The sequence below is a fragment of the Tachyglossus aculeatus genome, chromosome 9 (genome assembly GCF_015852505.1).
Source record: "Tachyglossus aculeatus isolate mTacAcu1 chromosome 9, mTacAcu1.pri, whole genome shotgun sequence".
NCBI lineage: Eukaryota > Metazoa > Chordata > Mammalia > Monotremata > Tachyglossidae > Tachyglossus > Tachyglossus aculeatus.
In genome coordinates, this window is record NC_052074.1 from 28,457,040 (window position 1) to 28,570,956 (window position 113,917).

Here is a 113,917-nt window from a genome sequence, read left to right on the forward strand (position 1 = left end):
TAGATACAGTATATGCAGATTGAAATGGTCCTGGCCCATATTGGGCTCACAGTTTAAGTGGGAGGGAGAGCAGGTATTTAGTCTCCATTGACAGGTGAGGAAATTTTGGCACAGAGTAGTTAAATGACCTTCCCAATATCACACAGCAGGCAAGGGGCAGAACTGGGTTTAGATCCCAAGACTTCTCACTCGCAACCCTGTGCTCTTTCCACCAGGCCGTGCTGCTTCTGTTGAAAAAACACCAGTCTCTGAGAAACTATACTGTGAAAGGAAGGTGGCACCTCTGACTGAGGGAAAACATAAAAACATCAACACCAATGTGGCCTATTGAATAGATCATGGGCCTAGGACTCGAGAAGGACCTGGGTTCTAATCCCAGTTCCATCCCTTGTCTGCAGTGTGACTTTGGGCAAGCCACTTAACTTATTTGTGCTACAGTTACATCATCTGTAAAATGGCACACAACAGTGTTGCCTAGTGGATAGAGCATAGGCCTGGGAGTCAGAAGGTCATGGGTTCTAATCCCTGCTCTGCCACTTGTCTGCTGTGTGACTTTGGGCAACTTACTCCATGTCTCTGTGCCTGTTACCTCATCTGTAAAATGGGGATGAAGACTGTGAGCCCCATGTGGCACAGGGGATGTGTCCAACCCAGTTACCTTGTATCTGCACCAGCGCTTAGTACAGTGCCTGGAAAACAGTAATTGCTTAACAAATACCACAATTATTATTATTATTATACCATATGGCCTAGTGGCAAGAGGACAGGCTTGGGAATCAGAGGTCGTGGGTTCTAATTCCGACTCCACCACCTGCATGCTGTGTGACCTTGACTAAGTCACTTCACTTCTCTGTGCCTGTTACCTCATCTGTAAAAGGGGGAATAAGACTGGGAGCCCCATGTGGGACAGGGACAGTGTCCAACCTAATTACTTTGTATCTACCCCAGTGCTTAGAACAGTGCTTGGCACATAGTGAGCGCTTAATACAATAATAAGAGCCCGGGCTTGGGAGTCAGAGGGTGTGGGTTCTAATCCCGGCTCCACCACTTATCAGCTGTGTGACCTTGGGCAAGTCACTTCACTTCTCTGTGCCTCAGTTACCTCATCGCTAAAATGGGGATTAAGACTGTGAGCCCCATGTGGGACAACCTGGTTACCTGGTATCTCCCCCAGCTCTTAGAACAGCTCTTGGCACATAGTAAGCGCTTAACAAATACCATTATTATTACTACTACTAACAATAATAATAATAATAATAATAAAATTGGAGGCTGAAGAAGTCTTGGTGTGAATGACCACGAGGTGGTGCTCCCTAGCTTCAGAAGTAGGTTGGCAAAATGATTGTCTCCAGATTGTCAGTTCAGTGCTGCTTCCTCGTTAACGGCCTTCCTTCAGCCAGCAGCTGTCTGACAACATTTGGCTCTTCCTGCCCCTCCTAGGTGGAGAAAGAAAAGCGGTACTTACAAGGTCCAGGCTTACACATTCCTTAGGTCATCCATCAATTTCCGGACAATATCTGAAGAGCTGGGCGCTTGTCAGGAATTTCCATAAAGCAAACAGGCAACGTCACTGTTTGCAGTTTAATTCCTGAAACCACCTTCTCTAGCCATCTCCCCGTGGTTGGATTGGGTCCTTGGACACTTATCATGCTGGAGCTGGAGATTTGAGAAGCAGCGGGGCCTAGTGGAAAGAGTGTGGACGTGGGTTCTAATTCCACACTACCACTTCCTGCTGGGTATGACTTTGGGCAAGTCACTTAACTCCTCTGTGACTCAGTCCCCGCATCTGTAAATGGGGATTCAGTTCCTTTCCTCCCTCCTACTTATACCGTGAGCCCTATGTGAGACCTGATAATAATAATAATAATAATAATAATAATAATGATGGCATTTATCTATTTCACGGCTTAGTACAGTGCCAAGCAAATTCTACAATTATTTGGCCAATGTCCCTGGAGAGATTAATTTCAGGGGCAATTGTCCCAAAAGAAGAATATTGGGGGTCAGTGATTATACTGGAAGGAATAAATGAGGCATGGGAATAATAGAGAAGCAGGGTGCCCTAGTTGGTAGACTACAGGCCTTGGAGTCAGAAGGACCTGGGTTCTAATCCCTGTTCCAGGAATTGCCTGCTGTGTGACCTTGGGTAAGTCAGTTAACTTAGTGCTTTAGTTACCTCATTTGTAAAATGGAATTAGGACTGTGAGCCCCATATGGGACAGGGACTGGGTACAGCCTGATTAGCTTGTATCTATCCCAGTGCTCAGTACAGTGCCTGGCACATAGTAAGTGCTTAACAAACCTCATATTAAATAAAAGAAGCATGACCAAGTTTGGGGGAGGGGAGGGGCTCAGCATGTTAGAGTTCTCACCCCCAAAGCACTTGGCTAGTTCCCCCCACAGCACATATATTCACATGTAATAATGATAATAATTCTGGTATTTGTTAAGCAATTGCTGTTTGCCAGGCACTGTACTAAACACTGGGGTGGATGCAAGCAAATTGGGTTGGACACAGTCCCCGTCCCATGTGGGGCTCACAGTTTCAATTCCCATTTTACAGATGAGGAAACTGAGCCAATGAGCCATGTAGTGACTTGCCCAGTGGACAAGTAGCAGAGTCGGGATTAGAACCAACAACTCTCCTGCTCCCAGCCCTATGCTCTATCCAATTCACTGAGCTGCTTCCGTGTAGAGAAAGTTAGCAGGCATAATCCTCGCCTTCAGGGATTTTACAACCTAGTGGGGGAGACTAAAATAAATTAAAAGTATGGAGAAGCAACAACATTAAATTTGTATATAAACTATATTAATATGTAATTAAATGCATTTTATGTATATATTTAATTACAAATATATTTAATGTAATATATATCTAACTCTTTTGCTTCCTCCTATAATTTATTTTAGTCTCTACCACTAGATTGTAAGACACTTTGAAGGCAGGAATTTTCCCCCTTAACTCTGTTATAGTCTCCCAAATGCTCAAGCCCAGAGTAAGCACTCAATAAGTATTGATGACTGATTGATTAGGGGAGAGATAGGAGCAGGTAGGAGGAAGAGGTTTCTTTATATAATGAGGATTTCTGGGTTCCACAGTAACAGGTCTCAGATTACAGAGAGGAACATCCCCCATGAACTCCAATCAATCAATCACATTTATTGAGTGCTTACTGTGTGAAGAGCACTGTATTAAGTGCTTGTGAGAGTTCAACACAACAAGCCTTCTCTCCATGGGAAGAAGTTGAGCAGGTTGGAGCTCAAATATCTTTTTTAGATAGAGCACGGGCGTGGGAGTCAGAAGGAAGTGGGTTGTAATTCCCACCCCTCCACTTTTCTGCTGTATGACACCTTGGGCAAATCACTTATCTTCTCTGGGCCTCTGTTATGTCATCTGTGAAGTGGGAATTGAAACTGTGAGCCCCACGTGGGACAGTCCAACCTGATGACCTTGTATCTACCCCAGTGCATTGGAAGCGTTTAACAGATACCATTTAAAAAAAATTCCTCATTCACATAGCTCAAGCCAAGTTTGCTTGAAACCCGAAAAATGCAACTCATGGTTTTCCTAATAGCATCAATAATCATAGCCTCATTTCCACCCCATAAAAGGAGATTATTTTGGTTAAAATTACAGGAATACATACAAACCATCAAATCAGGTTAGCAGAGATGGACTTTTTGTGTGTCAGACTGCTTTTGAAGCATGGTTACTAATTGACTTGGGAAGCTGAATCATCTTCTCTAATGCCCAAAAGACATGCGAGGATTTAGAGTGTAGATTTGTTCTCTGGCTTCCAAATTCAAGTGGGATAAGAAACATGTATTGTTGACCTCTGGGGAAACAGTAGTTTTTCTTTCCTTGGCCTGGGAACAACTTCTTTGCTTGTATTAGTTATCTCCCTCCTGCTGCATCAGACAGCAGGAGGCAGACACTCTTTATAATAAGGTAGTACTAAAACAACTCTTCTTGAATCCTGTTTTTCCCCTATGTAGAACAATATTAACTTGATGGGACAATTATTTCCTCATAGCTTTACAAGCAAAGGAAAGGGCCAGAAGATAGATGAAGCAGCTCAAGGTACCATCTAGGCATATGAGTCCCAAGTCTTCATCTCCAGCCTTTAACTCTCTCTTTCTCTCCAGTCTGATGTTTCCTCCTGCCTTCAGGACATCTCTACTTGGATATCCTGCCAACGTCTCAAGTTTAGCATGTCCTAAACAAAACTCCTTATCTTCCTACCCAAGCCCTGCCCTCCCCATGATATTTAGTTCACTGGAGACAGGACCACCATCATTCCTGTCTCACAAGCCTGTAACCTTAGTGTTATCCTAGACTCACAAGCACCCTGCACACAGTAAGTGCTCAATAAATACGATTGAATGAATGACTTCAACCCACATATTCAATCTGTCTCTAAATCTTGTTGGTTCAACCTTCACAGCATTGCTAAAATCTGCCTATTTTCTTCATCCAAACTATTACCACATTGATCCAAGCATTTATCCTACCCTGCCTCAATTACTGTATCAGCCTCCTCTTTGCCCTCTTTTCTCTACCCACTCCAGGCCTTACATCATTCCGTTGCCCAGATTGTCTTTCTAAAAAACTTTCAGACCATATTGCCCCACACCTCAAGAACCTTCAGTGGTTAACCATCCATCTTTTCTTCAAACAGAAACTTCTTACTGTTAGCTTTAAAGCACTCAATCAGCTCACCTCTTCCTACCTACTTCACTGATTTTCTACTACAACCCCATCTGCACACATTGGTTCAGTAACATCAACCTACTCACCGTACCTTGATCTCCTGCTTCTGGCTAAACCCTTATTTATTTTTATGGATATTTAAGCACTTACTCTGTGCCAGTGCCTTGCCCATCATAAGCCCTCAATAAATATTATACCTATTTTATCTTCCTATTAGGTTGTAAGCCTGATGCAGGGCAGTGACTGTACCCAATCTGATTATCTTGTATCTACCTCAGTGCTTGGCACATAGTAAATGCTTAACAAACACCACCATTACTATTGCTATTGATTGATTGATTGATTGGCAAACTACCTCTGCTGCCTACATCCAGTCAATTAGATCTTTGATTTCAACACTCAGGCTCCCCTGTAGACAGGCAGAGGAGGAATGAGGTTCCTGCTAGTTTTGGGGGGTATTCGTGGCCCATTATAGTATTTCTCTAGCCAGGTAGACCTAAGACCAGGGGGGTCTTTCCCCTCCCACAAAGTCTAGACCAATGTAAGTTGTTCCCCTGGGAGTCTGAAAAACGGCTTGCAATCCCTTTCAACCAAACAGAACGAACTAGCCTGAATAGTGAGTCTAGATTTGACGAGATCAATAACTTCATTCTCACAAAAGCAGGCTGCTTTTTTATTGAAGGAGAATTTGGTCATACACTCTACATAGGAATCAAAAACAAATACTTTTCCTTCAGTTTATACATTTAGGAGAAAACTATGTTAGGCAGAAAATAATCCTTCAAAAATACAAAAATAAATGTTTTCATTTGGAACAAAAGTATACAAAAATCTTACAGAAAAGGACTCAGAATGTTTATTAAAAATCAAGGCTGGCAAATTAGCATGCATGTATAACAATGCAAAAAGAGGGAGAACCAATAGGAAGTTAATGGATCAGTTTGAATGTGGATGTTCATTTGAAAAGATCCATTTAAAGCCCAATGCAGGATGCAAGAATGTCATTTTTTCAAGGGCAAGATACATGAGCTAGTAGAAAGAGCATGGGCTTGGGAGTCAGAAGGACATGGATTAGAACCCACTTATCTGCTGGATAACCTTGGGCAAGTCACTTCACATCTCTGTGCCTCAGTTACCTCATCTGTAAAATGGTGATTACGTCTGAGAGCCCCATGTTTGTCCACAGAATGTGTTAACCTGACTACCTTATACCTGCCCCAGTGCTTAGAACAGTGCCTGGTACATAGTAAGCACTTAACAGCTACCATTAAAAAATCTGAGGGGCAGGGAAAATTGCCAGGCCTACACCTGCAAGTTTTCTAGATAATTTGGTCAAACACATTTTTAATTGCAATTATTCAAGGAATACAAAACTATCATCCACATGGAGTATTGGGTTAAGTGAGGTCAATGTACATGTACTGTCTTGATAATTTATAATAATGATAATACTAGTACTTGTTAAGTGATTACTATGTGCCAAGCACTGTTCTAAGCACTGGGGGAGATACAAGGTTATCAAGTTGTCCCAGGTGGGGCTCACAGTCTTAATCCTCATTTTACAGATGAGGTAACTGAAGCACAGAGAAGTTAAGTGACTTGTCCAAAGCCACACAGCTGACAAGTGGCAGAGCCGGGATTAGAACTCATGACCTCTGACTCCCAAGTCCATGTTCTTCCCACTAAGGCACTGTGCTTCTCAGGTTATGAGGTTTAGACATCGTCAACATATACAGAACAGGAAGGTTCAGGTGTCAGTGAGGCAACGAACGAATCCTGTTCTAGTAGTCAGTTCAGAAGAAGGTGTCATGCAGAAAGATCATTTATGGTAGGCATTACTAGGAGAGAGTTGATTTACTGGGCTATGGTTACCCTCTGATTTTGATACTCCCTTTCTATTTTTCCTGCAAATAAACTTTTCCCAAAGAGCAACAGTTTTCCTTCACCTTCAGAGAGATGACACCACAGACTTTGGTTTATAGGGATCTTTGATCGAGATATCACTCAGAAGCAGTTTCACAGTTTATAAAATGGACACAGTGTGTTTATATTATGTAAGCTCCATTCACAATTTTTTTTGCCATCAATCATGTTTCATATTCACTTGGGGAGGCGATAACATTGCAGTTATGGAAAAAAAGTAGTCAGTTACAGTTCTGTGACAGACACTTTATGGACTCTAGAAAGGAATCTTTCCAACCTGATCTGAAACAAGCCATTTCTGAGGTGACAACACTTCGTTTTGGAGAGATGGGAATCAAAGAAGTTTGAAGTAAGTCACGTGCTTCTCACTGAAACATGATGAAGAATGAAAATGGAAATCCTTAAGTGAGCAGATTGACTCCAGCAGCTCCTCCAAGTTACTACTGGACATTCAACACTAACAAGGATGTTGAATGCTATGTATGAATCAAGATGAATTATGAGCTACCTCATGGGACTTTTCCTTTAGGATGGAGAATGTCAAACTTTTCTTGAGACCACTTCTTTTTCCAAGTGACCAAATTTCACGGCTTATCTCATAGGCATCATTCCCTTCCATTCCCCAAATTTCCCAGACCTCAACCCTCTCCATCTTCTCTCTCTCCAAATAACTACCAGCCCATCCCACTTTCCTTGAGCAATTTCACTCCCTGAATACACGGTCAGATTTTTTACCTTCTCCTTATTCCCTGATCCTGTTAGCAACTCTAGATCTAAGTATCTCCATTTGACTTGCACAAGATTGGGGGTCTCCAGGCTTCCTTTTAGGAAATGCAACCTGAATATATTCTGAAAATGTTGTTTTTTTCCCATATATTTCCTGGATGCCAAAGAGAAATAGGGGAAAAGATCTCATTTTGTTCAGGGAGTGGTTGACAAGCATCTAACAGTGCACTTAATGTTTTTCTGTAGCTATTTCTATATGCAATTTTCTTTGCTAACTACCATTTGGAGACCTCAATCCTTGGCCTTTCCATGGTCTATAGCCCTGGGAGTGTTAGAGGGAATGTCCTTTGCAAACACACTAACTCCGAAGAAGGGAAAAAAAAATAAATCTTCTGTTTGTTGAATCATTTTCACTGGGAATTTCACAGGTAATCTCATGGGGAGGTAAGTGTCCTTTGGACATGGGCAGACTCTATCCGTATAATCAATCAGTGGTATTTATTCATTTATTAATGGTTTTATCCCTAAAAGTAAGGAGGACTAGACCGCCCACCAGATTGTTCCATGACATTTTACATCAAAATTCACCCTTCCTTCATTAAAACTGTGGAATTAGTTGCCTTCTGATAGGTTCTGATTTAAAAATTCTGCTCCTTGGGCAAGAAGTCCATTTAGGTCAACGAAAAAGTCCTATCCCACCTCCCACCCTTTATTTTCTCATTGGGTTGGGCTATTGCTTCTTTGAAAACGTTTTTGCAATTTCTGATTGTAAAAATCTTGACAATCCAGGCTTAGCATGTTAAGTCACACAACAAAACCCTGGGTGAGGTTTCAAGATTTTTTAGTTCCTTAACTCTCACACATTAATGCAACTACAACCATGATTTCCTGCTGTTCTGGGCCATTGAGCCTTCTGGGTAGCGAGTGGGTGTAGTGCACTGTGGGAATGTGGCTGTTAGCAAGATAATCTAATTCAACTCAGAAACCCGGGCAAAGGGCCAGCCTCCTACCCTGTAGAACTGTAGCACTTAAAGAGACATAAATCCAGCTCCATGGGCCAACCTCAGAGGTTCCCTTAGACTGCTTTTTCTGTTTTTGAAGGCAATGGAAGTTCAGTGGAAATCCTCGGGGGCAAAATGCGGCCCTAACTTATTTTTTAGCAGTTCTGGCAACAAGTGGAACATATGGGTCTCGGACTGTTTGCTTCACTTGATTTAAGTATGAGGAGAAAAGATATGTCCCATTCAGTATTTGACAAGTTAGCTTTCTGCGGTCCATTTCTCTCCCTTCAAACTCCATCGCTCTTCTCAGGCACATCCCTCCCTCTGCTTGGCACAACCTCTCATCCTACATTTATCGAGGTGACGCCCTCTACTCCTTCCAAATCCACTTCCAAACCTTTCCCATCCCACCCCATTCCCAAAGCCTTCCCCACACCCATGTTAACATGGAGTGGCAGGCTGATAACTTGGACATCCAAGCTGCATAGGCAGGGTAACTAGGTCAATTATTTGGGGGAATTTTTCAGCCCATGCTGCTGCCACCACTGTTACTAATCCTCCATGTCACTTTCTGAAGAAGGACATGGGTTTTTCAACGCCCCCGCGAACTCAACTACCACAGGCCCCCCTGAACCTCCTTCTCATCACCCGAGAGAATGTAATGTTGTGGAGTGAGTGAGCCCTAGAATTAAATAAATAAAAAGGGAAAGAAAAGAAGGGCAGCCATAAAAAAGATGAAATTTTCAACAGGAAGGATTTATCTTCATCTACCTCATTTAAAGACGCAAAGGTGGGGTTTTGCCTCCTATATATCCTGTGCAGGTATTAGCATGGTACATAGCACATGGCACATGCACAATAAATATTTATAATGCTGATAATTATTTAAATATGATACACACATGGAAAAAAGAACCCTGTGAAAGGTTCCATCATCTGTACATTAAGTTAAAGTATCGCAGGGCAACGAGTCACTTCTAGAGGTGAAAGGGCCCCTGTAGACACCATGTAAAAAAGACGTGACACAAATTCATCCATGATAGCATAAGACTCTGAAGAGATAATATTCAGCTGTGCAAAACATGACGAGCAAACAAGAATAATAAGACAGAGTAATAAGCAGTATGCAAATCTACCATCTGCTGCGTGGAGAAGTACCTGTTTAAAGCTATTAGATACTTGCTGAATAAATGACTGTTGGGATTGCATTTTCAGCCCAAAAATGTTTCCTGGAAATTGAGGAATTTCTCATAATTCAGCTATTTTGAATAGAAGATTGCCAAGAGGTGCATCCCCCAGGGGAATAAATATTAATCCTCAAATATGCAAAGTTATATATTTGAACCTGATTGATCTATCACCTTCCTACCACAGTGCTTAGCACAGCGCTTGGCAAAGTGAAAGCTTAATAAATATCATCATTCTTGAAAATAATATGCTGTCTTTTCACCTCTTCCACTTTCTATTTCCTTTTTAATCCTTCAGTCATGCTGGACCAGGTTTTCTCTCATTTCTTTTCAGTTTTTCCTCTCCGGGCTTTCTCTCATCAATTTTGTTTTTGCAGCAACGTGTTGTCTCTTCAGAGAACTTCCATCCACATGGAAAACTGTCTTTGCCAACTTCTCTTTTTCAAAGGTCACCCAAATACTATTCTTTGAAATGTGATTTTAGATGATTAATTTTTCAATGCAAGCTCACCTTTGGACTCATCTCTGGTCAGAGATCAATTCTCTTGTCAGACTGATCTTGTTCAAGGCTCAAGCCAGAAAAGAGAGACCAAAGGGTCCTAAAAGACAGTCCACATCTGAGGTGACTTCACATGTCTTCACATGATTATATGTAGCCATTTCCCTAGTGCCAAAGTCTTTGCAAGCTTGGTCAGTGGAGGCCAAGAGAGAGAGAAAAAAATGCTTTATCAATAGTACTGCCCATCTCTCTCTTTTGGAGTGGTTCAGTATGCAAAAATCCCCTGTTTCCACGAGTTGCAGAGTTTGATTGTTCTCTCTTCAGTAGGTCAGTTAAGCAAAGAGTAAGCGCTGGATGAGTTTTCCACGGAGGAGCTGGTTGTTTCTGGAGTAGACACGTTGTATGTGCCTGTAAAACAAAGTGGAGGCAACAGTCGAATGAGATGGATTTGGATTAGATAAGCGTCTTAGGGGACATAGAGGATTCAACCCAGTAGGGATGGTTCTGACCCCTTTGGGGGAAGGTGGGCAGCAAAATGCTTAGAAATAAATCAGTGCCCCTGCACATCCATAGGCTCCCAAGCATGAGAGATGCCAGGCGAGGGCCTGAGACAAAGCCCGTGGGCTATGCATGCAAGAGAGTTGGGAGGTAGCAGTTGGCTTGCAAAAAGCTGTGGCAGCCATGTTCAGAGCTGCTCATTCCCTTTTTGGCTCCCAGGCCCTGGGAGAGGGTGGAAGCAGTGGATACTGGGAGAGGGAGCTTGAGAGAAAGAGAGAGAGAGAGAGAGAGAGAGAGAAAGAGAGAAAGCACATGAGAAAGAGGGAGGGAAAGTGAGAGAGGGAGCTAGGTAAAGAGAAAGATATATAGAGAGACAGAATAGAAAGGAAGTAGGCATGTAGGGGCCGAGTTGGGAAAGTGTAGGAGAAGTGAAAGGGGGTGGGAGGGATGGTAAGGGAGGAGTACTGGGAGTTAGGTGGAGGATGCACAAACTTGTGGGACAGAAGGGTGGCAGAGTGCCAAGAGTAAAGCTGAGGAAGAGTCCTGCAGAAATGCCAATGTCAGTGTGGGAGCGGGACTTTGGGGTGGGTTATGGAGGTAGGAGAGGAGGAAGAGAAGGGGCAGAGCCCACCCTACCATCAAATTCATGAGCTGCTAACAAGGCTTCCATCTGTGCTTGGACATGTTGCTGACAATATAAATCAGAGGAATGGTAATTACTAAACACCGAGAATTTTCCAGTCCCAAACTCTTTGTGTTTTGTATAGTCGGCTCAGCAGTGGAGGGTTATTAATTATAGGGTCCATTTCAGGATTGTTGAGCATTGAGGAAAAATAACACTTGCTTTTGTTTCAGGAATTATGGTAAGAACAGGCCTGAGTTACCTAGACATCGTAGGGCATAACCTTGTCTTAAATATGCTCTTCTTTTCGTTTTGAATATCATTCAATCAATTATGGGTATTTGTAGAGTGCTTACAGTGTGCAGAGCACTGTACTAAGTGCTCAGGAGAATACAACAGAGTTAGTTAACATGTTCCCCTCCCATAATGAGCTAATATTCTAGAGGGAATATCACATAGAAAGACAGCATTCCCTCCTGTGGATCTTGTCCCTGACTGTTTTGTATCCAAGTTGATGTTTATAAAAGGGAACAGGCTAATTGACAATTACCTGGTTAAGGGCTCCATGTAGACAGTCAAACTCAATAATCTTGGTGACCACATTCATTGTGGAGCCTGAATCATGTTGTTCAGCTCTGTTCACCTGAGTTTTAATCCTGCCTCTGCCCCTTGCCTGTGTGAACTTGCACAAGTCACTTAACTTCTTTGTACCTCATTTTCCTCACCCTAAAGTTTGATTTCATAAGTTGGAATTTGGAGACTCTTTTTGTTAGTTTCCTTTAGCTAATGATGGAATTAAAAGGTATGAATACTACCTCTCATAACCCCATGACACAGGGGAACTCACAAAAGGAGGGAGACCGATTTTCACCTCTCCAACTAGGTAAACTAGTTTCTCACTCCACAAATCCCCACCTTGGAATTTTGGCCTGGGACTGAGGGTGGGGAACTCATTAATGTAATAACTACCACTCCCCTTCCCCCCACCATTCTAATGTAATAGTCAATCGATCAATCAGTCGTGTTGATTGAATGCTTGAATTTTTGAATCTTCTATTTCTGAATTTTTGAATCCCCCCAAATCTCCAGTGGCTACCAGGCAAAAACTCCTCACTCTCGGCTTCAAGCCTCTGCATCACCTCGCCCCCTCCTACCTCACCTCCCTTCTTTCCTTCTACAGCCCAGCCCGCACCCTCCGCTCCTCTGCTGCTAACTTCCTCACTGTGCCTCATTCTCATCTGTTCCACAATCGACCCCCAGCCCACGTCCTCCCCCTGGCCTGGAATGCCCTCCCTCTGCACACCCACCAAGCTAGCTCTCTTCCTCCCTTCAAAGCCCTACTGAGAGCTCACCTCCTCCAGGAGGCCTTCCCAGACTGAGCCCCCTCTTTCCTCTCCCCCTCCCCATCCCCCCACCCTACCTCCTTCCCCTCCCCACAGCACCTGTATATATGTTTGTACAGATTTATTACTCTATTTTACTTGTACATATTTACTATTCTATTTATTTTGTTAATGATGTGCATCTAACTTTACTTCTATTTATTCTGATGACTTGACACCTGTCCACATGTTTTGTTTTGTTGTCTGTCTCCCCCTTCTAGACTGTGAGCCCGTTGTTGGGTAGGGACCATCTCTATATGTTGCCAACTTGTACTTCCCAAGCACTTAGTACAGTGCTCTGCACACAGTAAGTGCTCAATAAATACGGTTGAATGAATGAATGAATTAATGCTTACTGTGTACAGAACACTGTACTAAGCGCTGGAGAGTACTATATAACAGAGCTGGTAAACACATGGCTCAGTGGAAAGAGCATGGGCTTTGGAGTCAGAGGTCATGGGTTCAAATTCCAGCTCTGCCAACTGTCAGCTGTGTGACTTTGGGCAAGTCACTTAACTTCTCTGTGCCTCAGTTCCCTCATCTGTAAAATGGGGTTTAAAAACTGTGAGCCCCCCGTGGAACAACCTGATCACCTTGCAACCTCCCCAGCACTTAGAACAGTGCTTTGCACATAGTAAGCACTTAACAAATCCTATCATTATTATTATTATTATCATTATTCCCTGCCTAGAAAGAGCCTACAGGTCTACAGTCTAGTCGTGGCCTATATCTAATAATAATAATTATAATTGTAGTATTTGTTAAGCACTTACTATGTTCCAAGAACTGCTCTAAGCACTGGGATAGATGCAAGGTAATCAGGTTGGACACAGTCCCTGACCCACATGGGCTCACAATCTTAATACCCATGTTACAGATGAGGTAACGGAGGCACAGAGAAGTGAATGACTTGCCCAAGGAAACACAGCTGACAAGTGGCAGAGCCAGGATTAGAACCCACATCCTCTGACTCCCAGGCCCGTTTTTTATGCACAAGGCCGCTCTGCTTCTAAATCTCTTCCGGCCATTCTAATGGGATCCTCCTGCTTTGAGCTTACTCTGAGGCCTTGATTGTAAAAACGTCCCCCATTGGTGGGACCTTCCTTATGGGCTGTAGTTATCTAGTCATTTGATGTTCTGTGTCCTGAAATTATCCTTTGGTGTCTTCATTTCTTTACCTTCCTTTCTTCCAACCCCACTCTGCTGAGAGGGAGAAGTCAGGGTTTTCGGTCAGAACTTTGCAATGAAGGTACCTGATTGGATTGCTTCTCTAAAAGCAGTGGACTAGCTGGAGAAAAATCAATTGGATAATTTTCAAATTTCAGTTTTGTACTGGATCGATCCAGTCTTCTGCTGGTTAGGTGAAGTGGGTTGTAAGTGCAAAACTTTTTAGCATTTCCTGCTTTCTCCAGAAAATACTTGCCAAATTGGAAAGAGTATTTTCTTTCAAATCCTCTGGAAATTTTGCAAATGCTAGATTTCTCATTGCCAGAACAACCTAAGTTTCCGGTTGCTTTCAAACATTAATTTTGGCACACAATTCACACTTGGATAAGATGAAAGATAAAAATTTGCATTTTTAAATCAAAGCAGCTAACTCAGGCAATCACTCAGAGCAATATAGCAGGGCTCCATAAATTTCAATTTAAGAAAAATACCTCGAGGGGACTACATACAGTACTCTAGAAACATACAAGATGGCACAGAGTACGCATGGATATGGTTTACAGAAATGTTTTTAATAGTAGAAGAAAAATGTAGGTTGATGTGAAAAGTCATATGGGAAAGAACACAAGTTAAGTTTACTCTATGGTGGTAACATTATGCATGTGAAATACAATTTAAAACCAAGAGTTCAAACCCCTTAAATCACATTTTACATCAGGCAGGATCACCATACCCCTCTCAGGGTCGTACCTGGAGAGTTTCCAGTTCATTTACCAGTCTCAGCTATGGGAGGGAGAGTCAAGCAGAGGCCTACCCATTCCATTCCTAGCTTGGGCAGTGGCTAGCAAGTGGAAGGAGAATCTGCTACAAATCAAAACTCACCCATGCTGGGTGAGTCAAAGGCGGAGACTCGAGTTTACTGCATGGAAGGCGGCACTGGTAACCACTTCCCAATTTTTTTTTTACCAAAGAAACTCTACGGATACACTACCAGAATGATCGCAGCTGGACAGCGGGGCGTTCTGGGAGAGATGTGTCCATGGTGTGCGCTATGGGTCGGAAACGACTCGACAGCACAAGACAAGACAAGGATCACCATATTCCAAAAGTTTCCAAGGAAATCCTCTATTACCTCATGCTCTCAACGTCCAGGTAATTTTGAAATACAGTAGAAGTATAAACTTAAAACAAAGGTCCCAAACAAAAACTAAACCATTTCAGGGGATGGTATTCACTGACTGCATATAGGGGTTATGAAACTCGGGCAGCTTCTGGAACACAAGTAATTTCTTTACATGCTCTGAGGGTTTGTGGTTATTGCATACCTGTTTTCCCAAACAAATTGTTGAACCTTCTTGAGATTGGTGAACTCATGGAAAATACCGGAGTGGAGGAGCCCAGAGATGTTGACTACAGAAGCAGAAAAAAGGAATTAATTGCCATAATAATTTGAAAATGTGTCAGTTGAAATAATTCAACCGATTCAAATGAATTGCAATAGTAATTAGGAAACTTGTTAAGTTCTTACTATGTGTCAACTACTGTACTAAATGCTGGGTAGATACAAATGAACTAGATTGGACACAGCCCCTGTCCCACATGGGGATCATAGGAGGGAGAACAGATATCCAATCCCTATTTTTCAGAGGAGAAATCTGAGGCACAGATAAATTAAGTGACTTGCCCAAGGTCACACAACAGGCAATTGGTGGAGCCGGGATTAGAACCCAGGTTCTCTGATTCCCAGGCCTGTGCTCTTTCCACTAGGATACACTTGCCTCTCAAACATGTTGCAATCTTCCAAACATGCCTTTAGGATGATTCAAGTAATCTGGATCAGGAGAGTTGTGAAATGTACCTCTCACAATTTTCCTCTCCAAACTAAGAGCCAACGGGGGAAGATGGGGAAATTCTGGTTCAAATCTCTGATAATCTGGCTCATCAGCACTTCCCAGTCCTGAGAAGCAGTGTGGTCTAATGGAAAGAGCAGTGTTCTCGGGAATCAGAGGATCAGGTTCTAGTCCCAGCTCCACTTCTTGTCTGCTGTGTGACAAGAATCCTTTCATTTCTCTGTGCCTCAGTTACATCATCTGTAAAATGGGGATTAAGAATGTGAGCCCTATATGGGACGGGGACTGTGTTCAACCTGATCAGCATGATTTAGTTGATAGACCACAGACCTGGGAGTCAAAAGGTCATGGGTTCTAATCCCGTCTCCACCACATGTCTGCTATATGGCCTTGGGCAAGTCCCTTCACTCATGGCCTCAGTTGCCTCATCTGTAAATTGGGGATTAAGGGTGTGAGCCCCATGTGGGACAGGAATTGAATCTGCCTCAGAGCTTCAAACAGTGCATGACACACAGTAAGTGCTTAACAAATACTATAAATAAAAATAATCAGTTTGTATCTACTCCAGCACTTAGTACAGTTCTTGGTACATAGTAAGTGCTTAACAAATAACATTAAATAATGAAAAATGTCCATAACTTCTGTAGGAGCCAGGGCTAACTGGTGTGTAGACCAGATCTGATGATAATGGATCTAATCCAATAAAGGAATATAAACTGCCTCAATTCCAGGAAAGTCTCCCATTCCTTCCACTTTTTGTGCATGTGGTTTTGTGTATGGGAGCCTGACTGCAAGTTTACCACAGACACAGCCCATTAGCTATTATGGACCCAGAATGCAACTTCTGCATTCCCTGGAGTTTCCCCAAAATTTGCTTTTAAGTTATGGTTCACTAGACAGTTCATTCAAATTAGGTGCTTTCTTGTGATGTTTTGATTGTAACTCAGTGATTCTATCTTGGTAAGGCTGAAGAAAACCATCCACATAATTTAAAAATCCCTAGAATTGACTGGAGATGTTAATCAGATTATCAGGATATTTGTTTTGGCCCCTTCAGTTAATATTAAAGCTTTCCCTAGATTATTTACCTTTGTATGCTGTGAAGACCATCTGGATAGTGAGAACTTGTTCAGTAAGGATTCTTGCACCTGTATTGTTTGAAAGAAGCCATAAATAAATCCACTGGGATAGCTAAGATAACTGACCTAGATTTTTAAGGTACAGGAAACTTTCATTTCTTACCTTCTTGTCCCAGAGGCATCCAAACAGCAAAATGAATAAACCCTGAAAAATAACAATTGGAACAGCATTTGTTTCCATTCCATGTTAAACCTCCTTAATTCTCCAAACTGTCTTGAACTTTATGGGTGACACATCTTCAGAGAGCTCAATCCTCTATCCCCAAGGGTGAAAGGAACGGTTATGGAAAATAGAATAAAGACCCCATATTCACCCCAAAATGCCAAATTCCAAATTCCAAACGTACATAGAAAAACCACAAATTACAAGCATGGATCCCCAGAAGGATCATTTATCCCCTTTGGAAGCATGGGTTAGCACAAAGAACAAGGGCCTGGAGCCAGGATTCCAGTCCCAGCTTTGCTGTGCAATTGTCCTACTGTTTGACCTGTGTAAATCCCATAACCTCACTGAGCCTCAGTTTCCTCATCTGTCTAATGGGTATAAAATACCTACTCTTCCTACCCATTAGATGGTGTGCTAAGACTTAGGGTAGATAATGAAATAATCAGATTTGATCCAGTCCCTGTCCAAAATGGGGCTCCTCAAAGGACTTCACTAATGGGGGCTGAAAAACATTATGAAAACCTTGGTGCAATTAATGATGAAAATAAATGAGAAGTAGCATGGGAGTCAGAAGGCCCTGAGTTCTAATCTGACCTCCACTGCATGTCTGCTGTGTGACCTTGGGCAAGTCCCTTAACTTCTCTGTGCCTCAGTTACCTCATCTGAAAAACAGGGATTAAGGCTGTGAGCCCTATATCGGACAGGGCCTAAGCCCAACCTGGTAGCTCATACCTACCCAGCACTTAGTACAGTGCCTGGCACAAAGTAAGAATTTAGCAAATACTAGGAAAAAAAAATTTGGCATGGAGTTTGGGATTTTAGATTTCTAGGTCACCACATTTCAATGTTATTTTCAAAATTTGGGGGCTACTGTACCTCTATTCTTTGTTACTAAAAACCTTGTGGTGAAAGGTAGAAGGAAAAAAATCAATCAATAGATTCACAATACAAAACTAAAACAGCTGAAGGACTGAGCAAATAGTAAACAGCTCATTTACATTATTAAGAAACCCAATAGTTATCTAAAGTAAATGTTAGCAGACTTCATCCCAATCCTTCCTTAGAAAAGCAAAGACTATGAGGTTTACCACTTAGGACTTGGTAACCCTAGTTTAAACCTTATGTGCTTAAAATTTGTAACCATAAAACCATAAAAAATGTATTGTTCTGTGTTTTACTTAATATTTACCAGCTGCCTCAATATATCAAAATGCCAGCCTCACTGAATACCCTTAGCTAATGTAACCATTTCATTGTCACTATGTATTCACATGATCTTGTTTCTCTGTCTCTGACATAGAATCAGGCTAATGCAAATAAGGAGATGGGCATTCACTGTGGAATTTATTGGAAAAAGCAAGGCTGGACTGAGATACTTGTGCTGCTAGGAAATGTAAATGTAGATTTTAAGGGTCTATAGCACACAGATGCTAGGTTGATTAGAGATGTATAAATAGACAATCAATCAAGTGCCGGGGCTTCTCCTGACAGTTTGCTCAGAAACACAATTATTTTTTAATCTGGTTCTTCTTTTGGTTCTTATTTCTCAGTTCCCATCAGCTGTCTCCAACATTTCCCCCTTCCTTTCATTCTCGTTATGTGAGATGGATATTTTGATACTTCCAGTTGCCCTCTCTCCCTCCTCCCCTAGTTGTTCTTTAGGTGCAAGATGAGTGCTCTGCACATAGTAAGCTCTCAATAAATACGATAAATACGATTGATGAATAAAATGTAATTAACCGTTGTTTATATTTGTTTTAATGATCTTTGTTAAGTGCTATGTGCCAGGCACTGTACTAAGTGCTGGAGTAGATGCAAGACAGGTTGAATACAGTCCCTGTCCCACATGGGGCTCGCAGTCTTAATCTCCATTTTACAGATGAGGTAACTAAGGCACAGAGAAGTTAAGTGACTTGATCAATGTCACAAAAACAGACAACTGTTAGAGCTGGGATTAGAACCCAGAACTGTTGAACAAATCTATTATTGCAACGGTATCTGGAAGGCATGATTCATGTGAACTAGGGGACTAGAGTACTTAGAAAATGTCCTGGACATTAAGGATATACCATACCCCGGACTACCACCAATATGACTATACATTGAGCTTCAAAAACTAGAGTTTGGGTAGTGTGTTGGGGATAGAGAAAAGCAGCATGGCCTAGTGGATTGAGCACAAGTCTGGGAGTCAGAAGACCCTGGGTTCTAATCTCGGCTCTGCCACTGGTCTGCTGTGTAATCCTGGGAAAGTCACTTAGCTTCTCTGTGCCTCAGTTACTTCATTGTAAAATGGGGATTAAGAATGTGAGCTTCAAGTGGGACCCTCTAGACTGTAAGCCCATTGGGGGCAGGGAGTGTCTCTCTTTATTGCTGTATTGTACTTATCAAGCACTTAGTACAGTGCTTTGCACACAGTAAGCACTCAAATACAATTTAATGAATGAATGAATGAACAAGGGTTGCATCCAATCTGATTACCGTGAATCTACCCCGGTGCTTAGTACAACACCCGGCACATAGTAAGCACTTAACAAATACCATTTAAAAAAAGTGGTCTGGAGTGAGTTTTTCTAGCATGGATTCCCTGATCCCTCAAATGGGTCATTCCAACCCTGAATAATAGAGATTTTAAAATTTTTAAACCAAAATCTGTGTCAGTGCTTGCTACAAGGCAGCCCTGGGACTTCTGAATTTGGAAAGTCCAATGCTGTAAATTTTGGCTTTACCCTCTCAGCTAAGGAAATCAAGCTAAAACCTACATTCTAGATTTCTCAACACCATCAGTAATAACAACAGTAATACTGCTACATCAACATCATTTCAGATTTAAAATTTAAAAATTTCTTAAGCTCTCACACCTCTTTCATTTACCAATTAAGCACTGACAACATCCTTCATTTGTTTTTCTACAGGCAACCTGAGGGTAGTTGTTTCTGCTTAGGTAGCAAAAGAGTGAAGGTGACTGTAGTTACTCTAAGTATGCAGTGCAATCTAGTGGAAAGAGCATGGGCCTGAAGTCAGGGGATTGGGGTTCTAATTCTGGCTCTGCCACTTACTTGCTGTATGAGTTGGGGAAAGTCACTTTAACTTCTCTGTGGCTCAGTTTCCTCATCAGTAAAATGGGGCTTGAATATTGGCTCTTCTTCCCCCTTAGACTCTGAATCTTATTTGGGACAGGGACTTTGTCTAACCTGATAATCTAGCATCTTGTTGATTTATACTCTCCCAGGCATTTAGTGAGCACTTGTTGTTATTGCCAACTTGTGCTTCCCAAGCACTTAGTACAGTGCTCTGCACACAGTAAGCGCTCAATACGATTGATTGATTTAGTACAGTGTTCTGCACACAGGAAGCGCTCAATAAATGCCACTGATAGTGATGATAATTTACCCTAGCATTTGATACTGTGGGTGACAGTAATCACTTAAAAATGCCACAATTATTATTTAAGATATCATGCACATCAAGACTCAAGGTGAAGTAGAAAAATATTTTTGCTCCTTCACACTATTAACTGTAGCCCTAAGCCTGGAGCATGGGACAGACTCTGTTATGGATGTCTTGTGGTATTTGTTAAGCACTTAAACTGTGTTCCAGGAACTGTACTAACTGCTGGGGCAGATACAAGATAATCAGCTCAAACACAGTCCCTGTCCCTCCTGGGGCGCACAGTCTATGGAGGAGGGAAGGTAGTTATTGAATCCCCATTTTACAGATGAGCCAACCGAGGCACAGAGAAGTTGAGTGTCTGGCCCAAAGTCACAGAGCAAGCAAGCTCAGATTAGAATCCAGGTCCTCTGACCCCCAGGTCCATGATCTTTCCACTAAGCCACACTGGCGGGGTGGAAGGGGAGATTCCCAAGGTGTTTTCTCACTCCCACCTGGGTCTTTGTCACTTGCAACTTACTTGGAAGGCATTCAGGAGGGTAAATATGATGTGGAAAGCTGGAGAGCTCCCCTCAAACACCGTGGCAAGCCCGAACCCCCAGGTAAGACCCAGTAGGGGCGTAAGGACTCCGATGCTCTTGCTGATTTGAAATAGACTGTTCTTCTCCTGCTTGGTGGGTTTGTCCCCAATGGAAGGCCTGAGGATTTTAGAGATGACAACCATGGTGATAGTCAAGTTGATCACCACGATGATCAGCGCGGGGATGACAAAAGCCAAGAGGGCCTTGGTGTCGTCCCAATTGAGCCAACAGGCATTCTTCCGGGTGTAGACGTCCCGGGGCTGAGTGATCCCCACCGTGATGGCTGAGATAACGAGCGGGCAGCCATAGCCCAAGGAGAAAGCGATCACTTTCTGGATAGACTTGCTGGTGTCATGGAGGATGAAAACCAGGCGGTAGAAGAGCATCAGGCCCAGGGTCAGCATCCAGAAGAAGACGCTGAGGTAAAAGAAGTGGATAAAGAATGTGGCGGCCACGCAGGCCGTTTCGTTGAGCGGGCAACGCTGGTCATGAATGGCAGCGGCCACAATGAACCAGGAGTCGGCCACCAGGAGGGAGGCCGCGATGTTCACGATGCAGATGTGACGCATATAGGAAGTCCGGTTTTTGGTCACTGATTTCCAGACCAGGGCTTCAATGATGAGGCAGGCTGCCAGGCTCAAGATGGAGAAGCCCAGTCCGATGTAAGAGATCACGTCCAGCAGTATTTTCAGAAGGGAACTGGGGTCGGGTGACTCCGGGGACATGAGGATGGAGAAGGAGGTCAGGTGGTTACAGGTACAGAAGACATGATCCCGGTCCATGTGGTCCACGGAACATCCGCTCTGTTCCCAACCCCCGGTGTGGTTGGAGAGATTAAAGTTCCAGAAGACGCACTGTGGCACCCACCATGAAGGTTTGTTCTTCTTGAATGTCATCGAGATCTTGAATGACTTGGTGACACTCTGGCTCACCGTTGTGGTCATCACCAAGCCGTTGACCAAATTAACAGCCCAGCCCTCCTGGGGGAGGATGGATTTGAGGGTGGAATAAGCCACTGTCACGATGGATGAATTTGGTTTCAGGCTTTCAATCTGCTGCTTCTTGATGAACACGTCACCCCAGAGGTCAGAGTCCTGGAACACAAATCTCTCCTTGTAGTCGGCCGCTTGATCGGCTGAGGTCATGATACCCTTCAGCTGCACGTTGGCATGTTTGATGGGTGGGATGGTAGTACCTGCTGAATGCAAGACTCGAGAGAATCTCTCCACCGAATCCAGTAACCGGGAACTTTCGTTGACCTGTTGTTGATTCAGGACTTTCCAGGTACTCAGCGAGGGCTTGCTAATGAGCACGTTAACCGTAGAGAGAAAGAGCTGTAAACAAGATGGCACATGGTCATGCTAACAAGGCAATGTGTTGTATTCTCCCAAGCACTTAGTGCAGTGCCCTTCCCTGACTAAGCCCTCTTTTCCTTTTCTTCAACTCCCTTCTACATCACCCTGACTTGCTCCCTTTATTCATCCCCCCTCCAGGCTCCACAGCACTTATGGACATATTTGTAATTTATCTATTAAGATTAATGCCTGTTGCTCCCTGTAGACTGAAAGCTCATTGTGGGCAGGAAATGTGTCTGTTATATTGTACTCTTCCAAGTGCTTAGTACAGTGCTCTGTGCACGGTAAGTGCTCAATAAATATGATTGACTATCTGTGTGCAGTAAGCACTCATTAAATACGATTGATTGATTGATTCCTGAAAGAATTCAGTGTTTCACCACATTCCTGGGAAGCAGAGTTATCCTTTCCAAAATGGTCGATGGCTGAACTAAGGCAGGGGACCAGTAAGTAACTTCTTCAGTGGCCTTAAAATGGCCAGTGGCCAATCACCTAAGCACTTGGGAACTCATTCCCTGCCCTTGTGAAACTTATGTACATATCTCTGTAGTGTATTGCTTCTTCCACTCTAACTTTCAGTGACATTAATCGCATGCTTACTTTGTGCTGAGCACTGGACGAATCACTTGGGCAACTCACCGTCATCGTGTTTTGATTCACTTGAGTGGGAACAGTTGAGACCAAGTCCAAGATGTTTACCATGGCCGCCAGGTTGGAAGGGGAGGAGCTGATTTCATTTTGCCCATAGGCCATATTATTTGATAAATTCTGAAGGAACGTCGGCAGCTTCTCTTCTTGCTCAGGGCTTTTAAGCAAGGACTGTAGTGGGAAAGATCAACAAGTCAACAACAAGATTTTCCTAAGTGTCACATTGGGCAAAGCACATCATATCTACCAGGAACAACCAGAGACCTTATTACAATTTAATAAGGAGCTTAAAAACCACTAATGACTACTCATTTCTGCATGAAGTCTTTTGTCTTTAGTGGACAAAGAACAGGGCTGGGATTCAGGGGATGTGGGGTCTAATTCCAGCTCCACCACCACCTGCTGTGTGACCTCAATTTTCTCATCTGTAAAATGGGGATTAAATACATGATCTCCCTCCCCTTTAGACAGTAAACTCCATGGGGGGAAAGTGACTGATTCTGATATGATTGTATTGTATCTACTCCAGTGCTTAGGACGGTGCTTGGCACATAGTACATGCTTAATAAATACCACAGTTTTTACACTTCAAAGCTGTCCACCAGTTCTTATATAGCTGCTCTACACCCCATTCCTCTTAAATCCATCTTCTTACTGTACCCTGAGTCTCCTAAATCTCGACTTTTCAGGTTGCTCAAGTGAAGATTTCCTGCTTGCTTCGAGTCTACAAGCCAGAAAGCAGGGAGCTTAAATGGGCCAGGAGGCAGACCTCTCAAATTGCATTAGTTCCATTTTTACTCCCCTTGGGTAATGAGAGTGTGTACCAGTTTGGTGTGGGAAGGGATGAAAAAGAAGGGACAGATCCAGAGAAGCAGCGTGGCTTGGTGGAAAGAGCACGGGCTTGGAAGTCAGAGGTTGTGGGTTCTGATCCTGGCTCCTCCACTTAGCTGTGTGAATTTGGGCAAGTCACTTAGCTTCTCTGTGCCTCAGTTACCTCATCTGTAAAATGGGGATTAAGACTGTGAGCCCCATGTGGGACAACCTAAGTGTCTTGTATCTACCCCAGTGCTTAGAACAGTGCTTGGCACATAGTAATCGCTTAGCAAATACCAACATTATTGTTATTATGAAATACCCATGCATGCACCCCTTCACCCACCCTGGGAGGGACTGGGATTTTGTCTCCTTGGGACCCCGCCCAGGCTGGACCCTTGCGCCTGGACAAGGGTCTCCTCCACCCCTCCCTGGAGGTCGGGGGTGGGGGTGACGCCTGGTGAGCCCACCTTGCTGGCCCTCTTATTTGGGGGTCCTGCTGCCAACTTGACTGCAGCCCCCCGCAGCCATCCAGTACTCACCCAATCACTTAGTTCAGTACTCTGCGCACAGTAAGCACTCAGTAAGTACCCTGGATTCGTTGTGGGCAGGGAGTGTGTCTACCAATTCTGGTTATAGTGCACTCTCCCAACGCTTAGCACAGTGCTCTGCACGCAGTAAGCGCTCAGTATGTAGCATTGCCTACCAGTTCTTTATAGTGCACTCTCCCAAGTGCTTAACACAGTGCTGTGTGTGCAGTAACCTCTCAGTAAGTACCCTGGATTCATTGCGGGCAGGGAGTGTGTCTACCAATTCTGGTTATAGTGCACTCTCCCAAACGCTTAGCACAGTGTTCTGCATGCAGTAAGTGCTCAATAGGTAGTAATGACTACCAGTTCTTTATAGTTCACTGTCCCAAGCGCTTAGCACAGTGCTTTGCATGCAGTGAGCACTCAATAAGTACCCTGGATTCGTTGTGGGCAGGGAGCATGTCTATCAATTCTGGTTATAGTTCACTCTCCCAAGCGCTTAGCACAGTGCTCTGCATGCAGTAAGCATTCAGTATGTAGCACTGCCTACCAGTTCTTTATAGTGCACTATCCCAAGCACTTAGCACAGTGCTTTGCATGCAGTGAGCACTCAATAAGTACCCTGGATTTATTGTGGGCAGGGAGCATGTCTACCAATTCTGGTTATAGTTCACTCTCCCAAGCGCTTAGCACAGTGTTCTGCATGCAGTAAGCATTCAGTATGTAGCACTGTCTACCAGTTCTTTATAGTGCACTATCCCAAGTGCTTAGCACAGTGCTCTGCGTGCAGTAAGTGCTCAGTAAGTACCCTGGATTCACTGTGGGCAGGGAGCATGTCTACCAATTCTGGTTATAGTGCACTCTCCCAAGCGCTTAGCACAGTGTTCTGTGCGCTGTAAGTGCTCAACAAGTAGCATTGACTACCAGTTCTTTGTAGTGCACTCTCCCAAGCACCTAGCAGAGTGCTTTGCACGCAGTAAGTGCTCAGTAAGTACCCTGGATTCATTGTGGGCAGGGAGAGTGTCTACCAATTCTGGTTATAGTGAACTCTCCCAAGCGCTTAGCACAGTGCTCTGCATGCAGTAAGGGCTCAGTAAGTAGCATTGACTACCAGTTCTTTATAGTGCACTCTCCCAAGCACTTAGCACAGTGCTCTGCACACAGTAAGCCCCCAGTAAGCAGCATTGATTCATTGCGGACATACAGCGTACCTACCAATCCTTTGTAGTGCACTCTCCCAAGCACCTAGCACAGTGCTTTGCATGCAGTAAGTGCTCAGTAAGTACCATTGATTCGTTGTGGGCAGGGAATGTGCCTACCAACTCTTGTTATAGTGAACTCTCCCAAGCACTTAGTACAGTGCTCTGTGCGCGGTAAGTACTCAGCAAGTAGCATTATTCAGAGAAACAGCGTGGCTCAGTGGAAAGAGCATGGGCTTTGGAGTCACAGTTCATGGGTTCAAATCCTGGCTCCACCAATTGTCAGCTGTGTGACTTTGGGCAAGTCACTTCACTTCTCTGTGCCTCAGTTACCTCATCTGTAAAATGGGGATTAAGATTGTGAGCCCCCCGTGGGACAACCTGATCACTTTGTAACCTCCCCAGTGCTTAGAACAGTGCTTTGCACATAGTAAGCGCTTAATAAATGCCATTATTATTGTTCGTTTTAGGCAGGGAACGTGTCTACCAACACTTTATATTACACTTTCCAGCAAAGTGTGAGGGCTGGGTTGTAGAAGGAGAATAGCAAAGTGAGACTGGAGAGGTCAAGATGGTGGCGTGCTTTAATAAAGTGCACTGGGGGTGGGTGTCAGGTGAGTATCAAAGTCCTTAGGAGATAGAGATTCAAGTACATAGGCAAGTTCTCTTTTTTAAAGCCTTCTATCAGAGGACCCCGGATAAAACCCCTTCAGAGAAAGGCTTGAAATTACCTTTGCCTTGAAGAGCAAGCTATTGATCGGTGCAGAAATGCAGTTGTTTCTCTCGACCTTCCACTCTTTGCCTTCACATTTGTATGTGATGGTTCCTCCCACCTCCAGGCTACTTGAACTATTTGCAAACGAACACATCTTCTGAATAACTTTGCCTGGCTCTCCAGCACCTATGTTGGGATCTTGGCATGAAACGGTCTCTCCTGAATTGGAATAAAAAAAGAGGTACAGATGAGAGCGAAAGGGGACCTAATCCATCTTGCTGAACTTTCCTCCTTAAGGTCAACAATACCAGTATTGGTAAGCACTCTGGCTGTGGGCACAAAGATTGTGTTAGGTGGGAGACTGAGTCGTGATGTAGAAGTGTTTTAATAATAAAGGTGTAGAAAATGACTCCCCGAGGAATGATTTCATATTTGAAAGCTATTAGAAAGGGCATTCCTTAACTAAGGACACCACAGGGAAAGATCATGGAGGAAGTCAATGATTATCACCCCTACAGCCCTGCTCCAAGAATGCAACGCAAGGAAAATCCACTATTCCCATAAGACCTTCCACCAAATGCTCAATTCAGCCCAGAAGGGATTTTGAGAGCAACAACCTATCGGCCCAAGTTGTTATGGCTCCCGGAAGCAAACAGAAGAAATGATGTATTTTTTTACCGGGAATCAAGTTCAGTGTCATAGGTGCACTTTGGATGGAAGCATTGACTCTGTTGATAATGGTACACGACACTTGAGTAGTCATGGGACATTCCGTAGTGATGTGGGCGAAGTAATTGTAGACATAGCATTCTCGGAATCCTTTAGCTGCTCTTACTGTAGCAAAAGAATAAGACTTTCAGAGACACAGCACTAAGATCAGAGATCCTTATTTCAATACTATGTCCTACCATCAGCAGAGCCCACCAATGAACCAATTAAACAATTGCATTTATTGTGCACTCTACGTGCAGAGCAATATACTTAGCACTTGGGAAAGTACAAGAAGCTTGCTATAGGCCGGGAATGTGCCTGCTAATTCTGTTGTATAGTATTCTTCCGAGTGTTTATTACAGAGCTCTGCACATAGTAAGCGCTCAATATTGTTGATTGATTGGTATAGTACATATTAGTCTATGTAAGAGCACAGTGCCTGTTTTGACTTTGGGGCTATTGTCCTGGGTTTTTTCTTGACCCAGGGTTTGCGGGTGAGAAATGATTGAGGTGGAGGGCTAGGGTCAACCAGTTGGCAATCAATCACTCCTATTTATTGAGTGCTTACTGTGTGCAATGTACTTAGTACTTGGAAGAATACAATAGGATAAGTAGACACATCTCTGCCTTCAAGGATCATACAGTGGAGAAGCAATGTGCCCTAATGGATAGATCACAGGCCTGAGAGTTAGAAGGTCCGGGGTTCTAGTCCCTGCTCTGCCACTTGTCTTCTGTGTGACCTTGGGCAAGTCATTTCACTTCTCTGAGCCTCAGTTACCTCATCTTTAAAAATGGGATTAAGACCATTAGCCCCATATGGGACACGGCCCATGTCCAAACTGACTAGCTTGCATCTGTCCCAGTTCTTGGGGCACATAGCCTGGCACACAGTAAGAGCTTAACAAATGCAATAATAATTATAATAACAGTAATACAGACTAGTGAGGAAGAAAAACAATAAAATAAATTATGTATAGGGAAAGCAGCAGAAGTGCTGTAGAGGTAGGGGGAAAACCAGAGTACTGAATTGCAAATGTATTTTGTTTCAAGCAATTGGGATAATAGAGAACTCAAAAATTTATTTTAAAAGAATGCTTCTTGTAATACCATGATATCATAGTCAAACAATTGGTTTAATCTGAAAACAAAGCACACCTGCAGTTGGCCAAAAAGGAGTAGAGTTAGCCAACTTGCTACTTTGGCTTTATGTCAGGAAGGAAAGGCAGCAAAAATTTCTACTGTTTGCTTTCTTGTCAGCGGACCCTTTTGGGAACATGGATTTCCTCTCTTACCAGCTGGAAATGACAGGGAACCAATCTGGAAAGTCACTTTGTAGTCTCCTCCTTCAACTAGGCAGCACTTGAAGATATGCGAGCTATTACATGGAACCACAGCTTCCAGGGGATCAAGCATGATGTCTTGTTTCAGAGGCAGAGGGTAAACAGTAACTGCTTTGGTTGCCACACTCTGAGAACTTTTATATTTAAATATACACTGATAGGTACCTGAGTGGAAGGAAAGAAAACTATATTATGACCTAGTAATCAGCCTGTCTAGCCTTCAATACCCATCTCAGGATGGCACTTAGAGAGTTTCCAGTACTCTACCAGTCTCAGCTATTGGAGAGAGAGTCAAACAGAGGCCTACCCATTCCATTTCTAGCTGGGGCAGTGGTGAGTGGAAGGCAATCTACTACAAGTCAAAACTCACCTGTGCTGGGCAGTAGTGGTATGGGAGAAAGTTGAGGGTGGAGGCTCAGCTGAGCAGAAAAAAACAGTGGTAAATCACTTCCATATGAAAACTCTATGGATACCCTACCAGAATGGTTGCAGATGGAGGTGGGGCATTCTGGGAGAGATGTGTCTGTGGAGTTGCTATGGGTCGGAGATGACTCAAGACAGGACAAGCCTTTAATAGATGCCTTTTTAATCCCTGGATATTTTATAATGACTCTCAGCTCTGGTGAGCTGTGCCCAGGAGGAGTATGGTCTAGTGGATAATAATAATAATAATAATGGTATTTGTTAAGTGCTTACCCTGTGCCAAACACTATTCTAAGCATTGGGGTAGATATATGGTAATCAGGTTGTCCCACGTGGGGCTCACAGTCTTAATCCCCATTTTACAGGTGAGGTAACTGAGGCAGAGAGAAGTTAAGTGACTTGCCCAGTCACCCAGCTGACAAGTGGAGGAGCCAGGATTAGAACCCATGACCTCTGACTCCCAAGCCCGTGCTCTTTCCATTAAGCCAGGCTGCTTCTCTAAAGTCTGAATCCAAAGGACCTGGGTACTAATTCCGGCTCCACCATTTTTCTGCGGGGTCACCTTGGGCGTCACTTTATTTCTCTGCACCTCAATCACCTCATTTGTAAAGTGGGGATTAAGACTTTGAACCCCTTGTGGGATATGAACTGACTCTGAACTGATTAGTTTGTATCTGCCCCAGCACTTAGTACAGTGCCCATCATATAATAAGTGCTTAACAAATACCATCAAAAAAAAAGATTAGAAGGTAATTCATTCTTTCAATCGTATTTATTGAGCACTTACTGTTTGCAGAGCACTGTACTAAGTGCTTGGGAAGTACAAGTTGGCAACATATAGAGACAGTCCCTACCCAACACGGGCTCACAGTCTAGAAGGGGCAGACAGACAACAAAACAAAACATGTGGACAGGTGTCAAGTCATCAGAATAAATAGAAGTAAATCTAGATGCACATCATTAACAAAATAAACAGTAATGTTATTACCTACCATGAATGGTTCACTGAGGAGTATACATCTTTCAGCAAATATAATTGGAGAAACTTTTTTTCCAGGGAAGGTAATAGGAGTAAGTAATTTGAGCTTGATTTTTGCTCCTGAATTGTTTTATTGTACTCTCCCAAGTGCTTAATATAGGTCTTTGCACACAGTAAATGCTCAGTAAACACAATTGAATGAATAAATGAATGGATGAATTGGTGAGAGGTATGCCTCCACAAATGCACTAGCCCTAACCAACTTGGGTAGTTGAAGAGAAGGTTTTTATTGTGTTCTAACCCAACAGTTTAATGCAAGCTAGGCAATAGAGATGTTTCATTAGTTCCCTATCCTAATTGCCAGTGTAAGTCTACCCAGTTATGAAGCAGAACTCCAATATCTTTGTTCTGTTTATTATATGGACCTGATGCCCCAATAGCACTCATTCAATAAAAAATTACAGTTGCATTTCACCCACCGTTCCACTCCATGGATGCAGTGTCTACAGTAAGCACAGACTCAACTCTATTGTGGTATCTGGTTGTAGTGTAAAACTTGCGGTCTATTTTCACTCCAGCAGAAGTGTTCCAGAACACCATGTCGTAGTGACTCACGTCGCTGGTGCACTTGATAGAAAAACTTTGTCCCTCAGAAACAGAAATCGGGCCGGGGGTTATTATTAAATTGGCTGAAAGAACAAAATAATTGATGGCTATGCTTAGTACTCTGATCCCATCCAGGTGGGAGAAACAATAAGGATAACAGACACACAATAGAGCATCCTGAAAAGCAGTGTGGCCTAGTGGATATAGCATGGGCCTGGGAGCCACGGGACCTGGGTTCTAATCCCAAATCTGTCACTTGTCTGTTGTGTGACCATGGGCAAGTCTCATCACTTCTCTGGGCTTCAGTTACCTCGTCTGTAAAATGGAGATTAAGACTGTGAGCCTTACGTGGGACAGGAAATAAGTCCAATCCTATTATCTTGTACCTTGTATCTACCTATTATCTTATGTTATATTATCTTATTATCTTGTATAAACCCCAGTGTTTAGTATAGTGCCTGGCACATAGTAAGCGCTTAACAAATATCACTTTAAACAAAAGTGCATTGATTTCCTAAAGTTCCTTAGTATTACTTTTTCCCAGTTTGGTGCTTTAAAACAACAAATTTATATTGCATCACTGGGGAATTTGCTAACTTCCCCCTAGCTGTGATAGGTACCCCAACCAAGGAGAAAAGATAAACTGACTTCGTCATCTAAAATAGTAGCCTGTGGGCTCAGAGATGGCAAGCAAATTCTCATCCATGCTCTCAATCAATCAATAGTACTTAGTGAGCACTTACTCTGTGCAGAGCATTATACTAAGCACTAGCTGAGTACAATAGAGTAGACAGGCCCAATCCCTACTCTCAAGGAAATTACCATCTAGTCAGGGGACATACATTGAAATAAATTACCGATAGTCGATCGTATTTATTGAACTTTTACTGCATGCAGTGCACTGTACTAAGCACCTGAGAGAGTACAATTTAACAATAAAACATCACATTCCCTGCCCACAAGGATAGGGGAAGCAACATAGTATAAGTAGATGCAATAAGTGCTTTAAGGTTGGGATTTGGTGAGTTCCTCAGTGGTTAGAGGGTACAGACTTAAGGCCATAGTTGATAGAGAGGGGAGGAAAAATAGAATGGGGAAATGAGAGATTAGGGAAGCTTCTTGGTGGAGATGTGATATTTGTAAAGCTTCGAAGGTGGGGTGAGTGGTGGTCTGTCTAATACGAAGTGGGAGGGAACTTCAGGAGGGAACTTTAGGAAGGAGAAAGGGTTTAAGCCAGGGGGTGATAATGAGGGAAATGACATTGAGACACAATGAGGAGGTTGCTTTTAGTTAGAGGATCCAAGTGTGTGGGGTGGGTTGTAGTTGGAGAAGCCCAAGACTGATAGAAGTGAGGGAGTTTATTGAATGCCGACAAAGTTGACTTAAAACAGTCAAAACAGCTTGGTGTGAATTGAAGTGAGGAAGCAAAGATTTGAAAGGAGGCTTGTGGTTGGAAATGGCTCACGTGAGACAAAGCCTTTATGGAAGAAGCAGGGGTCTGGAAGTCAGGAGGATCTGGATTCTAATTCCAGCTCCATCACCTGTCTGTCATGTGACCCTGGGCAAGTCACTTCACTTCTCTGTGCCTGTAACCTCATCTGTAAAATGGGGATTAAGACTATGAGTCTCATCTGGGACAAAGACTGTTTCTAATCTGATTAGGTCGTATCTACCCCAACACTTGCTACAGTGCCTGGCCCACAGTAAATGCTTAACAAATACCATTAAAAAAGGCAAGCCCATCAACAGTGATCATTTTCTGTACATTACAATAGTGTATACAAAGAGGAACACACACACCCACACACACACTTCTCTATAAGCATTACAGATGAATGATCGTGACTGTTTAAACAAGTTCTTACCCACAGATGTAAAAGTTACCGCAATGTTCCTACTGCTTCGGGCTCCATGGTCCGTGCTGAATTCACACATGTACGTGCCTAGGGTTCCGGATGAACCCCTTGGACACTGACTACTATTGGCCTTGATGGTATAATTACTGCAGCCTGAACCTGAACTGGTGAGTCCTGAAATGAAATGGACAATCCGAATGCCATTATTAATCGCTGACCTATCCAATTTGGTGGAACAATTTTTTAAAAAAGGCAGTAAGGCAAGTAACTTAGAGGCTAGATGAGGCAAAATATGGGCGAGGGAGGTTTGATTTGCATAGACCTGCATTTTCATTTGGTGCAGGAGTAGAATCTGTGGGATTTGAAGCGTGCGTGTGCCTGTGTTATTTGCTAAGTGCTTACATGGTGCCAAGTACTGTACTAAGTGCTGGGGTAAATACAAGAAGTAGCATGGCCTAGTGGAGAGAGAATGGGTCTGGGAATCAGAAGGACCTGCGTTCTAATCCTGGCTATGACACTTGTCTACTGTGCAGCAGAGGACAAGTCACTTTACTTCTCTGAGCTTCAGTTACCTCTTCTGTAAAATGGGGATTAAGACTGTGGGAGATGGACTGTGTCCAACCGGATTAGCTTGTAGCTACCCCGGTGCTCAGTATAGTGCCTGACACATAGTAAGCGATTAACAAATGTCATTAAAAAAAAAAAGAAAAAAATGAGATCAGACACAGTCCCTTAAATGACTCACAGCCTAAGTGCGAGAGAGAACAGGTATTCAATCTCCATTTTACAGATGAGGAGACAGGCATAGAGAAGTTAAGTGACTTGTCCAAAGTCACAGAGCCAGAACTACATCTTAGGATGCCCTGATCCCCAGTCTTGTGCTGTGTCCTGTAGGCCACACAGCTTCCCAATATCACATCTGCCTCTTTCTGCTTCTCCATCTTATGCTTCATGTCAATTTCAGTTTTCCAACTGGCACAATGAAGATAAGTTAACACAGTCAGCTACAAGGGCCTCTGACGGTAAGAGTGCAATTCTAGGAAATTTTATGCTCCTATTGAAGAGGGAATGAAAGAGATTTCTCCTCTTTGCACCAGAGGGGATATTCCCTGTCAGGTGGTACTGGGCAAAGCAGGGACAACCTTCCTTTTTACCTGGAATGTTTAGATTTCCATCCTGCTTCCATACAAAACGACTCAAATTAAAATTGCTTCCGCAGCAGCAACTCAAGGACACAGGTTTATTGTCACACATCACCTCCAAATCTTCTGACTCCACAATTTCCATGGCGGTGACATTTATCTTTCTCCTGGACTCATATTCAAATATGTCATAGGTCAGAGTACAGATGTATTCACCTGCAGGAATACAGAGTAGGGTGTTAGGATGCATGCATTTTGTTCTCCAAAGTAATTAAAACCAATCACGGTTTACCTATGTTTGAATCACACTCTAGACAGTAACTTCATTATGTTCAGGGAACATGTCTACCAACTCCGTTGTATTGTACTCTCTCAAGCATTTAATACTGTGTTCTGTAAACAGTGAGCACTCAATAAATACCACTGATTGATTAATAGAACAGTTTCTTTAGGGTAGGATTGCAGAATCAAAGCAAAACCATAGGTTGAGTAATTACCAATTGAATTTATACTGCCAGTTAATCTAGGTAATCAAATTCCCTGGAGATGTGCAACTGAAAATAGAACTGGGGAGGTAAGGAAACATTTGGGGAATTGAGGGGTATTAGAATGATTTTTAAGAGGACCTGCATGGTGAAGATGTTCTCACAGCCCATTTAGTTCTGGAATAAAATGTTTAATCTTGGAACCAAACTTGTGCTTTCTCAGATCGAGTAAGGTTAAAACTGTTTTCTTTTGGAGCACTTCCCCATAATCTGATCGAATTCTAATGCTGGTTTTATTTATAACCCTCTCTTACTTTGAGATAAAGCTGAAAAGTTTACCTTGGCTTAGAAAAAGTTCCCTTCTCTTTGAAATATCCTTATAATTTTGCATGACTTTGGAGGACTTGATGGAGTGATTTTTGCCCATTTCAACAGAGCAAAAATAATGGAAGCTCTATTTAGCATAGATAAGGGCAGCCCTCTAGGATGGGAGCATAAAGTGCCTTTGTGGGGACTAGACTGTGAAAGATAAATACTTTGAAAATTAAGTTCTGCATTTACTTATGATCACAAAAAAAAAGCATGATGAAAAAGCTTGTCCTTTTGGGCATATAGTAGCTTTGCTGTTTGATCATTAACTAGTTTCATTGTGTTTTAACACTGCTTTTTAATATTTTTTTGTTATTTTGACCAATTTTTTTGAACTTAGGAGAGCATCAATACACTTTGCATTATAGGAAATTATACCTCATTTGGTGTGCTTTCATTTAGCACACTGTTCATGGAACCAATTAGCAACATTAACTGGTGTAGAGCAGTTTGGGGGGGATTTGGTTGTCAAATAATACACATATCTTCTCAGTAGCAATTTTAGTTCCCCAACATTATCCAGATAATTTCCTTGACCCCCTACTTCATTTTAACCTGTATTCAAAATCAGTGCTAGGAACTATGTTAATTTTTCCAGTGGCAAAGATGCCTTGCTCTGATATTTTTGTTTGTTTTTGCCAGGATTCATGGCATTCTTGTGTTCAGTGAAATGTAGGCAAGAGTAAATAAACGTACTGGCATCACTCAAAGAAATGTTGGTAATAGTAAAGACAGATATTGAAGTCTGGTTGCTCAAATAAGTAAAAATTGAATGTTTGCTGTCGTTCTGAAAACCAACGTAGAGTCTATCCAAGCGGTGCCAGGTCACATTTGTAGACTGAACTTCTGTTTCGCACACCATGGTCACTGTGTCTCCTTCAAAAATGATATCTGGGGTGATGGAAAACTCTGTTTCATCTGTAAACACAAAAAGAGAGGGTGGTAATCAAGGAGGAAATGAAACATGGTGTCTCAAAATGCCCTTACACCATCACCACGGCCAAATAGAAGATTCAAATAAACCATTAATAGACCATAGACCTCGGATGACTAGACATTGTCTTCACAAGATCATGATGCCTAAACGTTTATTAAGTTTATTGACAAAATAATGGCATTGTTCCTATGACTCTTTAATCCAATTCATCCCCACAAGAAGGGAGAGTGTGAACTGGAGTAAACCAGGTGAGAAACACTTCTATACAGTGACGTGGGGGGAAGGAGAAGAGCTTCCTCACACTTCTTGTACCTGATATCAGGTCTCCAGACCCTTCTGACTTACACAGGGGGATACCTGAGGGAATGGCAAGGCCTAGTGGCATTTTGATCCTCAGGGAGGCAGCCCCAGTGGTGCCCTCAAACCATGCAATTCAAACACACCCACAGAGAGGGAGTGGGCTGAAAGTGGGCTTAACTTCTCTGGGACTCAGTTACCCCATCTGCAAAATGAGGATTAAGCTGGTGAGCCCTATGTGAGACATGGATTTTGTCTGTCCTGATTACTTTGTATCTACTCCAGCGTTTAGAATGGTGGCTGGCACATAGTAAGTGCTGAACAAATACCATTTCTGAGAGCAGGTAGGAAACCAAGGGGATAACTATCGGTTTTATTTAAATTGATGCAGTCTACTGGGAATTTGCTCTATATGTCCAACTGTATGGCCCAGTTTTAATAGAGGATTGATTTGCCCAGATAAAAAGTTCATGAAAAAAAGTTAAAAAATGTTTAAATCACGATCGTTAATGGAATTTGAGGACCCGCTAATGCAGAGCATTGTAGTCAAACTTGACGGTATTCCAGAAGCAAGAGACATAGTCCCTGTCCCTTTTTTGCAATCTTAATCTTATAATTACACCTTTTTCTTCTCCCTGGTAACCTTTCAAGGTTTTCCTCTTGTATGCCTGTTTTCTACTCACTCTCTTCGTTATTCCCTATGTAAACACCTCCAGCCTGAACTTGGTCTTTTGACCCTTCAGAATCCAGTTTTTGCTCTCTTCACTTGAGACTGTGCACACCCAGATCCTCAGAAGCCTCCGAGATCTCTTCTCCATATAATCCTTCTTGATCTCCAAGGCTTTTCCCATTCTTGGACCATTTCAACTGTTTAGGCCTTGGTTTCAAGGACAGTTCTATCCTGCACCTTCTACGTATTCTGACTGCCCTTTTGCCAGCTTGTCGTCTCGGCCTTGGAAACTGAATTCAGGGTCTCTTAGCTTTGCATGACTCTCTTTGGGAAACTTATCTTCCTGAGCAGTCTTAACTCCCACCACTGTGGAAGACCCCTAAATCTACACGTTTACTACTGATCCCTGCTTCCCAGGCTTCAATTTCTCCTGCCTCTGGCAGCCCAAACTGAAGTCCTTCTTCCTTCCAAATTCTTCTCTCACTTTCATCTTACCATGCTAACAGTATCACCATGTTTCCCAGCTCCACTCATGTGATTATTTTTTCTCCTCTCTTGAGTTCCTCCCAGCCAACCTCTTACTAAATCTTGACAGGTTTTGCCTCTAAAACTGTACCGGTCTGTCTGTTTCTTTCCTATTAAGGCTCCACGCTCCATCCTATCTTCCCTGCAGGATTCCCTCAACAGCTTCCCTGCGCTTTTAGAAGCTCTGTCGTCCTTGGTCTGGGAAAAGAGCACTACTGAGGAAACCTAGGTCCTAGTCCCAGTTTTACACATGGCTGGCAGTGTGGATGAAGATGACAGATGTACTTCATGATGTGCTGCACCCCTGCCAGCCTACTCACTCTGGGCTCCAGAGGGAATACAGCCAGGAGAGGGGCAGTAGTACTGTATGAACACTGCTTAGCACTAGCATCAGTTCCTCTGCATGGTCCGGAGACCTTAGGACTCAGGAGTCAAACATCTTTCCTTCCAGGAGATTCCCACCACCCCTCATCCAGGGAGAATCACCCTTATGAAATGTTGATCATATCGTATTAAGAGAAGCAGCGTGACTCAGTGGAAAGAGCACGGGCTTGGGAGTCAGTGGTCATGGGCTCAAATCCCGGCTCCACCAACTGTCAGCTGTGTGACTTTGGGCAAGTCACTTAACTTCTCTGTGCCCCAGTTACTTCATCTGTAAAATGGGGATTAAAACTGTGAGCCCCCCGTGGGACAATCTGATCACCTTGTAACCCCCCCGTCACTTAGAACAGTGCTTTGCACATAGTAAGCGCTTAACAAATACTATTATTATTTTTTTTAAAGAGAGGCCTACATAGTTCCAGCTGGTGATTTGCCTCTGCAAAGAGACATCCAAGGAGAAAGCAGGAGACAGTGTTGCCTAATGGAAAGGGCTTGGGACTAGGCATCACTTTACATGGGTTCTAGTCCTGGCTCCACCAATCGCCTACTGTGAAAACTTAGGCAAGCAGCATGGCCTAGTGGAAAGATCATTGACTTGGGAGTCAGAGGACCTGAGTTCTAATCCCAGCTCTACCACTTGTCTGCTGTATTACCTCAGCCAAGACACAACTCCTCTGTTGTTACCCCAGTTACTTCATTTGTAAAATGTTGATTAAAGGTGTAAGCCCCATGTGGAACATGGACTGTGTCCAACCTGATTAGCTTGTATCTACCCCCGCACTCAGTACTGTCCCTGGCACATAGTAAGCGCTTAATAAATACTGGCAAAAAAGTCACAACCTCTCTGGGCCTCAGTTTCCCAATCTGAAAATAGGGATTCAACAATAGTTCTCCCTTCCGCTTGGACTGTGTAGGGCAGGGACTGTGTCTAATCTGATTATCTTTTCATCTAGCCCTGTGCTTAGAAGAACCCACAGGAAACACTGCATAAACACAACTATGACCAGTGATAATAGTGGCAATAATGGTGCTATTTATTAAGTGCTTACTATGTGGCAAGCACTATACTAAGTATTGGGGTAGATACAAGATAATCAGGTTGGTCACAGTCCCTGTCACACCTGGACTCATAGTCTAAGTAAAAGGGAAAACAGGTATTGAATCCCCATTTTACAGAAGAGGAAACTGAAGCTCTAAGAAGCCAAGTGACTTTTAGACTGTGAGCCCACTGTTGGGTAGGGACTGTCTCTATATGTTGCCAATTTGTACTTCCCAAGTGCTTAGTACAGTGCTCTGCACACAGTAAGCGCTCAATAAATATGATTGATGATGATGATGAAGTGACTTGCCTGAGATCACACATCAGACAAGTGGCAGAGCTGAGATTAGAATCCAGGTCGTCTAACTTCCAGGTCCATGCTCTTTCTGGTTGGCCACATTGCTTCCGTATAGTATATCAATTAAACGGAAGAGTGCATACTAACTTCCATGTACCCATTGCTGGGTTCTTAGAAGGACTGCTTTCTTTGGGATTAGTATACACAGAAACTATTTTGCGAGTGATAATCCCACGAGCTCTCAGCTCTGTAATGAAGATTCCCCATCAAAATTACACTTGACCAAAATCACTTTCAAAAGAGGTAACATCACCCTATACATAGAATCATAAAGGCATAGAGGAAAATGGAGTAGACTCTTACTATTGACAGCAGTTTGAAAGGATAAGGGTTCCATTCTGTATGTTGCGTTGATTATTCTTGATACGTGGTCATTTGCTTTTTTGAGCTGCTCAGGAGTTGGTGTCGTTGCCTGGATTTCATAAACAACAACAACGCTTCCAGGCCTAAACAGATACCAAAGTTTTAACAATTGAACGAGGAACACTAATTGCCGGATGAAACCAGGGATGTTGTGGATTAGACATTCAGAATCGAAGTAGTCAAATGTAATCTACATTGGGTACAGATAGATACAGATAGAAAGGAATGTTTTCAAAATGAGAAACAATTTTATTAACCCAATCCAACTGGGTTTTCTTTGGTAGGCAAATTCATAAGGGCTTAGTACAGTGCTCTGCACATAGTAAGCTCTCAATAAATACCATTGATTGATTGATTGATTGATAGGATTTAAGGGTAACTTTTTTCTGTTTAGTTACTGTCTTCTGTTTGAAAAGAGAATAAAGATATTCTTACCTGAAACCCGTTACAATGGCTGATTTGAAGCCAGGTAAATATCTGTAACCTCTCGTGAACTGAAAAGCAAAATACATTTTAAGACATTTCGAAGGTCAGACCAACTAGAAAACTCAAACCATTTTCAGGGTAGAATTTCAAGTATGATACTGAGTTGCCATGAGTCTTACAGCAATTTTTGTCAGAAAAATCCCACAGTTTTAAAAACGGGGAAAAATTCATTTTGTTTGTTTCTATGCTTCCCAACGTGACTCCTAAAATGAACCCATCCTTGGATCTTTTAAGGGCCCCACTCTTTAAGCTGAAATCGAACGTCTCACAAGCTGACAAATTTTCAAAAGCCTCATTTTCTCTAAACAAAGCAAGAAGACAGAGTGTAAACCCCTTGTAGGCAGGGATTATGTTTACCAACTCTGTTATACTTTTCTCCCCCAAGATTTCAGTCCAGTGCTCTGCTCACAATAAGTGTTCAGTAAATCTCATTGATTGATTTCAGTGCTGGTTACAGTTGAATATTGGTTGTAAACTGCTCGCTTCTCTGAAAAATGAGAGCATCAAATGAATTTTGTTTCATTGAGGTCCCCGGGACAAGAACGCACCGCTCCTTCCAAATCTGTTTTATATGACCGATACAATGCTGATGAGGAATTCAACAGATCTTCCTGAAACCCCAAATTGAGCTTGATGGACATCTTCAGGGTAACATCTACCAAAACACAAGGAGACACAAAAGAAGAAATTCATCACTAAAAAGAGCATTCTTAGGTAGGAAATATTCCATGGATTTTATTTTGTTGAGTCCTTCTGTATTGTTTCTTGAAACTGTAAATATCTTGATAAACAGCATGACCAAGTGGAAAAGGCATGGATCTGGGACTCAGAGGACTGAGTTCTAATCCTGGCTCCACCTTCTGTCTTCTGTGTGACCTTGGGCAAGTCACTTGACTTCTCCGGGCCTCATTTGCCTCATCAGTAAAATGGGGAGTGAGACCGTGAGCCCCATCTGGTACATGGACTGTGTCCAGTCTGATTAACTTGTATCTACCCCAGTGCTGAGTACAGTTTCTGGCACATGATAAATGCTCAAGAGATACTTTTAAAAGGAAAAAAAATCCATGCAAAGGAAGATTCACGATGGACTATTCACTGTGCCTGATGTTTATTGTGGGCAGGGAATGTGTCTACCAACTCTGCTATATTGTACTCTCCCAAGTGCTTAGTACAGTGCTCTGCACACAGTAAGTGCTCAATAAACACAACTGATTGCTTTTTTGGTTAGTATTTAAGTGCTTACTATGTGACAGGCACAGTACTAAGTGCTGAAGTAGATACATTTTAATCGGGTTGGACACAGTCCATGTCCCAAATGGGACACAATTAACTGATTAATAGATAGATGATACTTTCATGTCCACAGACATATAATCGGACTGTTCAATCTTGTAGCCTTGTGTCCATGCCAACTTTCAGCACCAAGAAAACACTTAATGAATTCCAGTTATAAAACAATTTCTTCCAGCCCTGCAGTGTCCTGAATCCATAGGACATCAGATCAGCATTCCCTAATAGCACTCTAACAAAGCAGATAATGAAGTCATGTGTTGTGGCCAAAATGAGCAGATGCTAACGCCTACATACAAATATCTTTCTCAGAAGTAGCATAGCCTGGTGGATAGAGCATGGGTTTGGGAGTCAGGGGTCCTGAGTTCTAATCCCAACTCCACCACTTACCTTTTGAATGACACTGGGCACGTCTCTTGAATTGTCTGCACCTCAGCTTCCTCATCTGTATGATGGAGATGAAATAACTATTCTAAATAAAATAACTAAATAACTAATAACTATGCCCCACGTGGGACAGAGGCTGTGCCCAACCTGATTTGTATCTAGCCCAGTCCTTGGTATGTAGTAAATGCTTAATAAATATCCCAATTATGATAATTTTTACAATAATAATAATGATTATTTATTATACTATAATTATATTTCAATTATCACAATTATAGTACTTGTTAGGCACTTACTATGTACCAAGCACTGTTCTAAGAACTGGGGTAGGTACAAGGTAATCATTCATTCATTCACTCAATCGTATTTATTGAGCACTTACTGTGTGCAGAGCACTGTACTAAGCGCTTGGGAAATAAAAGTTGGCAACATAGATGGTCCCTACCCAACAATGGGTTCACAGTATAGAAGGGGGAGATGGACAACAAAACAAAACACGTGGACAGGTGTCAAGTCATCAGAACAAACAAGCCTTAAAGCTAAATGCAAATCATTAACAAAATAAATAGAATAGTAAGTATGTACAAGTAAAATAAATAGAGTAATAAATCTGCACAAACATATATACAGGTGCTGTGGGGAGAGGAAGGAGGTAGGGTGGGGGGGATGGGGAGGAGGAGAGGAAAAAGGGGTCTTAGTCTGGGAAGGCCTCTTGGAGGAGGTGAGCTCTCAGGTTGGGTACAGTTTCTGTCCCATCTAGGACACACAGTCTTAATCCCCATTTTACAGTTGAGATAACTGAGACACAGATAAGTTAAGCAACTTGCCCAAGGTCACATAGCAGGCAAGAAGCCGAGCCAGGATTATTATTATTTGTTCATTCAGTCATTCAGTTGTATTTATTGAGCTCTTACTGTATGCAGAGCACTGGACTAAGTGCTTGGAAATTACAATAGAGCAATAAAAAGAGACAATCCCCGCACATAACTGGCTTGCAGTCTGGGCGGGAGAGACAGACATCAATACAAGTAAACAGGCATCAATATAAATAAATAGAATTATAGATATACACATATATGCATAAGTGCTGTGGGGTGGGGGGAAGCAGAAGGGAGAGCGAGCTGAGGAAAAGGGGGCTTGGTCTGGGAAGGCTTCTTGGGGGAGGTGCACCTTCAGTAGGGCTTTGAAGGGGGGAAGAGTGATTGTTTGGAGGATTTGAGGAGGGAGGGTATTCCAGGCCAGAGGGAGGATGTGGGCCAGGGGTCAGAGGCGAGACCGGTGAGATTGAGGCACAGTGAGAAGGTTAGCAACAGAGGAGCGAAGTAGGTGGGCTGGGTTGTAGAAGGAGAGAAGGGAGGTGAGGTAGGAGGGGGCAAGGTGATGGAGGGCTTTAAAGTCATTAGTGAGGAGTTTTTGTTTGATATATAGGTTGGTAAGCAGCCACTGGAGACTTTTGAGGAGGGAAGTGACATGTCCTGAACATTTTTGTAGAAAGATAATCCGTGCAGCAGAGTGAAGTAAGAACTGAAGTAGGAAGAGGTAGGGAGGTCAGAAAGGAGGCTGATGCAGTAATTCAGGTGGGATAGGATGAGTGATTGTACTAACGTGGTTGACACTCTCTGAAATGGAGCAAGATTAAGGAGTTGCATGGAGACTCTGAGCCCTTGAATATGTTGCTGACCTTGAAGATTTTCTACTTTGGTTTGTCCCAGTACCTTTGGGGACAACAGGGGAGAACAGGCTCTTTGATTCTCCGACCACCCAGCAGCTCAAACCATTGTCACCCTCCAGGAAAGGAGAGGGCATCCAAAGGACTGATCCCTTTGGGGCCCAAAACAGGGCAAAGAGACTCGACATAACTCAGAGGGCTGAAAAAACACTGGAAAAGAGTCATAGGCCAAAGACAATAGCCATTCCCTGAACCTAGAAGTGGGGCATGCACAGATGTGATATATGGCAGAACCACCAAGAAGGTCATAAAACAGGAAAGTGTAAGACATTTTCGTTTGCCAAGGGAACAAACTCAGAGTCCCTGGAATGGAGGGGGGAAAAGTAGAGATAGTGTATGAAAACAAAGTGTTATTGTGAAGGACCAAGGGTCTCTCTCCAGGAGTGTAGCGATAAATGCAGGAGCAATCTCACATTGCAGAGTTTGCTTGGATGAACTACTGAAGAACACTGTTAAGCACGTATTTCCAGAATCGCATTTTGGCTTCAGACCCCAGTCAGGGATGTGATTTTTGCTGGTTGTCAGATTCAGGGAAAATGTAGGCATTCCAAAGCCGTCTAGATTCTAGATGGTAAACTCCTCCTACTCTGTTGTATTGTACTCTGAGGACTCTGAGGGAAAAGGTAGAACTAGACTATCTTCGCCCAGGCCCTACAAACCTCTGATCACCATGGCAGAGAGAGGAGAAGGAAGCCAGCATGGAGGCGGCAGCTCCTCTCCATAATTTTTCTCAGTCCAGGGAGAAAGCTCCCACAATCACTGTCAGATTCTTTGCAAAGCCAAGGGGCGATAAGGTCAAGGTGGGCAAGTGGGTGGTGCATAGTTCCAAAACCCAAATCTCCAGGTTCCTCCTCCCTCTTCATTCAGTCATATTTACTGAGCGCTTACTGTGTGCACAGCACTGTACTTAGTGCTTGGGTGAGTACGATAAAACAATAATTGGACACATTCCCTGCCCACAACTGGCAAATGACTCCAAGTCTCAACTACAGCAGAACAGCAACTAATTAAATGTGGTATTTGTTAAGAGCTTACTATGTGCCACACACTAAGTGCTGGGGTGGAGACAAGCAAATCGGGCTGGACACTGTCCCTGTCCCACCTGGGGATCACTGTCTTAGTCCCCATTTTCTAGATGAGGTAACTGGGGCACAGGGAGTGAAGTGACTTGCCCAAGGTCACACAGCAGAGAAGTGGCAGAGCTGGGATTAGAACTTGAGTCCATTCATTCAATTGTATTTATTGAGCACTTACTATGTGCAAAGCACTGTATTAAGTGCTTGGGAGAGTATATGTTATTCTTAATAACATCCCTCCTCCCCCTCTCCATACCCCCCGCCTTACATTCTTCCCTTCCCCACAACACCTGTATATATGTATATATGTTTGTATGTATTTATTACTCTATTTATTTATTTATTCATTTATTTTACTTGAACATTTTTATTCTACTTATTTTATTTTGTTAATACGTTTTGTTTTGTTCTCTGTCTCCCCCTTCTAGACTGTGAGCCCACTGTTGGGTAGGGACAGTCTCTATATGTTGCCAACTTGTACTTCCCAAGCACTTATTACAGTGCTCTGCACACAGTAAGTGCTCAATACGAATGAATGAATGAATATATATACATATTTATTATTCTATTTATTTTATTAATGATGTGTATATAGCTCTAATTCTATTTACTTATATTGATGCAATTGATGCTTGTTTACTTGTTTTAATGTCTGACTCCCCCCTTCTAGACTGTGAGCCCATTGTGAGCAGGGATTGTCTCTCTTTGATGCTGAATTGTACTTTCCAAGCGCTTAGTACAGTGCTCTGCACATAGTAAGTGCTCAATAAATACAATTAAATGAAAATAAAATACAATATAACAATAAACAGGCACATTCCCTTTTTACAGCAAACTTACAGTCTGACCCCCAGGCCTGTGCTCTATCCACTAGGCCATGCTGCTAGCTGAAAACTAGCGTGCTTTCCCAAGCATATAGTAAAGTGCTCTGCACACGGTAAGTGCTTAATAAATATGATCGACTGATTGAATGTTTGAAGCCAGTGTATGCTCACTGAGATGGCGACCGTGCCAGGAATTGAATGGGTTTAGAGTCGATTCCTTACCTTTCAGAAAGACTCGTTGGCAGAAGGGAGCATCAGGAGGCGGTCTGGTGAGGCAGCTGCATGCCCGTCCCAGGGCTGCCCTGTGGTATCCTGGGCAGATGAGATTCGTGTGGCATGCCTCAGGGGGCCATCCATAGCCACTCTCACAGGAACAGCGGCTTTCATTCCCACTGGTGCTGCACACTAGGATAAACCGCAACCCAGAGAAAACAGGACCATGATTATGCCGGGCACGGTGGTCGACACTTTATTTCCTTTGGCAGGAAGGCAGTCTAATCTTTCAGACATTCCAACAGGACTCTAGACAGTTGTTGTTTACGCCACCTGTTAAACACTTACTATATGTCAGCTTATTGTATGTCACTTATGTGAACTCATGACACTTATGACACTTATGTCAGCTGAGTGAAATTGGGCAAGTCACTTCACTTCTCCGGGCCTCAGTTATCTTATCTGTAAAATGGGGATTAGGACTGTGAGCACCATGTGGGACAAACTGATCACCTTGTATCTCCCCCAGCACTTAGAACAGTGCTTGGCACATAGTAAACGCTTAACAAATACCAAAAATGATTAATTATTAAATTATTATTATATGCCAGGCACTGTACTAAGCGCTAAGGTAGATACAAGCTAACCAGGTTGGAAAAAGGCCCTGTCCCACATGGAGCTCACAGTCTTAATCCCCATTTTACAGATGAAGTAACTGAGGCACAGAGAAGTTAAGTTACTTGCCTCAAGATCACAAAGAGGATAAGAGGCAGAGCTGGGATTAGAATCCAGGTCCTTCTGAACCCCGGCCCCATAAATTCATTTCTTTTGTTGTTGTTGCTTTTAAATGGTATTTGTTAAGTGCTCTTCCACTCATCTGCTGTGTGACCTTGGGCAAGTCATTTCACTTCTCTGTGCCTCAGTTATCTCATCTATAAAATGGGGATTAAGACTGTGAATCTGACATGGGACATGGGCTCTGTCCAACCAGATTAGCCTGTGTTTACCCCAACACTTAGTACAGAGCCTGACACATAGTAAGCGCTTAACAACTATCAATAAAAAAAGTAAAATGTTTCTCCATCCTCAGCCTTTTTCCTGGTCATTTTTGGGATAATGATAATGATGATGGGGTCTCCTATCAGGGATGATGGATGAGCCTCAGTTTGGAGATTTCAGAACCAAGGAGCAGCACAGTGGAATTGATTATAGCGCTCGTGGTTTATGCAATATCTCACACACTCTCACACCCGTGATACTCATGTTCCTGCAGAGGCAAGAATGACAATGAGTGAGTAGGCGGGCTGGAGTGATGCACAGTGTGAAGTGCATGTCTAGTATGGGCCTACATTAGCCCACTACAAGCAGTGTGGCCTAGTGGAAAGAGCAAGGGCCTGTCACTTGCCCGAAGGGTGACCTTGGGCAAGTCACTTAATTGTGAATCAACTGCCTCATCTGTAAAATAGGGATTCAATCAATCAATCAATCAATCAATCGTATTTATTGAGCGCTTACTATGTGCAGAGCACTGTACTAAGCGCTTGGGAAGTCAATATCTGTTCTCCTTCCCCAATAGTCTGTGAACCCCGTGGGGAATGAAGACTCTGTCTGACCTGATTATCCTGTATTTCCCAAGGGTTTAGCATAGTACTTGGAGCATAAGACACACTGTTGCCAAAGAAGAAGTGGTCTTGAAGATCAGCTTCCAACTTCCTGAGCCATTTTACTCACCTGTGGTTACCTCGATGCTTAAAATGTCTGTTGCTCTGCCTGTGGTTTGCCCAAGAATCGGAAAGCTGAGGTTCTTCAAATATTCTTTGATGGGCTCCAGGAAGGAAGCATTTTCAAAACTCAACTCAACGTCAATTGCGTATTCTCCAGGCGCAAAGGTACTCGAAGCGACTGAAATGAAAATGAGGACACTGTTAGCCCCCAGATAAGCACAGGAAGAGGTGCTATTATACTTACTATTATTTATATCTAGTGGAATTGAGTGAGTGAGAGGAATCTAATCTGGCACATTCAAATTATTTTCATTCCAAATATCTGTTCTCCTGGGATTTTGCCTTTTTGCTCTCTTTTACTTCTTTCAAACCCAAAGGGATGAAAGGAGTCAAGACCGGTGACAAGGTTACATGCTTTTGAGTTCTGACTTCAGCTCTGATAAAATGGAGACACAGATTCATGGCAGTTAAGATACGTTTTAATAAGAAATGGATTGATGCATATGATTGGAAACCATTGGGTCTACACTTAAGTCTTTAACTCAAAGCTTACTTTCAAATATTCAAAAGTACTTGGCAGGTTTTACTGGCAAAAGTCTCCTGAACAGATCTGGTTTAAACCTGCTTTATCTTCAATACCAAGCAGGCAGTTTACTTGGCTACAGTGCATTAGTTCCTCCCAACAGTTACATAGCTGGGAGAAGGGGAGAAATATTTTCAAGTCAACCACAAAATAATTGGGAAATGCTGCCCTTTTGCTTGCCCAGCCAAAGTACTCATTACAGACTTCTTGCTTTTTTAATGCTCAAATGGTAATAATAATACAAATTTTTGTTAAGCACTTAGTTTTCACCAAACAATTCCTCAAATGAGGATTAAGACTGTGAGTTCCATGTGAAACATGGATTGTGTCCATCCTGATTATCTTGTATCTACCCCAACACTTAGAACTGTGCCTGGCACATGGTAAGCATTTAACAAATGCCGTTATTATTTGTTACTATTCTAAGCGTGGGCATAGATACAAGATAATCAAGTCCCATATGGGACTCACAGTCTAAGTACGAGGGAGAATTGATATTGAATCCCCATTTTTCATATAAGGGAACTGAGGCCCAGAGAAATGAAGCTACTTGCCCAAGGTCACATGGCAGAGAAGTGGTGGAGTTGGGATTAGAACCCAGGTCCTCTGACTCTCAGGACCATGCTATTTCCACAAAGCCACTCTGCTAGTGATAGTGATACTGGTCTGTCAGTTTTCTCTCATCAGCCCAACTGACTCACAATTCATTTATTACTTTACTAGTTAAGTCAGCGAACAGGAAAGAAGCTGAAAGGACAAGTACATGAATAAAAAAAGGATCATATTCTACAGAATGTATTTTTAGAGCAAAAACATTTTCCCCGGAGTCTAACAGGAATCACCAAATTCCGGTCACAATTAACTTGAAGCTATCTCCTCCCTTTGGGTGTTCCATGACTCCAAAGTACATCAACTGGAATTCCTTGACTGCAGTTGCTTTCCAGAGAGAGTTAAGTGGCTCCCAGACCCTCAGTAACTCCTTCTTCATCTGCTTCTCTTCAACTAAAGATTTGTTTCTGCTTCAAACTTCCTCTTTACTTTGGCTGTTTAGAGACCTGACCTCACTGGCCATTGAGAGGAAAAACTATTAACTGTTTACTGAATTCTAACCGTGATTAATTCAACATTCTATAATTCACAAATGCCACAAGATTCTGTCCACAAAAATACTGTAAACATCCTTAATAATGCTTTTCAAAAACCCCAAAGTCCCATATGAAGCTTCCTGGGACACCTAAGCTTGCTGTGGGCAGGGAATGTCTCTGTTTATTATTGTACTGGACTCTCCCAAGAGTTTAGTACAGTGCTCTGCACACAGTAACCATTTAATAAACATGATTGAACTGATGAATATGTAGTGGTAGTAGCAGTAATAGCAGTAGGTAGGGAAGCAGCATGGCCTAGTGGATAGACCACTGGCCTGGCAGTCAGGATGACTTGGGTTCTAATCCTGGCTCTGCCAGGTGTTTGCTGTGTGACCTTGGGCAAGTCACTTCACTTCTCTGGACCACAGTTACCTCATCTGTATAATGAAGATTAAGACGAGGAGCCCATATGGCCAACCTGATTAGCTCATATCTACCCCAGCGTTGAGTACAGTATCTGGCACATAGTAAGTGATTAAAAACTTCCATTAAAAAAGTAAAAGTACAATAGAATAGGTAGACATTATCCCTGCCCTCAAGAAGTTTATAATCTAGTGGGGAAAAAAATCTGCTTCCTTGCATTCCTAATCCTAGATAATCAGTGTGGCTTAGTGGAAAGAGCATGGGCTTGGGGAGTCAGAGGTCATGTGTTCTAATTCCAGCTCCGCTAATTGTCAGCTGTGTGATTTGGGTCAAGTCACTTAGCATCTCTGTGCCTCAGTTACCTCATCTGCAAAATGGGGATTAAGACTTTGAGCCCCATGTGGGATACCTGAATACCTTGTATCTACTCCAGTGCTTAGAACAGTGCTTGGCACATGGTAAGCGCTTAACAAATACTCTGCGCTTAGTACAGTGCTCTGCACATAGTAAGCACTCAATAAATACGATTGATGATGATGATGATTAATCCATCTTTGGTCTTTCCAGGGGCTTCATTCTTGGTGATGCCCTACCCATATCCTCTCTCATGCTTCCCCTTTCCCAGAGACCCCTGGCGCTTGAGTAGGATGCCATGCATCCAAGATTTCTACAGCGACACTGACTGGTAAAGTTTCCTCAGTAAACGGTGGCCAGAAGTAGGGCTTACCAACAGGGACTTGTAAGGTCCTTATAGGCAGGGATTTGGCTTACCAATTCTATGGTATTGTGCTCTCCCATGTACTTTGTATGGTGTTCTGCACACGGTAAGTGCTCAATAAATACCACTGAATGACTGCTGGGAAAGCACTCTTGAGCTTACACTATTCTGCTCCTCTGAACCTACACTTGATTCTCCTCTTCACAATTTAGAGAGCCAAACAGGGAAGAAGTGTGACCTAGTGGCCCAGGTTCAGAGGAACTGGGTTCTAAGTCCACCTCTGCCACTGGCCTGTGGGGAGACCTTAGGAAATCGCTTAACTTTTCTGTGCCTTGGTTTCTTTATTTGTAAAATGGGGATAAGAAACCTAGTCTCCCTCTCCCTTAGATGGTGGGACCGTCACTGAGTCTGATCTGGTTGGATTTTATTTGCCCCAGTGTTTAGCCCCGTGCTTGGCACATAGTAAGCACTGAACAAATGCCACAGTTTTATATTTTCAAATTCTCAAAACGTTCATGCTCTTCCACACGTGGTTTTGAAGAGTGGGCAGGTTCTATAGTGGAATCAACCACCCAGAAAGAATAAACATCAGTGCTGGCATTTTTTTAATGGTATTTGTCATCCACATACTATGTTCCAGGCACTATACTGAGTGCTAGGGTGGATATAAGCTAATTGGGTGGACACAGTCCATGTCCCACATGGGACTCACAGTCTTAATCCCCATTTACAGATGAGGCAACTGAGGCACAGAGAAGTTATGTGATTTGTCCAAGGTCATACAGCAAACATGGGGTGGAGCCAGGATGAGGACACAGATCATTCTGACTCCAGGCCTGTGCTCTGTCCTCTAGGCTGCATTGCATTATGGACAGAGAACGTGTCTTTTAATTCTGTTGTACTCTCCTCTCCCAAGTGCTTATGCACTGCACATAGTACCACATTAAATACCACCGAATGATTGACTGATATGGAAGCCGTGAGGAGAGGGGGGTGTTTGAGTCTGTCTCTCTTCCTCCTTCCCATGGTTGTGGGATGGGGGAAGTGAGGTAACGCTTCTGCCCAGACAGCTCTTCGTGTCTTGAATTTGCCTTGGAACAAAAATGGTTGAGAAACACTCTCACAGGGGAAGGGACTCTTACTTGGTTCATGAAGTATAAGCAAACAACAATTTCCCTTTTTTCCATGAATCATGGATTCGGAGTACTTATCTTCAAGAGACACTTCTGGAAAGTTGGCCCTCGATTAGTAGCGACCCAGCAAACAGTGGTCTTAATCATAATCTTTAGAGCAAACAAAATTTTTTTGCCAGGCAACCCTAATGGAAACCAGGGTTCACAACTAGGGAGATCCAGCAGGGACTAGCTTTTCTCTCCCATGCTCCAAACCCTTCCTAAAATTGATGGTAGCTTGTTGAGGTTGTCTTCCAGAAATTAGGAGGTGGGTGATCTGATGCTCACTAGTCCAAGGTGCGCCATTCAATCAATCAATGGTATTTATTGAATGCTTAATATGTGCAGAGCACTGTACTAACCATTTCCTTGGGCGAGCACAAGGCAATACAGTTGGTAGACACCACCCCTGCACTCAAGAAGCTTATAGTCTAAACTGTAAACTGGTTATGGGCAGGGAATGTGCCTGTTTATTGTTATATTGTACTCTCCCAAGCACTTAGTACAGCACTCGCACACAGTAAGTGCTCAATAAATAGGATTCAATGAGTTGAATGAAAGTAGGAGAATTCCATCCAAGGAAACAGTATTTCTACTTTACCTATTTCTTTTCCTCCTTTTCCTTTTGCCCTAGAAGAGATGAAGTCCACATTGGCTTTTGGCAGGGGGCAATAAGGGAAGTTTTGACTTTAGGCCAGGTCTGATGGCCTTCCTCCCACCATGGCAGAGCATTCTGTTGCAACCATTTTGAGATCTGATGGGAAGAAGGGTTGGCCTAGTGGATAGATCATGAGCCTAATGGATGAAGCAGGGCAAGTCATTTCACTTTCTGGACCTCAGTTACCTCTGCTGCAAAACGGAGATTGAAACTGTGAGCACCATGTGTACCCACCCTAGCACTTAGTACAGAGCCTGGCACATAGTTAGCCCTTAACAAATACTATTATTATTATTATTAAGCAAGGGCCTGGGAGTCAGAAGGACCTGGGTCTTCGTCTTGGCTCTGCCACTTGTCTGCTGTGTGACCTTAGACAAGTCACATAACTTCTCTGTGCCTCAGTACCCTCATCTGTAAAAAATGAGGATGAAGACTGTGAACCCTATGTGGGACATGGACTGTGTCCAACCTGATTACCTTGTTTTACCCCAGAGCCTACAACAGTGCCTAGCACATAGTAAGCACTTAACAGATACCATTAAAAAAAATTGTCAGAAGTCAAGTTTGTCAGAGGGATGACATGGGCAGATGTCTGCCACTAAGGAAGCAAAGCCATAATCCATCCATCGGTCTTGAGTCTTACTTTGGGAAAGTAGAGGAGCCACTTGTCTACAGAAGAGCACCCCAAACACAGATCTAGGCCAAGAATGGGTAATAAAAATAGCAGATATTGGAATACCACCCATCTAATTACAAAAATAAGAGTCCACATTATTATTAACATCGGTATTACCACTTTTCATATTTTTTACCATATTTGTTAAGTGATTACTATGTGTCACACACTGTTCTAAGTGCTGAGGTAGACACGAGTTTATCTATCCCACATGGGGTTCACAGTTTACTTTACCTCCTACTAAATATATTAAATACTTACAAAGGACAAATGCCCTGAACTAAATGCTGGACTAAATATGAGAAAATCAATTGACATACAGGGCGTAGACCATAAGAGGTTCACAGTCTAAGTGGGGAAGTACAGACCCCACAAACAATAGTAATAGACTATAAATAACCATGAAAAGAAAGTAAAATATATGTTTCAAAAAAATAGTAACATACAAAAGTTAAACGGTACTTGAAGAGGGAAAAATTGCCACTCCTCATTCCACACAGACAATCCTGAGTTACACACCAGAGCGGTTTCCCTAATATTTTAAAAATAGGGAAAGTAGGCAGGAAGGGTGGGAATCAACCAGCACCTCGTGGAACCACAGTGATAGGGAGATTCCAGGCTGTGGTTTTCTTCTGTTTCCTGACTTTCGCCATAAACAAAGATTTTTAACCTCAAAAACAATGTAATCCCATTTCTTGCCCCACAAATAAAGGGAAAAAAATACTCCAATAACTCAGGGATGCCAGATTTCTAAAAAGAAACTGGTTTTGAATTGGCCAAAGGGTCTTGTGACTGGAAATGAACTTGCCATGGTTTGAATTTGGGGAATATTCTAACCTGGCATAGAGGGATTCAGATCAGGTTAGAAGATTCCAGTCTTTTTTTTTCCTTTGGGCAGATCTTATTTGTAGGTGGCACTTTCTTTGAAGTGGAGGAGAAAAATTGATTGTTCAAAGGCTCACGACTCAAAGCCACATTGGACTAATAACTGTGGAAATGATGCTGCACTATAGGCATTTGTATTAAAAGCAATGGCCTCAGTTCTCCCACATTTTTTCAGGGCAGGTAAAGTTCAAGTACTTGGGAATGTATGGAGCTCAGATGTTAAACAAGAACAGTGTTGCTTAGTGGGTTCTCTTGTGTTTGGTTTTTGTGAGTAGATTTTATAATGCTTTTTCACCCCTGAAGTTATATGCCATTCAGAAGATATCACTTATATCTTTATGAACCTTTTGTTTAATTCATGTAATTTATATTATAATAATAATGGCATTTATTAAGCATTTACTATGTGCAAAGCACTGTTCTAAGCGCTGGGGAAGTTACAAGATGATCAGGTTGTCCCAAGGGGGCGGGGGCTCACAGTCTTAATCCCCATTTTACAGATGAGGTAACTGAGGCACAGAGAAGTTAAGTGACTTGCCCAAAGTCACACAGCTGACAATTGGCAGAGCCTGGATTTGAACCCACGACCTCTGACTCCAAAGCCTTTGCTCTTTCCACTGAGCCACGCAGCTTTTTGAATTTCGACACCATTCACTGTCCTCTCCTGGTTCTCCTCCTATCTCTCTGGTGGCTCCTTCTCAGTCTCTTTCGCAGGCTCCTCCTCTGCCTCCCACCTCCTAACTCAGTTCTGGGTCTTCTTCAATTCCCCATCTACACCCTATCCATTGAAGAACTCATTTACTTCCATGCTTTCAACTACCAACTTTAAGCAGATGGTTGTCAAATATACATCTACATCTTTCTCCTCCTCTGCAGTCTTACATTTCCTCCTGCCTCAGGACATAGCTACCTAGATGCCCTACTGACACCTCAAACTTCATGTCCAAAAGAGAACTCCTTCTCTTCTCACCCAAACCCTGACTGTCCCATCACTGTAGACAACACCACCTTCCTTGCTGTTTCTCAAGCCCATAACTTTGGCATTATCCTAGACTCATCTCTGGCAGAGAAGCAGCATGGCTCAGTGGAAAGAGCACGGGCTTGGGAGCCAGAGGTCATGGGTTCAAATCCTGGCTCTGCCAATTGTCAGCTGTGTGACTTTGGGGACGTCACTTAACTTATCTGTGCCTTAGTTACCTCATCTGTAAAATAGAGATTAAGACTGTGAGCCCCCATGGAACAACCTGATCACCTTGTATCCTCCCCAGTGCATAGAACAGTGCCTTGCACATACTAAGCACTTAACAAATGCCATTATTATTATTATTATTATTATTATTCAACCCACATATTTAATTGGTCACCAAATTGTTGGTTCAGTTATCACAGCATCACTAACATCTGCCCTTTCCTCTTCATCCAAACTGCTACCACATTTATCCAAGCACTTATTCTATCCAGCCTTGATCATCAACCTCCTTGCTGTCCTCTCTGCCTCAATCCACCAAATTTATTAAACATTTACTTTGTTCAGAGTGCTGTACTAAGCACTTGGGAGAGTACAATATAACAGAGTTGGTAGATGTGTTCCCTGCCCACAACAAGCTTATAGTCTAGAGGGAAAGCAGCTGCTTCTGAAATAGCTATCACACCTGTCTGATCTGCTCACCTTTCCTATTTCTCTCCCAAAGATTTCTGCATACCGCAAAACATTATATATTAACCATTCACCCATAAATCAATCGGCAGTATTTATTGAGTGCTTACTTTGTGCAGAGCACTGTACAAGCCATTTGGGAGAGTACAATATAGTCCTTCTAGACCGTAAACTCATTATGGACACGTAACATGTCTAATTCTGTTGTATTGTACTCTCCCAAGCACTTAGAACAGTGCTCTGCATGCAGTAAGCATTCAATAAATACCAATGATTGGTTAATTGAATACAGTTGGTATACACGGTCCTTACCCTCAAGGAGCTTACAGTCTAATGGAGCCTACTCTTGTGATCTTACCATTCCCAAAAGGTTTGGGCTGGGTAAGAAGAGACTGGGTAGCGGTTACCATTTCCCAAACCTCTACTCTTTCCTGGGACAATATCCTGGGGTCATTTGCCCACTTGCTGCCTCAATTTCCCCCTACGGGACAAGGCTCTAAGTTTCTCTGCCTCTCAGAACATTGTAAAACCCCCTAAAAATACCAAACACTTCCTCAGGCAGCAGGTGGAAAAGTTAGAGGTTATACATTATATTAACAGCTTCCCTCCCCTAGATCCATACATGGCCTGAAAAATTCTTGAATCTTACATCTGGAGTCAAAGAAACTGATTCCTCTCTTAGGGCTAACACCTCAAATTGTCATCGATCATCAACCCCAGGGGCAGGAAGTTGAGGTCAACATTACTTCCCCAGCTGGAAGGTCATCTAGAGATGCAGAGGAAGCAAGGATGCTGAACTCAAGGAAAACTTGGCAGAAACTGGAAGCAGGAACTTATTTTCAAATATTGTCATTCCAAAGGCAAAGATGTTTTCAACTACCAAAGCCGGTACATCTCCTATCCTGTTCCTGTCATGGGATGGCAAATGTCCAAAAAAAATAATCCGGGGGAAGGCATGACCAACACTTGTCAGAAGGATCTGGGTTCTAATCCCAGCTCCGCTACATCTCTCCTGTGTGACCGTGGACAATTCACTTAACTTCTCTGGACCTGTTACCTCACCTGGAAAATGAGGATTAAGATTGGGACTGGGTCCAACCTGATTAGCTTGTATCAACCCCAAGGTTTAGTACAGTGCCTGGTACATAGTAAGTGCTTAATAAATGCTACAATTATTACTATTATTAGTCTCAGGTCACTGAGCAACATGGAGTAAGAACATTAGTCAGAACTTGACTTGTCACCACAGGACATGATAACTGTGTGTGACTTTGTCTCTCTGCCAAAGCTACTTCTCCCAGATTGTACACTAAACATAGTCCACAACTGCAACTCAATTAGCTAGAATCTCAGTGGCCTGATAACTCTAAGGAGGATACTTAAAGAGCCAAATTTACAAGCAGAAAAGAGTGAACACAATGAGAAGCAGTGTGGTCTAGTGGATAGAGCATGGGGCTGGCAGTCAGAAGGACCTGGTTTCTAACCCCAGCTCTGCCACTTATCTGCCTTGTGACCTTGGGTAAGTCACTTTTCTCTGGTCCTCAGTTACCTCATCTGTAAAATGGGGATTACGACTGTGAGCCCCACCTAGGACATGGATACAAACTGACTGGCTTGTATCTACCCCAGCGCTTATTACAGTTCCAGGCACATAGTAAGCACTTAAATACCATTAAAAACAAAACAAAAACAAAACAAAACAAAAACACGCCGGGCTCAGGGCAACACCAGCTCTTGATTTCCCTAGGGAAGGGAAATTTTTCTCAGTGGGGAAGTTAACATACCATCTCGTTTCTGCCTTAATGCTTCTTTCCAGTAGGTCTCCGCTGTTTGTCCATGTTCCTGGGGAAGCTGGAAGAGGAAGAATAAACTAAGAAACCACTAAGGGGACCAGCTTTGTGAAATTTCTTTATGCTATGCCCTTCCTACTTTCTCACTCATATGGTGAATATGATGAGGATGAAAGAGATGATGATCTTCCCTAGTAGACTGTAAGCTTCTTGAGGTTGGGGATTTTGTCCACTGTATTGTATTCTCCCCCGGCTTAGAACAGTGCTCTGCACACAGTAAGCACTCAAATTCCGTTGATTGACTGATTGATGAGGGGTTCTTTAAAAGAGCAGGATCAGATGAGACACAGTCCCTTTCCCACACAGGACTCACAATCGATCTTAGTCCCATTTCACATATGAGGAAACTGAGGCTCAGAGCATCAAGCACAAGATCACCCAGCAGACCAGTGGCTGAACTGGGACAAGGTAACTTAGTGGAAAGAGCCCTCAGCATCAGAAGGCCCAGTTTCTAATTCCAGTTCTTCCATTTGCCCTCTGTGTGATCTTGGGCAAGTCACTGAATCCCTCTATACCTCAGTTTCCTCATCTACAAAATGGGGGTTCAGTATGTGTTCTCCCTCCCCTTAAACTGTGAGACCATGGTGGGGCAAAGACTGTGTCTGTTGTGATTATCTTGTATCTACCCCAGGACTTAATTCAGTACTTGGCACATAGTAAGCATCTAAAATATACCACAGTGACTATTTTTATTAGGTCTCCTGAAGCCATTCTCATGCACTTTCCATTAGACCACACTGCCTCTCTTTGCTTTCAATATCATGATGCTCATCCTTATCATCAATGGTATTTATTCAGCCCCTACTGTGTGCAGAGTACTGTACTAAGCATTTGGGATAGTGCAGTACAACAGAGTTAATCGACATGTTTCCTGCCCACGATCAGTTTACAGTCTAAATTCTCCCTTCAAATCTGGGAAGGAACCACAAGGATATCTCCCGCAGGATCAGTCAATCAACCAGTGGTATTTATTGAGTGCTTACTATGTGCAGAGCAGGGGACTAATCACTTGGGAGAGTACAAACAAGAATTGGTAGACACATTCCCTGCCCACAACGAGTTTGCAGCCTAGAGGATGGAGTCGGGAGGGGAGGAAGGCTCCCTCTAGACCCTTCCCCTTATGGCATTCTCTTAGTTGTCCAGATGTTTATCTGGCATCACTTAGCCAAAACTGCAAGCATGCTCTCAGATCTGTGGTTGAACCATTGAATTCAACCAATTTATCTAACTCACTAAACGTGTGAGTGTGTGTGTGTGTGTATGTGTGTGTGTGTGTGTGCGTTTGTGTGTACGTTATGGTATTTGTTAAGTACTATGTGCCCAGCACTGGGGTAAACACAAGTTAATCAGACTGGACACAGTCTATTTCCCACACAGGGCTCACAGTCTTAATCCCCACACAGGGCTCACAGTCTTAATCCCCATTTTACAGATGAGGTAACCAAAGCACAGAGAAGTGAAGTGACTTGCCCGAGGTCACACAGCAAACAAATGGTGGAGTCAGGATTAGAACCCAGGTCTTTCTGCCTCCCAGACCCATGCTCTATCCACAAGGCCCTACTGCATTTCAAATCTACTTGAGGAGGAGTCCACTAAGGGTAGTAGTGTAGGCAGCACCTCAGCAGAATAATAATAATAATAATGGCATTTACTAAGTGCTTACTATGTGCAAAGCACTGTTCTAAGTGCTGGGGAGGTTACAAGGTGATCAGGTTGTCCCATGGGAGGCTCACAGTCTTAATCCCCATTTTACAGATCAGGGAACTGAGGCCCAGAGGAGTTAAGGGAGTTGCCCAACGTCACACAGCTGACAGTTGGCAGAGCTGGGATTTGAACCCATGACCTCTGACTCCAAAGCCCATGCTCCTTCCACTGAACCATGCTCCCTCTCTCCCTGACTCTGCCTGCTCCCCTGAACCTTCTCCACCTCAGGTCTCACATTGAGAGAGGACCCCTCAAAACAGGGCTGCTCTGTCCAGGCACAAGCAGTTGGACCGTGGAGGGATGAGGGGAGGAGAGAAGAAATGAAAGAAAGGAGAGGGAAGTTCATTTCACCTGTGACACAAGAGGGACAGGTAGGGTCCTTCTAGCCTAAGCTTGGTCCCTAGAACACAGCTCTTGAGCCTCTGTTGCTTCCTGGTTGGACGATGACCCATCAACCTGGACTATGATGGGCAGCGTCAATCCATCAGTGGTTTTATTAAGCACTTACTACGGGCAGAGCACTGTACTAAGCACCTGGGAGAGTACAACAGAATAAGCAGACACGCTCCCTGCCAAGATGATAATCTAAAAGACTTTAAGTGTTGCCTTGGCATGACCTAGAAAAGATGGGGATGCTTCAAAAGGGATGATAACTAATAATAATAATGGTATTTGTTAAGCTCTTACTATACATCAAGCACTGTTCTAAGTGCTGGGGTAGATAGAGGATAATCAAGTTGAGCACAGTCCCTGTCCCACATGGGGCTCACAGGCTTAATCCCCACTTTACAGGTGTGGTAAATGAGGCACAGAGAAGTCAAGTGACTTGCCCAAGGTCACACAGGAGACAAGTGGCAAAGCCAGGATTAGAATCTAGATCCTTAGTCTTAGGCCCATGTTCTATCCACTAACATGGGCAGTTTCACCTTGCAGAAAGGCACACATGTGCCTACATTAGCTTCAGAGACCCAAACTATGACTCTTGCCTCTTATACCCAAAGGAGATTTCCAGTAGTATGCTAGGGGCCAAGCAGAATGTACAAGGAGTCACAATCCCAGCTTACAAGCTTACAATGTTCTGTATATTTATTTCCGATGACAAAGTACAGCCTCAACTTTGGGTTTCCCATCACATGTTGCATCTATATTTAAGGAGATGGTTATCTACACCACAATGGTTAGTGCGGGAAGGGGATTTCCTGATAATGGCTAATTAGTTGGGTCTTCAATTCCAGGAAGTGTCCCACCTAGGGGACATTAGGACTGCCACAAATTGTTTTAGGGGGGAAAACGGGGAAAAAATGTGTGGAAAATGCCTCATGTCTTAGGTGATTTAACTTTGGTACAGAGCAAATGAGAATGGAGAGATATTTTTCTGAAGATGCAGTCTGACTTCCAGGGGAATCAGCTCATTCATTCAATCGTATTTATTGAGCGCTTACTGTGTGCAGAGCACTGTGGTGCTCATAATAATAATAATATTTGTTAAGTACTTACTATGTGCCAGGCACTGTACTAAGGGCTGGGGCAGATACAAGATAATTGGGTTGGACACAGTCTTGCTGTAGACTGTAAGCCCGGTGTGGGCAGGGATTGTATCTCTTCATTGCTGAATTGTACTTTCCAAGCGCTTAGTACAGTTCTCTGCACACAGTACGTGCTAAATAAATACGATTGAATGAATGAATGATGAATGATTCAGGTGGTAACTGGACAGGTGTGCATTCGCTCAGTCAGTCTGCATCCTTGAGTCCTTGGATTCCCCCGAGAAATTTGTTATTTTGTCACTTCCTTTCTCAAAACTAAGAAGGGTACTTACTCAGAAGTCTCTTTAAACTGTAAATTCATTATGGGCAGGGTACATGTCTGCTAATTCTTATGTATTCTACTCTCCCAAGCACTTAGTACAGTGCTCTGCACATAAGTGCTCAGTTAATACCATTGATTGATAATTGACTTGTGATGGGCCAAGCTCTACATTAACATCAACATTAGACTAAAAGACTTACTTGATTGTACTCTTTCAAATGCTTAGTACAGTGCCCTGCACAGTGTAAACACTCAATAAATACTACTGATTGGTTGATTGATTAGATGAAAGAGAACAGGATTGGACAAAGTCTCACAGTGAAAGAGGAAGGGAGAGGAAATATCTTCTCCTGGAGAAGGGGAGTTAGCAGTTCTCAAATCTACTTGAGCTCACCACTACTACTCAAATCCACTGCTCAAACCACTTGAACTCAAACTCCCCACTTGACCTTGGGAAGGAGGTGAGCTTTTTTTTTTTAGTGGTATTTATTAAGCAGCCACTATGTGTCAGGCACCATTGTTACAGTGTACTCTTCCAAGCATTTAGTACAGTGCTTTGCACACAGTAAGCACTCAATGAAGAACATTGATGATATGATGATGATGATGATGAAGAAATGAATGTTCTCTTAGTGGAATAAAAGAGGAGCATGTTAAGCACTCCCAGAGAGTTTAAGGCACAAGGGAGCTCCAAAGATAATTCATTCAATTATTTTCTCAGGAGCAGCATTGCCTAGTGGATAGAGCTCAGGCCTGGATGTCAAAAGGACCTGGGTTCCTATGCCTGTTCTGCCATTTGTCTGCTGCGTGAGCTTGGGCAAGTCACTTTACTTCTCTGTGTCTCAGTTCCCTCATCTACATAGTCAGCACTCAACAAATACCATTAACAAACAACTGAATTATGTTAGTGATTTTGAAAGCACTATTCAAGATGTTTTAAATACGTTATGTCCCTGGAAACCCAAGGAAATAAGCTGCAACAGAAGAAAATAATGGAAGAATTCTTACTCACCAGAGAATGGACAATGGGCTTTAAATTCAAGTTCAGGGCAGTTTGGGAAGATTTAGTCACCATGAGGAACAGAAAGAATAAAACTGTTCTCTCCAGAGACTTCATTTCTTCTGGCTGGTGATGTGGGATCTGAAATGGAAATTCAGCGATTTAGAGATATGACAATATTTGGGGTAAACTTTGTGGTGGACAAACTTCAACAATGAAAAAGAACCTTATCGAGGTAGAAAAGAAGAGATTTATCCACAAGTCAACTCACTCCCACACTTTGTGTCACTCTCAGGAGTAGTGACAGTAAACTGTTTCTCAAGCATCTAGTTTGAACAGCAGGGCAGAGATTTTCAACTTGAGGCACAGCCCCTTAAGAATATTTCAAAAATTCCATGACAGGGTGGTGAATTTTGCCCTATGGCATGTTATTAACTGACCCCTTCAGCTGAGTGAAGGAAGGTCAAATAGGGGTGTCCAGGATGGCTATATTTGTTATTGTTAAGGTACTTGTGAAACACATACTCTGTGCCAAGCACAGTTCTAAGCCCTGGGGTAGACACAACTTAATCAAGTTGGACGCAGCCCCTATTCCACATGGGGCACCCAATCTAAGTAGGACGGAGTAGGATTTAATCCCCATTATTCAGTTGAGGAAATTGAGGCACAGAGAAGTTAAATGACTTGCCCAAGGTCACACAGAAAGCAATTCACAGAGCCAGGATTAGAACCAAGGTCCTCTGATTCCCAGGCCCAGACGTTTTCCATTTGGCCATGCTACTTCCATGCTGCTTGAATTTCCTGGGAAGCCAATAAATATCCAGGAAAGTGACTAATCCAGGACATATGATTATGTCTCATGGTGCATTGCCAACTATAACAAAGAAATTCCCATCTATCATCAGAGAGGACTTTATACACACCCCATCCCCATAAAGCACAGACTTGTTCACTGCTTGCTCCATGTTTCACCGGGTGTTTGCTCTCAAATGACCTTCACATGGATCATTTCTTTGGGTTGCTATGCTTCCTCCATTCTGGTCCAGATTTCCTTGAGTTCGACATTTTCACTTTCTTCAAATTAGAAATTTGTGCTATATCTTTCCAGGAATCAGAGCTCCTTCTAAATCTCACCTAAACCCTACTTCTGATGCAAAGTAATGACCTTAGGACTTAGTAACCACAGATAATTAGGGCCAAGAAAGGAAACTATTTAGAGATCCACTATTAAGTGTATCCTCCATTATAGGTTGCATTTGATATCAATCAATGAATGGTATTTTTTGAGTGCTTACTGTGTGCAGAGCACTGTACTAAGCCTGGAATCAAGTGGCCAATGACAACATTCCCATACACCATATAAGGCAATGTGTAATGTGATGATCTCACAGGGGCCGTTTTCCAGAAGCATGAAAATTTTGCACGATCCTAGAATGTTCCTTCAGGAAGATCCCTGATTCTCTCACTCATTCCAGGGTTTTTACGTTTCCTTCTAAGGTCAGTGTGAAGTTTGGCACATTGTCTGAGAGTCCTGCTGAGAGTTAAAAAGACAGACATGGAAGTGTCTGCTTCAATATCGCAACCGGAGGCGGGGCCAGCCTATTGAAACCTGGGATGTCCACTATCAATCCCTCAACAGCAATAACTGGCCACCTAACACAGGGAATAAGGCATCCAAGCAAGGTGATCTTTGAGACTGGCTGCCCAGGTTCATATGACATAAACATGCCTTATGCCAGGCAGGTGGAGTAACACCACAACATCATACACATACACACCATTTTGCAAAAGTCTGTCAGGACTCTGACCATTTCTCCCAAGGCCCTGACTCACTCCAGAGCCTGTATATCTTCTCACTGACTCCCCTGGGAACATGGACACTATTTCTGGCCCACAGAATTCCATAGCAGGAGTCAAGGCAGAGGAAGAGGAAGGGCATAAAGATATCTGGGACCATATCCACAAGATAGGATATAGATTATGAATCAATGATATTTATTCAATCATTTTATTCTTACATTGTACTCTCCCAAGCACTTATTACAGTGCTCTGCACACAGTAAGCACTCAATAAATGAGATTGAATGAATGAATATTTGAGAGTCTACTGTGTGCCAAGCACTGTACTAAGCACTTGGAGAGTACAAAATAACAATAAATGGACACATTCCCTTCCCTCAGTGGGCTTGGTATTTATCGAATGTTTACCTTGCTCAGGGCACTGTACAGTAATAATACATAATTATGTCAACTGTTAAATATCTACCATGTGCCAAGCACTGTAGAAGGATCAGGATGGATTACAGATCAACTGAAAGTGAGACTGTGTGGTACAAAATCAGATAAATGGCTACTCTATCCTGAAAACAGGCCCTTAGGTCTGCCCCAGAAGGAGCCCAGATTTTTGCCCAAGGTCTCCAAAGCTGAGACACAAATTAAGCCCTGAAAGCAGGTTGACCTGCATTTCTCCTACAGGTGGGAGGCATTCTTCTATTTCCCGTTATAATAATTGTGGTATTTACTAAAGTGCTTACTATGTGCCAAGCACCGTGCTCAGCTCTGGGGGAGATACAAGCAGGTTAGATACAGTCCCTGACCCACGGGAGGCTGACAGTCTGACCTAAGAGGCTCTTCTCATAGGAGTAAACATCTGTTAACTTCAGCATCACTAGAAATCTTCTGCTGCCCTCAAGCAAGTTACTGCCTTCTGCCTTAGTTTCTCCTCTTGGAAGTTAGGAGAGAATGGGAAAAAAAATCAATCAATAAATCAATCTTACATATTGAGCACTTACTGTGTGCAGAGCCCTGTACGAAGAGCTTCCAGGCCTCTAGACGCTAATCTCATTATGGGCAGGGAATGTGTCTGCTATATTGTTACATTGTACTCTCCCAAGTTCGTAGTACATTGCTCTGCACACAGTAAGAGCTCAATAAATACAATTGACTAAGCATTTGGGAGGGTACAATGTAACAGTATAACAGACACATTCCCCGCCCACAACGATAAATGGCATACTGCTGTCGGAGGTTGAATTAGCCAGAATAAGTATTATATGCACTCGCCTCATTTTGACAGTGAAGAGCATAACTAGTGTTTGAAACACCTAACAATGAAAGGCATATTTACCCTGCAAACTGTGTGATATTTGTTTGCTGGGAGACTGCCACCATGAAACCATCCTGGAAAACCTCCTCCACCTTAGAAACAACAACCCAAACCCAGGTCAAGCTAGGAGAAAACTCTCACCCTGTGACATTTGAGTTACGATGCCATAGACCCATCTAGAAAACAGCCAGATTCCTCATTTGCAGACTATTCGCATGATTTTAAAGCTCAAAAAAAATGTATAATTTTATCCCATGTAAGAGGCCTGATTGACATGAATTGTCAGCTGGGGTCAGATAAAATTTCCAATGGCCAAGGAAAATCCCAAGGCATTGTCAGACAATTTCATAGTGTGGTTGTGGATGGCATAGTGTAGTATGTCTTCAAATTTCCAGAAGTATCCTTTGTCTTCAAATCCTGCATTCCCTTAGCCCTTCCCCCCTTCCACCCTCTACTTCCAGCCTGTATCCCCAGCCTTGTTTCCCTGGGAACAGATGAAGGCTTATGAAGATCAAGGCGGAAGGAGAGAGAAATTAAGATGAATCGTCATCAATACCATCAACAGTGTTTATTGAGCACTGTGCTGAGCAGGGTACTGAGCAGTGCCTAGCATTTGCAAAACACTCTACTGAATGCTCTCTTTGAGAGGTAATTCCGAGGAGAGCGCTGCTTTGCCTGTAAACTGCTAGTCTGATTAGTTGGGTATGTGCAAGAGAGATGACCCACCAAAATAATCATCATCCTAAAGACCTACATTATAATCAGATCAATCAATTAATAGTATTTATTTGACTTACCACATGCAGAGTGCCGTACTAAGGGCTTGGGAGTGTACACTACAATGAAGTTGGTACACATAATCCCACAGTCTTGAGCAAAACCTGCTATCAAAGTGCAACTTTACTGGTGCTGAAATGGGATGGTGGGTAAGAGTATGTTAACGTAACTGCTTAACTGGTCTTCCGTGCACAAGTAGACTTCTTTAACTTTTAATTTTACTTATTTAACCTGTGTCACTCAAGAAACATTTATTAAGCTCAAGATATCCAGTTTGTTCATTCATTCAATTGTATTTATTGAGCACTTACTGTGTGCAGAGCACTGTACTAAGCGCTTATTGTGGGCACAGAACATATCTACCAACTCTGTTACATTGTACTCTCCCAAGCCCTTAGTACAGAGCCCCGCGCACAGCAAGTGCTCAATAAATAGGATTTATTGATTGATTGATTGATCAATAATAATAATTATTATTAAGGTATTTGTTAAGCACTTACTATGTGCCGGGCCCTGTACCTTAGTACGGGTGAGGTGAATACCAGCAAATTGAGTAGGACACAGTCCCTGTCCCACGTGAGGATCACAGTCTCCATCCCCATTGTACAGATGAGGTAACTGAGGCACAGAGAAGTGAAGTGACCTGCCTCAGGTGACAAAGCAGACAAGTGGCAGAGCCGGGATTAGAACCCATGACCTCCTGACTCCCAGGCCTGTGCTCTATCCACTATGCCCTCTGCTTCTCCTAGCAAGCTGTTGCACATCTATAAAGTTGTGAAGTCCATCAATGCAGAATAAGAGGTCAAGAAGTGGACTGGCACTAATAATATACTCCAGTGTTTAGAACAGTGCCAGCGCTTAGAACAGTGCTTTGCATATAGTGAGCGCTTAATAAATGCCATCATTATTATTATTATACTCTAATTCAAGATGTGCTTTGTTCCTTTGAGACAGAGTTCCTTGGGGACAGGGAATGTGTCTACTAGTTCTACTGTATTGTACTCTCCCAATCACTTAGTACAGTGCTCTGCGCATCCACATTCAATAAACATCACTGATTAAGAGGATCTTCATTCTATGGAACTATTTCATTTGCCCCCAAACAAAAGGATTGAATTTATTCTAGTTCTGTCAGCAGGAATCTTCTGTGGATCAGCTGCAAGAACTAGGTGAAGCAGTGTGGCTTAGTGGATAGAGCACGGGTTTGGGAGTCAGAAGGACCCGGGTTTTAATACCAGATCTGCCACGTGTCTGCTGTGTTACCTCAGGTAAGCCATTTAACTTCTCTGGGCCTCAGTTACCTCATCTGTAAAATGGGGATTAAGAGTGTGAGTCCCACATGGGACAGGGACTGTGTCCAACCTGTTCAACTTGTCTCTACCCCAATACTTAGAACAGTGATTGGCACATAATAAACTCTTAACAAATAACATTATTATCATTTGCCTAGTGGAAAGAGCATGGGCTTGGGTGTCAAAGAACCTGGGTTCTCATCCCTTCCACTGCTTGCCTATTGGGTGACTTCCAGAGTCTAGAGGGTGACCTTTGTAGACTACACACCTGTAATGGGCAGTGAACATGTCTGAATCTGTGGTATTGTACTCTCCCAAGCACTGAGTACAGTTCTCTGCACACAGAAAGTGATCAATAAATACCATTGATTGATTGATCAATTAATTGAAGAGGGGGAACGTGAAGTTCTATTGCCAATACCATCCTCTTAATTCAGGCCAGTTGGATCCAAATGGCAGGAAAGGTGGTGGGAGTAACTGTACCTCTAGACTATGGAGTCTAGACTGTAAACTCCTCCCTAATAATAATAATAATAATAATAATAATAATAATAATAATAATAACATTGGTTAAGTGCTTACTATGAGCCAGGCACTGTACTGAGAAGTGGGGTGGAAAAAAGCAAATCGGGCTGGACAAATCCCTGTCCCACCTGGAGCTCACAGTCTCAATAACCATTTCACAGATGAGACAACTGAGGCCCAGAGAAGTTAAGTGACTTGCCCAAGGTCACACAGTGGACAAAAGGAGGAACTGGGTTTAGAACCCACGACCTCGTGATTCCCAGGCCCATGATCTATCTACTATGCCATGCTGCTTCCCTTCCCTGCTTCTATGCTATAAGTCTCCTGTGGGCAGGGAATGTGTCAACCAACTCTGTTGCACTGTACCCTCCCAAATGCTTAGATCAGTACTCTGCTGACAGCAAGTGCTCAATAAATACCATTGATGGACTGATTGATTAGGTAGGGCCAGGGAAATGGTAGCACTGCCATTTCCACGGATTTTATTTCTAGTCCTTCCAGGTCAAAGCCAGAGAGCTTGAGAACCTGAGAACACAGAACTCCTGAATCTTGTGCAATTCCTGTCAAGAATATGATAGTGCAAACATGGAATTAACGATAGAAAGAGCGGGACATCTGAAACTCACTTTACCGGCTGGAGTAATTCATATCCCCACCACCGATTCTCCATTCTAAACAAGAGGATTGATGAAGGCCATTGTTCTCTGGGGTCCCCGGGGATCACCCAACTGGAAGGAAAAGTTCCTTCACATCCTGAAATCTTTCTTGACTGACACCAAAGAAGTCCGGGTTAAAAAAGAGTCACTAGCTCGCACGCACGTCCCATTCCTTGGCTTAGAAAAAGGAAACGAAATGAAACTATGTCTCAGTCAGGTCTTATATCCTCATTCTAAGACATTGTTTTGAAAGTAAAAAAGCACCCTGGGTAAATTTGGAGAGTTGGATTGGTCATGGAGTGCTATGTAGAGCAGCCAGAGAATATACTGAATGATTAAATGGCCACAGAATGGAATTACATAAGACCAAAAGAAAAAGTTTTCGGACTACATATTTTCAAATATTTGCTTTGCACTTGCTCTGTGCCAGGCTAGGGATCTCACAGTCTTAACCCTCGTTTTACAGGTGAGGTAATTGAGGCACAGAGAAGTGAAGTGACTTACCCAAGGTCACACAGCTGGGATTAAATCCCAGGTCCTCTGACTCCCAGGCCCATGCTCTTTCTACTAGGCCACACTGCTGCTTATTTGGAAAGAAAACCCGGATAGCTCATGCATGGAGGTGGGGGAATTGCTTTCGTGGATGATAATCGAGACTAGGGATGAGGACCATTTTTATGAGCTATTTTAGCTCTGGGGGTTGGGATTTCTTCACATTTTGACCACATATTGACGAGATTACTTCCACAAATCCCCCTCTGGCCCCATCCTGTAATTCTGCAATGAAAATTAGGGTAGTTTAGTTCTTAGTAAGTCAATGTTCATTCAGAGAGTGGGTGACTACTACATTTTCATGGAAAAAGTGTTTAAGCACACAAAGGACAGTCTCTTTAAAGACTCCCCCAGCCGTGGGTGTGACCTAGCCATTGGCAGGGTCATCTTCAAATCCAAGGACAACCCTATTATTACTGCAACATTGCTGCCATGGTCTCTGCACCTTGGAGAATACTTGATGATATACAGGGTGGGCAGAAGAAGCGTGGTAAGGACATATCTACGGATTCTCTCTAGACTTCTTGTAAGCATGGAACATGCCTACCAACTCTGCTGTCTTATACTCTCCCAAGTGTTTCCTACAGGCTCTGCCACTCATCAGCTGTGTGACTTTGGGCAAGTCATTTAACTCCTCTGTGCCTAGTTACCTCATCTGTAAAATGGGATTAAGTCTTTGAGCCCCGTGTGGGACAACCTGATTACCTTGTATCTACCCCAGTGCATAAAACAGTGCTTAGCACATAGTAAGTGCTTAACAAATACCATCATTATCTTCTAAACTGGGAGCCTGTTGTTGGGTAGGGACCATCTCTTTATGTTGCCGATTTGTACTTCCCAAGTGCTTAGTACAGTGCTCTGCATGCACTAAGTGCTCAATAAATATGATTAAATGAATGAATGAATTATACAGTGCTCTGCACACAGTGTGTTAATAAATCCCACTGATTGATCAGTTCCTTCAAGTGATGCCTCATAATGGGAATGCTTTGAAAGAATAGGTTACAGACTGATTTGGTATGAAGCCACCCTAGAAGGAAAGGTTATTTTTCCAGGGTCAAACTGGGAGAAGAATCAGAAGGGCTCTGAGTTGAGCACCCATCAAGCACTGATACTTGCCTCAGCCTCATAGCCCTATATTCATATCCTTATACTCTACAATTTACCCAGGCTCTCCTTTATTTTAATGTCTGTCTCTCCCTGTATACTCTAAACTTCCTTTGAGTAGGGATCACATCCACCAGCTCTATTGTATCTTCCCAAGCTCTTAGTACAGTGTGCTGTACACAGTAAGTGCTCAATGAATACCAATGATTGATAGTAGTAATGGGATTGATTAGGGATCCAGACACTGTATTAAGCAATTGGTGAACAGCAAGTAACACCTAGAATCGGAGAGAGAGAGAGGGAGAGAAAAGAGAGAGAGAGAGAGAGAGAGAGAGAGCGAGAGAGAGAGAGAGAGAGTGTGTGCGCGCAAAATCAGGCTTTTTGATCACACCCCCAAGCACTAAACCCACCACTGTAAGGTAGTTATAGATTTACAGATTCAAATCACTACCTGATGCGCTTTCTCACTGGAGTTCCATAGAAATCTAGGAATTACTCATAATGTGGATGCAGGACTTGAATACTTAATCCCAGGGAAGTGAGCTAAGAGAAGCAGCTTGGCCTAGTGAAAAGAACACAGGCCTGGGAATCAGAGGACCTGGGTTCTAATCCCTGTTCTGTCATTTACGTTATTATGTGACGATGAGAAAGTCATTTAACTTCTCTGAGCCTCAGTTTCTTTGACTGTAAAATGGGACAGGGACTGTGTCTGGACTGATAACGTAGAATCTACCCCAGTGCTCGGCACATCATAAACACTTAACAAATACCACAATTAAATGAAATTGATTATTCCGTTGCTCTTTCACCTTGGCCCTCATCCCGGTAGAATGCAGTAGTTTTTAGCAGGAGTGGCCTTGGTCACTATCCCCTTTGACTCTTTCATGGCATTAAATATTTTGCAGATCTCCAGAAGGTTTAATTTGACTCCACAACTTCACAGCTTCTGCTCATTGGTATGGAGGATGGGTCCAATTAGACATGACAAGGGTGACATTTTGTCAGTCTTTGCACATTTTAATGTGAGGTTAGTAAGTAGCAGGTGGCTGTTGTGTATGCTGCATTTGTGGCTGCAGATCTCACTTTGGCTCTTTTGGGACACACACAACCCCAGCCTTCTCCATCAGCTGCGGCTTTAAGGAAGAAGTACAACAATTTGTTCTAGTTGAAAATATTTACCCTCATTAATTGCATTAATGAAATAACACTCATATTTCAGCCACAGGGCCCACAGAGGCCAACGTACATCCATGACCAAAGCAAACATCAGACCCAACACTAATTTAAATTTGCCTTTGGTTCCACTTTATTTTCCCTTTAAACTCAGTTCATTCCGACACTGTGTCGCCTGACATCAGATTATGGGGAATGCTTGTTTGTACACAATGGGATCAACTTTTCCAAAACAGATTGACCATGTGTTTGGTTTGATAACCTTTTTTTTTTTTTCTTTCCTTGCCACAATTCACTGGGGAACTTTAACCTTTAAGGGAGAGATTCCCATCGGTACAAAAACAGGCTTTCATGTTTCTCACACTACTCTTATCTCTCCAATCTCCAGATATTAATATAGTCTTTGGTGCAACTCCCTTCTCCACACTCCTCCCAAAACAATGTCTGCAATATATCTCTCTCATTGTAGTGTCACCTAGATTTAGTGGTCTCAACTTTCAGGGCTTCCCCCCACACTTTAAAACTCTATTTTTGATTCCTGATGATGTCTCTGGAGAACGGAAAAGGAGGAGGAGGAAGATAAGGGTCTGCTGTGTGACCTTGGGCAAGTCACTTCATTTCTCTGGCCCTCAGTTACCTCATCTATAAAATGGGGATTAAGGGTGTGAGCCATACGTGGGATAATGACTGTGTCCAGCCTGATTAACTTGTGTCTACCCCAGCACTTAGAAGAATGCCTGGCATTGTAAGCACTTAATAAGTACCACAATTATTGTTATTATATGACGAGGAAGAAGAGGAGGAGGAAGGAGTACCCCACAACATTTACATACATATCAATCTATAATTCATTTATTTTGCATCTCCCCTTCTAGCCTGTCAGATCTTGTGGGCAGGCATCATTTGTTCCTTCTCTGTCATAGTGGACTCTCCCAAGACCTTAGTACAGTGCTCAGCACACTAGGGATTGACTGATGGAGGCGAAGGAGGTGGGGCGGGTAGGGGGGGTGGGTGGCCGGGAGGAGAGGAAGGAGGAAGGGAAGAAAGAGGAGAAGGAACAGCAGGATAGCCTAATGGAAAGAGCACAGGCCAGGAAGTCAGAGGACCTTGAATTATTTTACATCAGGGCTTGGGGAACAAAGATGTCAAAGGCAAGCCTGACAGCTTAAATTTATGACCTAGAAATCATGTGGCATCCCCTTATCATATCCTGTTTACCTAGAACATTTTATCTACAACTTTGTTCAAATCTGTATAGAATATCGAGCCAAAGGGCTTCCCTGAAATGCACTTGAAAAATAGCACTGCTCTTCTTACTGAGTGAGCTATAATTCAGTGACGATGAGAAAATGTCTCCATGCATTCTATGTGTCCTTGTTTCACTCCACCTTGATATGTTATTACTATTCATTTTCATTTTGGATATAATACAGCAGAAGTTTGGGGGAACTTCCATCTCACAGCACAAATCTGTTCTGGAAGAACACAGTCCACAAATTGACAAAAGTAGATTGAACATAGGAAGAGATAGCTGTGTGTCTGTGAATGACATCGTTCAGGGTAGATGTATGCAAGCTCCATGATAAACACAGACTGTGTTTAATTCCCACCTGGGTATTTTCTCCCAGCCCGTAGTACAGTGTTCTGCACACAGTAATGACATAATAAATACTACTACTATAATAAGATTACAATAATATTATATGGTCATGCATATGCATGTGTGGTTGACACCTGAACACGTGAGTACTACAGTATATGTTCCCTAACAAGAACATAGCATGACCTAGTGGAAAAAGCATGAATCTGGGAGTCAGAGGACTTGGTTCTAATTCCTGCTTCACCACTTCTCTTCTGTGTGACCTTGGGCAAGTCACTTAGCACTCTCTGTGCCTCAGTTTCCACATCTGTAAAATGGGGATTAAATACCTGTCCTCCCTCCCCCTTAGACTGTGAGTTCCATGAGGGATAAGGATTGTGACTGACTTGCTTATCTCATCACCATAGCCCTTAGCACAGTGCTTGGCCCCTAATAAGAACTGAACAAATACTACAATTAATAATATCATTAATGCAACTTTTGCATCATAGGATAAATGGATGTGTACTAAAAGATGTTCTCCACTATGTTACTGTGGTTGCTGTTTACCATTGTGATCAGAGACACTTTTCTACCTCTTTACATCACTGGATATGTGAGGCTGTTATTTAATAGTAATAATTATGGTATTTTTTAAAATGGTATTTGTTAAGTGCTTACTATGTGCCAGGCACTGTACTAAGTGCTGGGGTGGACACAAGCAAATCGGGTTCGGCACAGTCACTGTCCTATATGGGGCTCATGATCTCTATCCCCATTCTACAGATAAGGTAACTGAGGCCCAGAGATGTTAAGTGATTTGCCCAAGGTCACACAGCAGACAAGTGGCAGAGCCGGGATTAGAACCCATTTCCTTCTGACTCCCAAACCCGTGCTCTATCCATTGCACATGCTGCTAAACTCTGTTTAAAGAGAGTTACGTATCTGACTCTGAGTGTGGGATGATGCCATAGTCTGTTTCCCAGAAGTGAGGGCCAAATGTGCTTTAAGCACTGAACCCTGCAAGAGACATCAGGAAAGAAAAGTGAAACAGTAACACCCATCTTAGCCCTCCAAAGGCTTGAGGTGACCGATTAGCACAGAAACACAGAGACTTAACTCACTCAATTCATTCAGTCCTATTTATTGAGCTCTTACAGTGTGCATTGCACTTAGCACTATACTAGAACTGTGTCTTGCAATTCCGAAACTCCGGTCAGGCACAGCTGGATATCGTTAACACTGGGGTCAGGGTGGGATGCACCCTCACCAGGAGAGTTTGCATTGAGCTGTGTCAAACCTTTTCCCCCAAGCTTTCTCCCATCTCTCCCTAATCTGCCAAGGCCTGAACGGTTAGAGATCAACAACCTATATTCAGGAATTAGCAAAGGTAGATTTCTTCATCTCTTGTGCTATAGACTCGAGGGTACCTTCGCAAGACAGTCCAAATGCTCTACTTTCACAGAGAATTTCTGAAATATGATGAAAAATGAAAGTCTTTTTTCATGGAGAACCACATATATGGATTATCATGAGTATCACATATATGGACTATCACCAAACTGGCTTTCAGCAGTATCCAACCATGCAGTTAAAAATGTGCTTGGCATATTCACCTGTCACATTTGTCAGGCAATTACTCTCCCCACTTTCAAAGCCTTAGTGAAAGGCATGTGTCCTCCAATAGGCCTTCCCTAAGCCCCCCTTTCCTCTTCTCCCACTCTTTTATCACCTTGATTTGCTCCCTTTATTCACTCCTCCCCCCCTCACAGCCTCAGCCCCCCAACACTTATGTACACATCCTTAATTGATTTACCTATATCAATATCTGTCTCCCCCTCTAGACTGTAAGCTCATGGATGGCAGGGAATGTATCTGTCATATTGTACGCTCCCACATACTTAGTACAGGGATCTGCCCAGAGTATCCACTCAATGAATAAGATTGATCAATCACACTGCATCATTTACGTAAGGTTGCTCTGCAACAAAATTGATCGAAAAGGAGTGTGGGTTAAAGAGGTTTTGAAATGGTACATGATCAGTCCTATGCTAATTCAAGGTTGCAAATGGCCAGACATGTAAAACAAATGGCTCCGCGTGCACAGGGCAAGTTCTAGCATGTTGTTGGCTTAATAATAATGCTTTTGCTAAAGTGCAAGGATAGGAGATTTTTGCATGAACAGTGGAATTCCTGGTTGGGAGAACATTAGTGTAAATGCATCAACCTAATGCTTCAGCATCAGTAATCTAGAGAAGCCAAAGGGAGAGAGGCTGTTACCTCTGCCTTATATCTCTAGCCGAAGCTCCACCGCCATTTTGCATCTGAAAAAGGAGAGTAAGCCCCTGAAGGCCTGCTCTGAACCTACCTAGCTTCTCTCCTATCCCCACCCTACAGTCAGGGCTATCAGAAGGACACATTCAACAGTTTGGTTAAACTAGGTCTCACTTTTGGGAGGAACCCTTGAAGTTGGCAAGTGTGATAATGATAATAATAAAAAATAACAATTATGTATTTGTTAAGCACTTACTATGCGCCAAGCACTCACTGTTCTAAGCGCTGGGATAGATGGAAGCAAATTGGGTTGGACATAGTCCCTGTCCTATTATTACATAATAATAATTATGGTATATGTTAAGTGCTTACTGTTGTGCCAGCACTGTATTAAGTGCTTGGGTGGATACAAGCAAATCGGGTTGGAAAAGGTCCCCATCGCACATGGGGCTCACACTCTTAATCCCTGTTTTATAGGTGAGGTAACTGAGGCCCAGAGATATTAACTGACTTGCCCAAGATCACACAACAGATGCGTAGCGGAGCCGGGATTAGAACCCAGGTCCTTCTGACTCCCACATTCTTGCTCTATTCATTAAACCACACTACTTTTCTGTGATGTGACTAAAGTTTCTTCAAACCTTAGAAATACTCTTTTCTCAACATAAAGGCTGATAGAGTGAAGAATGCCAAGGAAGCACTTCTTTCCTAGCTAAGTATAAGAGTTCTGAGCCAATATCCAACAGGGAAAGGAAGTGGGGAAGGAAAAAGAGGCAACTGGGAGGTACCCTTGAGAAACCAAGAGAAACTACACTCTGCAAAACATTAAGACAACCTGGGACCCCCTCAGTTTTGGATTTTGACTCTTGGACCCCCAGGTGAACAAGAAAAGAGCCATGGTTGCAGTGATTTTTCCTCCACCCTACTCATTAGTGAAATGGCTTCAAAGACATGTGTGTGAGTTGTAAATTACAACGTTTTATAAAAAAACTTTTTCCAACCAAATGAATGAAGAAAGTTCTACCCATTTCCACTACAAAAAATTAATTACACTAGAAGGGAAGGAAGACTCAAGGCAGCTAGTAAATTAAAGTGATTCAGCAAAGACTTCTTAATCCACAGCCACTTCACTACTCTTTCTCTTTCTCACTCCCAGCTGCTGCCATCTCCTTTAGGGTCTTTCTTCAGGCAAATCACCCTTCCATGAAGGAACTGATGCACTTTTAATGCCAAACCTCATGCTTTGAACTATATGATCGCAACCTGGACTGCAAAATATTCTCCATGGTCTTTCAACTTCTGCAAACATACCCACAGTCTTCTACCACTTCCTATCCCCTAGAACATAGGGTGAAGGACAAATTCATGTAGAAATCTGAGCTGTCGACTGTCACATATCCAAAATGGTTTTCATCACCACTTGAAAGCCAAAGTGGGCACAAACAATAGTCATTTTTCATTCACTAGCTCTGGAAAAGAAAACTCCTTAGAGGAATAATCCCATCCCCCAACACATATGCTATTTGCATTTGCCCTGTAGTGATCTCTCCTCTCAACCTAAGAAGTACAGCTGGCAAAATGGAGTCCAGTCTAATGAAGATGAAAGACTTTTCTAGGTCTCTCAGACATGTTAAGTTCCTTCAAGGATGCTATACGCAGTAGGAAAGAAGTCAGAGAGACAATAATTGAGGGAAAAAAAAAGAAAAGAAAACTCACTTTACCCATCTGGAGCTGCCCCAGCAACAGTCGATGTTAAACGTCCTGTTTTCCACTCGGTGCCATTTCAAAGAAAATCCCTCCTGGGGGAGTTGGCCCAGAGCAGGACAAATGTCACTGCTGTGGCTAGATTGTTCTATCTGGGTCGTCAGGTTGGCCCGAGCCCGAGGAAACTGAGGAGATCTGGGGCCGGCCGCCGACCGAGACCAGTGAGATCTTCTGGAGACTGAAAAGCAGTTCCCAGATATCTCCTTCACCAAACGGGCTGGGCTATTCTTCTCCTGCCTATAGGAAATCCTTCAGCTTCCCCTTGTCAGCAAACCACCCCGTAGAGAGGCGAGACTCATTCTGCTGATGGCCCTCACTACGTATCTTTCCTTTCGACAAATAAACGCCTGTGGAAAATCTCCCCCAGCGGGGGCCTGAGGAGAACTCCAGTGCTGCTGCAGGTAGGCCGGTTGGAACCAATGGAATGAAGCTCAGACTTTGGGGAAAAACAACTGAACATCAATCCGAGCGCAGCTGGCAAGCTGCCCAGGCTCTCAGATCAGAGTGTTGATTCTAGCCGCCCTGGAGGTCTACTGAATGAAAGAGTAGAAAAACCTCAGGGCAGGGAGGGCCCTTCACAAGTCACTGTGGGGCAGGGAGGGCCCTTCACAAGTCACTGTGTCCAATCCCCTGCATTCAGGCAGTCTCCACCTAAACAGATCGTGGAGGGTAGGGAATGTCACTGGTATATTGTTCTATTGTACTCTCCCAAGCGCTTAGTATAGCTCTCTGTACATAGTAAGCTCTCTCTCTCTCTTCAAATATATATATATATATATTTTATATTTGTATATATATGTGTATATTATTATTATAATATATATATATGCGCTCTGGGAAGCAGCACGGCTCAGTAGAAAGAGCCTGGGCTTGGGAGTCAGAGGTTATGGGTTCTAATCCCGGATCCTCCACTTGTCAGCTTTGTGACATTGGGCAAGTCCCTTTACTTCTCTGGGCCTCAGTTCCCTCATCTGTAAAATGGGGATTAAGACTATGAACTCCACATGGGTCAACCTGATGACCTTGTATCTACCCCAGCACTTAGAACCGTGCTTGACATATAGCAAGCACTTAACAAATACCAACATTATTATTATTATATATACCATTGATTGACTGATTGTTCATTAAATTATCTGGGGATGAGATTTTCAGAGTGTCGCCTGACTTGTCAAACTAATATTTGTGGGAAAGAAAATGTCCTCCAGACTGTCATTTCTAGCATGCCTCAAGGAGGAGGGTCCGTAATAGGACATGGTAGGTGATTCTGCCCACTTTGCATTGTGTGGCCTAGTGGATAGAACACGGGCCTACAAATATCAAGTATCAATACATACTGAGTATTAATCCCTGCTCTGCCTCTTGTCTGCTGTGTGGCCTAGGGAAGTCACTTCACTTTTCTGGGCCACAGTTACCTCAGCTGCAAAATGGGGATTGAGATTATGAGCCCTATATGGGACAGGGACTGTATCCAACCTGATTACCTTGTATCTACCCCAATGCTTAGTACAGTGCCTGGCACATAGTAAGTGCTTAACAAGTACCACAATTATTTTTATTATTGACACAGAGCCATTTCCTGCTGCAACAGGGCAGCTGCTTGTCCCCAGACCTGTCTCCAAATGCAAGTTTGGACAGAGTTGTGTCTAGGTCACTGACCCAAGAACAACTGTGTACCCTGAGTTGCATTTTGAACACATTCAGAAAGTGAACGTGTTAAAAAGTAAAATTTTGCTCTAATTCCAGCTCCACCTCTTGTCTGGTTTGTGTTCATGGGCAAGTCACTTAACTTCTCTGTGCCTCAGTTTCCTCATCTGTAAAATGAGGATGAAGACTTTGAGCCCTCTGCAGGACAGGGACTGCATCCAACCCAATTTGCTAGTATTCACCCCAGCACTTATTACAGTACCTGGCACATAGTGAGTGCTAAACAAATACCATAATTATTATTATTCTTTGACTCTCAGTTTCCTCAACTGTAAAGTGGGGATTCAATCCCCATTCTGTCTCCACTCCTTAGACTGTGAGCCCCACGCAGGACAGGAACTTTTTCCAACCTGTTAACTTTTCTCTACTCTGAGTTTAAAACTGTGCTTTGACACATAATAAGTGTCTAACACATACCTTAATTATTATTATACCATATAATTATTATTATTATTGCACTTGGATCTGTACCCTTTGGAATATGGTTTTCACCCCTCCTTCAGCCCTTGGCTCTTATGAATTATATCCATAATTCATTTATATTAATGTCTGCCTCCCCCTATAGACTTTAAGCTTGTTATGTGCATGGAATGTGTCTACCAACTGTTACACTGTATTCTCCCAATTGTACCCTCCATTGTACCCACCCAAGTGCTTAATAATAATAATAATAATGGCATTTATAAAGTGCTTACTATGTACAAAGCACTGTTCTAAGTGCTGGGGAGGTTACAAGGTGATCAGGTTGTCCCACAGCGGGTTCATAGTCTTAATCCCCATTTTACAGAAGAGGTAACTGAGGCACAGAGAAGTTAAGTGACTTCCCCAAAGTCACACAGCTGACAATTGGCGGACTGGATTTGAACCCCTGACTCCTGACTCCAAAGCCCGTGCTCTTTCCACTGAACCACGCTGCTTCTCATAATGATGGCATTTATTAAGCACTTACTATGTGCAAAGCACTGTTCTAAGCACTGGGGAGGTTACAAGGTGATCAGGCTGTCCCACGGGCGGCTCACAGTCTTAATCCTCCATTTTACAGAAGGGAACTGAGGCCCAGAGAAGTGAAGTGCCTTGCACAAAGTCACACAGCTGACAATTGGTGGAGCTGGGATTTGAACCCATGACCTCTGACTTCAAAGCCCACACTCTTTCCACTGAGCCAGGCGGCTTAAGAGCACGTGCTGCACATGATAAACAACCAATAAATACATAGATTGAATCTGACTCATCAATATCATTGCTGCTTTAATCCAGCATATATTAATGAGGTTGTGAACCAAATGATCATTCATTGCCTGAAAATGTTTGTGAAGGGACCAGTTTGCTTTCAGAGAGGGATGTGAGCCCAAGAAAAGGGAATATAATGTCATGCATTTTCTCTTCACCAAATTACTGAGGACAGGAATCTGCAGAAAACAAGCAAATAGTGTGACTTCTTCCTTCAGATCTTAGGTCTTACCAAATCTCTCTATTCCTTCATTCAAATGTACATACTGGGCACTTTCTGTGTGCAGAGCACTGTACTAAGCACTTGGGAGAGTACAATACAACAATAAACAGACACATTCCCCACCCACAACAAGAAGTTGTTTTCCTTTGACCCAGCCACCAGATGCGGGCTTTAAACGCGATAACCCTTCTGACCCAGTGACACGTTTTGGAGCTATTTTAGGGCCGGCCAGCACTTCCTGTCCCGGCACAGATGTGGCTATGAGGAAAGAACAAGCAGATAGTATGTCCGGCATAAGGTCAAGGGCTTAAATTCCTAATCTTTCAAGGTGGCTTACACTGTAAATGTTGGCAGAGCTGGCGGAGAGTCTGAAATTCATCCTTATTTAACTAGTGCCAATACTGTGAAAGTAGAGTGGCCTAGTGGAAAGAGCACAGGCCTGTGAGTCAGAAAAACCTATGTTCTAATACCGGCTCGGTCACTCAAATGCTTTGTGTTATCTTGGGCAGATCACTGAATTTATCCGTGCCTCAGTTACCTCATCTGTAAAATGGGGATTAAGAGAGTGAGCCCCATTTGGGAAAGGAACTGCATCCAACCTAAGCTTAGAACAATGCCTGGACATTGGTAAGCACTACAAATACCATTTTTTAAAAAAGGTGACCTACAGGCCCAAGGGGTTATTAATTAATTGAAGTAAAATGTAGAGACTATGTCCTTTCTAGATTCATAATTTTTTCCCAGGGAAAGGGCATGCTGAAAGAGAAAGCATTAAGCTTCTTGTAAGCGGAATATGTCTGTTATTATATTGTACTCTCCCAAGTGCTTAGTACAGTGCTCTGTACATAGTGAATGCTCAATAAATATGGTTGATTTATTGACAGTTCCAGGAGGAGACCAAGAAAAAACAACAACAATTGATGTGGTGCTTATCTGCCTCTGGACCACCAATATCAAATCAGTCAGTCAATCAATGGTATTTACTCAGCACTTACTTTGTGCAGAGCATTGTGCTAGGATCTTGGGAGAGTATCACACAACAGAATTAGCAGACAAATTCCCTGCGCATGATGAAGCAGCATGGCTTAGTGGAAAGAGCCCAGGCTTGGGAGTCAGAGGTCATGGGTTCTAATCCCATCTCAACCAGTGACCAGCTGTGTGACTTTCAACAAGTCACTTGACTTCTCTGTGCCTGTTACCTCAACTGTAAAATGGGGATTAAGACTGTGAGCCCCACGTGGGACAACATGATTACCTTGTATTTACCCCAGCACTTAGAACAGTGCTCGGCATGTAGTAAGTGCTTAACAAGTGCTACCATTATTATTATTATGGGATTGGAGGGGCAGGGACATTACTTAGCCAGATGGTGGTTTGGAGTAAGTAGAGAGGGTCATGATTAGCCAGCTGCAGACCTTGAAAATCCTGGCAGGCTCTCCATCTCCCAGTTTGCTGGGATGGGAACAGATATCTCATTTATTCAGAAAATGGGTTTGCCTATTAAGCACTTACTATGATGTAAACATTGGGGTAACCTCAGGAAGCAGCATGGCTCAGTGGAAAGAGCACGGGCTTTGGAGTCAGAGTTCTTGGGTTCGAATCCTGGCTCTGCCAATTGTCAGCCGTGTGACTTTGAGCAAGTCACTTAACTTCTCTGTGCCTCAGTTACCTCATCTGTAAAATGGGGATTAAGATTGTGAGCCTCCCATGGGACAACCTGACCACCTTGTAACCTCCCCAGTGCTTAGAACAGTGCTTTGCACATAGTAAGTGCTTAATAAATGCCATTATTATTATTAATTATAATAATAATAATGATAATAATTGTGATATTTGTTTAGCACTCACTATGTGACAGGCATTGTACTAAGCTCTGGGGTAGGTACAAGATCATCAGGTTGGACACAGTCCCTATCCCACATGGGGCTCACAGCCTCAATGCCCATTTTACAGGTGAGGTAACTGAGGCACAGTTCCCTCATGCTTCATGTGTTAAACATTTACTGTGTGTCAAGTACTGTTCTAAATACTGGGGTACGTACAAATTAATTAGGTCAGACACAGTTTCTGTCCCACATGGGGGCTCAAAATCGTAAGTAGGGGGAGAACAGGTCAGGTAAATCCCCATTCTACGGTTGAGGATGCTGAGGCACTTTAAGGTTAAGTGATTTGCCCAAGGTCAAATAGCAAACAGTTGGTAGAGCAATTGGCATAGACAGAAATAGAACCCAGGTCCTCTAACTCCCAGGCCCATGCTCTTTCCACTAGGCCATACTATTTCTCAAGGCTTGGCCTTAAGCCCAGCAATACAGAAAGGCCAGTGTTGGTCTGATAACCCGGAGAAGTCTGTCCTTCATAGAGAAAAGTGTGGTCTTTCTTCAGTATTCATTGGTATTGACAATAATTGTTGGATTTGTTAAGTGCTTACTAGGTGTCAAGCACTATTCTAAGCCCTGGAGTAGATGAAAGTTAATTGGATCATACATGGATTTGGTCCTTGTCCTACATGGGCTCACACTCTAAGTAGGAGGGAGAACAGGAATTGAATCCCCCCATTTTACGGATGAGGGAACTGAGGCACAGAAAAGTGAAGTGACTTGTCGAAGGTCACGGAGCAGGCAAGTGGCAAAGCCAGAATTAGAACCCAGGTCCTCTGACTCCCAGACCTGGGCTGTTTCCACAAGGGTGACACTGCTCCTCCTGTGAGTGACCTTATTGAAAACTGTCTCAACTCTGACTTAATTCCCAGCTTTGGAGGTGGATGTCTCATGATATGCAAACGAGATTGCCAGTGGATTTTCCCACTGCCCAGCATTTGGGTCAAAGTCCAGTAAACCAGCCTGAAAACAGGCAGCAGATGTTTTCTACATAGGAAGAAAACCTATAGGCCAGAGTGACTTTGCTTCCTGGAAAGCTTCTCTCATACCTTGGAGAGTCCCCAGAGTTCTTGGGTCCCTGCTTTAACACTCTGCTACTTCCCCTGGATGTAAATTTATTTTAAGGTCTGTCTTCCCCACTAGATTGTAAACTGCTTGAGAACAAGGATCACAACTTCCCACTCTATTGTACTCTCTCAAGCACTTAGTACAGTACTCTACCCACAGTATGCACTCAATAAATGCCCATCATTCATATTTATTGAGTGCTTACTATATGCAGATCACTATACTAAGCTCTTAGGAGAGCACAATACAACAGAATTAGCATTCCCATTGACTGATAGACTGATTTTCCATTTGGAATATTGGAAGGGCACCCATAAAATCCTTCCTAAAACTTTTCATTTCCAACAGAAATCAGAGCCTCTTATCTTTTTCTTTTTTAAAAAAATGGTATTTGTTGGGTGCTTACTACATGCCAGGCACTGTACTAAGCGCTGGAGTAGATACAAGCTAATCAGGTTGAACAAAGTCCATGTCCCATGAGGCACTCAGTATTAATCCCTATTTTACAGATGAGGGAACTGAGACCCAGAGAAGTTAAGTAACTTTCCCAGTGTCACGACAGATACATAGCAGTGCTGGGATTAGGACCCAGGTCCTCTGACTCCCAGCCCCATGCTCTTCTCATCTCCAATTCTTCCACTTCCATCCCAACTCCATTTCAAACAAAGTCAGGGCTTCATCATGGATGGTGGACACTTCCAGTTCATAATATAGGCCAATTAACTGAAATTAAGAATAATTAATGATAGCCTAAATGCCTGGGAAAGATTCTCTACACCTTTTAGAGCATTTGGTCCATGTCCAAAGAGCAATATAGGCACTGGTCAAATCAACCTGATGGCTCACAACATTCCTTGACTGCAAATATGGGATCACAATATCATTTTTTTCTGGTATTTGTTAGGTGCTTACTATGTGCTAGGCACAGTAATAATAACAATAATGATAATAATAATAGCATTTATTAAGCACTTACTATGTGTGAAGCACTGTTCTAAGTGCTGGGGAGGTTACAAGGTGATCAGTTTTTTCCATGGGGGGCTCACAGTCTTAATCCTCATTTTCCAGACGAGGTAACTGAGACACAGAGAAGTTAAGTGACTTGCCCAAAGTCACACAGCTGACAATTGGCGGAGCCGGGATTTGAACCAGTGAACTCTGACTCCAAAGCCCGTGCTCTTTCTACTGAGCCATGCTGCTTTTCCAACAGTACTAAGCACTAGGGTAGAGACACAAGCTAATCAGGTCAGAAACAGTCCAGATCCCACACGGGGTGGACAGTCTTAATCCCCATTTTATAAATGAGAGAAACTGAGGCATTGAGAAGTGAAGTGACTTGCCCAAGGTCACGCATCAGACAGGTGGCAGAGCCAGAATTAGAACCCAGGTCCTTCAGACTTCCAGACCTATGCTCCATCCACTAAGCCATGCTGCTTGTCTCTTGATGCCTCTTGGACTAACCCAAGGAAGACAGGTTGAGAATAATGTGCTAAGCAATGTGGGACAGGGAATTTGCTGATTTCAAAACTTTGCTCACAATTTAAGTTCTGGTGCTAATACACCAGATGAAGGTATGCAGCTCCGCCTACCCCAAACGTCCATAACACAATGCCTCTGTTGAATTATGCACTCTAGAGAAACATGGGCTTTTGAGGTTGCACAATATACCCTGCACAAAGGCAATATTTGCTTTGGACTCAAATTAAAAAATGATTTAGGCTTAACCACATCTCCAAAGAACATTGGTGACTCTGGAATTTGGCTAGGAGAAGAGAAACTTGTCAAGGAACCTGAGATAACTTTTGCAAAAGAGGATAAGGGAGGAAAACAGGAGTACAGTGGAAATTCTCCCATGGGTAAAGGAGGAAAGTGCCTGAAATAGTCAACAATGAAGAGTTTGTGCACTGTGAAAATCTTTGAAACATGTTAAGACTTTTTAAGAATTGACTGAGGTATTCCTGACTTTATGCTTTCAACTAAAAAATTTCCCCTGAATTCTCTGTTTCATGAACAAGCATTTTGTTTTTGATGCTACCAGGAGATTCCTCCAAAATTCCCTTTTAGTGTTTCTTGAAGCAACTGTTGATTCAAGTCTTATGTGAATGGCTACCAATTCATGATCTTTACATTATCCTAATTGTTATTTTTATAAACTACCAGTTCTGCAGCATTTTCATATCCTCTTGGGTGTGTTTGCTTCAAGAGCACAGTCATCTGCATTTATTTATATTAATTGCGGAAGCAGCGTGGACTTCTTGAAAGACCTTGGTCCTAGGAGTCAGAGGATTTTGGTTCTAATCCCGGCCCTCCTCTTGTCTGCTGGGGGACCTTGGGTAAGTCACTTAACTTCTCTGTGCCTCGGTTACCTCATCTGTAACATGGAGATTAAGACTGAGAGCCCCATATGGGACATGGCCTATGTCTACCCCAGTACTTAGAACAGTGATCACCACATAGTAAGCATTTAAAAAATGTTATTAATAAATTTGATTGATTGATTGCTTGGTTTGTGGCTCTAAAGCTCATGCGGCTTGACCACCACTGGTATTGTATATCCAACCTTAAGACACTCAGAAAAGTTTCATGAGGGCTATAAAAAAGCATGCATGAATTCCATATATATACACTAAAGTGTGTGTAAAGCGACCATATGGACAATAGGAAGTCTGGTGGAAGGGGTGGGAACACATCCCCTTTCCTCCCAATAAAACGATGGTTTACAAATGCATTTTGGCTAATAATGAGCCCTAACACATCTACAGGAAATAGAGGGGGCTATTTTATAAACACAGTCACCTCCAGACTTCACCCACATAGTCTAGATTTTCACTTTCACACCAACATCCTCCGTCTCACTGGCCGTTGGAACCTGTTCTCTAGACCGTAAACCTGTTATGTGCAGAGAACATGTCTTCTAATTCTGTTGTGTTGTACTCTCCCACGAGCTAAATACAGTGCTCTGCATATAGTAAGCTCTCAAATATCAATGACTGAATGACTGATCCTCCACCTCACCTGTGGTTCAGAAGACTTAGGCTATCTCGGAGAAGAATAAAACATGCAAAGCCTCTCTGACCACATTGCTTCTTATTTCTTAGAATTTAGTATATTCTCAAAAAAATCAATCAGTTGATCAATGGTATTTTTTGAGCATTTACGTGTTTGCAGAGCACTATACAAAGTGCTCAGGGGAATATACTACAGTAGACACAATACCTGTCCTCACAAAGCTTACTATCTAGACAAGATGGCACCTAACATTACTCTTAAAGAAATGGGTTCTGTTGATCTGGCCTCAGGGACTGAGGCTTACAAACTACCTTTTAAACCAGGAAATTGGAGGAAAATGCAGTTTTAACCTGAATTTTCCAGTTGCTTGCCCACTCTAATAGGCAAATACCTCCCTATCCATTAGGTCCACACAAAAAAGGGGGAAAATAAAATTCAAAGAGGATGTTGCAAATTATATTCTTCAGAGTGCCCTGTGAACATAATACAGTTCATGGCACATTCATTCATTAAATAATATTTATTGAGTTCTTACTGTGGGCAAAGCACAGTACTAAGTGCTTGGGAGAGTGCACTATAACAAAGAGACACATTCCTGCCCACAACAAGCTCACAGTCTAGAGGGGGAGACAGACATTAGTATAAATAGATTAAATAAATAATAGCACACACACACACACACACACACACACACACACACACACACGATGTGGGGATGGGAGGAAAGATGAATGAAGGAGCAAGTAAGAGCATCATTGAACGGAATGGGAGAAGAGGTGAGGAGGGCTTAGGGAAGACTTCTTGGAGGAGATTTGCCTTGGATAAGGTTTTGAAGTAGGCATGTAATAAGCATTTAAAACAAATATGAGTTAAAAGAGTGAAACTATATCCAAATGATTTTCCTTCCATCTGCTCCATTCCTAGGGTTGTTTTTTTTAAATGGTATTTGTTAAGCCATTAGCGTGTGCCAAATAATATACTGTGTTGGGCAAGATAATCAGGTTGGACACAGTCCCTTTCCCACATGGGGCTCACAGTCTTAATCCCTATTTTATAGATGAGAAAACTGAGGCACAGAGAAATGAAGTGACTTGCCCAAGTTCACACAGCAGACAAATGGTGGAACCAGGATTAGAACCCAGATCCTCTGACTCCCAGGCCCGTACTATTTCCAGTAGGTTAAATTAAGTTTCTCTTTCCCACACCCTGCTCATTCCCTAACCTTGGCTCTTCATTTGGCAACATCTGGGGACTAGCCCAAAGAGGAAAGTCTTAGAGAGACCAAAGACCTTTCCTTCTTCAGCATATTTAAGAACTTCATGGTCTTCACCCTGTGGTGAAATATTCTGACCCTGGGACAGGAAGAAACATGCTTTGGCTGGGGCTTGGCCTCAGAGGAAGGAAGCAGGAATTCCTCCCTGGTGAAGCAGCAGGAGTCTTACCTCACCTATTAAGTTGCTCCCCAGTTAAGCCTGAGGTCTGGCTGTGGGGAAGGGCCTCAGGTCTTTCGGAGGATGCCAATGGCCTTGAAGGTCTAGACTGAAAAGTCGTTATAGACAGGGAACCACCAATGGTTGCCCATCCACCTCCACATCAAATAGAGACTCCTTACTACCGACTTCAAAGCACTCGAACATTTTGCCCCAGTTTATTTTACCTCCCTGATTTCCTACTACAAGCCAGCCCACACACTTCACTCCTAAAATGACAACCTCCTCATTGTTCCTCAATCTCATCTATGTCGCCACTGCTCTCTTGCCCGCATCTGGCCTCTGGCCTGGAATGCCCTCCCTCTTCATTGCTGAGAGACGATCACTCTTCCCACTTTAAAAGCCTGATTGAAGGCACATCTCCTCCAGAGATTTTCCTTGAATAAGCCCTCAAATCGTCTTCTCCCACTCCCCTCATCAAGGCCCGAGCACTTGGATTTGCTCCCATTATTCACTCTTTCCTCAGCCCACAACACTAATATACAAATCTGTAATCTATTTCTTTTCATGTCTGTCTCTGAGCTCATTGTGAGCAGAGATATACTCTTCCAAGCACTTAGTGCAGTGCTCTGTATGCAATAAGCACTCAACAAATACAATTGATTGATAAATCAAGAGCTTAGTACAGTGCTCTGCACAACAGTAAGCACTCAATAAATACAATTGAATGAATGAATAAATCACAGGCCTAGCCAAGGGAAATTTTTACAAAAATTGGAACAGGTGGGAAACTGGTGCTGAACTTGACTGCAGGCTTTTGACTGAGGAAAGCAAATATTCTCTTAGCTGAATAGAATAGTCACTTTTTTTGCAGTAGAAGAAGGACAGGCTACCTTTAAAGGGAATTATCAGGTTCACACATTCCCAGACCTTGAATCACTTCTGTACCCTAGTTTGCCGAGGACTGTACACCTCAATTTTCTAATCCGTATGGTAAGAGGGGCTAGGAGATAGGAGAAAGAGTTAAGTTTATCTAGTAATCCTCCTGCTTTTGAAAGCTAACAAAGAGAGGAAACCCTGTCTGTGCTAGAGGAAATTCCAAGGGCCACAGTTTGGACATTTGAAAATATTTCAGGGATTCCTGAGAGGTGTGGGATAATAAAACATTTTGAAATAGAGCAATTAATTTTAAAAATTTCATTTTTACCAGAGATAAAATGCAGTTTCCTTCATCCCTGTGGCTGTTGATGTGTTGGTGAATCTGGGATTTTTCTAGACCTTTTGGGGCTGACTGTGGGAAATGAAAAAGTCTGACGTCCTTTCTCTGCTTTTTATTGGCCTCCTCCCTTTTCTGTGAACCACACTCAGGTCAGAGAACAAATGTTTTACTGACAAAATAAGCAAAAAATAGAAAAAGCAGGACCCCTGACTACAGGTCTTGCCAAGCTCTGGGTGGGACAGGGACTGTGTCTGATCAGATTGTCTCGCATCTTCCCCAATGCTTAGCACAATGCTTGGCACCTAATAATAATGGTGGTATTGGTTAAGCACTTATTTTATGCCAAACCCTGTGTAAGTGCTGAGGCAGATACAAGAGAATTGGGTCAGACACAGTCCCTGCCCTCCAAGGGGCTCACAGTCTAGGAAGGAGGTAAAGTGTTGAATCCCCATTTTACAGATGAGGAAACTAAGGCACAGAGAAGTGACTTGACCAAGGTCTCAAGCAGGCAAAGACTACAAAGACTAGAGAAGCAGCATGGCTCAGTGGAAAGAGCACGGGCTTTGGAGTCAGGGGTCATGGGTTCGAATCCCTGCTCTGCCACTTGTCAGCTGTGTGACTCTGGGCAAGTCACTTAACTTCTCTGTGCCTCAGTTCCCTCATCTGTAAAATAGGGATTAAGACTGTGAGCCCCCCGTGGGACAACCTGATCTGCTTGTAACCTCCCCAGTGCTTAGAACAGTGCTTTGCACATAGTAAGCACTTAATAAATATCATCATTATTATTATCATTATTGCAATTATACCACCAATACACCACAACTGCTTTACAAATACTGGAATTAGAATAGCCTAGAGGAAAAGAAAGAGCCTGGGAGTCAGGGGATCTGGGTTCTAACCTCCAGTCTGCCACTTGCCTGCTGTGTGACCTGGGGCATATAATAATAATAATAATAATAATAGCATTTGTTAAGCACTTACTCTTTGTGAAGTACTGTTCTAAGTGCTGGATATCACTTCACTTCTCTGCACTGCAGGTTCGCCTTGTGTAAAGTGGAGATTAAATACACGTTCTCCCTCCTACTTAAGCTGTGAGGCCCAGGTAGGATAGGACCCACCTCTGACCTGATTATCTTGTATCTACCCCAGCACTTAGTACAATGCTTAGTACACAGTACAAATATGTCACTTGCATATACTAGTATACTACTAGAATTACTATTACTGTAGTAGCTAAGTGAGAAGTTCAATATAGAAGGTAGGGTATACACTTTATACTGAATCAGTCTCACCCTCTCTACTTTAAGCTTGTTGTGGACAGCAGATGTGTCTACCTACTCTGTAGTATTGTACTCTCCAAAAAGCTTAGGACAGTGCTCTGCACACAATAAGCACTTAGTAAATACCATTGCTTGATTATCAATACCCTGCCTCATTTACAACACTTTTCCTCCCAAAAAAAACCACTCCCTCTCTCATTCCAGCACAATTTCACCAATGCCTCAGTCTCTCAATAATGCAGGAAATGCAGTCTTTCAGAACCCCATGTTAAGGAAAATTCATGCTGTAGTGCTTACGCTGTGTTCAGTGCTGCAACGCATGCACACAAACCTTCCTTCCATCACTGCATCAGGCTTCATGCAGATAGACAAATTTGTCGTTGAAAGAATGTTCTCTAATTCTATGCAAAATGTACTGTGCAAAGATATTCTCTGGCTGAAATCAGCATACCGTATTTTGTTAATACTTACTGAATTCCCTTGAGATGTGAAGGGACATATTCACTATTCCCATTTTGTAAAACTATAAAGTGAGCTACAGCTTGTCCTAGATCACACAATAAGTCATTGGGAAAGCGAGTTGTATAATCCAGGTGTCATGTTTCATTCATTCATTCAGTCGTATTTGAGCGCTTACTGTGTGCAGAGCACTGTACTAAGCACTTGGGAAGTACAAGACAGCAACATATAGAGATGGTCCCTACCCAACAATGGGCTCACAGTCTAGAAATGCGCCCACAGTCAGTTCATTGACCACTTCCCTAAGGCATTGTAAACCATAAGCTCCTTGTGGTCAGGGACTATGTTTATCAACTCTATGTTCCCAAGCATGTAGCACAGTGCTCTGCACACAATCAATGCTCAAAAAATACCATTGATTGACTGATTCAATATTTGAAGACAGGGGAAAAGTATAGAGAAGCATCATGGCTCAGTGGAAAGAGTATGTGCCTGGGAATCAGAGAACCTGGGTTCTAATCTCTGCTCCACCACCTGCCTGCTGTGTGACACTGAGCACATCACTCAACTTCTCTATGCCTCAATTTCCTCATCTGCAAAACAGGGGTTCAGTACCTGTTGTCCCTGCTCCTTAGACCGTGAGCACCATATGGAACATAGACTGTGTCCCACCTGATTAACTTGCACCTACCCCAGCACTTAGAATAGTGCTTGACACATAGTAAGTGCTTAACAAATACCATTTAAAAAATAATTGACTGAATTTGTAAGGAGGCTTCTCAGGAAGCTGATATACTTCAAAGGACGAGGCCAGCCTGCTGGAATCCGAAGAAAAAACGACCCTTTAAAAGATCACTGATGAATTTCAAAAAAGTACGATGGGCTATTTTTAGATGACAGCCCGTCTACCCAAGTATTTGTATTTATCACAAGTTGGCAAGAGGCCTCCACTAACCCTTGATCTGGAGATAGGTACCAAACTTCACTTTAGAGGAAGGGGTTAACACCCCAGGAGAATGAGAAGTAGTGCAGAGGAGGTTGACCTGCAATCTACCCTCAGGCTCTTGCAAATCCTTTGTATTTTAACAATGAGAGGAAGTTCTGTTTGTTGGAGGAAGTTCCCAGGGCCACAGTTTGGACATTAGACAGCTGTAACCAGTAGGCTGATATTGGTGGGTATCTAAAAATAAATGCACACTAGGAACAGTTCTTTACATTGACTACATCATCTTTTCTTTCCCTTTAAATGCACTTAGAGGGGAAACCTGGAAAATAGTTTTGTTTTTGTTTTTTCTGGGGCCACTAGCGACAAACCTGGTGTAATTCAGATTTTTCGATTCAGCTTTTCATTTTTGTCTATTCTAAGACATTCCAGTGTATTACTCTACCTGCCGTGTGGGGATCCCACCTCGCAGCTACACCCTCATTTGCAGGTGTGAAAACTGGGGCAGGGAGAAGTTGATAACTCCCCCTAAGCTGCCCTGGGGAGTCAGATGGAAGGTAGGAAGAGAAAGCCACAGAGTTGCTAGACAAACCTCTCACCCAGGAATGGTCAAACTGCAGTATGCAAGGCACATCAATCAATCAATCGCATTTAAATGTGGCTTAAGCACGTGTGCATTATTGGGTATCCTATAGCTTAAAAAAAACCCTCTCTCCACTGACCCCTCTAGTTATCGTCCCATCTCCCTCTTACCATTCCTTTCCAAATTCCTCAGATGAGTTGAGGAAGCATCCACTTCCTCTCCTCAACTCCCTGTGGTCTGGATTCCACCCCTTCCACTCCAGCGAGACAGCTCTCTCCAAGGTCACCAATGACCTCTTCCTGGCCAAATGCTACAGTCTCTATTCCATCCACATCCTCAACCTGCTCAGCTGTTCTCAACTCTGTAGATCACCCCCTTCTTTCTGGAAACACCATCTAAACCTGGTTTTCACTGACACTGTCCTCTCCTGGTTCTCCTCTTAACTCTTTGGCCACTTCACCTAAATCTTTCTCACAGACTCTTTCTCTCTACCTCTATGCTCGTTGCTTTGCGGGCATCTGCAGGGCAATGGAGCTAGCCTCCACATGATTCCCTCATGCTGGAAACCTCCAAAGAGCAGGTAGAGACGTAGCTTCCTGGATCAGGGCAAACATGGGTACAGATTGGGGGCAAGACAGTCTAGGCTGCTGCTCTTCCTCTGGCTTGGCATCGCTGCTCTGCTTGCCATAAGCCAAGCTTCCTGGCACTGCCCCCATTGCCATTCCCAGGACACTGATCAATAAAGGGCCTTCAGAGGAATCAGCTGCCCCAAACTCAAGTGTGCAATAAATTACATTTACTGAATTCTCACTATTTGCAGAGTACAATACTAAATCAATCAATCAATCAATCGTATTTATTGAGCGCATACTGTGTGCAGAACACTGTACTAAGCACTTGGGAAATACAAGTCAGCAACACATAGAGACAGTCCCTACCCAACAGCGGGCTTACAGTCTAGAAGGGGGAGACAGAGAACAAAACCAAACATACTAACAAAAAATAAATAGAATAGATATGTACAAGATAAATAAATAAATAAATAGAGTAATAAATATGTACAAACATATGTACATATGTACAGGTGCTGTGCAGAAGGGAAGGAGGTAAGATGGGGGGGATGGAGAGGGGGACGAGAGACTAAGCACTTGGGAGAGTACAATACAATGGAATTAATAGATACACTCCCTGGCCATAATGAGCTTACAGGCTAGAGGGAGCTTACAGTCTAGAAGGACACAAGGTGGGCTTCCTGGTCACCTTACTCATTGTCCCTACCCTATTTCCCACAGTAATAAACTGGGAGGGTGCCTTGAGTTCTTGAGAGACCCTGTATAAATCCGAGACCTGGTATTTCAGTTCACAGAGGTGCACATGTTCTCATCTGTACCACCCCATGGTGCTGGACACATTGGCAAGTGACTGAAAATGTAGAATGTTGGGGACCAAAAGGTAAATGGTCAGTAACTAAATTCACAAGAGTGGAGTCAGGCTGAATAGATGTCTGAGGTCCAAGCTCTCCAGTCTCATCCCTCCAGGGGATTTCCAAGACCCAAGGGAAGAAGCTGACAGAAATACAAATTTTCAGGACTGGGAGTCAGGAGATCTGGGTTGTATTCCCAGCTCTGCCATTTGCCTGCTGAGTGACCTTAGAGAAGTTACTTAACTTCCCTGTGCCTCAGTTTTCTCATCTGCAAAGAGGGGATTACATACCTTTTTCCCTTCAACTGTAAGCCCCATGTGGGACAAGAACTTTGTCCGATCAGATTATCCTATATCGACCCCAATGCTTAGCACATAGTAAGCACTTAAAACAATGAAATTATTAGTAGTAGTAATACTAATGACAATTACTGTCACTTTAATTTGGGGAATATTGCCTAGGAGGAAAAGCACAGGCCTAGAAGTCAGAAGGCCTGGGTTCTAATTTGCCTCGTGTCTGCTGTGTGACTTTGGGCAAGTACTTAACTTCTCTGGGTCTCAGTTTCCTCATCTGTAAAATAGATATTCAATCCTATTCCCTCCTAGTTAGACTGTGAGTCCCATCACCTGTCTCCATGTTTTGTTTTGTTGTCTGTCTCCCCCTTCTAGACTGTGAGCCCATTGTTGGGTAGGGAGGGTCTCTATATGTTGCCAACTTGTACTTCCCAAGCGCTTAGTACAGTGTTCTGCACACAGTAAGCACTCAAATATGATTGAATGAATGAGTGAATGAATGAATGTGGGACAGGGACTGTATCTCGTATCTACCTCAGAACACTGCTTGACACGGAGCAAGGACGATAAAAAAATTCTTAAATTCATTCAATAGTATTTGTTGAGTGCTTTCTACGTGCAGAGAACTGTACTAAGCACTTGGGAGAGTACAATATAAACAGACGCATTCCCTGCCCACAATGAGTTTACAGTCTAGAGATGAGCTTACATTGTGGAGGCCTTCAGGAGAGAGAAAGAGAAAATGATCTCTTTCCTCCTAATTCCCTCTTCTCCAATTTCCTGCTTTCCCACACCTTGCAAACACTTGCCCAGAAACCAATCATGAGATCTCAGTTGTTACAAAGCAGGTCCTTTGCACATAGCTGGCCCCTGTCATTTCTGGAGGAGTATACACTTTGCACACTTAACATCATCATCATCTTTAAGTCTGGTGCCCATCTCTGGGCCACGTGCAGAGTTACACTGCAAATTGCCTGAGACAAGCCACAGGGACTAGGAATCCAGTAAGTCTTTAAGCCTACCAACTCTATTGTAAGTTCCTCTCCCAAGTGCTTAGTGCAGTGCTCTTAGTAAGTACTCTATCCTTCTGATGGATGATGTCTAGATAAACTAAGTCCCTGATGCTCAGCGCTTAGAACAGTGCTTTGCACATAGTAAACGCTTAATAAATTCCATCATTATTAAGTACTTTACAACTGGGAAATCCAAACCCAGAGCCTCAGCTTCCCATGGCCTGTTCTCAGTCTAGTAACCACCCCTTTCCTCCAGATTCTCCTGAGATTTAGCAGCCACTCTCACAAGGGAAAAAAAAACACTTTTGCTTCAGTAATCTTTTACGCAAGTAAAGACCTTCCAACCTGACCACTTTTCAAGAGGAACACAGGAAGTAGAACAAATAAAGTCCACATTCTTAACCTTTCTCCCAGAACAGATTGCTATTTGCCCACAAGAGTGGCTACTTATCCTGTTTGCTGCCATGCTCTTTGGCAGCTAATGAGGCTTTAGGATGGCACCTGATCCTTGCAAACAAAGACAGGACAGGGTTGAAAATCCCAACTGACCCCATGCCCACCCTTGCTCCCATAAGCAAGAGGAGCGGAGTGGTATAGTGTATAGAGCACAGGTCTGGGAATCAGAAGGTCATGGGTCCTAATCCCAGCTCTACCATTTGTCTGCTGCGTGACTTTGGGCAAGTCACTTAATGCCTCCGTGCCTCAGTTCCCTCATCTGTAAAATGGAGATTAAGACTGTGAGCCTTATGTGGGACAGGGACTGTGTCCAACTCAATTAGCTTGTATCTACCCCAGCGCTGAGAACAGTGCCTGGCACATAGTAAGTGCTAAAAAAATACCATCATCATTATTATTATTGTTATTATAAGTAGGTTATTGATGAATACCACTGCAAACCAGCCTGCTGGTTAGGACCTGATTAGACCTTTGAGAAGAGTGGAATTTGGATAGCTGCAGAAAAGTGTTTGGAGTAGATTCAAAGCAAAACAAGGCAGAAACTGAAAGCACAAATGACATCAAGAAACACCCAATTAGACAAGGAATACCCTTCAGTACCAACTGACCAGTTGAGCTTCTCCTCCCACAATGACCAGATGAGCTGCCCCTCCATCACCATACCCAGATCATCCCACACCAACCAATCAGGAAAGCTTCCCCCGCAGCACTCATCAGGAAAGCTTACCTCCAGGAAAGGGGCACCTGAAGTTGATTTTTAAGAGCATTCAGGACATCCCTTCTCAGATGGTAAACCAGGAGTCACCTCTCCGAGTAATTGCCTGGTATTCTTTATCTGGTGATATTCAAAATGTAAAATATTCACATGGGATCCCCTCTTCCCTTTGCTTTCCCCAAGATGGTATGTTGGCTAAGTGACATCAGTGGGACACAACTGTTGAAAACTACTCTCCCAGGGAGATATTCGCTATCCTGGAAGCAATTTTCCAAAATGCTGATGAATCTCTTCCTTCGGTCTCAAGTGCAAAGTTGTTGAAGCTCTCTCTCTTACTCTCTCTCTTCCTCCTCCCCTTCCATCTCTCTTTCCCTCCCTCTCTTCCTTCCCCACCCCTCAACCCCACAATAAGGGAAAGGATCCCCTGAAAAAGAATTTCTTAAGAGACTAAGGCATGACCCTGGGGGTGGGGGCAGCTCACCAGAAAGCCATTCAGCTGCTCAGACAATTGTTTTGAGCTCTCAGATTGCAGAGGTTAGCTGCCTCTGCTAACTGTGGAGGGAGAAGCTAAGTGTGTGTGGTTACTGGGGGAGGGGAGAAGGAAGGAGGGGGAGTAATATGGAAACTATAATAAATACGAAACCTCTCCACATGACTTCCTGTATTTGGAGACTGAATCCTTTAGGAAGGCTCTCAAAGGAAAGACTGGAACTTTTTCTCTGGCGGTTTTTTTTAATGTTATTTGTTAAGCACTTACTATGTGCCAGGCACCATTTTAAGCACTAAGGTAGTTACAAGGTAATCAGTTTGGACACAGCCATGTCCCACATGGGACCCACAGTCTTAATCCCCATGTTAAAAATGAGGTAACTGAGGCACAGATAAATTAAGTGACTTTCTCAAGGTATCACAGCAAACAAGTGGCAGGCCTGTGTTCTATTCGCTAGACCACAGTACTTCACTTGGAAGGCTCTTGGGAGGAAGAAAATAAAATCCCAGAAAAGAGCTCCAGGAACTAAAAAAAAGTAAAGAGATTTGCCATCATGATATACAAGCTGGCTTTATTTACCTCCCCCCACTTGCTTTTCTTCCTGAGGGTTCCCCAAAGGGTTGAGTGAAAAGAGTACGGACCTGGCAGTCGGAGAACTTGGATTCTAATCCCAGCTCTACAATTTGCCTGCTGTGCGATCTTGGAAAAGTCACTTTTCTGGGTGTGTTTCCTCAACTGTAAAATGTGATTCAATATCTGTTCCCCTCCTTTTTAGACTGTGAACTCCACGTGAGACAGAGACCATGTCCAATCTGTTTATATTGTATCTACCCCGGTGATTAGTACAGGGTTTAGCACGTAAGTGCTTGACAAGCAGTCAATCAATCATATTAACAAACATCATGGTTATTAGTGTAATGCTCTGAGCATTGTAGGTACCCAAGGCATCTAAAGGAGGCACTGCCCTTCCTCTTACAATATTATATCCATGATGAGCTAACTTCATTAAAGATTGAGTGTAAGGTACAGAGTAAGGTTGAGATATGGATCACAGATTACTAATTGGAAAAACCAATGACACTATTATTAATTGTGGTATTTGCTAAATGCTTACTATATTTCAGGCACTGTACTAAGTGCTGGGTGGGTACAAACAGATAAGTTTGGACACAGTCCCTGTCCTACAAGGGGCTCACAGTATTCATTCTCATTTCACAGATGAGGTATCTGAAGCCCAGAGAAATGAAGTGACCTACCTAAAGTCACAGAGCAGAGGAGTGGCAGAGCTGGGATTAGAACCTAAGACCTTCTGACACCTAGGTCTGTGCCCTATCCACTAGGCAACACTGCTTCTTGTATTAGTATTATTAGTAGTAGGTGCATTAGTTAATTTTGAGGATATATGTATAAAACAGAGGAAGGCTCAAGGACAGCTTACTGGGCCTGCGGTCTAAATAAGGAACTCACAAAGGCCAGCTGAGGTGGTCAACACATCTCACAGACTATTATACTGTGATCACCATTTACTAAACAAAATACAAAAAATATGATCCCATCCCTCCTGGATTCCATGATAAGAGCTTTTTTATGGTATTTGTTAAGCCCTTACTACATGCCAGGCACCGTACTAAGCACTGGGGTAGATACAAGCTAATCAGGTTAGACACAGTCCATGTCCCCCATGGGATTCACAGACTTGATGTCCATTTTACAGATGAAGCAACAGAGGTGCAGGGAAGTTAAGTAAGATGCCCAACGTCACAGAGCGGATAAGTGGCAGAGCCAGCATTAGAAGCCAGGCCCTCTGACTCCAAAACTTGTACTCTTTCCACTAAGCCACACTGCTTCCAATCTATTCAGGATATAACTGCAGGCACACATCTCCACCGTAAACTGCACTTCAAAATCCTTGGGGCCAGGCTGGAGAATAAAAAGGGGGCAATGGAATGTAGGGGAAAGAGGCGGATGTGAGCAGAAGGGGGAGAAGGCGAGGGAAGACTGAATCATTAAAGGAGGGGAAAAGAGAAGAGAAATGAAAAGGCAGGGTTGGGGTACTTGCAGAGCAAAGACAGGAAAAAGTTGGCGGGGGGGGTGTGGGGGCACCACAGGGGCAGAGAGAAGGAAAGGCAACTGTGAGGCTGTTGTAGTCAATTTTCTAACCATTTCCATGTTCCCAGCAAATAAAAATAAACTGCCCTCAGCCTGCCCTTCTAGCAGGGTAAATGCTAGTTCCCTGTAGTCCCTGGAGGATGTTGGATTTTTTAGAATTACAGGGATAAAGGAAGGAGGCAGGAAGACTGACTATTCCCACTACAGACTTGTTTGGTTCCACTGTCACTGTCAGCAACCTTCTCCCAGCAGGGGTCTAGATTTGAAGTTGAAGTGGTAACAGCTGACAATATTGAGAAGCAGCATGACCCAGTGGACAGAACAGAGGCCTGGGAGTCATGAGATCATGGGTTCTAATCCTGGCTCCGCCACTTCTCTGCTGTGTGACCCTGGGCAAGTCACTGCACTTCTCTGAGCCTTAGTTATCTCATCTGTAAAATGGGGATTGAGAATGTGAGCCCCACATGGGACTAGGACCGTGTCCAACCCCCGATTTATCCACCTCAGCACTTAGTACAGTGCCTGGCACATGGTATGCACTACATAAATACCTTAACTATTATTATTACAATAAACAGACACATTTCCTGCCCGTGGGGAGCTTAGAACAATAGTGCAATTCTTAAGGGGCCCAGAGGCCTACCCTTGCCTCATTTCATCCACCTAATATCTTGGAGGGAAGCCAAATCAAATATTCAGAAGCAGCGTTGCCTAATGGTTAGAGCACAGGCCTGACCTGGGCTCTAATCCTGGCTCTGCCAGGACTTGGGCAAGTCGCTTAACTTCTCAATACCTCGGTTGCCTCATCTGTAAAATGGAGATGCAATGCCTGTTTTCCCTCCTACTTGGACTGTGAGCCCCATGTGGGACAAGGACTGATTGACTTGCAGCTTCCCCAATGCTTAGAACAGTGCTTGACACATAGTAAGCACTTGACAAATACCATTAAAAAATGGTGTTTATTGAATGCTTGTTCTGTGCAGAGCGCTGAACTATGCACTTCGGAGAATACAATCCAGTAGAATTAGTACAATCATCATCATCATAAATCGTATTTATTGAGCGCTTACTATGTGCAGAGCACTGTACTAAGCGCTTGGGAAGTACAAATTGGCGACATATAGAGACAGTCCCTACCCAACAGTGGGCTCACAATGAGTAGAATGAGTAGGGAAGCAGCATGGCTTAGTGGAGAAAGCCCAGGCTTGGGAGTCAGAGGTCATGGGGAACCCTGTCTCCGCCTATTGTCAGCTGTGTGACTTTGGGCATGTCACTTAACGTCTCTGGGCCTCAGTTCCCTCATCTGTAAAATGGGGATTAAGACTGTTAGCCCCACGTGGGACAACCTGATCAACTTGTATCCCCTCAGTGCTTAGAAGAGTGCTTGGCATATAGTAAGCGCTTAACAAATACCATCATTATTATTATTATTCCATCCTGGCCTTCAAGAGGTTATAGTTTAATGGAAGAGAGATGTTAAAATGCATTTTAGTAGGGAAAACTGCCACCCTAGAAGGGCAAGAACTTTGGGAGGGGATAGGACAGAATATGTCATTTTAGCCACGAACTGCATGGGACCTCTTCTTCTAAGAGCCTGAAGGCTCCAGGGCCTGCCCAGGCCTCATTTAACTGACTTGACGTCACAGACTAAGGTTATCTCTTCACCAGAAGAGAAAGTTCCACCTGAAACTATAGTCAGGTAGAAAAGTCTGCACTTGTTGACTCTGGTAATTTCATACAATCCAGCGTATTTAGTGAATGGATACTGTGTGCATTGTGCTGTACTCAATGCTTGGGAGATTACAATACAAAGCGTTCCCTTGCCTACATCGAGCTTACCATCTAGAGGGGGATACAGACATTGTTATAAGTAAATACAATGTGGATATGAATAAGTAAATAACTAATACCAGAGATCTCAAACTTTCCCCACACCTGACACCCACCAAGATAGGTTTGAGGACTATCCTCCAGTCACAAACACAGGCCTAGGAGTCAGGAGATCTGGATTCTGGTGTCAGCAGGCTTCACCACTTGTCCTCTGCATGACCCTGGGCAAGTCACTTAATTTCTCTGAGCCTCAGTTTCCTCATCTTTAAAATGGGGATTCAATACCTGTTCTCCCTTCCCCCTTAGACCACGAGCCCCCGATATGGGACAGGGACTTTGTCCAATTTGATTGTGGGGTATCTATCCCTGTGCTTAGTACAGGGCTTGGCACATGATAAGTGCTTAACAAATGACACATTATTCAAGGCCCTGCTGAGAGCTCACCTCCTCTAAGAGGACTTCCCAGACTGAGCCCCTTCCTTCCTCTCCCCCTCGTCCCCCTCTCCATCCCCATCTTACCTCCTTCCCTTCCCCACAGCACCTGTATATATGTATATATGTTTGTACATATTTATTACTCTATTTATTTATTTATTTTACTTGTACATATCTATTCTATTTATTTTATTTTGTTAGTATGTCTGGTTTTGTTCTCTGTCTCCCCCTTTTAGACTGTGATCCCACTGTTGGGTAGGGACTGTCTCTATATGTTGCCAATTTGTACTTCCCAAGCGCTTAGTACAGTGCTCTACACATAGTAAGCGCTCAATAAATATGATTGATTGATTGATTGATTACATTGGGAAGATAAGGGGAGGGAGAAAAGAGTAAGCAGAGAGAATAAAGGACAGGAAAGACAGGGAGGAACAGGCAGGAGATGAAAACAGAAAATGGGATGAAGAGACAAGGTTCAGACAGGAGGGAGAAGTATTGCTTGTATCTACCATATGCTTAGTGCAGTGTCTGTCACATAGTAAGTGCTTAATACCATAATTATTATGATTATTATTATGAATAAAAGGAGAGTGGAGGAGATGAGGCAAAGGCAGAGAAGGGGTAGGACAAAAATAAAAGAGAAACTTCAGGGAGTTGAAGGAAAGGGAAGATGAGGAGACGAAGAGAGACTAAAAGCATCTCAAGGATAGGAAAGGAGAATGGTGAGAACAGTCACTTTCCAGGATGACAGTCAGAGGGACAGAAAACTAAGGACAAACACTAGCTTGGAAGTGAAAATAAACATGCAGTGGTAGGGGAAAAAAGATACACACAGAGAACTATGAGAAGCAGGTCTAATGGAAAGAGCCTGGCCCTCTGAGTCAGAGGACCTTGGGCTCTAATCCGTACTCTGCCATACTGTCTACTATCTGACTTTGGACACGTCACAACTTCTCTGTGTCTTGGTTTCCTCATCTGCAAAATGTGGATTCAGTACCTGTTCTCCCTTCTATTTAGGCTGTGAGCCCCAGGGGGACCCACTTATCTTCTATGTACCCGCCCTTAGTTCAGTGCTTGGCATAAAAGCACTTAACAAATACCACCGTTATTATTAATTAGTATTATTAGAAAATAAAGAAGAAAAGAAAGGCATAGTGGGAGCGGAGAACAGGCATAGGAAGGTAAGTATCACTTCAAGAAAGATGCTTCCTCTGTGAGCCCCATTTGGGACAGGGACTGTATCCACCCTGATTATTGTATATCTTATCTAGTGCTTAGTACAGTGCCTGGCAGAGTTAGCACTTAACAAGCACTATAAAAAAGGTAGGGAAGCGGAAACGGAGAGAGACAGAGAAATGAGGGGAGAGAAGGAGAACATAATAGCTCAGCCAGGCTATTTTTGCTACTATTTGTTTGATAGCAACAAAGCATATGTTAAATCCTGACCTCAGTCTCTGGCTGTGCTCTCAGAGGGATTTTTGTTTCCATTTTCAAGAGATGAAAAATTTTCTTGTAAACTGGAAAGTGCGAACAATGTGACCTAAACTATGAAGATGGAAACGACTTGTGGTATCTTAGCTCCTACTTGACTCGATTTTATGATGGCAGATCAAAACCACTTCCTCCTGGATAAGGGATGGAGAAATTAATCCTGATGCAAATTTCTGTCAACAGCCCCTGTGGATTGCTTCCCTTCTTGATAAGATGCCATGTTTCATTTCCATGGCTGGAGTCTTTTCCCTAGTTATTAGATTTCTTCTTCGCAAATGAAATCTGCAACTTCCAATGTAAAAATACCAAGTTTATGCTATGAAACTTTTTCCCAGTCACTCCATATCTGTTATCCAGAGAGAAAACTGGCAATCAGGACAAAGCCTCAATTTTAGTTTTTTTTTTTTTTTGGTATTTGTTAAGCATTTACTAAGTGCTGGACACTGAACTAAGCACAGGGGTCAATACGAGATCATCTGTTTGGATGCTGTCCCTGTCCTACATAGACCTTGCAATCCTAATCCCTATGTTACAGATAAGGTAACTGAGGCACAGAGATGTTAACTGATTTATTCCAGGTCACACCACAGACAGGTGGCGGAGCCGTAATTAGAACCCAGGTCCTCTCACTCCCAGACCTCTGCTCTATCCACTAGGTCACACTGCTTCGCTTCAATGTCAGGGTTCCACCAGTGGTTACTGCTGGAGGGAAGCTTTTTCATCTGTTGCCTAATTTCCTGGTCCACCCTATCAGACTTAAATGTTTCAAAAGCAAATCTGGGTGAGTAGCATTAGTAGTCATCCTTGGATAAGAATCACAAAATATTCATGTTTAGCAATCGTGGGGAAATGAGGCAAGGGTTGAAAGCCCTTCTACCTCCTTGCCTCCTTCTACCTCACCTCACTTCTCTACTTCTACAACCCAGCCCACACACTTCGCTCCTCTGGTGCTAACCTTCTCACTGTGCCTTCATCTCACCCGTCTCACAGCCAACCCCTAGCCCATATCTTACCTCTGGCCTGGAATGCCCTCCCTCCTCAAATCCAATGGACAATGACTCTCCCCCACTTCAAAGCCTTATTGAAGGCACATTCTCAACCAAAAGGCCCTCCCAGACTAAGCCCCACTTTTCCTCATGTCCCACTCCCTTCTGCCTTGCCCTGACTTGCTCCCTTTGCTCTTCCTCCCTCCCAGGCCCACAGCATTTGTGTACATATCTGTAATTTTATCTATTTGTGTTGATAGCTGCCTCCCCTACTCTAGACTAGATCTGGTTGTCTTATAGCTATCCTTGTGCTTGCCCCATGGTTAAGTGCTTAACAATACCACAGTTACTAAGCCCAATTGTAGATGGAGAGAAATTTATGTTATTATTGCCCCCTTCTGAAAAAATACCTGTGGGAAAGAGTCCAAGCTCCTCATTAAACATTTGCATGGAGATATGTTTGGGAGCTGTTCGGAGCAGAACTTTAGCTGTAAAGCCAAGGAGCTACAAACGTGGTATGTGGTGACTCTTTGCTCCACCCCCGGAAGGTCCAAAATGGTCAGTTATTCCAGCCAATCTGTGTCCAATTAGTCCTTTGGGGTTGAGGGAAAGAACAAAGTTGGAGTTCAAGGCCTGGGAAAAGAGAAAATTCCCTTTCCCTAGAGCTAATTTGCCTTTGAGAGTTATAAATAAATAAATTGCTAAGAGCCTACTACCTACCAAGTTTGTAGAGCACTGTTTTAGACACTTTTCCGATGTGTCCTCCCAAAATGTGGATAAACGCCACTGAAGCTGTGGTCTCACAGTTTAAGCTGAGATGGTTTCAGTCTAGGTAGGGGCAAACCTAGAGATCTAGCTTTGAAGCAAAGGTAGAAGAATTCAAGCCTTCTTAGATTCTGCAGCTTCTGTGTGAACCTTGCAATTAGTCATGGTCAAACATTGACTCAGCCATTCAGGAAATATGGCCATGACCCACAAAGAAATTGATTTTTTCATCCACCTATCATATCAGAAAGGGTGTGTTGGAAAGTGAATAGTTTATTCTGCCACTGAAAGAACTTTATACATGAATACAGGAAGCTCAGGGTTTGTTTTTTTTCCCCCTTCTGGGTCTTTGAGAACCCCTTCAAACAAACAATGAGATTCCAAGAGCTGACAGAGTTCACTATTTTCCCAAGAGTCTTCTATGATCTTTGGCTCCAGTCTTCTGAGCTTTTGAGGAATGCCTTCTGGTGGAAATTCACCCTTCTTTATCCCTCAGTAGTTTCACAGGTTTGAATCATTAATGTCCAACCCTTGGGGTCATTTATTTCCTTCTGAATTGGATAGAAGAATTGAAGAAAACAAAACCACTGTGTGTCATTTTTTTAGGGGAAGGAAGTGGTGTCAGTAAGTGAGATCACTTTTCATCATTTGACATTTTTCTGAAATACTGTCTGGAGAATTTTACTGGAAAGAGGAAACAATGGACTTTGTGTGATGGGTAATATTTGGACTGCCAACTTAAATATAGGACTTGAGTAATTAAGGGGACGCGAAGCGGCACTCACATACTTTGTGTAACTGGGAGATACTGTTGGAAGAGACACCTATTTGACAAGATACCTGCAAGATTCTGTGACAATAAAGCTTTTTCACAAACTGTCAAACATTAGCATCCCAAATAAAGGATGATTTCTGTACGAATTTCAAGAATAGCCCTGCCTAGAGACGAAAATAAGAGCAGGATAAGTTCTCTGGGATTTGTCTATCAAACAATCAATCAAGAATTTATTGAACACTTACTTTTTTTTTCAAATGGTATTTTAAGTACTTACTATGTTCCAAGCATTGTACTAATCGCTGGGAGAGATACAAGACAATCAGGTCACACATGGGGCTTGCAGTTTAAGTAGAAGGGAGAACAGGTATTGAATCCCCATTTTTCAGATGAAGGAACTGAAGCACAGGGAAATTATGTGACTTCCCCAAGGTCACAAAGCAGACAAGTGGCAGAGCTAGAATTAGAACCCAGAACCTTTGAGTCCTGCTCTTTCCACTAGGCCTAACTGTGTACAGAGCACTGCTCTGGCAGTGTACTAAGCACCCATTGTCTAAGTAGATTTTTGCAGCAACCTGAAGAAGACAAAACATCTCCATTCAGGTAGTGTTAGTACATCAAGTGATTTGCAGCTGATTCTCCCTTCACAGAGTGATAGCGTCACACAAAATATTTGTAACAACAACAAGATAACACACCTGAACCAGATGTTAGGACAAAAAGAGGAGGATTAGCACAGGGGAGGGCAAAGAAAGGGCATTTTAAGTCCTTGATCTACGACAAATTCAATCTTTGATTAGCCAGGGACATAGTGTCCCATCCCCTGCCTTCCTTCCCTATTTTGACACTAACATTGCTCTTTAGGTTTCTCGAATAATCAATCAATAGTTTGTAGTTACTAAGTACTTACCATGCACAGACAGGACACTAAGCACTTGGAGTCAGTTCAGTAGGTAGAAACAATCCCTGTCCTCAAGGAACTTAAAATCTAGTAGGTGAGACAGACATTGAAATAATTACAATTGGGAAAAGCAGCAGAGTAGCAGGAGGATTTGTACATAGGTGCTGTGAGGCCAGGGGTGGAGTGAGTATCAAAGTGCTGAAAGGGAATGGACTCATGAGTAGAGGTGATACAGAAGGAGCACAGCTTTGTGGATGGAGCACGGGCTTGGGAGTCAGAAGGTCATGGGTTCTAATCCCAGCTTTGCCCCTTATCCAGTGTGTGACCTGGGTAACTCACTTCACTTTTCTGAGCCTCAGTTACCTCATCTGTAAAGTGGAAATTGAGACTGTGAGCCCGACATGAGGCAGGGACTGTGTCCAATCCAATTTGCTTGTATCTACCCCAGCACTTAGTATAGTGCCTGGTACATTGTAAGTGCTTAACAAATACCATAATAATAATAATAATAATAATAATAATAATGTAAGAAAGAGCAGGAGGAAATAGAAGCAGAAAGAGGCTCCACTTCTCTCACTTGATTTCCCTTTAATTTTGTCCCCCACAACTACCCCAGTACCCTCTTCTGCCATGGTTGGCTCACCCTCCAGTCTATCCTGATTCTGCTTTAGCTTTGCTTTATGTATCTTGCTTACCCATTACTCTGACACCTGGCTATACTCATGTTTGCAGTGTCATTTCTTTTCAACTTGTTTTGGCTAGAGCAGTGTTGGGCTTAGGGAACATCCTTGTTGGGGCTTGGCACAAAGCATGGTTGGAAGAAACAGCTTGTGCCTAAAGCCGTGACACTGGTGTGGGTGAGGACCACAGTGTGACTTTGCCTTCGCATAAGGTTTTACAAGGATGCAACCCTCTTGTTACAGGAGAACAGACAGGTCAGAGACAGAGATGCTAATAATAATAACAATAATAATTATGGTATTTCTTAATAATAATAATAATAATGATGATGATGGCATTTGTTAAGTGCTACTATGGGTGAAGCACTGTTCTTAAGGGCTTACTACATGTCAGGCAGTGTACTAAGCACTGGGGTGGACACAAGCAAATGGGGCTGAACACAGTCTCTGTCCCCTGTAGGGCTCACAGTCCCAATCCCCGTTTAACAGATGAGGGAACTGAGGCCCAGAGGATTGAATTGACTTTCCCAAGGTCACACAGCAGACAAGTGGTGGAGCCGGCATCAGAACCCACAACCTTTTAACTCCCAGGCCCATGCTCTATCCACTATTCCATGCTGCTTCTCTACCATGCCATCCTGCTTCTCTATTACATATAAAGCCCCGTCCAAGCTGAGTTCTGTCCCCTAGGTGGAAGAAAGGAAATGAGGAAAAAAGTTTGTTTTTAAAATTAATTTCAAAGATTGGGTCGCTGGAGGTCACTAATAGTCCTTAACACACAATCCCAAAGCACCTGGCTGATTGCGTATTGTGCCTTGAATGAAAGGTTTCAGTAGAACCCTGCACCAATTTCAAGATAAAATTGGATCATTAAATTGCCTCCAAAGCACACACAGGAGGTCTCCCAGAAACAAAATGTTCAGGGGAAAAGACAGCATTTTCAACAAGACACAGGACATGACAAAAGCTCACAGGAATGAATTGCCCAGAGCTCTGATAAACAAAATGACAGAGTGATGAAACTCCCCAAAATTGGTTTCTTTCAAGTGACTTGTAAAAGATGGGATGATAAATGATTAGAGTTAACTAGGCCTCTATTTCTGGAGAAAATGTAGGTAAAAATAGCATACATTGTCTATCTAGTGGATGGATTTGGGGGTGTTTAATTGAAACAAATAGCTACAGGGCAGCAGCTGAAGGATGATGTGAGTGGTTGCTGTTTTGCATACAGAAATCATTGATCCAAAAGGAATGGACAACAACAGCAAGAGGGATACTGGTTAGACAACAGGCACATATGAATATGGATCCACTGTGACAGAAGATGCAGGAGGATGAAAGAAAAGAACACAGAAAGGGAAGTTCGTAGATCCCACTGCTTAACACCATTAATCATTTTCTTTCTGTTTAAAGTGTTAAAGCAGCAAATTATTATCTTCGTCATCAATACCAGACCCATTAATGTTAACATCATCATAGTTGAGGCACTCAATTGTATTTATTGAGGTCTTACTGTGCACAGAGTACTGTCCTAAGTGCTTGGGAAAGTACAATATAACAGAGTTGGTAGATGCATTCTCTGCCCACAGTGAGTTTATAGCCTTTAGCCTAGAAGCACTGATGTCTTTGTTCTACCATGTCTGCAGTGGAAAAGCTTAACTTCTAAAATTCTTCTCATCTCTCACTTGCTCGCAAGTCTCCACTGGCTCCCTATTTATTTCTGCATCATACAGAAATATCTGACCGTTAAGATCGAAGAACTCCACCAGCTGTTCGGGCAGGAGAGTGAAGTATGGACTGGGGCAGAGCAATGGGAAAGAAGAAGAGTGGTGAGGAGGCCAACGCAGTAGGCTAGTTGGGCTATGACAAGGATTTTGCAACCAAATGAATATGGATGTTGAAAAAGGTGAAGGAATAAAGCATAATTCCATGGTTACAGGCTTAAAACACTGGAAGGTAGAGTGGTCAACTGATGGGAAATTGGGAAGGAAGATGAGGAGTTCAGTTTCTTATATACTGCACCCTCGAGATCCTGAGAAAAGCATGACCTAGTTCTAATCCCACTTCCACAACTTGTCTGCTGTGTGACAATGGGAAAGGCATTTCACTTCTCTGTGCCTTAGTTACCTCATCTGTAAAATGGGAATTATGACTATGAGCCCCATGTGGGACAGGGACTGTGTCCAACCCAATTTAATTGTAATAATAATAATAGTGGCATTTGTTAAGCGCTTACTATGTGCCAAGCACTGTTCTAAGTGCTGGGGTAGATATAAGGTTATCAGGTTGTCCCACATGGGGCTAACTGTCTTAATCCCCATTTTTACAGATGAGGGAACTGAGGCACAGAGAAGTTAAGTGACTTGCCCAAGGTCACACAGCAGACAAGTGGTAGAGCCAGGATTAGAACCCATGACCCAAGCCCAAGCCCGTGCTCTTTCCACTGAGCCACACTGTAGCCACTCCATTGCTTAGTACAGTGCCTGGCTCATAGTAAGCACTTAACAAATACCACAGTTATTACTATTATTATTATTATTTGACTGAAAATTCACTGTGGGTGAGAAACGTGTCTCTTATATTGTACTTTCCTAAGCTTTTGGGAGAATACAATGGACAGTAAGGTAGCTAGGGTGAATCTTCTGTAAGAGTGAAACCCTGAATTGGAGTAGAACTGAGGCTACTGCTCTAGGGAAAACTTCTCCCATTCCCACAGCCTCTTCTCTGCTTTCAGCTGTGTTTAGGGAATAATTGCTTATGTAATCAGTCCCACATCTATGTATAGAAAACAAGACTTTCTGGTAAGTGCTGCTACTCTTGACCAAAAACATCAACCTCCAAGGCTGTGTTATTCATAAAAATACATGAAATATTCTGTTTAAACAGTAAAGACCCTTAGGGTAAGTAGCTTCTAACTGGAGTTCTTTGCATAGGGAAAAGTTGATTCTAAGGCAAAGCATTTTACTTTGCCTGAGTCCATGCAAAGTCCGAACTGGGTCAAGATCTTCATATTTTTTTCTTTTGAAAAATGGTGTTTGTTAGTGCTTACTATGTACCAAGTACTACACAAACTGCTGGGACAGATACAAAAAAAAAAGCAGGTTGGACACTGTCCCTGTCCCACATGAGGTTTACAATCTAAGTAGGAGGGAGTAGAATTGAATCCCCATTTTCTAGATGTGGAAACAGGCATGGAGAAGTAACTTGCTCAGGGTCTCACAGCAGCAGACAAGTGGTGGAGCAGGATTAGAACCCAGGTCCTCTGACTCCCGGGACTGCTTTCTTTCCACCAGGTCATGCTGTTTCCCTATTAAGAGATGAATTTCCTTGGGGTCACAGTAAGACATTCAGGTACAGACTCAGAAAGTTAAGGCCCAGGTTCCCATTAAGGTATTCTCTTGTATGTTTCATTATACTTTTGTGCTCAAGTTCTCCAATGTTATCCCAACTGTTGTATTTTGGAGGGGCAAAAAGTGTTTGGGAAGAAAAGAAAAAATCCAGAAGTTATCTACAGTCCAATTATACGAATGTTAAGATGGCCGAACATCTAAAGACCTTAGCTGAGATTCCACTGGATCTGAGATAGCATCTCCGCCTGGGAATCGGCCAGTGAGCCAAGTGATGCTGAGGATGCTCCATTTTCACTCTGTGCTTTACCCAGTACCCCTAGGGGCTTAGACAACTCACCGGACAATCACAGCATCTGTCTGGACTTCTACCACGTGGCTGCTGGCAGTAATGGATGTATTTTCTAGTTCCTGCCCAACCTTCCAGATGAAGACACCATTCAGTTCCATCTCTGTTGTCATTCTGCCTGGAACCAGGGGAATGGACTACATGACTCTTTGCATTCCCTTATAGCCTTGATCATTTGAGTATTTTTCAAGTTCAAAAGTGTTCATTGCTGAGAGGTTAAACCTCCAGATTTCTTGTCTTATTTGAAGTCTGTGCTAGCCCACTGGACTTCTCTTTGTTGCTGCCAATGTCACCCAGGTAAACCACTGAAACAAATTTAATTCCCTGACATGCCCCATGCCTCCACCCCCAATTCTCTCCATCCATCTTCAAACCTGTTCTCATAATAATAATAATGGCATTTATTAAGCACTTACTGTGTGCAAAGCACTGTTCTAAGCGCTGGGGAGCTTATAAGGTGATCAGGTTGTCCCACGGGGGGCTCACAGTCTTAATTCCCATTTTACAGATGAGGTAACTGAGACCCAGAGAAGTTAAGTGACTTGCCCAAAGTCACACAGCTAAGTGGCGGAGCCAGGATTTGAACCCATGACCTCTGACTCCAAAGCCTGGGCTCTTTCCACTGAGCCACGCTGCTTCTCATGGCTCCCCTGTGCTTCCCCCCACCCCAACCAAGATCTGCTCCACCAGTCCCTAGACCAACCGCCCTTCACAGTGCCCGTGGTGGGTGTCACATCTAAGGCAAAATAGTTCCTCAGTTGGAAACAAATTCCAAGGTTGTCTTTTCAACTCCTTTCAAAGCATAAGGGTGGGGAGGAAGTTGGGTCCTGCCAATTTGAAAGACGGGCACGTGTGCTCACACACACCCACACCCTCACACAGTAACAACACTGTGGGAAAGGCATTTCATTCTCACAGTCCAGCAGGGGGGCAGTAAACAATGGTGGGGAGAGGAAGTTACTAAGCATGTGCAGATAGCTATAATTCTATTTGTTCTGACGATTTTGACACCTGTCTACATGTTTTGTTGTCTGTCTCCCCCTTCTAGATTGTGAGCCTGTTGTTGAGTAGGAACCGTCCCTATATGTTGCCGACTTGTACTTCCCAAGTGCTTAGTACAGTGTTCTGCACACAGTAAGCGCTCAATGAATACGATTGAATGAATGAATGAATTTAGTTTGGGGCAGAGGAGCTGTGGGTCCTGAAAGTCCTTAAAAGTGATGTTAATAAGTGGACTCAGACCTTCTTTGTGTCTCCCTGTTTGCCCTGTCACATACAGGACTTTTGCTGTTTCTTCCACCAGATTCACTCAACTGTGTTTGTAGAAAGAGCAGTGTATTCTGGGTTAGACTCCCATCCCTTCAGCCACGGTGAAGGAGGGAGCTTTAGACAGAAATAGCCTGGTACCTCTTCCTCTTGAGGGAGAGCAGGAGCCTCATGGGTCCCTGGGGGGTAAGTGATCTGATGGTTTTAGTTTGGATAATAACATTAACCATAGTGATTGTTAGGAGCTTACTATGTGTCAAGCACTGTACTAAGCATGGGGTAGATACAAGATAATTAGGTCCCATCGGGGACTCCCAGTCTCTACACAGGAGGGAGAGCAGGTATTGAATCCCCATTTTGCTGGTGAGGGAACTGAGACCCAAAGAAGTGACTTGCTCAAGGTCACACAGAAAACAAGTAGCAGATTTTGGTATTAGAACCCAGGTCTTCTGACACCTAGGCCCATGCTCTTTCCACTAGGCCATGCTGCTTCTCACAGGGTAAGAGCAGGAGAACAGAAGGTCATTTCAGGTGGTTCCACCTTGTTCTTGGCCAGTTCCCAAATCAAAGTGAACCCTGGGCAACTACCAGAGATTGCTATGTGTTCCCAGCAATTATGGGATGGGGACCTAGGAAGCATGAAGCATGAAGCCTGGTTAACCTTACCAGGGTTCAGATGACTAGGAATATTAATTTGGGCCATAAATCTCTTCAGCCCTTTCAAAAAAATCAGCTGTGTAAAATGACTGGCTGTGGACTTCATCCTTTATTTAAAATATATCTGAAGGCCCAGATTAAGACCTCAAGGATCCAATCAGCTCTGGACTTTATCCTTCATTTAAAATATACCTGAAGGCCTAGATTAAGACCTAAAGGATCCAATCAGCTTTCAGGTGAACGGGCCCTAGATGGGAAGAATCGGGGAGAGATACAATTATAAGTCAATTTGTTCCTTCATTCAGTGATTTTTAAAACTATTTTTTATAAAGTTTTTTTTTACATAAATGGTATTAAGTGCTTACTGTGTTCAAGGCACTACTAAGAACAAACTAATCAGGTTGGACACAGGGGGCTCACAGTCTTAACCCCATTTTATAGATGAGGTAACTGAGGCACAAAGAAGTGAAGTGACTTACCCAATGTCACATAGCCTACTGGAGGAGTCGGGATTAGAACCCAGGTCCTTCTGACTCCTGGCCTGGACTCTATCCACTAGGCCATGGAAATCTCAGAGCCTGTCAGAGAGGATTTACCACTGAGCCAGGAGAACGGGGAAGGGAGTGACAGCAGCAGTGATAGCTCTCGGCTATGGCCCTCCCACACCAAACCACCACCAGGTACCCAGCCAGAGAACATGTAGGCCTCCCTTTCATGCTATCCTGAGGCACCTTGACCAGCTTTGCCCAAGCAGACCGGGGAAAATGGAGCCATAACAGAAGCAAGCTTTCACAGAAGTTGGCACTCTGGTCAATCCAGTCTGACTTGGGCTGCTTCAACTACAGTGTTAAGTAGTTGGAAGTCATATTAAGTCCTTCAAGCTGTCCTGGTATTCTTCTGTTGTTGTGTGTCTGTCCAGTTAATCTTTCCTCACATCATTTGACTTGACCTGGGACACACAGCAGGCAAGTGGCCAAGACGGATTACAACAATCTCCAATTCTGTGCTCTTTCCACTACACCATGCTGCTTCCTAAAATTACTAATATTCAACCACCTGTTGTGTAATAAAACTGCCTTATTTTATTCATCGATTTGTGTGCTTAAGAAGCATGTACCTGCTGCCCGTTAAAAACACTCATGCATTCATCAGCTCCCGCAAATACACGGTTACAAATCACCTACTCGGAAGGAAAACATCTTTAGGATGAGGGAAATGGTACAAACACACATAGGTGGAGGACAGGGAATAGGGTCTGGAGGAAGAAAGAGAGGAAGAAAAGCTGAGGAAGCACATTGTAGGCCTTCCTTTTTATAAAAAAAAAATCAAGAAGCAAGAAGTGATTGGATTCTGGGAACTTTTGTTCACTTAACAAGTCTGAGGAAACTGCAGTCACCTGGCTCACAGTTGTGTCTACAAATCTCACTGACCCCACAATTTCCTGCTTCCTCATTCCAATTCTGCTGACCTCCAACTCCTCAGCACATGTCTCCTATACCATGAATCATTCATTCAATCATATTTATTGAGCGCTTACTGTGTGCAGAGCACTGTGCTAAGCGCTTGGGAAGTACAAGTTGGCAACATAGAGAGACAGTCCCTACCCAACAGTGGGCTCACAGTCTAGAAGTGGGAGACAGAGAACAAAAAAAACACATATTAACAAAATAAAATAAATAGAATATCTACAAATAAAATTAATAGAGTAATAAATACATAGAAACATATATACATATATACAGGTGTTGTGGAGAGGGGAAGTAGGTAAGGTGGGGGGATGGAGAGGTAGAGGAGGGGGAGAGGAAGGAGGGGGCTCAGTCTGGGAAGGCCTCCTGGAGGAGGTGAGCTCTCAGTAGGGCCTTGAAGGGAGGAAAAGAACTAGCTTGGTGGATGTGCGGAGGGAGGGCATTCCAGGCCAGGGGGATGACGTGGGCCAGGGGTCGACGGTGGGACAGGCAAGAAAGAGGCACGGTGAGGATATTAGCAGCAGAGGAGCGGAGGGTGTGGGCTGGGCTGTAGAAGGAGAGAAGGGAGGTGAGGTAGGAGGGGGCGAGGTGATGGAGAGCCTTGAAGCTGAGGGTGAGGACCCTGGATTTTATAATCTCGGAAAGATACAGCACCTCTGATCTCAATACCTCTTTATTCACAGTCTCTTACCATAATCTCCTAAATTGGCACCCCTTCTGGGTGAGACCACTGAATTTAGTGTTAGACTGTAAGCTCCTTGTGGGTAGGGAATGTATCTGTTTCTTGTTGTATTGTACTTGTCCAAGCGATTAGTACAGTGCTCTGCACACAGTAAGTACTCAACGAATAAGATTGAATGAATGAACTAAGCCTTCTGGTTTCAGAGTACAGCAGAATCAAAAGACAGATCTATGTTCGCAAGTTTACAACTTAATGGAGGAGATAGAGAGACAGGAATGATTTACAGAGGGTGGGAGCAGAAAGAAGGATCAGGAAAGAAAGCATGGCCTATGGGATAGAACAGCAGCCTGGGAGTCAGAAGGACCTGGGTTCTACTCCCTACTCTGTCTCTTGTCTGCTAGGTGACTTTGGGCAAGTCACTTTTAACTTCTCTGGATCTCTGCTGCCTTATCTGTAAAATGGGGATGAAATCTTCCTCCCTCCAATTTACACTGTAATCCCCAAGTGGGGCAGAGATAGTGTCTAACCTAATCAGCCTGTATCTACTCCAGTGCTTTAGAACAGTACTTGGCACATAGTAAGTGCTTAACAAATAGCATAACAAAAGAAAAATGGTGGTAGCAGGAGAATGGAAGGATTAACTAAATGAATAAATAAATAAATATGCATAAGTACATAAATGCAGAAGATGGGTGTCTGCCTCCCCAACTAGATTGCAAACTCCTTGAGTGCAAAGGCTTAGAACAGTGCTTTGCACACTGTCAGTGCCCAATAAATGCTTCTTATTAATCAATGGTATTTATTGAGCCCTTATTTTTTATTTATATTTGGTATTAAGCACTTACTATGTGCCAGGCACTGTACTAAGTGCTGGGATAGATACAAGTTAATCAGGTTGGACACCATCCCTGTCCCACATGGGGCTCACAGTCTTAATCCCCATTTTACAGATGAGGTAACTGAAGCATAGAGAATTCAAGTGACTTGTCCAAATCACAGCAGACAAATGGCAGTGCTGAGATAAGAAGTCCTTCTGACTTCCAGGCTCATGTTCTATCCACAAGGCAACATTGTTTCTCTGTGTGCTTACTGTGCTTACTGCTGCTTACCGTGTGCAGGGCAGTGGACTAAGCCCTTAGGCAAGTACAATGCAACAGAGTTGGTTGTCGGGCTTCCTCTCCACAAGGAAATTACAGTCTACAGGATAGGTGAAGATAGCAGAAGAGAAAGTCTGCTGTCCTTGCTGAAGGAGATCAAGGATCAACTGCAGTCAGAAAACCTTACAGACAGTACAACTATTGTCCACTGGCTATATTCAAAGCTAAATGAAGCTAGGGAAGCAGCGTGGCTTAGTGGAAAGAGCACGGACTTGGGAGTCAGAGGTCATGGGTTCTCTAATCCCCGTTCTGCCACTTCTCAGCTATGT

General features: G+C 43.1%; 1 protein-coding gene across 3 annotated transcripts; it reads right to left on the reverse strand.

The window, feature by feature from the left end:
* Positions 1-6,334: 6,334 nt before the first annotated feature.
* ADGRF5 (adhesion G protein-coupled receptor F5) lies at positions 6,335-75,649 on the reverse strand. 3 transcript variants are annotated; one of them, XM_038751042.1, is made up of 22 exons: positions 75,287-75,649; positions 60,542-60,670; positions 55,951-56,017; positions 46,317-46,487; positions 44,595-44,777; positions 39,615-39,721; positions 39,016-39,074; positions 38,521-38,663; positions 34,707-34,928; positions 33,169-33,372; positions 32,024-32,188; positions 30,032-30,241; positions 28,103-28,315; positions 26,778-26,933; positions 26,116-26,318; positions 22,834-23,013; positions 20,779-22,173; positions 16,809-16,850; positions 16,655-16,714; positions 15,042-15,126; positions 11,182-11,233; positions 10,372-10,455 (listed from the first exon to the last, which is right to left on the reverse strand). In XM_038751042.1, the coding sequence occupies exons 1-21, from the start codon at positions 75,293-75,295 to the stop codon at positions 11,190-11,192; spliced, it is 4,047 nt and encodes a 1,348-aa protein (XP_038606970.1). In that variant the 5' UTR covers positions 75,296-75,649; the 3' UTR covers positions 10,372-10,455; positions 11,182-11,189. The 3 variants fall into 3 exon arrangements, with proteins under 3 accessions (XP_038606969.1, XP_038606971.1, XP_038606970.1); XM_038751041.1 differs by lacking the exon at positions 11,182-11,233 and having other exon boundaries at positions 6,335-10,455; XM_038751043.1 differs by lacking the exons at positions 11,182-11,233; positions 30,032-30,241 and having other exon boundaries at positions 6,335-10,455.
* Between the last annotated feature and the right edge of the window lie 38,268 nt (positions 75,650-113,917).

Coding starts and splice junctions, on each gene's coding strand:
- ADGRF5 (XM_038751041.1), bottom strand. Junction 33,373..34,706: donor CATTTCTTTGAGTGATGCCA/GTACGTTTATTT, acceptor GTATTCCTGCAG/GTGAATACATCTGTACTCTG. Junction 28,316..30,031: donor TGCATCCATGGAGTGGAACG/GTGGGTGAAATG, acceptor CCTTCCACTCAG/GTACCTATCAGTGTATATTT.